The sequence below is a fragment of the Symphodus melops genome, assembly GCF_947650265.1.
Source record: "Symphodus melops genome assembly, chromosome: 11".
Lineage (NCBI taxonomy): Eukaryota > Metazoa > Chordata > Actinopteri > Labriformes > Labridae > Symphodus > Symphodus melops.
Genome location: NC_136701.1, coordinates 667,042 through 807,269, shown reverse-complemented (window position 1 = coordinate 807,269; position 140,228 = coordinate 667,042). Strand labels below are relative to the sequence as shown.

The 140,228-nt window shown below is 45.5% G+C and overlaps 11 protein-coding genes across 21 annotated transcripts in view; 8 read left to right on the top strand and 3 right to left on the bottom strand.

Moving 5' to 3' along the window:
* Nucleotides 1-2,925, top strand: part of slbp2 (stem-loop binding protein 2) — a 6,131-nt gene extending 3,206 nt beyond the window's left edge. The window contains exons 4-9 of one of the 2 annotated variants that reach the window (XM_079355931.1): nucleotides 280-360; nucleotides 687-830; nucleotides 976-1,146; nucleotides 1,232-1,385; nucleotides 1,533-1,671; nucleotides 2,173-2,925. In XM_079355931.1, coding sequence (XP_079212057.1) covers nucleotides 280-360; nucleotides 687-830; nucleotides 976-1,146; nucleotides 1,232-1,385; nucleotides 1,533-1,671; nucleotides 2,173-2,237 — 754 coding nt within the window. In that variant the 3' untranslated portion in view covers nucleotides 2,238-2,925. The remainder of the gene's footprint in view (nucleotides 1-279; nucleotides 361-686; nucleotides 831-975; nucleotides 1,147-1,231; nucleotides 1,386-1,532; nucleotides 1,672-2,172) is intronic. The other variant, XM_079355932.1, reaches the window with a different exon arrangement.
* Nucleotides 2,926-7,586: 4,661 nt separating this feature from the next.
* fam53c (family with sequence similarity 53 member C) lies at nucleotides 7,587-11,832 on the top strand. 2 transcript variants are annotated; one of them, XR_013780143.1, is made up of 5 exons: nucleotides 7,587-7,641; nucleotides 8,319-8,376; nucleotides 8,468-9,477; nucleotides 9,640-10,311; nucleotides 11,361-11,832. XR_013780143.1 is itself a non-coding variant. In XM_079356116.1 (4 exons), the coding sequence occupies exons 2-4, from the start codon at nucleotides 8,370-8,372 to the stop codon at nucleotides 9,937-9,939; spliced, it is 1,317 nt and encodes a 438-aa protein (XP_079212242.1). In that variant the 5' UTR covers nucleotides 7,587-7,641; nucleotides 8,319-8,369; the 3' UTR covers nucleotides 9,940-11,023. The 2 variants fall into 2 exon arrangements, 1 of the variants encoding a protein (XP_079212242.1); XM_079356116.1 differs by lacking the exon at nucleotides 11,361-11,832 and having other exon boundaries at nucleotides 9,640-11,023.
* A 2,751-nt stretch (nucleotides 11,833-14,583) lies between these two features.
* LOC306831369 (heat shock protein beta-11-like) lies at nucleotides 14,584-15,885 on the bottom strand. The gene has a single exon (XM_079355441.1). The coding sequence runs from the start codon at nucleotides 15,721-15,723 to the stop codon at nucleotides 15,070-15,072; it is 654 nt and encodes a 217-aa protein (XP_079211567.1). The 5' UTR covers nucleotides 15,724-15,885; the 3' UTR covers nucleotides 14,584-15,069.
* Nucleotides 15,886-19,855: 3,970 nt separating this feature from the next.
* Nucleotides 19,856-22,354, top strand: LOC306831871 (early growth response protein 1-like). Its single transcript, XM_079356117.1, has 2 exons — nucleotides 19,856-20,677; nucleotides 20,954-22,354. The coding sequence occupies exons 1-2, from the start codon at nucleotides 20,464-20,466 to the stop codon at nucleotides 22,054-22,056; spliced, it is 1,317 nt and encodes a 438-aa protein (XP_079212243.1). The 5' UTR covers nucleotides 19,856-20,463; the 3' UTR covers nucleotides 22,057-22,354.
* An 8,208-nt stretch (nucleotides 22,355-30,562) lies between these two features.
* Nucleotides 30,563-35,789, top strand: timd4 (T cell immunoglobulin and mucin domain containing 4). Of its 2 annotated transcripts, XM_079356123.1 has the most exons (8): nucleotides 30,565-30,899; nucleotides 32,832-33,010; nucleotides 33,841-34,003; nucleotides 34,110-34,188; nucleotides 34,265-34,344; nucleotides 35,128-35,239; nucleotides 35,373-35,406; nucleotides 35,591-35,789. In XM_079356123.1, the coding sequence occupies exons 1-8, from the start codon at nucleotides 30,836-30,838 to the stop codon at nucleotides 35,600-35,602; spliced, it is 723 nt and encodes a 240-aa protein (XP_079212249.1). In that variant the 5' UTR covers nucleotides 30,565-30,835; the 3' UTR covers nucleotides 35,603-35,789. The 2 variants fall into 2 exon arrangements, with proteins under 2 accessions (XP_079212250.1, XP_079212249.1); XM_079356124.1 differs by lacking the exon at nucleotides 35,128-35,239 and having other exon boundaries at nucleotides 30,563-30,899.
* Nucleotides 35,790-45,500: 9,711 nt separating this feature from the next.
* Nucleotides 45,501-49,653, top strand: LOC306831173 (uncharacterized protein; the record flags this gene model as incomplete). Its single annotated transcript, XM_079355120.1, has 4 exons — nucleotides 45,501-45,968; nucleotides 46,658-46,863; nucleotides 48,237-48,351; nucleotides 49,109-49,653. 4 exons carry the CDS (start codon nucleotides 45,501-45,503, stop codon nucleotides 49,298-49,300), a joined length of 981 nt encoding a protein of 326 aa, XP_079211246.1. The 3' UTR covers nucleotides 49,301-49,653.
* Nucleotides 49,654-60,596: 10,943 nt separating this feature from the next.
* On the bottom strand, nucleotides 60,597-99,463 carry LOC306831872 (uncharacterized protein). Its single transcript, XM_079356118.1, has 4 exons — nucleotides 98,747-99,463; nucleotides 98,158-98,363; nucleotides 96,346-96,460; nucleotides 60,597-61,482 (listed from the first exon to the last, which is right to left on the bottom strand). The coding sequence occupies exons 1-4, from the start codon at nucleotides 99,248-99,250 to the stop codon at nucleotides 61,237-61,239; spliced, it is 1,071 nt and encodes a 356-aa protein (XP_079212244.1). The 5' UTR covers nucleotides 99,251-99,463; the 3' UTR covers nucleotides 60,597-61,236.
* On the top strand, nucleotides 72,467-76,451 carry LOC306831165 (uncharacterized protein; the record flags this gene model as incomplete). Its single annotated transcript, XM_079355111.1, has 4 exons — nucleotides 72,467-72,934; nucleotides 73,318-73,523; nucleotides 74,825-74,939; nucleotides 75,697-76,451. 4 exons carry the CDS (start codon nucleotides 72,467-72,469, stop codon nucleotides 75,886-75,888), a joined length of 981 nt encoding a protein of 326 aa, XP_079211237.1. The 3' UTR covers nucleotides 75,889-76,451.
* Nucleotides 99,464-111,059: 11,596 nt separating the features above from the next.
* Nucleotides 111,060-120,350, top strand: LOC306831873 (uncharacterized protein). 2 transcript variants are annotated; one of them, XM_079356120.1, is made up of 5 exons: nucleotides 111,060-111,532; nucleotides 111,916-112,121; nucleotides 112,921-113,038; nucleotides 114,948-115,092; nucleotides 119,538-120,350. In XM_079356120.1, the coding sequence occupies exons 1-5, from the start codon at nucleotides 111,071-111,073 to the stop codon at nucleotides 119,627-119,629; spliced, it is 1,023 nt and encodes a 340-aa protein (XP_079212246.1). In that variant the 5' UTR covers nucleotides 111,060-111,070; the 3' UTR covers nucleotides 119,630-120,350. The 2 variants fall into 2 exon arrangements, with proteins under 2 accessions (XP_079212246.1, XP_079212245.1); XM_079356119.1 differs by lacking the exons at nucleotides 111,060-111,532; nucleotides 111,916-112,121; nucleotides 112,921-113,038; nucleotides 114,948-115,092 and adding exons at nucleotides 116,546-117,129; nucleotides 117,250-117,455; nucleotides 118,493-118,607 and having other exon boundaries at nucleotides 119,393-120,350.
* A 287-nt stretch (nucleotides 120,351-120,637) lies between these two features.
* pgap2 (post-GPI attachment to proteins 2) lies at nucleotides 120,638-126,473 on the top strand. Of its 2 annotated transcripts, XM_079356122.1 has the most exons (7): nucleotides 120,638-121,076; nucleotides 122,484-122,652; nucleotides 122,732-122,978; nucleotides 123,869-123,975; nucleotides 124,633-124,741; nucleotides 126,105-126,252; nucleotides 126,350-126,473. In XM_079356122.1, exons 2-6 carry the CDS (start codon nucleotides 122,485-122,487, stop codon nucleotides 126,233-126,235), a joined length of 762 nt encoding a protein of 253 aa, XP_079212248.1. In that variant the 5' UTR covers nucleotides 120,638-121,076; nucleotide 122,484; the 3' UTR covers nucleotides 126,236-126,252; nucleotides 126,350-126,473. The 2 variants fall into 2 exon arrangements, with proteins under 2 accessions (XP_079212248.1, XP_079212247.1); XM_079356121.1 differs by having other exon boundaries at nucleotides 120,649-121,076; nucleotides 126,105-126,473.
* An 873-nt stretch (nucleotides 126,474-127,346) lies between these two features.
* On the bottom strand, nucleotides 127,347-140,157 carry guca1d (guanylate cyclase activator 1d). Of its 6 annotated transcripts, none has more exons than XR_013780140.1 (6): nucleotides 139,628-140,157; nucleotides 133,019-133,168; nucleotides 131,490-131,577; nucleotides 129,120-130,396; nucleotides 128,795-129,028; nucleotides 127,347-128,755 (listed from the first exon to the last, which is right to left on the bottom strand). XR_013780140.1 is itself a non-coding variant. In XM_079356115.1 (4 exons), the coding sequence occupies exons 1-4, from the start codon at nucleotides 139,820-139,822 to the stop codon at nucleotides 130,272-130,274; spliced, it is 558 nt and encodes a 185-aa protein (XP_079212241.1). In that variant the 5' UTR covers nucleotides 139,823-140,157; the 3' UTR covers nucleotides 128,768-130,271. The 6 variants fall into 6 exon arrangements, 1 of the variants encoding a protein (XP_079212241.1); XR_013780141.1 differs by having other exon boundaries at nucleotides 127,347-128,716; nucleotides 128,782-128,807; XR_013780138.1 differs by having other exon boundaries at nucleotides 128,795-130,396.
* Between the last annotated feature and the right edge of the window lie 71 nt (nucleotides 140,158-140,228).

The following is a 140,228-nucleotide window of genomic DNA, read 5'->3' as shown; positions in this document are numbered from 1 at the left end:
ACATGCTGTCAGGGTCATTCTGCTAACTGACGCATAGCTTAGCATTACTGCTAACTGTCACTTAGTTTAGCATTCCTGCTAACTGACACTTAGCATGACTGTCACCTGCCACTTAGCATTTCTGCTAACTGACGCGTAGCTCAGCACAAGTTTTACCTGCCACTTAGCGTAGCATCTAGCATATCGAGTAGAAGAAGGGGGAGGGGCATCTTTTTTTATTATTGTGTGTGAAGTGTTTTTCAAACGTTAGTCGGTACAATGAATCGAGTTGTCGTTCAGGCCGTCCATCCTGGAGCGCTGTATCCTCAAAGTGTCGACCAGCAGTGTGGCGGTGGGGACGGACGACCTCGACAGTAAGAGGTGAGTCAGCTCTGAAAAACGTTTGACTCACATGGTGAACGATATTAAAACACCTGGAGACCTTAAAGGGGCGGGGCGTCCTCTGTGGTGCACTGATGACATCACACATTGACCTTTGTTCCCGTTTCTTTCACCTGTTTGGGATTCATAACCACTTCCTGTTTCTGTGCTTAACATTCATGCGTTAACCTTCACTGTACAGGAAGGGCCTTACTGTATTTCAAAATAAAAGCACACAGCAGCACAGAGTAAAAGCTCTGAAGATTCAAAGGAGACTTTTTTTTTTTTTTTTTTTTTTTTTTGTGTTCTGACCCGTCTTCATGCAGACCCCCCGTCAGTCGCTGCTACCCCCGCCTCCCCGACCCCACCAACACAGAGACCAATGCAGCGGTTCTGAAGCGGCGGCAGAAACAGATCCAGTATGGCAAGAACACCAGCGGGTACCAGAACTACCTGCAGCAAGTCCCCAGGTGAGACGGGTACAGATGAGACACGGCGTCCTGAGTGACGCGTCACGCAGACTTTTACAGTTCGCAGTCAGGCATGGCGCTCTGTGTGTTCGTACTGACAGTGAAAGGTCTGAATAATACCTGGTGAATGTTGGTCCTTCTTTAGACACCTGAGGGACCCGAAGCTCCACCCATCAACTCCCAACAAGTACAGGAAGTACAGCCGCCGCTCCTGGGACATGCAGGTGCGTCTGTGGAGGCGGGCGCTGCACCTGTGGGACCCGCCGTCTGAAGCCCAGCCGGACGCCGAGGAGACGCAGGACCCCGTGGAGCAGCTGTAGGTGGTCACGTTTGAAGTCTTGCGTCTTGAGTGAGCGGGCTTCATTTTTTGCGGTTTCTGAGCTCGCCACGTTTGTGTTCAGGCAGAGCCAGCTGGCGAAGATGACCTCCGACCTGTGCGAGGATGGAGGAGACAAGCAGAGAGAGAAGGAGACTCGTGCAGCCTCCAAAGCCTCCTCTGTGAGTCCTCTGTCGGCCCTGGAGCTGCCCGGACCCTGGACCAGCCCGCTCTCCTCGGTACGGTTTCTGTCCTCGGCACGTTACCATGACAACAAAGATGCACGTTCACATACACTTTGAATCGTCTTTTTATTGATCCTTAAAATAACAGATTCATCGTTTTAAAAAAGTGCTCGTCAAAGTTTTTGTTCTTTTTCCCTGCAGGAGGAGGACGGCGGCCTCAGACCTCGCCGCTCCCCTCCTGGACTGAGCTTCTCCTTCAGGAGTCAGCTGATCAACGACAACATGAACGACTGGATCCGCCTCCTCCTGGAGGCCAATGAAGGCCAAGGTGAGGTCGCAGGTGAGGCGTTCATTGTCGTTACAAGCGTCGGCCTTCTGAACCAAAACAAATCCTCCCCTTTGGTTGTCGGCGTGTGGCTGTTTGTCAGGGACTCAGATCAGCTGGACAGCGATCCGGGGGGGTCCGGCGGCGGCGTTTACTTCCCTTGTTGGTTCGAGTGGCGTTCTCACCCAGCGAACTAAGACAGCTGTTTTTAAGCGAACCGGCGTTCAGTTCTCTGGTCCGTACGAGCGTTCACATCGCCGTAAACCAAACAAAAGGTCACCAGAGTTCAACGGCTCGGGTAGGATTGCTCCTTAGATGGTTGCCTTGGCTCCGCCTCTTTTTCAGTTTCTAGAATAATCCAGAGTTTTTTACTTTCTACATTTTGAAACTGAATTAGTCTCGTTTGACACGCTGTTGTGTTCTTGTCAGTCGACCGTGGTTAACGCGACGGCTTCGTCTCGGACTCTGTTTGACTTCTCGATTCGTTTTCTGACCCTTGTTTTTGTCTTTTTCTAGATTTGGGCTCTGATGACCAGCAGGTTCCCGTGTTTTCAGACCAGCTCCTGTGGAACCCGTACTGATCTCCACCGCCTGAAACAAACGCGCTCGAGTCGTCTGCAAACATCGTGAAGTCCTGGATGTGATGCGGGCGCTCTGGTCTCTGTGTGCGTCCGTCTTTTTAAGATAGTTGAAGTTCGACTCTTACAGACAGCAGAATGTGATCCGAGAACATCCCACCCTCTGTGATCTACTCCGAGGAGGACTGATGGGAACCTCAACTCATCCACGGAGGTGTTGAGATTTCCCAGCTGCTCATGAATGCCTCTTCAGGTGTGACAGCTGAACACTGAGCATGGTACTTTAGTTTGCACTTAGTATATTTCTGTTAACCTGCACCTCTCACCTGCCTCATATTTGAGTTGAGCGTCCCTGCACCAAGCGAAAGCTGCCTGTTGTACTTAAAGTCACCGACTGAACCAAAGTAAATGTCTTAATTTAATGTTTGTGTCACGCCGCCGCCGCCGCCTCCCCGCAGGCCGCTGTCTTCTGTCCACACTCACCTTCATGCTCGGCTGTCCGTCTTTCCCTCCTCTGAGCCGTCACGTTTTTTCTCAAAAACCAAACTGGGCTAACGGAGGAGAAGGAGCTGTCGCTTTGTGTTTTCTTTTACTTCTTGTGTTTCTCAATTTGTATTTTTGTGCTGCTTGAATCTGGAGAGCAAAGCTGAAAGATGTAACTAATAAAGATGTAAATAAAGTGTTAAAAGTTCGCTCTGACTCTTCTTCCACGGTGAACATGGATTCATATGAAACGGGGTTTTTTTTTTTTTCGAAGAAATAAAACCAACCAGGTTTTTGACTCCTTCATCGATGGTGTGTTCAGGAACTTCAGGATCCTGTGACCAGGTCTCACATTAGGCCCCGCCCCCACAGTCTGAGATATGACTATAACCACACCCCCGTTACGCTCGAGCTGATTCACGATGAAAACGTTCAACTCCTTTGATACGTTTAGACGCTTAAAATCTCTGTTTTAAAGATCGATCAGCAAGATCTGTAGGAACTGAAATATTAATATACGTTTGAAGCCTGAGCGTCGTCCCTGCAGGGGGCGCTGGAGTCCCCCATGTGTCCCTGCAGGGGGCGCTGGAGTCCCCCGTGTGTCCCTGCAGGGGGCGCTGGAGTCCCCAGTGTGTCCCTGCAGGGGGCGCTGGAGTCCCCCATGTGTCCCTGCAGGGGGCGCTGGAGTCCCCCGTGTGTCCCTGCAGGGGGCGCTGGAGTCCCCAGTGTGTCCCTGCAGGGGGCGCTGGAGTCCCCCATGTGTCCCTGCAGGGGGCGCTGGAGTCCCCCGTGTGTCCCTGCAGGGGGCGCTGGAGTCCCCAGTGTGTTCCTGCAGGGGGCGCTGGAGTCCCATGGATGGAGGTCTCCGTGCTGGAAATGCTGTCTCAGGCTAACTTTGAGTCAAGCTGAGAGCTGAGGCGGGTTTTAAGCGTCCTGACAAACCGTTACACGGCGCCCACCTGTCAATCAGCTCAGCTACACGCCTTATTGTGAATAACTCTGATCCTTCATCCAATCAAAACTGATGAGTCATCAAAACATTCCCCCCGTACAGTGTGTGTGGATGGAGACGTGAGCTAATCACACCTATTTGGTTTTTTGAAGCAGGCTGTAAACATGTTCATGTCTGCTGTAAAAACAGGCTGTTTGAATGGGTGTGTATGTGACTTCCTGTGCTGCTGCAGCCAGCCTCTAGTGGACACTCCAGGTACTGCAGCCAGCCTCTAGTGGACACTCCAGGAACTGCAGGATGTTACACTCCAGCATCAGCTTCATTTATTCAACACTGGAGGACGCTGCTTGCTCTGTACATGGGGCATGCTCACTAACGTGTCCACCGGCACCCCAGTTATAATTTTTCTCCACTGGTTACTTCTTCTGCTTTAAACATGCGGAAGTATTTCTACCATATGACCTTTTACCCCCCCCCCCCCCCCCAACCCTGTTCCTTCACAATAAAACAGTCCAAATCTTTAAAGTAAACGAGAAATACTTTGAACCATTCAAACTGGGAGGCTGGAAATGTTTTTAAATCCTCTTTAGAATAAACAGAGCAGACTCCTCCGTCCACATGGTGTGCTGCGGCAGACAGCGTTATTGTGACCGACATCTGTGTGTGCGCGTGCGTGTCTGTGTCTGTGTTATTTAAACACAATGATCTGTTTCACCTTAATGTCTGAGTGATTTGATAAAAAAAAAAACAAAAAAAAAACGTTGACTTGACCGACAGGCGCGTCAGACCGCAGAGCTGCTGCTGTAAACAAGCTGCTGATCTCAGGCTGTGAACTACATCTCCCAGCATCCCCCTGGCTCCCAGGGCTAATTCTAACACTGCTGGATTTAATTTAAACTGTCAAATTCCATTTGAATACTCATCGTTGTCATAAGACTGATGATGGCATATAAAAATATAACGTAAGAATAAAAAGCAGGTGCACGCGCTGTGATGATGAAGATAGCCCCTCCTCCTCCTCCTCCTCCTCCTGCCGCCGTAAATGTTATTTATGAATGCCTGCCGCTCACGGGCGTGTGCGCGCTCACCCTTTATTATTATGTTTTAATCATTGCAGCTCAGCGGACACTGATTTCAGCCGGTTTCTGGTGTCGACCCGGGTCCCGCAGAGTCCTCGATGAGCGTTCAGATCCGGATTTAATTCATTGTGGAGGTTCGGCGCTGACAGCGGCAGCGGCAGGCGGAGCGGCGCGTTCAGCTCTGTGATAACACTGGGTCAATACACCGCGCTCCGCCGCATCACTGGAGCCGACTCACCTCCGCACTCGGAGGAGCTTGTCCGAGAAGGTAAGCACATATTTGGCTGACAATGGACACAATAAGCGCTGCGTTGGTGGATCTGTCCACGCAAGCTAGCCGCTGCGAGCTGATCCATCCCGCAGCATCCCGCCGTGTTTTTCCTCCTGACGCGCCGCTCACCGCGCTCACAGGCCGGCCACACGGCATCATCTTCCCCGTCATAATTCACGTTAGCTTTCGCAGGTTGTGGCGGTGACGTGTCCAAAGAAACATTTATGTTTAATCAGAAATATGCTCTGTGAGTTGACGGCTGGAAGAGCGACGATAGAGAGAACATCCTATCTCACATTCTCCGTTTGTTTGTGAGATCACCGCTGCTAACGCGGCTAACGCTGCTAGCGCGGCTAACGCGGCTAACGCTGCTAACGCGGCTAGCGCTGGGCAGGTCAGTTAGCCACCATTAGCTCGGTGCTGCCCCTGGATGCAGAGAGACGGCCGGTGTAGCCGCCTGTTAGCCCCGCAGCCCCGCGGAACCCCCCGGCCTGAGCCCGGAGGCAGCGACCCTGTGCGGGGGGGACACTGTTCTGTCAAACGTGGTGTTTTAAAGGGTTAAAATGGCTGAATTTATTGTGCCGACCTTGAAAGTAATAACGACATGTCATATTATTTATAGCAGGCTAACGATGCAGGTGATGCTGAGCTGCTTGGTGATGTAACCGGATGCGTTAATTGATCTAAAACCCGGCTGGTTTTATTTTTCTACATCGAGTTCATGTCCAAAAAGCTTCATGACATTCGCAGTTTGATTCTGCTCTCCGGAGGGAGAAACGCTTCATCAGGGTGTTAGCATTCATCATTGAAAACAATGGGATTCGTTAGCCGCGTGCTAGCAGCAGCAGCTGAGATGCCCAGCGGCCTCAGGGAGTCCGGCTCTGCTTAGACCTCCCCTGTCAGCCCGTCATCTGCAAACACGGAGAGGCTTTATTTAACCTCATCTAGCACGGATTAACATGCATACATGAGTGTGGCCCCTGACCTCTGACCTCTCACAGTGAGGGGGCCAAACACAGAAAGTCTGCTTCAGGAGCCGGATTACAAACCAGACTTTCAAACTGATGATTTCAGGCAAAATCAAACGACACAGAAGTCTCAGACCCCCAAATATGACATTACGTGTTGTTTTTAAAGGGGGGACATATTGTCCCCATTTTCCATCTTTTCAAACAGCGCCCCCCTGTGCTCTAAATGAGACATCTGTGCCGGTCTTTGGTCCAAATATAGCATAAGTCAAAGACCAGAGGAGGTTTGTGAGCCTGTAGAAACCAGCTCTCTCTGAACGCTCTGTTTTGGTGTGTGTCTCTTTAAATGTAACAAGCCCCGCCCCCTGAGTTTTCCCAGAAGACATCACTCCTCTGTAGAGAGAATAAAAATGGCGGACCTGAACTAACGTTTTACTCTAGACTGGAGGTGGAGTCCATGGGTGGAGATACCAAGGAAGGGGAGGGGCTTATTTAACAGAATCCACCTTGTGATGTCACAAACTGAGAACATTTGAAACTGAGCTTTTTTCTCTGTGTGGTCAGACTGAAGCAGACCACAAACAAACGACTGGGTGGATTTAGTTTCTCAGGTCACTCAAATGTTAAAAAACATAAAGTGTGGACTTTTCAGAACATGTCCCCTTTAATAACCCGCCGGCCTATCAGCACGCCAAGTGATCGGCTAGCTTTACGTCTGACTCGATTTATTCACCAGTCAGAGCTTTTTATGTTAGCGTTAGCGATGTTAGTGTTTGATAACTAATAATTGCAATCATCCACGTCAAACAAAGATCAAAGAAAGACGGCCTCCCACCACTAGTCGGCGCTGTAGCTTGTGTTAGCGGTCCTGCGCTCCTCTTTCTCTACCGCCGAGACGTAAACAAGCACACGGTCGGTGTTTGGATCTATACGTGGAGGTCAAGCGGACGTATCGACCGGAGCGACCACGTTAAGCTCAGACACGTCGTGGATTTTAAGTGTTAGCAATGCTAACGTTAGCTAAAGACTCGCTGTCTTCAGTTTATCTGAATTTAAATTATTATTATTTTTAAGTCTGCTGATAAGGCGTCCTTGGATTTTTTTGAAAGGCGGCCATAAATAAAATATATTATTTTTCACGTCACGCTGACGCGCTCGCCTCGCTCTCAGATTCATTATCTCACCTGTGATCTCTGCTTGCTTCCTATTGGCTGTTTAACAGGAAGTGTCAGACTGGTTTACATAACTCTCACTCCCCCTTTCTCTTCAGGTGTGTTGCCGGGGGCAACGTCTGAGTGACGATGTCCTTGTGAGATTGGGCGGGGCTACCAGGCCCTGAGGTGGTAAGGAGGAGGAGGAGTCTCAGCCATTGGCCCCTCCCCCTTTCGCTTCTGAGACTGACCAAGCAGACGGATACAAAAACGGGTGTGGCTCTCCCCTCCTTCCTCCTCCTCTTCCTCCTCTTTCTCTTCCCCTCACCTCCCCGTTCTCCGGCCTCCCCCCCTCCCCTCCTCCTCTCCCCGTCTCGTCCCCGCCTCCCTCGCCGATCTCCCCCCACGTCACCCGCCGCCATGCTCCGGTCACGCTGCTGGTGGAGAGCCTGAGGAAGCAGACTCTGGAAGGCGACCCTGCTCAGCCGGGGGACTGTTACCTGGTGAGACTCACCTGCAGACTCGCACTCGTCAGGTCGGCGCTGAACACGCCCACTTCACACATTCACAGATAAAACATCTATAATCACGTTTTATTTGACTTAATATGATGTAACATCTGCCGACGTCACGATATCAGAACAGTGACCCTCAAAATGATTCTTTCAAAATAAAATATTATCAACGCCTGTTTGACACTGTGGCGACAAAAATAGAAGTCCTCGCCACCGAATGTTTGGTTATTTATTTATAGGTAGACTCCTCCACACGGTCGACATCAAACTAATAATAAGAACACACACACACACACACACACACACACACACACACACACACACACACACACACTGCTCCAGACTCTGTCCCCCTCTAGTTTTCAGTCTGGACTTTGGCACAGCTATCGGGACTCTGCAGGACTGTCTCAGACCGCATCCTGGTTCACGAGGGGTTAAAAAGTTCGGTGACGTGTGTATGTGATGTGATTCAAACCCTGAAGATTAAAAAAACAAGAACAGGAAGTTTTATTCTGAAAGGCAGGGGAGACGCTCGCCACGTGAGGGTAAAAAAACAGCGTTTTAATACTTCTGGGTTCGTCAGCCAATCAGGCGACGGCGTGCGGTTTAGTTGATCAGCGTGCAGATGTAACAGGATGTTGACACTTGTGTTGTTCGTCTTTCAGTCCCTGCTGGACCCGAAAACCCTCGCAGAGTGCTGGCCCCCTGATGGCTTGATGCCTGGTGAGACCTTCACTCTGAATTCATCAATCACAGGGAACTACATCTCCCAGAATTCACCTCTGATACTCTGTGTGTGTGTGTGTGTCCACAGAGAGCAGCTACTGGCAGCTCTGCCCTCCCTCTAAGTCCGGCCTGCAGGGGGGGTTACTGAGCTCTAGTTTCCCCCCCGGCCCGCTGCCCCTGGTGCCCCCTGATGCTCACCTGCAGGAGGGGGGCGACCCCCTGGACGGCCCCTCTCAGCCTCAGCAGCACCGGACCCTGGCCCCCAGCACCTCGGCGTCCGAGCTGTCTCTCCCCGGCGCCCCCGTGGCCCCTCCCGGCCCCGGGCCCCCTCCCCCTCCTCCCCCGCCCCCAAAGCGTCACTGCCGCTCGCTGTCGGTGCCAGAGGACCTGTCGCGCTGCCGCTACACCTGGAGACCCAGCGCGTCGCGCGTCTGGACCCCCGTCAGCCGCCAGCAGTGCCATGGGGGCGCCGGGGGAGGAGTCGCCGGGGGAGGTGTGGGGGCGGGAGGAGGCGGCATAGGGGCTGGCGTGGCAGGGGGAGGAGCCTGTCCTCTCCGAGCGCCCAGCTCCTCTCTGAACTCGTCGCTGCACTCCTCGTCAAGCCCCACCTTCTTCAGCCTGGCGCTGTCTCCGGACTCGCCGCTGCCCTGGAGCTTCCCCTGGGACCCCAGTGAGGCGGCGGCGGGAGGCGGAGCCTGCTGCTGCTTCTTCCCCTCGCCGTCCTCCTGCTCCTCCTCCCCCTCCCCTCTCCACCCGCCTCCCCCTCCTCAGCGGCGTTTCTCCCTCTCGCCCGTGCTCATCAGAGACTCGGCGGCCTCCACCTTCCTCCCCCCTCATCCTGTGCCGAGTCACGCTGTGGCCCCGCCTCCACCGGGCTGCGCCACCATGGCTGGAGTTGCACGGGGGGGTCCGGTGCCCGCCTCGCCGTCCTCGGCCTGCAGCACGCCGTCGTCTCTGCGCCGGAGTCTGCCGCCGCAGCTGCCTCGCTGCCATTCGCAGCCCTGCGACCTGCTGCTGCTCAAGCCGGGTCTGAAGCGCCGCCGAGACCCCGACAGACCGTGCGCCCGGCCCGTCCTCGACTTCACCAAGATGACCCAGGTACCAAAGACGCCACGCTTTCATTACACAGTACTGGTTGTCGAGGGCTTTTGTTGTGGTTGCCGTGGTAACCAGCAGAAACATTTTCCACTGGAGTCAGTGATCTGATTGTTGTTTAAATGTTGATATCTGCTGTGTTTTTTGTCACGTGACTTCCTGCAGACGCGCAGCATCGACCCTCAGTGTCTGGAGCGCGGCGGCGGCAGGCTGGCCTGCGGCGGCGACATGTGCGCGGGCATGGAGTCCTTCATGGGAGACTTCCGGGGCTCCTGCTCGCCAGCTGAGTGCCTGGGCAGGTCCAGCATCGGGCCGCTCAGCGAGAGCGACGAGGAGTGTCGCGAGGACGAGGATGATGACGAGGACGACGGCGAGGAGGAGGCGACGGAGCGCGAGGCGGCGCAGCAGGCCGTGTTTGAGCGGGATTGTACAGAACTGGACCTGAACTTAATCGAAGAGAATTGACACATTTGTAAATGGAAGGCTGTTCTCTGTTTCAGTTTGATAATCTAGTTTTATTTTGAAATGATCCCCCCCCCGCCCCCCCCCCTCCCACTTCCTGTTTCCGGACCATCTCGACACTCTGCACCTCCTTGCCCCCAATCAGCAAGGCTCTCAGGAACAACACCTCTCATTGGACGAGCTGTTAACGAGGCTGATTGATCACGACGGCGATGACGTGACGGCCGCTCGACGCTGTGACGGAAGTTCAGCTCACCTGAGATCGGAGGACGCCGCACACGAGTCCCACCCGACACGCCAGCTCGTCAGGTCACGGCTACCTGAGGCGGCGCTGTGACTCGGACTCGGACCGTGCAGGTGCTTCTCCACCTCCAGGTGTGTTCACTCACAGCTGTTCAGTCTGACGAGACGAGTGCTACCTCACAGCAGCGCCCTGACTCATCTCACTCACACACACACACACACACACACACACACACACACACACACACACACACACACACGCCGATGTCCTGTATTTACATATGGACGTCACGCCTTCACTTCCTCCGCTGTATAAAGATGAAGCCAAGGTGCTGACATGTCGCTCATTTGGCGTGAAGCGCTTCTCCGTCACCCGGAGCTGCTAATTAAAACCTTTAACTTCCTGTTTAGGGTCAAAGGTCACTCAGGCGGGTGTCGTCCAGGACAGATGGTTGTCGGTTTGAAGCCAACACTCGACGCGGTTATGGAAACTTATCTTCGGTCGTGTTTTTTTTTCCTCTCGCCGTTCCTTCTCTACGCAGGAGCCTCATTGGTCAACCAAGCTGTCAATCATGACGTTCTTCCCACGCTTTTTTTTTTTTTTTTTTTCCATCTAATAAATTATGAAAACTAAACTTTTCATAAAAATGATCAGAACTGAAGATGAAGCCTGTTTGAGGAGCGTTTATCTGAACGTGTTTGATCCGTTAACATGGAGGAGGCGGAGCTTATGAGCGTCACTGCACACACTCTGCACGGGCCAGCGCCAATTCTTTTGGCTTCACTTAAAGCGAGGCGTTGCGTCGTCCATTCTTTATACTGTGTGTGTGTGTGTGTGTGTGTGTGTGTGTGTGTGTGTGTGTGTGTGTGTGTGTGTGTGTGTGTGTGTGTGTGTGTGTGTGTGTGTGTGTGTGTGTGTGTGTGTGTGTGTGTGTGTGTGTGTGTGTGTGTGTGTGTGTGTGTGTGTGTGTGTGTGTGTGTGTGTGTGTGTGTGTGTGTGTGTCCTCAACATGGTGATGCGTTCAGGGTCGCTGCTGTGAAGTCGTGTTGTTCTGTCAGACGTCACTGAGTGCAGGTAGCCACTGATGCTGTCGTTCACCTGAGTGTTCCCGTGTGTGTGTGCGCGCGCGCGCGTGTGTGCACTTTTTACCACATGTTCTAAAACAGTATTAATCTTTCAGTGATTCTTTTTGTTTCAATTAAACAAAAACAATCTGTGAATTAACGGCCATCAAAAACAAGAAGCCCGATCAGGACGTCTGCTGTGGGATCCAATCAGGATCCAGGACCGCCGCACGCTCACAGGTCTCCAGCTTGAACTCACCTGGAGCCAACGTGTCACCACGTTGTTCTTGTTCCTTTAAGACGTGGCTGTTAACGAGGGGTGTCCCGACCCGATATTGATATCGGATATCGGTCCAATATCAGCCAGAAAATGAACATGGGAGTTTATCGGACTGCATCTAAAATCTCCGATGAGCAGAGATTTAAAAGTATAATTTTGTTTTTATTGGATTTATTTAACTTATTTTTCAGGGTCTTCTAATTTATGTTGTATTTATTTTATTCACTTGTAGAATACTGTAGATATTATGTTGAAGGTTAAAATGTATGTAACCAATTGGTTAATAATAAATGGGTCAGTTTTTCTCATGTTGCCGACTGTTGTTCTGTGTTTGAGTGACGTCACCTGATCCAACCTGATCCAACCTGATCCAACCTGATCCAACCTGATCCAACCTGATCGAATCTGATCCAACCTGATCCAACCTGATCCAACCTGATCCAACCTGATCCAACCTGATCCAACCTGATCCAACATGATCCAACCTGATCCAACCTGATCCAACCTGATCAAACCTGATCCAACCTGATCGAACATCAACACCACAAAATAAGTCATCAACGTTTGTGCGATTCGTGCTGATATCATATCGGTATCTGCCGATACTCAAGGCTGCAGTATCGTATCGGGACATCCCTGCTGTTAACACACACACACATATAATGTGCACATTGAAGCATTTCACACTTTGACTGAGCGCTGCTTTCATCACCCTGCTGATAATTCCACTTCCTGTTTCCGGTTTCAAGTTGATTTCCTTCCTTTTTGTTTACTCATTATTTTCTATTAATATTTGTTTTTTTCCTCTCATGTGATAATATGTAAAATAAACTCGACTCCGTCAGCGATGCATTCAAGGGCATTTTAATGTGGGAGAGTTGACAGTCAGTTATCCAAAGGCACTTAAGATAATCTATAGGACAATCAATTAAATTATTTAGGACGAGTTAATTCGCTTTAGCAGAAAACTGTTACGTCTGAGATGTCGAACTGTCCCTGAATGCATCATTCCTTTTAAAGCGTCTGATCAAAAACTGAACATTGGTGGTGATGGCTAATTGTTCCTGCGGTGAGTTCTTTCAGAGTTTGTGACGGCGAGCTGCGGCGGCGTGGACATCAGAGGGTTAAAAACACGTGAAATGCTGCAAAGTCAGTTTGTCATTTTTACACTTTTTTTTTTTTTTTTTCCAACACACATTGTTGAATAAAATCAGCTGTTTGTTGACAAACATCATGCTAGTGCTAAAGCCACGGTCAGGACAGAGTTAGCCTAGCTTAGCATACAGACTACGACGTCCTGTTTATCGAAAAGAAAAAACAGGCTGCTGCTTCATCGCACAAAAATTAGATCTCGTGAAATTTTGTGTTCAGACCAACAACAAAAAAAAAAAAAGAGATTTAAAGGTGCAACATGAACAAGGCTGCAGTGTTTAGTGAACACTAAACCACACAGCGGTCCGGTACGGATCGGTACAGTTTGGTTCGGTTTGTGTTTCCACACCACATAATAGCAGCTAATCGCTAACAGCTAGCCCGCTAATAAATTCAACAAAGGAGAAAAACGCGACGCAAACAAAACCAACGAAGAAGACATCCATCAGGTCACCTCATCATGTGACTCTTTATCACTAAACTCGATCCAGCTTTGAAAAAACTATCGACACTGTTTAAACGCGGCGGGGAAGTGTTCGCCGCTATCACACAGGAAGTGACAATTCTTTCGACCAATCAACGGACTGCAGTGTTTAGCTCCACCTTTTAGGGTCTGATCGATATTCTTGGCCCCCCCAACGGAAGAGTCCCAAAAAGTGGGACAGTACGGGTCGGTTATTCAGGATCTTTCCCAACTTTGGAAATGCCACAAAATGCGAGCTGAACCGAGACGAACTGAACTGAAGTGTCCCCTTTAACACACACACACACACACACACACACACACACACACACACACACACACACACACACACACACACACACACACACACACACACACACTCCTGGTTGGTTTGCTTCATTACACTCAACATTAAAGCCTTAACTGAACATATTCTATTATTCTGTAAATCAAGACGTTAGAAGAAAAAAAAGGAAACGTGTTCTGTAGCTGTTACATTTTGAGTCCCTCTGTTTTTCATTTTCTGCTGTTTTTTCTTAATATTTCTAATCTGATGTCTGAGCGTGACGAAGCGTCGGCCGTGAACGCAGCGCGGCTCGAGGACGAAGGAGGAGCTGACGTGTACAAAGTTAGCGCAGAGACTCAGACGTCTCGTCTTTCAGAAATGTTTTTTATTGTATGTGATTTAAAAAAACAAAAAAAAGAACAATGATAACAAGGCAATTTGAAAAAGCAGTTTGTGAATAAATTAAGTTTATTGAGAATTATTTTACAAAGAAAGCAGAGAACTGGTGTCCTGTGGTTTATTGTTGTCTCTGTCTACCATTTTAAGTTTTGGTGAATTTATTTAAAAAAAATTTTTTTTTAAAAAGTCTATATTTTTAGAAATACTGTTTGTAGTGACCCCTCATGGCCGTCAGGTGAACTGCGTCAACATCGGTCCTGAAACTCTGGATATTCACTGGCTTAATGTTTCCAGAGGTGTGTGTGTGTGTGTGTGTGTGTGTGTGTGTGTGTGTGTGTGTGTGTGTGTTGAACATAAAATAACACTCCTCCTGGAGCTTTGGAGGAAAATCAGAGCCGATTTATATAAATGTGACTTGTATCTATTGATCAGTCACTTGGCCATTCGGCGGTGTCACTATAAATGCAGTGTTTTTGAAAGTCACATATGGCCCCTCTAAAATGAGCTCTCATTTGTCGGAATCACAATTCGAGTTCTGGCATTTCAAAATGGCTGCCAAAAATAAAGTTTCAGACGAGCTTTTATATTAGCCTCGTTGTTATTCGCTCCATTTTTTTAGCGGCGTCTTCGGTCTCCTAATCAGCTTTTTGAAATCGTCTCGTGGATTTGACCGAGGCAGACGTCGCTGCGTTCAGGCGCTCTTTGTGTGGTTTCACAATCCTGAACATTTGAATGATGTTAAATTATAACATCATTCAAATGTTCAGGACCTGTATAACATATATGTGGAGGCTTACGGAGAAGATAATCTAATCCTTCATCACATGCCGGAGAGGAAACCAACAAGTCTGAACAAAGTCAGGAAACATCCAAAGTTCATTAAAAAGATGAGTTTTTAATCAAAGTGCGAGTAAAGAACATCAGCGTCATGTTCCCCGTGTTATCAGACGCACAACGCTGAAACTACAAAGATAGGAATATTCATGAGATGGTTCACTCTGTTTGATAGTTATCATTCCAACTGAACAAACGTAACATCGTCCTGTCTCTTTAAATGTGACAAACAGGAAGTGTGAATCTAACTTCATCATGACGTGTCAAATATCACAGACGACCTAATAATAGAGTTCAAATTAAAGTGCAAGTTAATATGAGCTTCATGTCCCCTCCGTCCTTCACAATCGGAAACACACACTGAAACTACAAAGATGGGTGAAAAGAAACGATGGTTCACTCTGTGTGGGTTCAGTTTTTAAGAGGACAGCTCTCTGAGGAGGACGAGGGAGAGGGGACGCTCTCCTCAGCGCCACTGCTGGACGACGTGATTGCGGGGGTCGAGGTGACGTTGATTGGGATGACCCTCTCCTTTCCATCATGCGCTGGTTTTTCCTGTAGAGCCTGGATCTGCAGACGCCCCCCCACCAGCGAGCAGCTGACGGCCTCCGGGTCGACGCCATCGGGCAGGTCGAACTCCTGCCTGAACTCCTGACACCTGTACGAGTATGAGCCCTTCTCGTCCTCCTTCTTCTTCTCTGTGCGGCCGCTCACCCTCAGCTTCCTGCCCACCTGTTTGACAGACAGCTCCTCTGGCGAGAACTCCTGCGTGTCCAGACTGAGGGCAAAGCTGCCCCCGTCCCTCCCCAGCTCCTGGAAGGCGATGGGTTTAAAAAACCCTGCAGAGGAGGAGGAGGAGGAGTCTATCTCCTCAAAGATCTTCTGGTGCAGCCGCTCCATGTACTCCATACTCTGCCTCATCTCCTGCATTTGACGGATCATCTCCTGCTCCAGCTGGAAGAACAGGGGCCGGGTCTCGGGCCAAAGGCTGCGGACCGGCCAGTGCAGGTCCAGGAAGGGCGTCATGGCCATCGGGGAGGGCTGGAAGACTCTGGGACACAACATCCTGATGGTGGCGGTGGAAGAGGTTTAGCTTTCAGATCAGCGGCTTCAGTTTGGAGTCTGGAGTCGGTTTGTGTGATGAGCTTCTCTCAGCTGCTTTTATACCCACACAGGCCAGCCGGAAACTTCCAGCAGCATTCCTGTGTGTGTGTGTGTGTGTGTGTGTGTGTGTGTGTGTGTGTGTGTGTGTGCCCGTGTGCTCACAATCTAAATGCAGCCCGGTTGGTATTCCTTCAGCCGGCTGCCACATGCCGATATGTCTCAGCTTTGTCCTATTTCTGCTGCACGCTCTGTCATGTTCTTTATAAAGCAGGTGAGCACACACACACACACACACACACACACACACACACACACACACACACACATACACACACACACACACACACACACACACACACACACACACACACACACACACACACAAAGAGGGATTGTATTTTTTTATAACTTAATCTCAGTTGTCATTTGCTTTATCAGACCTGTTTGCTCTCAGTTCATTAAAGGTTTTTATTTTTGACACTTTCCCCTCCAGCGTTCTGACAAACATCGTCTGATCATGAGCTCAGCTGTTCTTCATACAGTCATGAACTGCTTACAGACCAATGTAGTGGCGATGTCAGCGCGTTCATCACGCATCATGTTTTGTGTCCTTGATGCTCGCAGACAGAAGGCATCTGTCCTTAATAGACTGGCACAGGAATGAGTCCTAAAACCAGGAAGTGAGTTAGCATGTTAGCTCCATGGGTTCCTAACTCTAAAAGTCTAAATGTGGATTTTGAATGTGTTTGTGTTTAGACTGAAATAAGGTCTGTGGTTAACACAAGCTGAAGAGATGTTGATGTTTTGTTCGACGAGATAAACTACATTAGCTAACCCCTACCTGGGAATTTTAACGTTTTTATGCATACTTAAAACGGCGGTTGCTAACAAGTGGCTAAATGAGGCTACAGTGGTTGTCATGGTGACATTACACGTCATCACGCCGGGAACTCTCTCCCTAATCCTCCTTACAGCCTCTAGTCATGTTTTTCAGTGCTCTTGTAAATATAAGTTAATAAACAACTTACTAAGCTAACGTTTAGCTAGCTTGTCAAAACCGCTGATTAGATCGATGAAGCATAACGGTTGTGACGTCAAAATCAACCGACCACGGTGTAGTTAGCTTGTAGCATAACGTTAGCTTTTTACTTCTCTTGGCTGCATTAACTCTTCAAACTTTATATTTTTGGTGTTCACCTGTAAAGATTATCCAGCTGAACTAAACAGCATCAGAAACGTGTGTTTGACACACAGATTATTTTCTGCAATCATTCAAAATACAATGAAAAAATCCCAAAGGAGAATTCTCGTTATAACCCATGGAAATGATTCTTACTAGGTTGGCCTAAAAAAATATGAAAGTTACAGTGAGACAGGATTTCCAATAAGACTGACCACTGACTGAACTCCAGCACTACCTGCAGGAACATATGTGTGACATCGATTCATTTTTACAGTGTGGTTGAAGGGGAGATATTATGAAAAATCTACTTTTACAGTGTTTTTGAACATTTATTTGGGTAACCTGAGCGTCATCAACCCACAAAATACGAAATAAATCCATCCAGTCCTTTGTACGTGATCGGCTTAAGTCTTACCACACAGAGAAAAATGCTCAGTTTCAAATTTTCTCAGTTTGTGACATCACAAGTTGGATTCTGGTAGGAAAAGCCCCTCCCCTCTCCTGGTATCTCCACCCATGGACTCCACCTCCGGCCTAGAGCTAAACTTTTGCATGGGTCTGCCATTATTATTGTATCTACAGAGGAGTGATGTCTACAGGGAAAACTCAGGGGGCGGGGCTTATTGCATTTAAAGAGACACACACACCAAAACGGAGCGTTCTGAGAGAGCTGGTTTCTACAGGGTCACAAACCTCCTCTGCTGCTTGATTCATGTTATATTTGGACCAAAGACCGGCACAGATGTTTCATTTAGACCTTAGGGGGACTGTTTCAAATGTGAAAAAAGGGGGACTAATATGTCTCCTTTAAAACTATAAAGTAAAGGATTTCTCTGGCTTTGAAAACTGTTGGGAATATTTAAGGTTGGTTTAATATTACTAATCAACAAAAGGTAGGTTTCGTCCCTTTTTTATTAATTTAGACATTTGACTGTACAACTCTACTTATTACACTTTCAATGTGTCAATCAGTCACAGTTAACATGAAGTGAGTAACAGTTAACCGATTGAATCGGCACAACGATGGTTTTTCTTATCTTTCATTTTACAGCGAAACAGCTTCCCGCCCCTTCAAGACGTCACTTAGATTCCGGCCAATCACTTTAAGCGTTGATTCCTTTCCGCCGAATCAGAAGTCAACTGTCGGAAAGACGGATAACAGAACAGACCGCTTCCAGTCGTCGTATAACTCTGAATGTGTTGACTATAAATACTGACAGCTGTAGCTTCCTGTCATCATCCGGGGGATTAGCTCAAATGGTAGAGCGCTCGCTTAGCATGCGAGAGGTAGCGGGATCGATGCCCGCATCCTCCAAGTGTTCCTTTTCCAACCCGTTGCTGAACTGTTCCACCTGAACGTCTCAAGATTTTCTGGGTTTGCAGTGTGTTGAAGAAGCAACTTTTTCCTCTTTTAATGATCATAAATATTGTTTAGAGTTAAATGTGTTCACTGTTAAACTATCCTGACGACAGAAATGAATTTGATTTAAATTGACCTTTAAATGTTTCCTTCATGAACAAATACAGAAAATAAGTCAGAAACAACGCTGAAGAAAAGTTCAATATCCTGTTCAACAACTATATTTTACTTGCTTTTTTTTTTTTTTTTACATCATTCTTCATATTTTATTTGACATTTGCTTCTCATACTTTATTGAAGTACTTGTTATTTTAACTCCATTCATCGGGGCAGCTGAAGGCATATGGCTTAAACCTGTTGGCTTGTTTTTATGAACCTTTAGCCCTGATGAATTAAAGGCTTTTTAATTAAAGAAGTGCCTCAGACTTTTTGAAAAAAAAAACAAACATGCATATACACTTCTCAATATTAACATTTATGAAAATATGACACAACGATCCACTGCGTCATTACACGAGCAAATCTGTGTTTTCAGCTGCGATAAAGCCTAATTTATAATTCTGCGTCGCGTCTGCGCTGTAGCTAGGCGGTCGACGTGGACCCTTATGCGGATCCTACGCAGTGGCTCTACACAGACCTCCAAAAAATCCTGAACCGGAAGGACTGTGATTGGTCCGCTCAGAACGTCTTTTCCGGCAGTGACTTTTCACAAAGGAAATATTAATATACGGTGAAGAAAATCGGCCCACTGACATTCAAAAGTAGCAAAAGTGCATTTTTTCATCCAGGTTCTTCAGTGAGCTAACGTGAGCTAAAGTGAGCTACCTGTAAGTGTGAATGTGAGTGGCTGGTCCATGTCAACCCTGTGATTGACAGGTGACCAGTCCCAGGAGTAACCCCGCCTCTCGCCTCATGACAGGGATGGGATCAGCTCCAGCACGCCTGTATGGAGCCAGAACAGGAGAACATAAATGTGCATCAATACTCTTACAAGTGAGAAGCCAGTTTGACCTGAGGGTTACAAAATGTTTGAAAGTTTATTATTTGCACATATTAAGCCGGCCTCTTCAGAGGGATCTTTAATCAGACATGTGCAGTACATAGGTCATCCACCAGGGGGCAGAAAGTTCCTACAGAAACTTAAGGAGAAGACGTTTGCTGGACTGAGTGATCCCTTTAAAAGAATAAATGGAATCATTTAATATATATATAAGTACAAACTGGCATATTTTTCTATTTATTGTGTTTTATGCATGAAGTATTTGATGTTAAATAGGTTTGCATGCAACTAATAGAACATGTTAGGAATGGTTATACCTCTCTGTGTGATAGTTCACCTGCTGAACATGGCGCGTGCAGGACAGGTACAGTATGAAGGACTTCCCTCCTGAACCAGCCGAGACCTTCTCTGACTTCTGACACCGTGACTGTTCAACCTGCAGCTCTAAGATCAGTTTGACAGGAAGATGCCCATATAAGGCCTGGGGAAGTGATGACGCGGCTGGAAGGGTTCCATGTTACGTAGCAGCCGAAAAAACTGCTCTGCGTCGTGACGTGTCGCGGGGGCTTCCGGCCATGGCGCCTGGCTTAGCACCGTTTACGGGTCCAGTCCGGCCGACACACACTGGACACCGAGCCGCACCTCGATCCGAACTAGATCGGATCCTTTAAGGTCCAGAATCAGAGTAAGAAATGGCGCAAGCTGCAAAAGAGCATCGAGTCAACCCAGTTTACGCGCTCACCCCCCAGACCAAATATGGGCTTCCTCCCTGCCATATATGGAAATCTACGTCACGCAGGAGTCTTTATAAAGCCGGGAATCCTCATTGAAGGATTCTGACGGCTCTGAAGTTCAAGGTGTTTGCACGAGCTCTGAAAACACTGACCGGAAACAGATGTTTATGTTTACTTTTCTGTGATGACCTCATCACAAACTTACTGAAACAATCCTCAACACCCGGGACCAGGACCCGGAGCCGCGGACCCTCCAGCCTTGGAGCACCAGCGGCCTGAGCAGCAGCTTCAACCCGGCCGGAGTGCCTCTCCGCAGGGCATAGCGGCGGAGCCCGACCCGCTCACGTCCCAGGACCAGACCGGCTCTCAGGAACTCCCGGAGCGGCTGAGCTCCACACCTGCCTCCTCCGCCTCTTGCACGGACATGGCAGCAACCAAAGCGGAGCTTTTTCGGTCCGCCCTGCAGATCTCGGATCCCCTAGCCGGCCTCCCGCAGCCCCTCTCCCCGCTGGACGGATTCTCCAAGCTGGAGGAGCTGCGCATGCTGCTGCAGAACGCCGCGGCGGGAGGCTCGCTGCTGGCCGCCTCCGCTGCAGAGGGAGCCGGGCTGCTGAGCGGGGAGCACGGGGAGTACGGAGGTGAGGAGCGGGAGACCAGGGCCGTTAAAACCTTTTAAAAGGTTCAGTCAGATAAAGTCAAACAATATGAAATAAGTTGGATCCTAAGATTCTGGTTAAACTCATTCAAAGTGTTTTTAGATAATATCTGATCTTAATGAGAGGTTTTAATATTTAGTTAATAACAGGAGAGAGTTTTTAATCAGTGCAGGAAGATAAACAGCCAATCAGATCACAGCAAACTTCTGCCAGCTGTTACCTGTCGCTCACCTGTCTCTCTCTCTCTCTCTCTCTCAGACTCTCTATCGGACTTGCTCGACCTGCAGTCTCTCCCCCCTCTCACCCCCCGCCTTCCCCACCTGACCTACAGCGGGCGCTTCTCCTTCGAGCCGTCCACCTCCAGCGGCGGCCTGTGGACGGAGCCTCTCCTCAGCCTGGTCACGGGGTTGGTCAGCATGGCGGCGCCTCCTGCTGCAGCCTGCTGCCTTTCTTCATCTTCATCCTCAGTGACATCATCATCCTCACTGTCCCAGCAGAGCTTCAGCTGCGGCGGCAGTGATGTCACCTCCATCTTCTCTTCGACGCCGACGTACACCACCGCTGCCATCTCCTCCCTCCTCCCTCATGCTGACTCCCAGACGGCGCCCCCAGCTTTCCAGCCACAGGGCCCCCCTCCCGCCTACCCCTCCTCCTCCTCCAGGCTCGGCCTTTCCTCACCTGTCGGGGTACCAATGCTCCCGGATTACCTTCTTCCTCAGGCGCCGCGGAACAGCGAGCTGGTTATTGACCAGAAACCTGTCCTGATGCAGAACCAGCCCCCCCTCACGCCGCTCTCCACCATAAAGGCCTTCTCGTCCCAGACCCAAAGCCCACCCCCACAGGACCAGACCGCTAAGTCCAGCAGGAGCAGGAAGTCACCTGCAGGCCGTCAGTGCAAGACTCCGCCTCATGAGCGTCCGTACGCCTGCCCGGCTGACGGCTGTGACCGCCGCTTCTCCCGCTCCGACGAGCTGACCCGCCACGTGCGTGTGCACACCGGTCAGAAACCGTTCCAGTGTCGAATCTGCATGCGCAGCTTTAGCCGCAGCGACCACCTGACCACGCACATCCGCACTCACACGGGCGAGAAGCCGTTCTCCTGTGGGGAGTGCGGACGCAAGTTCGCTCGCAGCGACGAACGCAAAAGACACGCCAAGATCCACCAGAGACAGCGAGAGCGCAGGACCTGTTCCCCGTCTGCCCCCCTCCCCTCCATCTCCCCTCACACCTCCTCTCCCTGCTCCTCATACTCCTCCCCTACTCACAGCTCCTCCTCCCCCGCCGCCCTGCTCCTCCCACCCTGCGTCCCCTCCTCCTCGCCTCAGCCTGAGCTCCTCCCTCACAGCTCCAACACCTGCTGATGGACAGGAAGTCACCTGTGACCTTTGACCCCTGACTGAACTGACTGAACACACACTTCAGGTCAAAGGTCAACACAGGTGCGTGTTGATTGGTTTGTTTGGAGCCTCCTCAGCCTCTGTAGTTCCTGGACGATGTGAGAAAGACTCAGAGAGGAAGCAGCTGATTGGAGGAGGCTTCATGTGTTTCACCTACTGTGTAGGTTCCACATGTTTGTATGTTTACATTGCAGCTCAGTGTTTGACTTTCACTGAACGTTTGTTTTTTAAAGATTAAAAGGTTTACTTCCTGTTTTTCAAACTCAGACTTTGATTCATGAGATTTACACTGTCGTTCTTTTTTTTTATCACTCTGAGTATCCAGCACAGATCTACATCCTGCAGCAGGTAAACAGGCTGTAACATCCTGCAGCAGGTAAACAGGCTGTAACGTCTGCAGCAGGTAAACAGACTGTAACGTCTGCAGCAGGTAAACAGGCTGTAACATCCTGCAGCAGGTAAACAGGCTGTAACATCCTGCAGCAGGTAAACAGGCTGTAACATCCTGCAGCAGGTAAACAGGCTGTAACGTCTGCAGCAGGTAAACAGGCTGTAACGTCTGCAGCAGGTAAACAGACTGTAACGTCTGCAGCAGGTAAACAGACTGTAACGTCTGCAGCAGGTAAACAGACTGTAACGTCTGCAGCAGGTAAACAGACTGTAACGTCTGCAGCAGGTAAACAGACTGTAACGTGTCTGCAGCAGGTAAACAGGCTGTAACGTCTGCAGCAGGTAAACAGACTGTAACGTCTGCAGCAGGTAAACAGGCTGTAACGTCTGCAGCAGGTAAACAGACTGTAACGTCTGCAGCAGGTAAACAGGCTGTAACGTCTGCAGCAGGTAAACAGACTGTAACGTCTGCAGCAGGTAAATAGGCTGTAACGTCTGCAGCAGGTATGACATTAAACCTGTTTAGAGTCCAAAGAAAGATAAGATGTCAGATCAGATAAAATATGATCATGAAGTATTTATCTGATCATCAGGATCAGACATGTTGACAAATGTGAATAAATAAAAACAAGATGACATCAACAACCAATGAATGCACAGCATGCACGCGGTCTAAGAGAAACATGACATTGACGACCAACATTCAAACTGAAAAAGAAAGGAGGAGAACACAAGTTCAAAGTCAGTATGTAAACACACTCACAAAACACACACACTTACACACTGGTATTTATGTCAGCAGTAAATCCAGTGTGTGTGTGTGTGTGTGTGTGTGTGTGTGTGTGTGTGTTAAACAGCCAATAGGATCAGACTTGGCTCCCGAAAGGAAAGAATAATTCAACTTTCGCCAAATATGGAGTTTCCTGTTGCTGCAACGGACATCCTGACACCCAAACAAGGAACTTCCTGCTCCTAGTGCCAAGCCCTCCTCTGGCGGGACGCCCGGACTCTGTGTGTGTGTGTGTGTGTGTGTGTGTGTGTGTGTGTGTGTGTGTGTGTGTGTGTGTGTGTGTGTGTGTGTGTGTGTGTGTGTGTGTGTGTGTGTGTGTGTGGTGTGTGTGTGTGTGTGTGATGCAACAACTAGTCATTCAGGGATGGCAGGTTGTCTCACAGATTACCTGCAGCCTGTGAGGAGGAGAACAGTGGCTCCCTCTGCTGGTCAAACTCTGTCAGTGTTTGATAATATCTTATTTTAAAGCAGATGTTTGAAAGTTTAGTGTTGTAGTCCGTCATGTTGGTCTCAAGACCACTTTGAGAAGGTCTCAGACAGGGCGGACTGCAGACCACTGGTCGGCTATTGTGTTTTCATAAACAGTGCAACAGCGCCACTCGGTCTTATACTGATATGTTGTGGTTAAAAGGGGTACTGCACTCGGATCCTTCTTGACTCGTAGTTTATGTAAAGGGTAATATCTGTTTATTTGCAGTGAAGTACTCTTTGTTATTTATTACTGTAAAGAAACGGTCATCCTCCCAGTGAAACAGCCGTTCACTAAAACGCACGCACGCGCGTCGTGGCCACAGGATCACGTGATCAGACTGATCTACAGTCTGTGTAACGCGAGAGTCAGTTTAACCAAAGAGTGAAGAGGAGCGGACTGCACAGGTGTGTAACTCAGGTGGGTGTCACGAAGAACATGATTTTAAGGTTTCAGATTAAAACAACGATGTGTTTTAATCGATTGATTGATTGATTGATTAATTTACGGAGTCAAATTACGTCAAGACAGAGCCTTACATTGTAAATACTGGACGACTCTGAAACTCTGTGTGAAGAAAATGTTTACCCAACACGACGCAGACAAATTATGTTTCAGTAGATCGGACTGAATTAATCAACTCTTAAAGTTGAGCTGGAACTTCTTTGTTCTCTGTGAAACGTGTGATGGATGTGAAAGTATTCACTAAAGCAGGTTTCTTAACCATGAAGGGCCGCGAGCGCCACCTGCAGGGCCGCGAGGGGATAATATGTTTGTGTCTGTGGGCCGTGATCGTTGGCCTGCAATATACTCTCCGACCACCAGAGGCAGTAACGCGCCAGTTAGAAGTAGGCCAACATGGCGAGAAGGAGAAGAATATTTAGCTAATAGCTGAACGTCTACGGAGAAGTGACCTCTGCTAGCTGACGACCTTGACTGACGACACACGATGTCTCATATCAAGGTTCTGTTTATACAACGAGCTGCTGAAGCTCATAGCTCAAGTGAATCCGCCGCCATTGTTGTTTGTTTGTTCTGGACTACTGCGCATGTCCAAATATATGGGGGGGGAGGTGTGGTGACGTCATCGCAGCCAGAGAGTTCACTCTGTTTCGTTCACATGGCTGCGATACCCCCCCACCTCCCCCCCCATCAGTTTCACTCCACCCTGGAGGTCGAATTCAAAAGCTTGCGTTTTCACCCCCGTGAAACACCGACGCCATGTGAACGAAAGACCGATCCGATACTCAAATGTTTTACTGTCACAGCGTCTCCGTGGAAACGGCGCCTGAATCTGAATGGAAACGTAATGGAGAGGTTCTTAAAACCAAAAAATAATGACAGTAACGGGGGGGGGGGGCAGCGCTACTCAAAACAGAATGCTCTTTTTAATTCCTACAAATCTACCTAACTTCATGGAGCACCTCATTTTATTGCTAAGTTTATATTGTGTTACTTATTTGACAAACATGCACTTAAACATGGTTTTATATGAGCAAAATTAATTAAATGATCTTGTTAACTTGTGCAAGGTTTTCTCAATCAATCAATCAATCAATCTTTATTTATATAGCGTTAATTCATAACAGGCGTTATCTCAAGACACTTTACAAAAAGCAGGTGAAGGGGTCTGGGCAGGCCATCCTCGTGGGAGGGGGGAGGGGGGGGGGGGGCGGTCTGGGCAGGCCATCCTCACCAACAGTCCCAAGGAACCTAAGAGAGCTCCGGAGCTCCCAAAAAAAGGAGAGGCATAAAAGGCATTATGCATAATTAGCCTATGTATAGGTTATATATTGATTAAAAAACATACAAATGAAGAACAGTATTCATTATTACAACATAGTGACACAAATAGCTATTAAATAAAAATGACCTCAAAAGTTAAATCAGAACCATTCACTCGATTGGGCCCCAGACCACCTTGCCCTGACAATGTTGGGCCCCAAGGTCAAAAAGGTCAAGAAACCCTGCACTAAAGTGTACATGACTGTTGTCTGGTCAGAGCCGTCATCCAAGGATGTCCATCAGTTTCCGTAGTGTAGTGGTTATCACGTTCGCCTCACACGCGAAAGGTCCCCGGTTCGAAACCGGGCGGAAACATGTTTTTTGACCATCCTGAAACAGAAGACGGGCTCTGTGAAGGCAAACATACAATATAAGAACGGGTTGGTCGACATCTACGTTTGTATAAATTATTCCAATCCAAAATTACCAACATTTATTTTAGGGTAACGTTACATGAGATACGATTGGCCAATTTATCACCTCAATGGTTAATTTTTCTCCAATCAGGAAGTCAGCTCTGTGAGAAGATTGCACACATTTATAGGTGCAACATTATTCTGCATATTTGTTCTTTTTTTTTTGAGCATATTTTAGTTCACTTCAGTTATATTTATGTTTTTATGTTCTGGATGTTTGAGCTATTTTGCAGCTTGTGTGTTTTTTTTTTAATTGTGTTCAGTATTTTGATAAAAACCAGCCGAGGTTGCAAATGTGTGTTTTAGCTATTGGGGGAAAAAATTCCTGAGAGTTATGAAGGCGTGAGGTGGTATCATTTGATGTAATGTTTGATATGTCCACCGGAGGGCGCTCCAGCATCACTTACACTACATGAGCTGAACTGTGTTATCAGTCTGTTTCACCAAACATTGTTAACTGTTACCTGTTTCAGAACTAGCTAAAGTCCCAGTGTTGATATTTGTCTTTATTGATTAGATTGCAGGAAGTCTTTGGCACACGGTCTAAATGATACACACACGTTTCAGTTCAGGGTCCTGGTCTACGAAGTGAGTTCAACATATCCAGGATCTCTTTGTGTGATCTGACTTCACTAACCTGACATAAGACATCGTGCTTCACAGCCAACCCAGAGAGTTTCAGAGAGCGCGTTCAGGAAGGAAAATCGGCGAGCGTTAACGTTCAAACGGCGGCTTATTGTCTTTGTTCCATCATGAGTTCAAATCCTGCTTCGTAGTCCAGACCTCTGATCCTCTCTCTCCGACACCCGTCTGAAGGACAAGACGTTTTTCTTCCTCACTTTGTTTACAGTGTAAGAGTTTATTATAAACATTACGGTCGATCCTCTCGACCAATCAGAGGCTGTGTTCTAAAATCCCGCGTGCCACACGTTCGTCCTCTCTCGCTGTGAGCTGACCTCATGTTTGAAAAGTGACGCCTCTCATTGGAGGACGAGGCCTTTATTCATTTATTGGGCCTGAAATAAATATGGAGGTTTTTGTTGTGTTGAAAAGTCACTCCTCGCCGGCTCCGCCCCCTCAGCAACGTTTAGTTATTTTAAAACGAGAAATGATCGAAGATCGGGCGTCTTGGGTGACATTATTTGTTGCACGTTAAGATGACGTTACGTTTTCAGATCTGGTTTTGGTGACGGCCGTGATTTGAACGAGTGAAGAAGATTCCAGATGTTTGTTTTATCGTCACACAGACAGAAAGGTCAAAATGCTCCGATTGTCTCATTTTGGGGTAAAAGTCGAAACTCTGCCGTGAATAACCGATCCTTTGTGTGTGTGTGTGTGTGTGTGTGTGTGTGTGTGTGTGTGTGTGTGTGTGTGTGTGTGTGTGTGTGTGTGTGTGTGTGTGTGTGTGTGTGTGTGTGTGTGTGTGTGTGTGTGTGTGTGTGTGTGTGTGTGTGTGTGTGTGTGTGTGTGTGTGTGTGTGTGTGTCACTAACAAAGTCCTCTTGTCCTTAGTATTTCCTCGCTGTAAACAGTCAGTGTCCATCAGCAGTCTGTAGCTCCGCCCCCTTGTGGTTAAAATGAGTACTGCAGTCTAAACCAGTGTTTTTCAACCTTTTCTGAGCTGGAACACTTTTTTCATTGAAAAAATCTCACGGCACACCACCAGTCGATAATGTTAAAAAAAATGAAACTATGTAGCCCATATTAACAATATAAAGTAATTCTTGTGTTTATTTGGTATCAAATAAACACAAATACAAATATTTCTACTCACTCAGTGTGAAACCTGGGCTTGTTTGGATGAACACAAAGTTGATATCCTGGCAGGAATTGAAGAAAGACACACACGAAGCTCTTCCTCAACAGCTCTCAGTCTCTCTCTGTTTTTAGTTTGTATAGCAGTGAAGCTTGAAAAGCTCACCTCACACAGATATGTCGTGGAAAATGGGAGCAAAGTCAAAATAGCTTTGTTTGCCAGAATAGGGAACTCCTTGGCAGTAGCCAACCAAAAACTATCCAAAGGTAGATCTGCAAAGCTCAGCTTTAAACCACTGTCTCAGTTCAGTTAGGTCCTCCTGCTCCTGTAAAGTCATGTCCTTTCCAACAACTGATGCTGAGCTATAAGGGTCCCTAACCCAGTCAAGGCATTCAGTGAAGGCTGAAGAGAAATAAAATGACATCAAATGTTGAACTATTATCTCACACAATGCAGCAGTGTTAACATCTTGCCATTTCTTGGTGAGTGGAAACATTTCAAGGTTGCCAGTTTCCACATGTTGCCAGAGGTGCAGCTTTGAACAGAATCCATTTATTTTATCTGTACTTGTAAGCAGGTTTTCATTTCGGCCTTGCATTCGTGTGTTCAGTTCATTCAGGTGATGAAAAATATCTGCCAGGTATGCCAGCCCTGCACACCACTCTTGCAAGCTTCACTTGCAAGCAGCTTTGCGTCATCGGACCTCTCATTGGTCAGAAAAACTTTAAGTTCCTCCCGCAGCTTCTGCAACGTGGTGGCTAGCTTTAAGGGCTCTCTCATTTACCTTTGTGGTTTTTCTCATGAAAGTTGCCTGTTTCTCCGTGTGTTCACGCAGGCGAACAAAATAGTCCACATTCTTGTTTTGAAGCGAGGGGTGTTTCGTTTGGAGATGGCGTTTAAGCTTACTTGGGACCATAGAACTGTTGGATAGCTTTTCACCACACGCCAAGCACAGCGGAGTTTGTGCCGTTGCATCCCCGGTGTAAGTAAATCCAAATGAAAGATAGCTTTCGCTGTATTGCCTCCAAACTTTGCTCGAGCTCACAGTCTTTGCTTTCTTTTGACCTCCACTTATACTAGGGCCTTCATCTGGGTCCCAATTTTGTCCAGGGTCCAGTTCGGAGTGAGCTTTTTTCTTTTTCAAAAACTTCTCCATCACTGTTACCGTATATTCTCGCTAGCCAAAATGTCACTGTCACCGCCACCTGTCACATCAATGCGTCACTAATTCTCTTGTCTCAGAGTACAATGCAATTATCTACCTGCTGCCACCTACTGATATGGAAGAATATTACATGATAACTCTGCCAGACACTTGACAGCACAGACACTCGACTTCTTTTTTAGACCAATTAGGTGAAATTTGACCACACCTGACAATGTCTCGCGACACACTAGTGTGCCGCGGAGCACTGGTTGAAAAACACTGGTCTAAACTCTAATCTTCACAGAGAGCTGTCTCCCCCTCCTCTCACACAGGTCAGCATGTGGTGGACACTGTAGCTTCAGTGTTTAGCCAGCTCTGCATGTGGTGGACACTGTAGCTTCAGTGTTTAGCCAGCTCTGCATGTGGTGGACACTGTAGCTTCAGTGTTTAGCCAGCTCTGCATGTGGTGGACTCTGTAGCTTCAGTGTTTAGCCAGCTCTGCATGTGGAGGACACTGTAGCTTCAGTGTTTAGCCAGCTCTGCATGTGGTGGACTCTGTAGCTTCAGTGTTTAGCCAGCTCTGCATGTGGTAGACGCTGTAGCTTCAGTGTTTAGCCAGCTCTGCATGTGGTAGACGCTGTAGCTTCAGTGTTTAGCCAGCTCTGCATGTGGAGGACACTGTAGCTTCAGTGTTTAACCAGCTCTGCATGTGGTGGACACTGTAGCTTCAGTGTTTAACCAGCTCTGCATGTGGTGGACACTGTAGCTTCAGTGTTTAGCCAGCTCTGCATGTGGTGGACTCTGTAGCTTCAGTGTTTAGCCAGCTCTGCATGTGGTGGACTCTGTAGCTTCAGTGTTTAGCCAGCTCTGCACGTGGTGGACACTGTAGCTTCAGTGTTTAGCCAGCTCTGCATGTGGTGGACACTGTAGCTTCAGTGTTTAGCCAGCTCTGCATGTGGTGGACTCTGTAGCTTCAGTGTTTAGCCAGCTCTGCATGTGGTGGACACTGTAGCTTCAGTGTTTAGCCAGCTCTGCATGTGGTGGACACTGTAACTTCAGTGTTTAGCCAGCTCTGCATGTGGTGGACATTGTAGCTTCAGTGTTTAGCCAGCTCTGCATGTGGTGGACACTGTAGCTTCAGTGTTTAGCCAGCTCTGCATTTGGTGGTCACTGTAGCTTCAGTGTTTAGCCAGCTCTGCATGTGGTGGACACTGTAGCTTCAGTGTTTAGCCAGCTCTGCATGTGGTAGACACTGTAGCTTCAGTGTTTAGCCAGCTCTGCATGTGGTGGACACTGTAGCTTCAGTGTTTAGCCAGCTCTGCATGTGGTGGACACTGTAGCTTCAGTGTTTAGCCAGCTCTGCATGGGTCTGTAAAGCTTTCTGCGTTCTAACCTCTCTCCATGTTTCATCTCCAACATTGATCCTAGTTTGAGCAGCTTTCTGCTGCTGGAGCTTATTAGAAACATGCAGAGGCTTTTTAGCTCGGGTACAATCACTTCTATCTGAAGCAGTTCCACTGCCCGCTTCCATCGCTGCAACACCTGTTCACCTGATAACTGCTCTCATATCTGGCAAACCCAGGGGCGTCCAAAACGGCCGTGTGAGGGGGGGGGGGCTGCTGTCTGTAATGACAGAAAGGTGTTCATCAACTATGTTTTATGAGCATTAATCTTAAAAACATTTGTCCCCCCCGCCCCACACACACACACACACACACACACACGACAGGAGATCCTATGATAATGAATGAATTCAGTGCTTGTGAAGAAATTCCTCCAAACGTCAGATTTTCTCACTTCTAACCCGCTGAATGTTTCATGAAGACTGCCGACATTCACAACACCAGAATCAATGAAGTCTTCATTGTACAGACACACAAACGCGCTGTGTGTGCGGGTGTGTGTGGCCCCTCCCCCTGCAGAGTCACACTGTGTCATCGTCTCACACGGGACAATAAGCACACACACACACACACACACACACTGACAGGATGGACGCCGTCTCGCCTCGCTGCTGTCGCACGCTGCACACCTTCATCATCCTCGTCCTGTCAGGTGAGAATCAGAGCGATGACATCACAGCACAGACTGATGACATCACAACAACAAGGGAAGTGTTCAGATAGTTTTTTTTGCTCTTAAATCTCGAATCAAACTAAAAAAATACTGAAGTAGAAAAATGTTCTTCTGTGTCTCTTTAACTTTTTCCGACTCGAGCGGCGAGCAGGATTCACTCTTTTAGTCATCGCGTCAAAAAGTCGTCGTTCAACCCTAAAGAGAGAGAGAGAGAGCGCCCTCGCTGCTCGTCAGGGTTTGGCAGCAGAGACGTCTGCTTTTGTTTTTGTTGCCGTGGTGTCGAGTCAGAGTCACGCCACCGACAGCATCGTGTCCTCACAGCGCCGGACCACGACGTCTGAGCGCCTGCTGGAGCTCAGCTGTGACGAGAAGACGCGGTCGATGAAATCACGTCTCTGTGAGTTCATTTAAACACCTGCAGAAAACGTCCTGCTAGTTTCACTCTGAGCGACTGTCTGCACGCCACCTCTACAGACTGTCTGCACGCCACCTCTACAGACTGTCTGCACGCCACCTCTACAGACTGTCTGCACGCCACCTCTACAGACTGTCTGCACGCCACCTCTACAGACTGTCTGCACGCCACCTCTACAGACTGTCAGCACGCCACCTCTACAGACTGTCTGCACGCCACCTCTACCGTCTCTACAGACTGTCTGCACGCCACCTCTACCGTCTCTACAGACTGTCTGCACGCCACCTCTACCGTCTCTACAGACTGTCTGCACGCCACCTCTACAGACTGTCTGCACGCCACCTCTACAGACTGTCAGCACGCCACCTCTACAGACTGTCTGCACGCCACCTCTACCGTCTCTACAGACTGTCTGCACGCCACCTCTACCGTCTCTACAGACTGTCTGCACGCCACCTCTACAGACTGTCTGCACGCCACCTCTACAGACTGTCTGCACGCCACCTCTACCGTCTCTACAGACTGTCTGCACGCCACCTCTACCGTCTCTACAGACTGTCTGCACGCCACCTCTACAGACTGTCTGCACGCCACCTCTACAGACTGTCAGCACGCCACCTCTACAGACTGTCTGCACGCCACCTCTACCGTCTCTACAGACTGTCTGCACGCCACCTCTACCGTCTCTACAGACTGTCTGCACGCCACCTCTACCGTCTCTACAGACTGTCTGCACGCCACCTCTACAGACTGTCTGCACGCCACCTCTACAGACTGTCTGCACGCCACCTCTACAGACTGTCTGCACGCCACCTCTACCGTCTCTACAGACTGTCTGCACGCCACCTCTACAGACTGTCTGCACGCCACCTCTACCGTCTCTACAGACTGTCTGCACGCCACCTCTACCGTCTCTACAGACTGTCTGCACGCCACCTCTACCGTCTCTACAGACTGTCTGCACGCCACCTCTACAGACTGTCTGCACGCCACCTCTACAGACTGTCTGCACGCCACCTCTACCGACTGTCTGCACGCCATCTCTACAGACTGTCTGCACGCCACCTCTACAGACTGTCTGCACGCCACCTCTACAGACTGTCTGCACGCCACCTCTACCATCTCTGCAGACTGTCTGCACGCCATCTCTACAGACTGTCTGCACGCCACCTCTACCGACTGTCTGCACGCCACCTCTACAGACTGTCTGCACGCCACCTCTACCGACTGTCTGCACGCCACCTCTACCGTCTCTACAGACTGTCAGCACGCCACCTCTACAGACTGTTATAGCTTCATGTAGACGACTCTGCTGCTTCTTCCCCTACTTTTTGTTCTAGGTCACATCTTACTGCAGAAGACTCCGCCCCCTTCTTTCAGCCTCACGCTGTGGCTGAATAACTGACAAAATGCCGTGATTGATCTTTATTTATATTTGGACCTCTGGAGTTGTGTCACTGTGTGTTTGTCTTGTGTGTGTTTGTCCATGTTTGCAGGTCTTCACTTGTCCTCAGTTTCCTCTTTTAAAGTGACGGAGGGGGGCGTGGCTTCTCTGTCCTGTCAGTACTCCGTGAAGCGTTTTGGTCTGAGTCGGGTGTGTTGGGGTCGAGGCTGCGGGACCTTCTGGTGCAGCAGCATCCTGGTGCAGACCGACGAGAACGGCATCATCTCCAAGGTCAGGATAAAAACATTGTTGAAGAGCATCATTACTATCAATAAGGCGTGTAGCTGACATGATTGACAGGTGGGCGTGGTCTAACGGTTTGTCAGGAGGCTTAAAACCCGCCTCAGCTCTCAGCCTGTCGTTAGCTTGACTCAAAGTTAGCCTGAGACAGCATTTCCAGCACGGAGACCGCCATCCATGGGACTTCAGCGCCCCCTGCAGGGACACACGGGGGACTTCAGCGCCCCCTGCAGGAACACACGGGGGACTTCAGCGCCCCCTGCAGGAACACACACGGGACTTCAGCGCCCCCTGCAGGAACACACACGGGGGACTCCAGCGCCCCCTGCAGGGACACACGGGGGACTTCAGCGCCCCCTGCAGGAACACACGGGGGACTTCAGCGCCCCCTGCAGGAACACACAGGGGACTCCAGCGCCCCCTGCAGGGACACACGGGGGACTTCAGCGCCCCATGCAGGAACACACAGGGGACTCCAGCGCCCCCTGCAGGGACACACGGGGGACTTCAGCGCCCCCTGCAGGGACACACGGGGGACTCCAGCGCCCCCTGCAGGGACACACAGGGGACTCAGGCATCAAACACTCATATATCAGGCCACAGCAATCCTCTTTATTCTCACACTTCAAGCTTAGTTTGAGGTTTGATTTCAACACAGGTCAGAACACTTTCGGTCCGACGCTGACGCTTATTAAGCTAGCTCATGCTAACGTTGAGGTGTGTCAGTTCGGGAGAATCCTGGTCTGTTTGCCACGAACCTTTCGGAGGATTTCATTGAAAGAGAGATCAAGCTGAAACACTCTGACGCCTCCCTGCTGCAGGTGGAGGACCGGTACAGACTGACCGGGGACGTCCTGGACGGACAGATGGATCTGGACATCGTGAACGTGAGGCGGACGGACAGCGGGCCGTACTGTTGCAGGGTGGACATTGACGGGATCTTCAATGACAAGAAGTCCATCATGAACCTGCGGGTGGTGAAAGGTGAGCTGTGTTGTTTGTCTTCCTCCTGTTCTTATTGACCGCTGTAACCAGACGTCTCTCTGGTCATGTGACTTACTCAGGTTTCCTCTGTTGTTTTCCTGCACAGCTCCGATCACCAAGTTCTCCTCCAACGACTACCACGACACCAACAACCAATCAAATCACAGAGCCGTCGACCTCCACAGGTGAGACCACCCCCTGCAGGTGATCCTGAAGGACTGCTTCAGACTTTAATGTCCGGCTCGTTGTGTCTGGTTGTAGTGAACTGGAGATCCCTGCTGTCGTCACAGCTCGAACTGCTGAGGAAGAACTCCACCCTGCTGCGCTCCGACACCGTCACCGTGAGTTACCGCCAACCAGAGCTGTGAAAGACTGACTCGCCTCCGCAGAGACACTAAAACCCTGTTTTTCCACCAAGCGGGTCCGGTTCAGTAAAGCCTGATCCTGTTTGCGTTTCCACAGCCACCCGTGTCACATTTGGTAGGCGGCGTGTAAGCCTGCTACGTCATAGCAGCTAATCGCTAACAGCTAACCCGCTATTAAATTCAACAAACGTGACACAAACAAAACCAACGAAGAAGACATCCAGCAGTCTCCTCTGTCACATGTGACTCTTTATTACTAAACTCATCCAGCTGTGTGTCAGAGAAATACAGACCAATAAACAATCTGTTTAAACACGGCGGGGTTGTGTTTACCGCTGTCACACAGGAAGTGACTATTCTTTCGACCAATCAACAGCCTGCAGTGTTTAGCTCCACCTTTTAGGGCGGATCGATATTCTTGGCCCCCCAACGGAAGGGTCCAAAAAGTAGGACGGTACGGATCAGTAATTTGGGGATCTTTCCCGGGTGCTGAACCGAGACGAACTGAACTGAACCGCTCGGTGGAAACACGGCTTTAGATTTCAATTATCCGCTTTTCTATTTATTTTAACTGTTGTAATGTGAGATATAGCTACAACTCTACTAAATAACATCTCTCTCTCTCTCTCTCTCTCTCTCTCTCTCTCTCTCTCTCTCTCTCTCTCTCTCGCTCTCTCTCTCTCTCTCTCTCTCTCTCTCTCTCTCTCTCTCTCTCTCTCTCTCTCTCTCTCTCTCTCTCTCTCTCTCTCTCTCTCTCAGGGGGAGGACTCTCTTCCCTCTCTCTCTCTTCAGATCAATGTTCCCGTCCTCTCTCTCTCCCTCACTGTGATGTCCATCGTGGCCGGAGTTTTCCTCTTTCTGGCCTTCAAACGTACGTTGTCTCTCTCTCTCTCTCTCTCTCTCTCTCTCTCTCCCCCCCCCCCCCCTCTCTCTGTCCCCCCCCCCAGTATTCCACTGAAGCCGTCTTTATTTCAGTGACTTTCTGCTCTCGTGTTTTTCTGCAGGTGGAATCTACAACAGAGCCTTGAAGGCCGACTGGTGAGCTCCCATAAGCCCTTTCATTCATGACCTCCATGTTGAATTTAAAGTGGCCGATGTGTGGGAGGAGCTCTACGAGCTCGCCGCCCAACACGATCGATCGACCGATGACGCAGTTGGATCTGAATGATTTCCATCTGGGATGAATTCTTCAGATTAAGAGTCTTTAACTTGTTGTTTGCAGTTTGTCGTCTGAAGAGCCGCCTCACATCATCTATGAGATCCGGATGAGACGACCGGTCCAGGAGAACATCTACACTCTGGACTGAGAGCCTCTGAAGACGCTTCCTGATGAAGTTACAGTGTCTTTACTGCATGCAGCGTCTGACTTTAAACGTTTTCTGAACAACTCACTGAATAAAAACATCATTCACACTCACAAATCTACGTGTCCCTCGCACTTTGTGACATGAAACTAAACTGACAGTCCGTGAAAAGATCATGGACTCACTGCAGGAGACAGACTCTAGTGGTCACTGGAGGAACTGCAGCTGTAAAGTTGGACATTTTAACATAGAGCTCTATGGAGACTGACTCACTGCAGGAGACAGACTCTAGTGGACACTGGAGGAACTGCAGGCTATTCCGATGTCAGTGTTAGCTTTAGTTTCAGCCCTGTAGGTTAATACTTGTTTGTTTCTTCGTGAGTTTGTGATAAGAATTCAAATGTTTAAACTTGTGTAAACCTGTCATCACGCGCTCTCGTCAGCTCACCTGTCTGCTGCGAAACACGTCCTCCCGTGTCTGTCAGGTGTTCGCTGTGTGTGTTTAATCATGTCACAGCCTGGAGTGTGTGTGCGCCTCCTTGTTTAGAGAAGCCTGAGGGGGAGGTGCCATGACACACAGTCATAAGAGCTGAATCAGAGTAAAGATCATTACATGTGTTTGTGTGTATTTGCTTCCAGGTATTTTTTCCCAGCAGAAACACAGAAAGGCTTCGCTGTAGGCCAGCGGTTCCCAAAGTGGGGCTCACGAGATTCCTTTCAAGAAAACAGTGATCAATAAAACTTTGATGGTAGCCGGATGGAGACGAATGTTCAAACAATATCGAAACAAATGGCGCCCAGTTAACGATGCGAGTGGTTACCATGGTTTCTTCTTCTTCTTGGTGGATTTGGAAACCGATGAAAAGCATACCGCCACCCACTGTGTACAAACACAAGTACATTTGTGTACTGAATGAGTTTACTGACCAATCGTGTTCACTCAAGGTCCAAACAATCAGGACTCTCAAAGATTTATGTAATACTTCTTTTTATTCTTGTTATGAAGATGTTTGATATCGTTGTCTGTCAGTGCAGAAAACATCTGACGTCGCTCGCTGTTCTTTCTTTATTCTGTAGAGTTTTAAAGTCAGTGTAAACTTCTTTATTCTTTATACCTCATTCGTGCTGCTGTCCATGTTCGCACGTCTTCTCCCCTGCAGTCATGACGTTTAGTCAAACAGCCTCGTTCACCACGTGTTTGTCCTGCTGTATTTAATCAACCAAACGTGTGACACACTCAACACGGCAGCTGTGGGAGCGTCGACGGTGAAAAGCCCGGCGTGGAGGTGCAGAGGAGAGATGGTGCGTGTGAAGGGGAAGCTGCTGCCCTGTGAGTACGTCTGTCTGCTGTGTGCTCAGGTCAAAGGTCAAAGGTCGAGACACAGAGGGAACTCTGAGTGAACGACGAAGACGGAACAACAGACTGCTCAGACCCCAGACTCAGAAACCTGAGTCTGGGGTCTGCTTTGGTCGGATGTTGGACAGATTCAGTTTGTCATTTCTAAATCTGCAGCTGAGAACGGGTCAGTGACCCTGAGGCAAGGCATTAGCTTCACATCACCTGTGTGCTCGCTGTAGGTCACGTGTGCTCAGGTGTTCATTTGATGCTTTTCATATTTTCGACATCCTGAAGACGTCTTTAAGTGTCTCTGAGAGTTAATGATCGATATCGATCTAAATCAATGAAATGATTACTGCACATAAAAGAAACATTTGCCATAATTTGCCGTCTCAATGATCCGTCCGTTATTCCTGTTTTTAAGGCTGCAGAGTTACAGATTACGGGGCGTAAACTCAGCCCACGAAGTCACCGCAGAGTCGGTACTGTTCGAACCTGATTTTCTTTTTGATCGATAGAATCAAAAGTTCTGAAGAGTTAACAAAAATAGATCTTTTGCATGAGACAGGTGTGTAGGACAGGAATGAGACCATCCTCGGGCAAGTCTGTCTGCAATTTATTATTACTGAAAACATGAAATGGCCCAGTACTGGGGAACGAAACCCTCTGTTTATGTTGCCGTGGCAACAAACAGGTATTGAAATAGTTGGATTTTTTTACTTGTTTCTCAAAAATTTTTAAAAAACCAAACAGTTTATTTTCCATCACTTTATCAAGATCACGTCAGAACAGAAGAAGTCATCAGAAAGACGTCGTTCTCTTTATTCCTGATCTCGTAGTTCAGTTATAAATAATGTGGCGCAGTTACCACCAACTCTCAGAGGTGCATCAAAATGCAGCTTTGCAAGCGGCTGGTAAAGCCAGTGTTTGCGAACGAGATGTTTTCCGGCAGCGAGACTGCAGGACGATCAATAAATAGGATGTTCGGCTGTTTGCTCTGCTCTGCAGTTAACCCTTTGTGTGGGTGCACGCAGAAGAACCTCCATGGGAACCCGTCTCTCTCTCTCTCTTTCAGGTCTAGCTGTTGTACTCGTCCTGCTTTCAGTAACAGGTGAGTTTTCCTGTTTGTTGTTCTGCTTGTATTAGTGACATGTTTTATGTGCTTTGAATGTATTTTCAGTTGTATCTTCAGGGCTGAATTGATGGTTTGATAAACAGAGTTCTTGTTGATGTGCTCTGCAGGTGTATCCAGCTCTAAAAGGTCCCGCTGCTCCTCTTTGTTATCAGAGGAGAACACGGGGTGAGACCATCTGCTGCTTCTGTTTCTGAAACTTTCACCATCATCATCTCTTCTAAAGATAGAGTCAGCAGCTTCTTCCTCCAAAATATTAGAAAACACTGGACGAGATTCAAAGCGGTGAACATTGCTTTTAATGTTCAGCACTTTGTATTACATTTTATGTGGATAAAAAGTGCTATATAAATAAAGCTGATTGATTGATTGAATACGACGGACGAGGACGTAGAAGAGAAAAGCAGCAGATAAAGCCGGTTCTAAAGCGAGGGTCCTGTATTCTTGTTTGTGTGCTTTAAAGTCAACAGGAAGTGATGCACAAAGTGAAGGTTACAGTCCTGCCGCTGGTAGAGTCAGTCAGGGATTAAATGTGTGTATCACTATGATTTAACAGTGATAATAGAGATAAAATAACATCACACAATAAAGGATATCAGACGGTTTTTAAGGGCGTGAACCATTTACTTCTTCTTTTGTACCAATACTCTGGATATGGATGTAAATGTCACCAAGATGATTTTTTTTTTTCACTCACAACAGACGAGAAACCGAACCAGCACATCCCGTCTACAGACAACCAACAGTTCCCTTCATCCACAACCCAGGCATCCCATTCAGACAAAACTTTCCTTCCATCAGCAAAAGGAAAGTTCTCAGCAGGAACAAACCAACAGTTTCAACCAGGAACGAACTAAACCGCTTCAAACTTAACTCGCCATGCAACAAGAAACCTACAGTTTCAAAAGCCCCCATCAGAAAACAATCAAAGTGGGCCATCAGTAACAAACAAAAAGTTCCAGTTAAGAAAAACACCAAATGTGCCAGAAATAAAAGGCTCACAGTTACTAGCAACAAGAAATCTATCATTTCATTATATCCCGTCAGGAAAGCCTCTAAATGTCCCGTCAGCAACGAGCAGGTAAGAACCATCGGCAACAAACCGAGGTGTGGTTTGAGGACCAACCCAAAAGTTTCTGTCAGAGAGAAAACAAAATGTCCCATCAGCCATGTACCAAATGCTCTTCAAGTACCTGCCAGAATAAAAACAAAACGTCCTTTCAGCAACAACCCAAAAGTTCCCATTAGCATCAACAAACTGCGCGGCAACAAACCAAAGATGCCGAAGACGAACGATCTCAGGATTAAAATCAAATTCAGGCTACGCTATTTAATCACCATCGGACACAGATTGTGTCTCCACACAGCATCACTGTTTCAGTCAAGATATCCGTCCTTCTTCAAACCACATCATCCTCCTCCTCCTCTTCTCAGTCTTTCCTCTAAGTTTGAAAGTGTGATCTGCGAGGGACGGTTGGGCCAGTTTGAATGCCGTAAGTCCGACTGCCGTGCATCCTGATTTCTCTCCCAGTCGCTCTCTGTTTGACGGTCACTCGTCTGTTTCTCCGTGTAGCTACCGGGCAAAGGATCCAGATAGAGTCGGCTGTGTACGGGCGTCAGAACAGACACGTGTGTTGGAACTACAACATGTACAGGACTTATCAAAACACCAACTGCAGACATGATGTCACTGCAATCCTGCGTAAAATGTAAGACATCACACACGCACACAATGAACTGTTTAAGGAAAGCTGTTTGACTGTGAGGACTTCTCTCTGCTAGTTCTTGATCTGAAGAGACCAAGAACTAGCAAGAACCCTCCCCTCCCCCCATGTGGACTAAGCGGTGCGTCACTTGACTGATCTTGCCATTGCCACCAGCATTAATGTTAGTCTGTTCACAGGTCTGTTTATTTGGTGTGTGCGTTGTGGTTTCATGATTATTTATTCTCTAAAATCAAATCATGTGTTCGGCTGATTGTATCGAAAAAACATGCTGACTGACGTTCTTGTAAGTTTTGTGGCCTTACTGGCTGAAGTGGAATTAAGGTTAAAGATATTTACAGATTCTGATAATGTTGGATTGAAACCAATGGAAGAACATTTTTCATCTTGTTCAGGTGTGACCATAAGATCCTGTGTTACATCCACGTGGATAACAAAGGGATGGGAGGGGATCCGTGTCCACGCACCTACAAATACATGCAGTTTACCGCCAGCTGTGTGTAACAGGTGAGGCATCACTCAGGCACCAGGTGCTTGTGTTCACATGGACTCTAGTTTGTCTTTCATCATCAAAACACCAAACGCACTTTCTTCGGTGCTCCAGAAGTAAGACGCTCTTGTTGCCGCCGTCATGTCTTGCTGAAACGTCATTTGGCTAAGGCGGCGCCTTAGCAGGTTGTCGCCAGCTGTCAGAAACTGCGGCAAGGCGTGTACATGTCACAGTCTTTCAGACTTCTCTGGGCAGCAAAATATAATATCTGTATACAGTAATCCCCCAAACGAGATTTAGGAGCCCCTATGTGACTAAGAGTAAACATAGTTACAAGTTAAACCTGTGCAGTTAGCATTAGCATTAGCATTATATGTCTAATTCACATTTTGATCTTTTCTCTGCATGGTCAGAACCTGAACATTTTCTGTCCACCGAACGGGAGTGATGTGGAGCTCAAACTGACCATGGAGCCATCGGCCTGATGGTAGAGGCTGCAGAGTAAAGAGTCCATCAGTATGAACTCATCCATTCATACACACTCACACACTGATGGTCGAGGCTGCTGCTGTGTAAAAAATGTTGGGGTCTTGCAGACCTCACACGGGGCACCAATTTTGTTGGATTTATGTCGTAAAATTAAGCTTTTAAATGAATAATAAAAACCTTTGAAGTGATGATAAGTACTTCTGTTTTGTCCTGGTTAAGCTGTAAAAAGCTGCGAGACATGCTGATCCACTCACTGAAGCAGCACTCTCTAGGTGAGTGAAAATTGGGCTTGAAAGTGGTGCATTTTAGCTGTACATGTTCCAGGGTTCACAGCCTCAAACCCAGGAACATGAATAAAACAGCAAAAGAGCTGGCTCTGGCAGTTAGTTACAGAACTGCAAACTGAATGACAGCAAAATGTTTGAAGCCAATAGAAATGGATCCAATCAACTAACAGTGCTAACTGCAAGTCCAAAATCAACTATTGTAACAGTGCCCCCTGTAGTTTTTATGTAGTACTTCTCTTTTAGTTTGAACTTTCATGGAGTTTTCTTGGTATGAGTATTGAATATAAACAGAGTTAAAGATTGATCTTTGTCTGCATCTTTCTGTTTCATCATGCTCTTCTTGTTTCCTGAATGCTGCTCTTCAAACTGTGGAGTCCGCATTCACACATCGGAGAACATGACAGCTTCTTGGTGACTTATATTGACTCATGTTTAATCAGATGCAGTCATAAAACTCTGGATTTCTTCATCATTAAGGCTGTCAGCATTGTGTACCGTGTGCTGTTTAAATACAGCTGCTGCTCATAAGTCATTTCTAATTTGAAGGTTTTTTTATGAGTTGCGTCAGGAACACAAACTCTTTGATAAAATATAGAAACAACCTTTGTCCTGTTTACCCTAGCTAGAGGGGATGTGGTTTTCAAATTCAAATTAAAAGCACACATAGCTGGTGTGAATGAGAATTTTCATTCTGCTGTTAAGTCTCATTATCGAGCACCTGTTTCTTGCGTTCAGCTTAATGAACACACAACTGGATGGTTCCCTCAACAATGTGGTGTGAAACAAGGAGATGTTCTTTCTCCAACATTGTTTCCTGTTTATATCAACAAACATCTGACATAAATAAGGCTTTGGCTTTGGGATAGACTTGTTTTGTTGTCGCAAAAAAGGTCTTTATTTGGGATACCTCTCATTGTCAACCTTGGGCAAATGAGTTTAAATCTGTGTATCGTATGAATATTATGTCCTTTATTTTTTAGTTACCCTGTGAGATCAAGGGTAAAATGTTTCTTATGTAAGTTCTTAGTTTTGTGTAAACTAAAACTAAGAACTTACTGTCTCATAAAAGATTTCTACAGCACAGAAACTAATGTTAAGTTAAATTTAACCAAAAGACAAAGATCGCTCTGCGCACAATTACGTTCAGGTACTTTGCCTTTAGCTTGAAAATGAGATTCCAGTAAATCATGTTACTGTCCATTATATTATACAATAACATAAAATAAAGTCTTCAATCTACGTTGGTTTTGTTTGGTTAGATGATGATGAAAATCTTGAGGTGTGTTTCAAAAAAGGAACCTTTGTTGTTTCAGATTTTTTCAAAAGACAGAATATGTTATTCAAGACTGAACTCTGCCAGGAACCTGGAACTTTGTAATGCTATGTAATGTTACCATCACTGCAACTGCATTTGCTGGTGTCTTATAAGCCCACGAGGGTTGGGCACATCGTGTGCATAATAATCACAGATAAACTGTTCTTCATCATACTGCAACACTGAGTTTGATTAAATGTTCTTTAGGTATTACAACATGCTTTCATAGAATTTCAGGGTTTTCTGTATATTTTTTAATAAAGTCACTATTATAGGCGGTCACACGTCATCACATACTCCATATCATGATGTTTACACTACTGCACGTGATTTCGCTTTACCTACCAAGAACAATATAATTAATATCCATCCATCCATCCATTTTCTGCCGCTTATCCGGGGCCGGGTCGTGGGGGCAGCAGTCTAAGCAGAGACACCCAGACTTCCCTCACCCCAGACACTTCCTCCAGCTCTTCCGGTGGGACCCCGAGGCGTTCCCAAGCCAGCCGAGAGACATAGTCTCTCCAGCGTGTCCTGGGTCGACCCCGAGGCCTCCTCCCGGAGGGACATGCCCGGAACACCTCCCTAGGGAGGCATCCAGGGGGCATCCGGACCAGATGCCTGAACAACCTCAACTGACTCCTCTCGATGTAAAGGAGTAACGGCTCTACTCCAAGCTCCTCCCTGGTGACCGAGCTCCTCACCCTATCTCTAAGGGTGCGCCCAGCCACCCTACGGAGGAAGCCCATTTCGGCCGCTTGTATCTGAGATCCCGTTCTTTCGGTCATGACCCAGAACTCATGACCATAGGTGAGGGTAGGAACGAAGATCGACCGGTAAATCAAGAGCTTCGCCTTTCGGCTTAGCTCCTTCTTCACCACGACGGACCGATACAGCGACCGCATGACTGCAGATGCCGCACCGATCCGTCTGTCGATCTCACACTCCATCTTCCCCCCACTCGTGAACAAGACCCAGAGATACTTGAACTCCTCCACCTGGGGCAAGGACTCTCCACCGACCCGAAGGGGGCAAACCACCTTTTTCCGGTCGAGAACCATGGCCTCAGATTTAGAGGTGCTGATCCTCATCCCAGCCGCCTCACACTCGGTAGTGAACTGCCCCAGTGCACGCTGGAGGTCCGGGTTCGATGGAGCCAACAAGACCACATCATCTGCGAAAAGCAGAGACGAGATCCTGTGGTCCCCGAACCGGACCCCCTCCGGCCCCTGGCTGCGCCTAGAAATTCTGTCCATAAAAGTAATGAACAGAACCGGTGACAAAGGGCAGCCCTGCCTTAGGCCAACGCGCACCAGGAACAGGTCCGACTTACTGCCGGCAATGCAAACCATACTCCTGCTCTGGTTGTACAAGGACCGGACCGCCCTTAGCAAAGGGCCCCAAACCCCATGCTCCCGGAGCACCCCCCACAGGGCACTGCGAGGGACACGGTCGAATGCCTTCTCCAGATCCACAAAGCACATGTGGACTGGTTGGGCAAACTCCCATGAACCCTCGAGCACCCGCTGGAGAGTGTAGAGCTGGTCCAGTGTTCCACGGCCAGGACGAAAACCGCATTGTTCCTCTTGAATCCGAGGTTCGACAAACAGCCGGATCCTCCTCTCCAGTACCCTGGAATAGACTTTCCCAGGGAGACTGAGGAGTGTGATTCCCCGGTAGTTGGAACACACCCTCCGGTCCCCCTTCTTGAAAAGAGGGACCACCACCCCGGTCTGCCAGTCCAGAGGCACCGTCCCCGACCTCCACGCGATGTTACAGAGGCGTGTCAACCATGACAGCCCCTGCACATCCAGAGACTTAAGATACTCAGGGCGAATCTCATCCACCCCCGCGCCTCTCACCGCGGGCAACTCCAGAGAAGTAGAGAGTCCAGCCCCTCTCGAGGAGCTGGGTTCCAGAGCCCAAGCAGTGTGTGGAGGTGAGCCCGACTATACCTAGCCTGTACCTCTCAACTTCCTGCACAAGCTCAGGCTCCTTCCCCCCCAGTGAGGCCCCCGCCGTCGACTGCCGCCCGATCCACATTGCACCCGACCCCTACGGCTTCCTCTGCGGGTGGTGAGTCCACAGGAGGACGGGCCCGCGTCATCCTTTCGGGCTGAGCCCGGCCGGGCCCCACGGGCAAAAGCCCGGCCACCAGGCGCTCTCCTGCGGGCCCCAACCCCTGGCCTGGCTCCAGGGTGGGGCCCCGGCTCCGCCATGCCGGGCAACGTCACGGTCCTTGATCTTATATACTTCATAGGGGTTTTGTGAACTGCTTTTGGTCTGACCCGTCACCTAGGACCTGTTTGCCTTGGGTGACCCTGCTGGGGGCTCAAAGCCCCCGACAACATAGCTCCTAGGGTCATTCGGGTGCACCAACTCCCCCACCATGATAAGGTAGCAGTTCAGGGGGGAGAATTATTAATATAAATAATAATCTATGTATAATCTTATACATAGTTTAGTAGTAGTACTCTGTTTGAACAGTAGAGGTCTCTTTTAGGCACTATTATGAAACCGTTTAATCAATAATGTCAAACCTGTTGCACAGAACCACCCGCATGACAAAGACTCCACAGCTGCTGCCATCTTTCTGGAAGGTCTGGCTCATCTTGCCAGGCTGCCACTTGATGTGAAGCCAGTCCTCTTCCAAGTCCGTTCTGGCACATCTGGAAGTAGTTCTGTCTACAGGAATTAAACACAATCCATTTCGATTTCCCTATCCGTAACCCATCTATGTGTGCTGTTAGTTTGATGACACTACATGTTAAAGTACAGTTAATACTTCACATAATGGTTAAAAATGTCATGAAAGCACATGTGCTGTAGTTAGTATACAGCAGGAAGACCTGACTGTACACTGACTTCCACATTGTTCAGTGATGGTTCAATGAACGTGGCATCATTTGCATTGATAAGCACAAGTGTTCAGGGTGTGGCGTATTGTAAAGCAGGTATACGACCTCACCTCTGTCAACAGAGAGGTAACTTTCCTTCCTCGTTTTAAATCATCCGCTGTGCAGGGCAGAGGATGATGCGTCTCGTCTCGATGATGCGTCTCCATTCTCAAACAAATAGGAGAGGATATGTTTCTAACTTTAAAGAGTGTCACCATCTGAAGCTGCGTGACCTGAAAACAGAAGCTCAGCATCTGGGTAACAAGTACCTCTTCAAAAACACCATCCCTCCTTACCCGCGACCTGAGTTTCATGTGACTCGTCTGAAACACGACACAAACCGAGAAGGACTACAGGGCATCAGGACGGAGGAGGGCTTCATGGACCCCTTTGGCAGCTCCCTGCTGTGGTGGAGTCTGTCTGTGGGTCTAGAGGAGGTGGCGTCAGCTGAGAGGAGGCTCCTGGAGACCACCTACCCGGAACGGACTGAGGAGCAGGTCCAGATGCAGGAGAGCTTCCTGCATAAGTTTGCCTCCTCCCCGGCCTTCTTGAACAGCTCCAGACTCGGCTCATACCGATTCACCCTCAGCCTGGAGGAGGTGCTGAAGGCCTACAGAGACCAGGTAACCCCCCCCCCCCCCCACCCTCACCCCCCCATTAGGACCGGTCTGAACAGGGTTTGAAGAAAGAAGGGTAATCAAAACAAATCATCAATGTTCACACATTTTTCATATTTGAAGGAATTAGAAAGTAATTCAAATTCAAGTCTCTGTGGCGCGCTCGGCTGTTAACCGAGAGGATGGTGGTTCGAGCCCACCCAGGGAAGAGAGAAGCCTGCTCATTAGACTTGGGACACATTGTAGTTATTGGGGCGGCAGTAACTCAGTCTGTATGGACTTGGGTTGGGAACCGGAGGGTCGCCGGCTCAAGTCCCGGCACGGACCAAGTCCGGAAACTGGTCTGGTAGCTGGAGAGGTGCCAGTCCATTTCCTGAGCACTGCCGAGGTGCCCCTGAGCAAGGCACCGAACCCCAAAAACTGCTCTGGAGCGCTCGCTGTGGGCAGCCCCCTCACTCTGAGACCTCTCCATTAATGCAGAGTGAAAACCGAATTTCGCCTCGCGGGATTAATAAAGTATATAAATATATGTATATATATATATATGGAACCATTCCATCCAACACGTTTAGAATCTGAATGAAGACAAAGTCGTTTATAAACTTCACAGAAGTACAAAAAATAAAGTTAGAACCAGTTTGAAACTTCAATTCAATTCAATTAACTTCCAGTTAAATCTGTTTTCTCCTCTCTAGTTTTGCGGTGGAGCAGAGCCCGTCATGCGAGTGCTGAGGACCGAGCTTTACAAACAGGAAGTGGTGTACGCTGTGGTGGTCCACGGTCCAGACCATCAGCACCTGTATGATAACCATCCATTACTGACAGACGAGCCAGACTCTGTCTGTGCTTACAGAGACGGTCACTTCCTGTGGAGGTCTGAGGCCATGTGTGAGACGCACAGGTAATCAGCTGTCTGAGGGACTGACCTTTGAACTGTTTGTTACATGTTACAGAACCAAACTGTGGGGTCGAACCTGTGATGTTCTGTGGGCTTATGGGAAATGGTGTTCATTTCAACATGCTGAGAAATAAGAGAGATAAAATTACATTCACAATAAATTACATTACATTTGTAATAACAGAAGGCCAAGGGAGCGAGGCTTACCGACATATAACATGTCACACACAACTGGAGCAAGCACAGTTTGAACAAAGATATCAAAGCAGTGCATGCAACGAAGACAGCACAGAGGACACATGAGGATTAGTACATACAAGACAGAACATTTACTCCTCGTGTTTCTGCGTTTATGTTTCCTAGTCTAGGGTTTACTTTACTCTTTAGTGTGTTGGTGTTGTTATGCTCCACCTTTAATGGTTGACATTAAACCTAATCAGGTCTGGCTTCACTCTATTGTCTTTGACACTTAATGCTAATCTGCTCCAGATTAGTATTACGGAGGACACACTTTTATATCCATGAGATAGCCACTTGTTTATTAACAACCGTTCTGAACAAGTCAAGATGACATTTGATGGTTTCTGTCTGACTAAATGTCTTTGGGTTTGGTCTGTGTTGTTTAAAGCAGACAGAACACAGAGAGTGAAGTTTTCCTGTTGGCTGTTTTGAGCCGTCATCTCTGAACTCATATCAGCGCAAATAAAGGAAAAAAACTTAGAATAGAAAAAACTTAGAGGTCACATATTCTGCTAAATCCACCTCACCCTGTTCTTCCAACACTAACACGTGTCTTTAGTCTAACTTAAAGTTAACTTCTAGTTAACTTTAAGTCTTAACTCTAAGTCTCTAAACCCCCCAATGATGAGAAAAGTCCATCCTCTCTGTCTTCTGCCTGCTCCACTTATCAGAAAATATGTGCTCAAAGATTCCATTTGGAGATGTTCCCTTCATGACATCACAAAGGGCAGCAGCCCCACCCCTTCATGACATCACAAAGGGCAGTAGCCCCTCCCCCAGGTGGGTGACACTCCCACAGCTAGGTGTTTGTTCTGCCCTCTGAGTCTGCCTTCTCACCGTAAACAATAGTACATGGAGCCAGAAAGCAGCGAGTACACCCGAGCCCTTCCAGAGAGGGGGCGTGGTCAGACACAGCTCATTTACATAAAGCTACAGACACAGAAACAGCCTGTTCTGAGCAGGACTGAAATAGAGGGGTTTATAGACATGATCAAATACAGGATCAGAGTGGATTTCCAACAACACACTTCACAAACATGATGAAGAGGAGCTCTGATACTTTTTGAACCTGAAGAGGAGGAGATCATGTGACCTTCTATCTACGGATAATTAATTGTTTTCTGTGTACTTTTCAGCTATCAGTTGGTCTGTAGAGACGATGAAATGCAGATGAGAGCGGAACCCTGCAAAGGGAGGAAACAATACTATGTTTGGGATAATGCTTCCATTGCTCTGCATGTGGATAACAAGGTACCTTCACTGCTCTGATGATAAAGCTTTTATTTTTAATATTCTACGTCTTACGGTGGCCCTTAAGGTCAAAACACAACAGTATTTTGTTAGAAACAAAACTTCCCTTTTGTTCCATTTGTCCTGTGCTCCTCCATCAGAAAGACCAGCGTATCATTGAATCAAAGTCCAGCCACTGGCTCTCTGGTGTGAAAGTAATAGTTATTGATTAAACACAACATTTCCCTTTCTTCCTCTGTGGTTTCTGTTTGTAGAACATTTTATTCTACTGACCAATGAGGTTTTAGCAGGTTTTGGTGTTTGCCAGAGAAATGGTTTGTATGGAGAGTAAAAGCTGCCAGAACACAATCCAGCGATTTTAAAGCTTAAAGGAAAACAATAAACACTAATCAGAGCCACATCAATAAAGCAAACAAATGCAGCAAACAAAAGATATGGCCTGCTGCAGGCCTCTTACTTACACAGGTGTGGCCTGATAGGCTAAACTCAGGAATAGGCTTAAAGGGGCAGAGCTATCTGCAACAGATACCTTGGATTTTAGCAATGAAATTCAGGAACGGGGTCGTAATCTTAAGGACAATCAACACTTTAACATTCACCTAAAGGATGTTGAAAAAGCCTCCCTTTCTGTAAAAGTAAAAAGAAAACATGGCCCAGACAATATCTGTGGACATTTACTGAAATCATGAGTCCTGAATTGTGTCTCACTGTAGTCCTGCTCCTGTTTTAACCACTCTGCTCTGTCCTCCTGTTTCAGGTGCTGACGTTTGATGTGGACCGACTGAGAGAGAGCCTGACGTTCTGTGTGAAAGGAGCCGCTGTGATCGATCGGTGGAGCCCTTTTCATCATTTCAAGGAAGCAGAAGAGTTGGTGAGGTTGTTCTGGCCCGACTATCCTTCAGCACTGAAGAGAGATGATGGAGTCAGAAATGTTAAATGGCGACGATGACGCTCAGTACTTGAGGAGCCCAAACCGACCCTGTAAAACTCCATTATATAGAAACAATCATTAAAGATTTGATAACTTCATACACTGGGATAACGATAAATACTTCATTAAATAAGATTCAGAGTGTTTAAAGCATGTCACAGATTTTTAATTCTGACTGATTCTAGATTTAACAGCCCTCATGAATTTAATATCTTTTAACCTGATCACAGATTTTAAAAATCCTTTATGTGTTTATTTATTTCCCCTTGATATCCTGTAATAGTCTCTGACTCTGTTATATTTGAAAATGTCGGAAAGAGATTTAAACTTGTCGACATGACTGTAAAATACCAGTAAATATATAAATATAATTATATGATGTTTTTATTTAACTTTCCTTTGTTTAACGCTGATTCATATCATGTTTAAATCCTGCACTGATAAAGATGAGACCATCTTTCATTTGGTGATTAAATTAATGTGTGATTTGTTTAATTCTTTTCTTTTTTCATTCATTTAATTTGCTCGTATATTGATCTATTATATTTAGACTATACCTGGAGTGCCTTGTTACTGCTTTTGGAAAGGTGTATCTGTTGTTATTGGATCCTTGCTGTGGGAAGTCTGGTACCAGTAAATAAATTATTTTTTATTAAAAACAACAAAAAAATGTTTGTACTTCCAACAACTGTTTCTCTCTTTAAGGTTTAAATGGTTTCAGTTTGGGTGAACACAGAGAACCTCATGTTGCAGCAGCAAATAATAACAAATACATTCAAATGAACAATCACACTTGTTTCTTCACAAAAATCTTGAACTAATTCATTTATACATTTATCAATATACCATAGCCTGCTATGTGTTTTTCAACGTGTCAAACATCCTGTATCATAAATACATTTCTGCCGTTTGTAACAAACCAAACCGTGTGAAAATCTGTTAGAAATTCGGGGAGTTATGATGATTATTGTACTTGGGGATAAACCTTCCTCAATAGAAATGAATGCATAGCTTGCGCATCGGAGACCCATCCAAGATGGCGGCCGCATTGACACATCAGCTCCAATAGACAGCATCAGTCTTTGAGCTTACAGCTGTGTCCCATTCCAGAGGTTGCATGTCTGCTATGTCTGCTGCTAGTATGTCTATGGGGCCAGACCAGCTGCCTGTGGTAAGATGGCCGCCACGTTGCTACGTAATTCCCCATTGATTAACAGTGTGGGTAAGTCATCAAGTGTTTGAATATATCGATGTACAAAAATACACAGTGTTATGTTTTGAATGTAAACATTCCAGATGAATTAAAGTAAAGAGAACATTCAAGAATGGCTTTGATGTGAACATGTGTAAACAAATCAGGGGGCGGGGCTTGCATTATGAGGTCAGAATTCTCAGAGTGCTTTGATCTCAAGCTTAGTATATAAAGGACAAAGACAGTCAGCAGTCAGCAGAAGACACGGAACTAACCAGAGAACAGAACATGTCTCGAAGGAGCCCTCGACTACAATCAACCGGATACTACGACCCTGAGGGGGGACCGGAGATTTCTTACAAAGAGAAATTATCCCGGATTTTCAGGAAACACAAAACTCCATCTAAGCCCCAGAAAGAGAGAGAAACCTTAAACAGCGTCGGAAACTTTGATTTTAGTGTAGAGTACAGTGAAGACAGCACAAACTTAACAAGCGACAGCAGCCTGAACAAAGCCATGTACGGACACAGCAACACAGACACACTTGATATAAATGAGAGACACAACACGGGCAGTGACAGAAAAAGCCAGAGGCCCACCATGTTTAACTTCAAGAATCTTGGCTTTCTCTTCTTTGTACTGAGTCTGTGTATTGGACTTAAATACTTTTCTACTGAGTCACAACACTTCCAGTTTCCTGTCTTATCAACCCCGAATAATAAGGACATGAATGCAGCGTATGAAGTCATGGTGGAGCAGCTGAGACATCTACAAGATGAGCTGCAGAGTCTAAAGACAGAGATGAAGGTTCTACGTCCAAAAAGCAACACTTTACCGGACTTCGCTCTGGGGCCTCAAGGAGCCAGTATCGTTCACGACTTGACTTCTAAAACATATTATCACCCAGAAAATGCTTTAAGATTCTTTGGAATACCACTTTTTTCTCGCTCTGTAAATCCATACTCTGTAATTCAGGGACGCTCAGAACTAGTTCCAGGAAACTGCTGGTCATTCAAAGGTTCAAAGGGTCATCTCGTGATCGCCCTGTCCCATCCCACTGCCATTAGTCAGGTTTCACTGGGCCATATGTCAAAGACCTTGTCCCCAACTGGTACTATCGCCAGCGCCCCAAAGGAGTTTACTGTGTATGGTATGGAAACTGAAGCAGATCCAGGAAGCAAACTAGGAAGGTTTCTTTATGATGAAGATGGAGATCAGCTACAGACTTTCAACATCCCGAGTCACGGAAGTAGAATCTTCAAATACGTGAAGCTGCAGGTGGAGAACAACTGGGGAAATCCTGATTACTCCTGTCTGTACAGCTTCAAAGTCCATGGGAAGATGGCAGAATGAAGAGCAGAGGGGTCAAGGCGTCTGTGAAGGGGAATCACACTCGAAACATTTGTTCATTTAAAGAGGAAGAATTGAAATTGTGTGGAACAATGTGCAGCTATGAAAATATAATAAGAATAGACAGGACACATGAGGTGGACTTCAATGATGCTTATATTTAACAGCAGATATGTGGCTGTCTTCACTTCAGCGCAAGTCATCCACCATTTGTTGGTATTTCTGTGCTGCATGTTCCTAAACACGAGCAATAATTAGTTTGATTCGATCGTAGATTCACCTTCACAGTGGGCGGCATGGTGGCGCAGTGGTTAGCACTGTAGCCGCGCAGAGGTAGGACTGGAGGTGTTTCCATCTCCATCTGCAGTTCTCTCTCTGTGTAGAGGTCGCATTCCTCTCCATGTTAGCTGGGTTTACTCCGGGTGATCTGGTTTCCTCCCAAAGTGAAAAAAATGCAAATTAGGTTCATTATGAAAATAAATTAATAAAGAATTTGGACTGTATTTATTTGTTTCTGCTTGGTTTTTAATAAACCTAAAAGTCTTACCTGGAGTTATGATAAGTTGGTATATGAACTTATGTTATACATTTACAATAATATCAACCAAGTGTTTTACATTTGGACTGCAGTTCCCATTATAAACACTAGGTGTCAGAGTTACATGTACTCCACGGGCTCCTTGTCAAATACGGCCTTGATTTTAAAATTCTCCTTCTCACCTTCAAGGCTCTCCATGATCTCCCACCTCCGTGCCTTTCCGATCTTCTTCACACTTACACACCCACCCGGACCCTCCGTTCTTCCTCCTCCATGCTCCTCACCACTCCTCCTTTCCGCCTTTCTTCAGCGGGGTCTCGAGCATTCAGCCGTGCAGCCCCCCGTCTCTGGAACTCTCTCCCACAATCCATCTGTGACATCAACTCTCTCCCCACCTTCAAATCTCAGCTCAATACTCACCTTCATAGATCAGCCTATTCTGTACGACCCCACATTCCTCACTGTTTTGTTTTCATGTAGTTGAATGTGTTTGTGTTTTATTGCGTTGTTTTTATTCTTCTTTAAGGTGACCTTGAGTGAGTGTCATGAAAGGCACCTATAAATTAAATGTATTATTATTATTATTATTATTATTATTATTATTAAAAGGAACACAGGTCATCACAGTGATGGCGCTGATGAAGTGATCAATCGATCAATTAATGGACGAACCCTGAGTGACGTCAGCCATCTCTTACAGCAGTGAGCTCCGGAGGCTCTTTGGCTGCTGCCGCCATGTTGGAAATGCTGTTTCATTTCAGTCAACCTAAAGAAAAGGGACAAATGTTACATCACCCATGTTACACCCACCTGTCAATCAGGTCCGCTGCACGCCAAATATAGATAACACGCATTGTTTTTTAAAACCAAAACAGCTGTTAAAAAAAAAAAACATCCCATAGGCTACGTCTTATTTACTTTAGTTATTTCTCAAGCTCGTGTAGCTCTAATCTTTATAATTGTTTTTTTTAATGTATTAATTCATTCATGAAAATAAAGAAGCGTGGTTTGACTTTCAGAAATGTACATTGATGTATAAACTGTTTGGCCATCATAATTATTGTATTATACATTTTCCCCTTCTTTGTCTTCAATTAAAATAACACATTTTATTCTGCTATATTGTAAAACTGGAGAATTTCAGTCTTTTGCAGAAATCCAGTTTTGAAGTGAACCCCAAAATGTTTTTGTAAATTTACAATCATATAATCAATAAATGTTGTTGTGTTTCAATTTCAATATCAAAAAACAGATATTTTCAATATTAAATCTTTTTTTCTGAGGAATTCATTGCATGGGTCGGTTTTATTAAAGGGATACTTCTGGAAGTTTTCTTCATGTGATGCAATATAACGCTTTTTGCATCACATGAAGAAAACTTTCAAGCAAAGAAAAACATATTTTTCTCGTCTCAGGGCAAAATGAGGGCTGGACTCACGACCATTCAACACTACTACCATGTTTCTAATGATACACAGCTTCATGTAAATGGGTGAAGTATCTCTTTAAATATTTTAAAGTGTGTTTCTTTTGCTTTCAGTGAGATGAGTGAGGTTGTCGGTCCTAATGCTCAAAATATTCTGGAAATATGGGGGGATTCGCCCTTCAGACAAACAACACGGGGTACCCCAACTAAACAGGTGAGCAGTAAACCTTTTGTTCTCTAACAGAATTACTGCAATTACAAGAACAATTTATTTGTGTGAAGGTGTGAATTTCACCAGCTAAGGTTAAATTGATAAATTGGAGTCACTGGGGAAGTGGGTGTTCCAGCCGTTGGAAAAGGACCGGGTGTCCTGCCAATGAGAACAGTGACGACTGTTCGAAGGGTTCCCCACGGTTGTGTGCAGTGCAGTGATTAACGCAGATTAAGTCTCGATGTGTTAAGAAGTTTTTAGGTCTCAATGTGTTAAGAAGTTTTTAGGTCTCGATGTGTTAAGAAGTTTTTAGGTCTCGATGTGTTAAGAAGTTTTTAGGTCTCGATGTGTTAAGAAGTTTTTAGGTCTCGATGTGTTAAGAAGTTTTTATCGATGTAGATTGGGTCTCAATGTTCAGAGAGGCCTGTGGTGAAAAAGATGGACATGTATTAAAACTGTTTGTGAGATAGGGATAGAACCCCCAGCAGCCGACCGCAGTGGTCACCAGGACCGCTGTAGAAGCTTGCCGGTTTGGTCTTCAAACAGGGCACTGTGCCATACATGTCTGTCTTGATCACGTGTATACATTTATCTTCTGCTGTATTGTAAACTGAACTGAGGTTGTGATTCAGTCGGACATCTGTAAGTTTTCTCTTCTCTCTCTGAGAGGACAGAGAGCAAAGGTGGGGGCTTGTCTTATCAGCGGCACAGTGTGTTTGGCTCAGCTGGGCCTCGCCTCATTTTCTCTTTCTCTCTGCCTGGAGGAAAAGAGACGGTGAAGATTCTGTCTTTTTGCATCATAGTTTGACGAGTCTCTGAGTAAAGCCCCAGATGTGTGGGGTACATGTGATCCAGGCACAGGGTTCTGGTTTATGTTTAAAGTGTGGGAAGTGTTGAGAAAACAAACCCCTGTGTGTCAACAGGAAGATTTAAAGCATGATTTGACAATGTGGGTAAAATATCAGACAAAGACAGGAGTTGATTTTAACAAACGGCTGAAGCCTGACTCAGTGAAGGAGTGGCTTAGCCGAGCACAGAATAAGTATGTTGAGGCGAAGATTCAACAAGAAAAGTCAGGTTTCTTGGGGAGACTGGTTAAACATGACAAAGCCTGAAAGAAAGCCTGTGATTGGAGAGCGTGAATCTGTCAGACCCTGTTTCAAGTTATTGATAAGTGGAAAGAGTTACAGCTCCCCCACCATATGACATTTTTGACACACCCACAATTGATCCTCCACCAACAGGGCCATACGCAGCAGCACACACACAGTTAAATGCTTATCAGGACGCTGTTTCCAGTAAATCAGGAGCAAAACCTAAAACATTTAACAGGTGTAATAGATTACTCAATAACTCACAGTGGTGATGAACATGACGCACCCAGCTCATACAAGGTTTAGCTAACATGCAGAATGTAATGCAGGAGAGGATTATCACCCACTGCAGGGGGTCTGAGGCAGCGGGGAGCAGGGAGTCAGTCAGGGGTTAAAGGAGTTGGGAAGGTCATTTAGACAGGAAGATGACGTCTCGCTGTCTTTTGATAGGCAGTCAGAGCAGCGGGGAAGACAGACAGAGAGATGGAGCGATACGTCTGAGCAGAAGCAATTCTGAAGAAAAGTAAGGGATTGCTGCTGAAGCCACGCAACCGCTCGTACACACCACCACCACCTTACAGATCTATGCTATGCTATCAACTTCACTCACATTTTCAACTCCCTCTACGTGCACACACACGCGCTGGAGACATGTCAACCACTTACACACAGTATAGACTGGTGTAGTTTTGAGTCCTAAAACCAGGAAGTGAGTTAGCATTTTAGCGCTGTGGTTCTAACCTCTAAAAGTCAATGTGGATTTTGAATGTGTTTGTGTTTAGACGCCTGAAATAAGATCTGTGGTTAACACAAGCTGAAGAGATGTTGACGTTTTGTTAGATGAGATAAACTACGTTAGCTAAGACCCCACTTGTGAATTTTAAAGTTTTTACGTGAACTTTCAACGGCGGTTGCTAACGAGTAGCTAACTGAAACTACAGTGGTTGTCGCAGACATTACACATCATCACGCCGGGAACTCTCTCCCTAACCCTCCTTACAGCCTCTAGTCATGTTTTTCAGTGCTCTTGCAAATATTAGGTTAATAAACCATTTATTCAGCTAACATTTAGCTAGCTTGTCAAATCCGCTGATTAGATCGATGAAGCATTACGGTCGTGATGTCATTATAAACCGACCGCGGTGTAGTTAGCTTGTAGCATAACGTTAGCTTTCTACTTCTCTGGGCTGCATTAACTCTTCAAACTTCATATAAATGATGTTTATCTGTAAAGATTATCCAGCTGAACAAAACAGATCCCATAGGCAAATTTTCGAAGGAACCACCGGCGCCATGTTTTCGGGTTGCCCGACAAAAACACATCATTACTACACCAGTCTATATTCTAGCAGATGTGCAGTGTTTGCTCGGGAAGCTCCCAGACATTAAAAAGGGAGCAGCCGTGTGGATTTCTGCTTTTTGTGATCTCCATATGGGAGTGGAGTGTTGCTTGGGAGATTATAGACGCCTGGTTACGGGGGCTGTTGGGGGTGAAGCATTACAAGACATAGAAGTCAGGGCTCTGACTATAACCAAACCTGACACAGCACCACTGGGGTTGTACACTGAGTGGCTATGGAGGGTCATGAGGGATAAGTTATTGTGACTTCAGGGGACCTGACTTCAATGGAGCACCCCTATTTTTCCTGTGCCCAAACCTGGTAAAAAAGAAGCTTGGATGGTCCATGACCTCTGTCCAATCAATCATGTGGTACGCCCCTGCCCGTACTCGACACCCAATCCTTACATTATGCTCTCATCTGTGTCTCCACGACATACTAGTCTCACCTGCATTGACTTAGCTAACGCTTTTTTCTGTGTCCCAATCTCTTTTGAGACTGCTCAGATGTTTGCTTTTACCCTTCAAGGCCAACAGTACACTTACACTCGCCTCCCTCAAGGTTTCAAGCTATTTGCTGATAGCTGCCCCCTCACCTGCTACATGTTTGAAGGTCACTCATGATGTTCTTTCCCTACTTTCTCAAAAAGGCTACAAAGTCTCTCGTTCTAAATTGCAATGTTGCCGTTCCTCTGTTGTCTTTCTGGGACGTCAGGTTGGAAACACTGGCCTGTCCATGACTGAATCGTCTAAAGCTTCCATTTTGAATCATACCAAACCTAAAACTGTTGGTGATATGATGTCCTCTCTTGGTCTGACTGGTTACAGTTACTCTTTTATTGCTAACACAGAGACTGCAGCACCTCTTCGTGCTCTAATGACTGCTAGAGGGCGTGGTCCACACAGAGGCAGAGTGTTTACTATTTAGAGGTACAGGAATGATAAGTCTGGTTGTTTCCATTGTGGTGAGCTGGGACATTGGATGGCACACAGCAACCCCACCCCCACCCCTATGAGTATAGTTTTGCCCTCCCCCTCCTCCACAACCTCCTCCACCTCATCCTCGACCCCACCAGGCACCAGGCCCTCTCCCTAGTGGTAGTGACTCATTTTAGGGGTGCCTGGAACCAAGACCAGACGACCCAGCAGACCTGGAACCCATCATAAATGTTACTGTAGGCAACCAACATCTTCCTTTGATGATAGATACAGGTGCTAGGTACTCCTCTGTAAATAACCCTCTTCCTGGTTCCTCTTTTACTACGTCTGTTCTGGGACCGGTAACACAAACCTTTGTTCTGCTGCAAACATTTATGTTGGTCCAGAAGATGTGGCTGCTGCTGTCATGCTGCCAGAGGAACTGTTGACCTTTTTTAAGCTTGGTTTTTCCTCCACTCTCCACGTCACCCTCATGGTCCGTAACCAAGACAACCCCCAAGGCGTTGGGACCCATGGTGAAACATTGTCTCGAGGCTACAGATTGAGAGCAACCTCAACATGCAGATCTTTTTTATTCCCCCTCTCTCTCCTCTTACAGAACTTCTCACTCCTCCACACTCCATCTCCTGTTTGAACGTGTGTCACGTCACTGTCCTCTATCCACTTCCTCTGATCACCCTTCCTCTGTTTCTATTCTATCTACTCTCCCTGACTCTTTATGGTCTGCTGGCCCCACTGATGTAGGCCTGATTGATATGGAACCCCTTGATATCCCTCTTAAACCAGATGTACAGCCCATTTACCAACCCCAGTACCCACTCTCTTGAAATAGGTTAGATAAACTCTCTGTCACTCTTAAAGGTTTACTGATGAGTAAAGTTGTCATCCCCACCTCCAGCCCATGGAGCACCCCTATTTTTCCTGTGCCCAAACCTGGTAAAAAAGAAGCTCGGATGGTCCATGACCTCCGTCCAATCAATCATGTGGTACGCCCCTGCCCGTACTCGACACCCAATCCTTACACCATGCTCTCATCTGTGTCTCCACGACATACTAGTCTCACCTGCATTGACTTAGCTAACGCATTTTTCTGTGTCCCAATCTCTTCTGAGACTGCTCAGATGTTTGCTTTTACCCTTCAAGGCCAACAGTACACTTACACTCGCCTCCCTCAAGGTTTCATTCACTCCCCTGGATTTTTCAACGCTGTCCTTTTAAAACATTTATCCGCTCTCACACTCCCACATGGTGTGGTTCTCCTCCAGTATGTGGATGATTTGCTGATAGCTGCCCCCTCACCTGCTACATGTTTGAAGGTCACTCATAATGTTCTTTCCCTACTTTCTCAAAAAGGCTACAAAGTCTCTCGTTCTAAATTGCAATGTTGCCGTTCCTCTGTTGTCTTTCTGGGACGTCAGGTTGGAAACACTGGGCTGTCCATGACTGAATCGTCTAAAGATATGATGTCCTCTCTTGGTCTGACTGGTTACAGTTCCTCTTTTATTGCTAACACAGAGACTGCAGCACCTCTTCATGCTCTAATGACTGCTGCTGGACAGACTAACTTACAGGCTACTCTTGACTTGACTACTGACGCTGAACAGGCCTTTGTCTCTCTCAAACAATCTCTAGCATCTGCATCCTCCCTCCACTCCCCTGATTACTCTAAACCTTTTCACTTGGATGTTTCTGAAAAGCACGGCTTTGTAAATGATGATGATGCTGATGACGAAGAGCAAGACCAAAACTGGCGTGCTCTCCCGGTTCTGTGAACACCAACACTCACAACACATAGTCGCATTACACATTGCTACATCAGCTATGCTGAAGTTTACTCCATTTCCTGCATCTATTATGTAATAAAGTTTTGCTCATTGCTGTTGTCATGTTAACTGGTTGATAATTAAGAAGGTTAAACGCTCCATCCCGAGTGGTACTACGGGATGTACATGGATTTTGTTTAGTCCCAGTTATGAAGGATTGCTTTTTACTTTTTATCATTTTGGTGTGTTTTAGGTGTACAGGTGTCCAATCATTGTCACCAGGCCTCCTTCCTACTTAGGGCCTCGGGAGTTTTCACTCTGCCAATTGTGGTGCTGCGTTGGGTGGTTGAGTTAAGATTAGACTTTTTGATTTTCTGTATTAGATGATTTGTTGGGTGCTTTCACACGCCACGCACATATAGTTGTTGTTGACACAATAACATTTTGTCAAAAGGGGGAATTATATAACCATTTAACAAATTACTGTACTGTTAGGCCAATGTGCCTCTTCCGTATATCCTTATATGGGCCTCTTCCTTTTGCTTTAAAGTTGCAGCACGGACTCTCTATTGTCTTCTCCAGGTGCAGCACCTCAGGGACACTTTCTTTATCAGAAGCTAACACACGAACATCACATCATCTCTGCTAAAACTTCTGCTGACACAGCACACCAACATTTTAGAGGAGACAACTTCCTACTGTATATAATCCTGTGATTTCTGACACTCAGGGTCTACTCTCTGGTTTTGGTAGCTGACGTGCGAGTCAGTGAGGTCGACCCTCAGCTGAGACAATGCCCTCGGTATCTGCGTTGTATCTCCTTGCTTTATTAAACTTTCTGGTTTGTTCAATTTGAACCTGAGTCTCTTCTCTCCCTTCTCTAAGAAAACCAACACGCACAAGGTGACTTAAAAAACCCTGAACAGACCTGAGGTTACCGCTTGGCTATTTTTAGCTATTATTTGGAGAGTTCCCGGCGTGATGACATTCAATGTCTCAGACAACCACTGTAGTCTCATTTAGCCACTTGTTAGCAACCGCCATTTTAAGTTTGCGGAAAAACTTGTGGGGTCTTAGCTAACATAGTTTATGTCGTCTAACAAAACATCCACATCTCTTCAGTTTGTGTTAACCACAGACCTTATTTCAGGCGTCTAAACACAAACACATTTAAAATCCACTTTGACTTTTAGAGGTTAGAACACGTGGCGCTAAAATGCTAACTCACTTCCTGGTTTTAGGACTCATTTCTGTGCCAGTCTGTAATTGCCATGCTTGGTTCTCCAAAGGGACACAGTCCTGAATTTAGTCTGGCCTTCTGGCTGGACCCAACAACTAAAAAGTCTGTACTGCATACAAAACTGTGGCTATTCAGAAAAGGTTCACCCAAACTGAAACTATTTAAACCTTGAAGAGAGAAACAGTTGTTTGAAGTATAAATAAATAAATGATCAATAAAAACTCTCTTTTTTTGTTGTTTTTATTGAATTAATTTATTGACTGGTACCAGACTTCCCACAGCAACGATCCAATAACAACAGATACACCTTTCCAACAGCAGTAACAAGGCACTCCAGGTATAGTCTAAATATAAAAGATCAATATATGAGCAAATTAAATGAATGAAAAAAGAAAAGAATTAAACAAATCACACATTAATTTAATCACCAAATGAAAGATGGTCTCATCTTTATCAGTGCAGGATTTAAACATGATATGAATCAGCTTTAAAGAAAGGAAAGTTAAATAAAAACATTATAATAATCATCATTATGAGGTCATGTCGAGGAGTGTAACACAAAGTGTGTCTGAATGTTAAAAAACAAGCCTTCAGATCATTTCTCATGAAGGACATTTGTTTTGTGTTTGAATCTCTTGACGACATTTTCAAATATAACAGAGTCAGAGACTGTTACAGGATATAAAGAGAAATCAATAAACACGCTTTAAAATCTGTGATTGGATTGAAAGATATTAAATTCATGAGGGCTGTTAAATCTAGAATCAATCAGAATAAAAAATCTGCTACATGCTTTAAACACACTGAATGCCGGTGAAGCGCTTCATTCACATCCTGTAGAGTTGAATGAACTACACAGTTATTAAAGCTTTAAGTCACTCAAACGAGCCCCTGTGAATTCCTGAGCGTCATCATCTTCATCACCGTCTCCGTCCTTGTCAACATTTCTGACTTCATCATCTCTCTTCAGTGCTGAAGGCCAGAGCTTCTTCACCAACTTATCTGCTTCCTCGTAGGAATCAAAAGGGATCTCCTTTTCAGTTTTAACCTCTGCTTCATCACAGAACGTCAGGCTCTCTCTCAGTCGGTTCACATCAAACTTCAGCACCTGAAACAGGAGGACAGAGCAGAGTGGTTAAAACAGGGGCAGGACTACAGTGAGACACCAAGCTAGTTCTGTTGAGGTTTTAGAGTTCGGGCTTAGTAAAGTTAGAGCTGATGTTAGTCCTCTTCTGTTCTGACACAAAGCTTAACGAAGAGTTAAGTCCTGCCCGTGATGCTCATTGGTTGGTTGGGGTTTGACAGGATCCAATACTGTGTCTGTCTCTGGGAGTGACGGTGAACCTCTCAGTCCTCTCAAGTTTTGCTAGCAGTTAGCCAAAAACAGCTTTCAGCTCAGGCTTTATGACACTACGTCCACAGATTAGAGTCTAAAGAGAGAATGTCTGATGAAGAACAGATTGTTTGCTGCCCTCTAGTAAAGATATCTGTTTAAAGAGAGAGACCTATCGTTGTCAGAGTATCGTCGATGGACGTCATGATGTCATGGCGGTGGATTGTGTTCTGGCAGCGTTTCTCCTGCAAGCGCCAAGCTTTGCTGAAACCTCATTGGTCAGTAAACAAAATGTACTACAAACAGAAACTACAAGGCTAAAATCCAGAGCCCGAAGTACCCAGTCAAGATGTGTCTGTAAAAGAGATGACTCAGCAGAAATCACTGTCTTGAGTCTCAGCGCCAGAAGAGCCAGTCAGCTCAATGAAGTGACGCACAGGGAAAAAGGGAAATGTCGTTTTTAATAAAATACTTTTTGTGTTTTGACCTTCAGGGCCACCGTAAGAAGTTGAACTTAAAAAATAACATTGTTATCATCAGAGCAGTGAAGGTACCTTGTTATCCACATGCAGAGCGACGGCAACATTATCCCAAACATAGTACTGTGGCGGCTCTTCGCAGGGTTCTGCTCTCATCTGCTTTTTGTCGTCTCTACGGACCAACTGATAGCTGAAAAATACAAAGAAAAAAATTAATAAATTAACCTTAGATAGAACTTAAAGGTCACATGATCTCCTCCTCTTCATCATGTGAGTGAAGTGTGTTGTTGTAAATCCACTCTGATCCTGTATTTGATCATGTCTATAAACCCCTCTATTTCAGCCCTGCTCAGAACAGGCTGTTTCTGTGTCTGTAGCTTTAAATATGTAAATGAGCTGTGTCTGACCACGCCCCCTCTCTGGAAGGGCTTGGGTGTACTCGCTGCTTTCTGGCTCCATGTCCTATTGTTTACGGTGAGAAGGCAGACTCAGAGGGCAGAACAAACACCTAGCTGTGGGAGTGTCACCCACCTGGGGGAGGGGCTACTGCCCTTTGTGATGTCATGAAGGGGAGGGGCTACTGCCCTTTGTGATGTCATGAAGGGGAGGGGCTACTGCCCTTTGTGATGTCATGAATGGGAGGGGCTACTGCCCTTTGTGATGTCATGAAGGGAACATCTCCAAACGGCCTGTTTGAGCAGGCAGAAGACGGAGAGGATGGACTTTTCTCATGATTGGGGGGTTTGTAGAGGAATAGAGACACATGTTAGAAGAACAGGGTGAGGTGGATCAAAACAGCCAACAGGAAAACTTCACTCTCTGTGTTCTGTCTGCTTTAAACAACACAGACCAAACCCAAAGACATTTAGTCAGACAGAAACCATCAAATGTCATCTTGACTTGTTCAGAACGGTTGTTAATAAACAAGTGGGAATCTCATGGATATAAAAGTGTGTCATTAGCAAAGAAATGATTTAAAAAAACCTTCTGTTCAGAAAAGCATTGTAGCTAAGCTCAGTCGTCATTCATACTCCACGATGACGTAATATCTGTATCCCAGTCTGTGAATTCATAAAGTCCTTGCTCTAGGACTGACCGATGTAGGATTCTTGGGGCCGATCCCGATATGGATATCAAGGAGAGAAAATCATCAGCCACAGTTTGGTTCTGTAACATGTGACAAACAGTTCAAAGGTCAGTCCCTCAGACAGCTGATTACCTGTGTGTCTTACACATGGCCTCAGACCTCCACAGGAAGTGACCATCTCTGTAAGCACAGACAGAGTCTGGCCCGTCTGTCAGTAATGGATGGTGACCATACAGGTGCTGATGGTCTGGACCATGGACCACCACAGCATACATCACTTCCTGTTTGTAAAGGTCGGTCCTCAGCACTCGCATGACGGGCTCTGCTCCACCGCAAAACTAGAGAGGAGAAAACAGATTTAACTGGACGCCTCACACCTCTCTATACACTCAGGAGAGAACGGGACAGAAACACTTTCTTCCTCCTTCAGAGAGCTGTCATTTAGAAAACTTCTCCCAGAAAAGTTAGAGACACAAGGTCATGCTTTATTGAAGTTTCAAACTGGTTCTAACTTTATTTTTTGTGTATAATGTAAAGAAGTGAAGTTAGTACACGCACTGTGATTTACCAAGACGGGCAGAAACTGTGACAGTGTCTGAATTGAACACCTTTGAAAGGAGCTGATCCAGGAGCTCAGTGTTGCACACCACAGGCTGCAGTGAGGAGGAGACACAGGCTCAATAAAAGAAGGGTAAAGATCACTTTTGTTCCCCAAACACACGTTAACATGTTTCAAATAATTTACATGCATTTATTTTTGTCATATGAGAAATGCCATGATTAAATTACTGAGAGAGAGACTCTGGTCTTTGTATGTATCTGGGTCCTGGTTTTTGTAGCTGGTCCTGTTCTGTCTCCTGGTCTTCCTCTCTCTCTCCTGTCTCATCCTCTGTTGAATTTTTAAAGTCTCAGTATATTACTGAGTCATGATCACCATAATCTGACCTAATATTTTAAATCCATGTTAAGTCACATTATATTTTATCCATCCAAACATCCCAATAATATTATTGATGGTTATATATTATTATAGTTTCTATTTACATGTCGCATTGTTCATCATTAATACGTTGGTAATATCTCTAAGATCAGGCAGGAAAACTCGTTCATGCATTTGTTGCCTCCAGGTTGGATTACTGTTGAAGTGTATTATACTTGTGATACAGTGTGATGCTAACATGTGAACGTCTGGTAAAGTAATTAGTGTTCTCAAGGAAGAGCTTAGGTTGAACATCAACGAGAATGAAGTGGTCACTATAATAAGAATAAATGTTATTTAACGGCGCCTTTCATGACACTCAAGGTCACCTTACAGAGAAATAAATATGAACTTGTAAGAATAGACTTCAAACGTTTCTTTTAGATAAATCTTATAGTTAGGACTGGATCAGGTCTAGACCAGCTCATAGTTATGCTGCTATAGGTCTAGACTACCGGGGGAACTGGCACCAGGATCTCTTATCTCTCTCTCTCAGCTTTCATATCTTATTACTGCTCGTCTCTATCTTTATATTCCAGTTACTAACCTCTCCTTTTTCTGGCAGCTCCTGAGCTCTCTGAGGTTCCTTGGGACTGTTGATAAGGATCCCCCCCCCCCCCTCTCGTCACATTTTCACACCCAGCTCAGTTTAGCAGACGGCTGTTCATCATGATCCGGGTCTGCTGAAGCTCTCTGGGAAGTTTGTTCTTCTATGATGGATGAAGCTGGGCTCTTGTAATACAGCCATCAGTAAGGTCCTTTACCTGCTTCATGTAAAGTGTCTCGAGATAACATCAGTCATGAACTGACTCTATACAAATCAAGTTTGATTGATTACAAATACAAAGAAACAAAGGTATGATGTTGTTTAATTGATGGGACTCTACACTGGAACAGCCAATCACGGCCTGAATAAAAAGACAGTCACTGTTAGTCATGAGTGGAGTGCTGAGGACCGACCTGCACAAACAGGAAGTGATGTACGCTGTGGTGGTCCACACGGTCCAGCCCATCAGCACCTGTATGATAACCATCCGTTAGTGACAGATGACCCAGACAAAGCAGGCAGGTGAGTGACACGGCAGTGATTGAACAAAGGACACGTGAAGATGAGTGTTGAAGCGAACAACAAGGAAGAACAAACTGTTTGAGCTTCCATCTTAGATAATCCTGCTAATAGAGACAAATCTCGTTGTAACCATGAAGTTAGAACTGTTTTACTTTTCCACATAATACTTTCAGTCTTGGTTTTCTCTCTATAATGTGAGTCCTTACAGATAGTAATGTCCAGGTATTTAACCTCCTTTTTGATTGCAGTACCTTGAATAGACACTAGGGGGCGATCCTGCATTGATATTCAGTCACATTGGACGGGTAAAAGCTGCAGAGCTTGTGGTATCTGTGTTGTATTTTTGTGTTGTATAATCTGCCAGTTGGTTTATGCTTCTTCCCAGAACATGTAACTGCTGCATGTTGTTTAAGTATTTCATCATCATTGTCTGAAACCTCTGCAGCTAAAATAAAGAGTACAGTGAGGCGGGACGGCCTCGATGGATTCCCCTTTTCACTGGAACTCTTTTACATGTTCCCACTTCTTCTAACTGTTCATGTCCGCTGTGGTCGGCGTCTCGTGGTCCCTCACGGTCCAGTGTGGTTAAAGGATTGATTGCATGGATTCATTTCATCAGTGTTTAATCTGCAGTTAAAGTTTTAATGAACAACAAATGTCTGCATGATTATAAAAGCTTTCCTGCTCTATTTAAACACTGATTTCATGTCTGTGTATTTATTGATTTATTTGACTTCATATATTATCACTGTCCTCTATGTACTGTGTGTTATTTTATTATTCATTGTTAAGTCATTGTTATGTTGTCCTGTGTCGTAGCTGCCATGGCCTTTGAGCCAGGTTTGGACAAACTGAGGGCTCGTCCGTCTGAAACTCGTTTGCTGTGACTTTGTTAAGAAAGTTTGATTTGTATTTGTTTGATAATTGCTATTTGGTTGAACGTTCATTCGGTGGTTTGTTGTTGCATTTTTTCTTTGGCTCAATTTCATATTTAAATGTTTATGTAACCGCGCTCATCTGGCTGGTTCAATAAACCCCTCGACTCTGCGTTGTGTGAAGAGTAAGGAGCGGGAGGCTTGCCGGTCTTTTCACGTGGCAATTTATTATCGAGGCAAGTCCGTCTGAACGGGAACAGAATAAATGCTGGTCATTCATTCGTTTGGCTCGCACACGGGCAGCACACTATAAAACAAAATCAACACGAGGCGAGTTAGCTAGCTCGTTGTCATGGTAACTCGATATCTCAAAGAAAATACCTTTAAAAACAATAATCTAATCAAAAAAAATATACATACACATCTTATTGCAATTTTATGAAACCACAAGTGCTACTAACGACCTTAATACAAAATATTTTTACATTGTGCTGCACACAGCCACTTACCCGTTACGGTTACCACTGTGCATTTATACTACACCTGAGAGAGGGCGCTATTGAGCCAATGATAACAACATATAAGCAAGTGGAATAACAACAAAAACTCTGTTACATTTAAATTGAAGATAGTCAACCTTTACCAAATGTTTTTCTTGAATTTGAAAATCAAAAAATCAATCTTTGTGCATCAAACATTTGTGGATTGTGTGTGTGTGTGTGTGTGTGTGTGTGTGTGTGTGTGTGTGTGTGTGTAAAAGTGGAGTACTCACTGCGTGCAGGAGTGTGTTGTTCTGTGGTTTACCTGTTTGTGTTCAAACTTTTGTCGGCTCAGAGTTTATGGCTTTTCAAACGTGTTGAATGATATAAATATATAAAATGTTTGTCTTTGTCAGTATCTAGCTCATGTAGTTTTTGTTTATCACGAGCAATGTGCTAGTTTCTCTTGAAGATGTGATTTAAGTTTATCAAGTGACATGATATGTTTATTTTGAATGATGTACCTGAGGTGTATTTACACTAAAGCATACTATCTCAGTTTAAGTGCTGAAACTGTTCACCTTTAGAAATGTGGTGATGATGGATTGTATCCACATGTATGTTTTGTGACTGAAAGTGCTTTGATACAACAAAAAGACAGTCAGAGAAAAGTGTATTTATTTTGAATGTTGTTTAATAAATTCTGCTGAACGGAGCTGCACTGAGAAGACGCACTGTTGTCACGCTCATCTTTTCTCCTGTTTACACAAAATCTTTTGTTAATGGGTCATCAGCCTGAGACCTGTTACAATTGTGGAAACCTCAGCCAATCTGTAGGGGAAGACACATGTTGGAATGTGAAATCACTCCTACAAGCCCTCTTCACACAAAAACCTTTATGTACTGAAAAGTCAGACAATTAGATTTAAACACACAAACCTGGAATAAAACCTGATAAAATAACTGGTGTCCTTTTCCTAAATGTTATAAATAGAAATCTGACTCCTTCTTCTTCTTCTTCTAACTGCTGTTTATCTCTGCTGTCGTCAATGTGCATCAAAGTTTGTGAGGTATACTCGTGGTCCCTCAATTGGGAACATGAATGAAAGGATTGATTGTGTCGTGGTTTGGTTCTGTGTTTCGTTTTGTTTTACTTTTCCTTCGTGTTCTGTTTGTTTCCCTGTTGCCATCCATCCATCCATCCATCCATTTTCTGCCGCTTATCCGGGCCGGGTCGCGGGGGCAGCAGTCTAAGCAGAGATGCCCAGACTTCCCTCACCCCAGACACCTCCTCCAGCTCTTCTAATGGGACCCCAAGGTGTTCCCAAGCCAGCCGAGAGACATAGTCTCTCCAGCATTGTCTCTATCTCTAAGGGTGCGCCCAGCCAGCCCATTTCGGCCGCTTGTATTCGAGATCTCGTTCTTTCGGTCCTGACCCAAAGCTCATGACCGTAGGTCAGGGTAGGAACGAAGATCGACCGGTAAATCGAGAGCTTCGCCTTTCGACCACGATGGACCGATACAGCGACCGCATGACTGCAGACGCCGCACCGATCCGTCTGTCGATCTCACCTTCCATCTTCCCCCCACTCGTGAACAAGACCCCGAGATACTTGAACTCCTCCACCTGGGGCAAGGACTCCCCACCGACCCGAAGAGGGCAAACCACCTTTTTCCGGTCGAGAACCATGGCCTCAGATTTAGAGGTGCTGATCCTCATCCCAGCCGCCTCACACTCGGTAGCGAACCGCCCCAGTGCGCGCAGAAGGTCCGGGTTCGATAGGAGCCAACAAGACCACATCATCTGCAAAAAGCAGAGACGAGATCCTGTGGTCCCCGAACCGGACCCCCTCCGGCCCCTGGCTGCGCCTAGAAATTCTGTCCATAAAAGTAATGAACAGAACCGGTGACAAAGGGCAGCCCTGCCGGAGGCCAACGCGCACCGGGAACAGGTCCGACTTACTGCCGGCAATGCGAACCATACTCCTGCTCCGGTCGTACAAGGACCGGACCGCCCTTAGCAAAGGGCCCTGAACCCTGTACTCTCGGAGCACCCCCCACATGGTGCCGCGAGGGACACGGTCGAACACCTTCTCCAGATCCACAAAGCACATGTGGACTGGTTGGGCAAACTCCCATGACCCCTCGAGCTCCCACTGGAGAGTGTAGAGCTGGTCCAGTGTTCCACGGCCAGGACGAAAACCACATTGTTCCTCTTGAATCCGAGGTTCGACTAACAGCCGGATCCTCCTCTCCAGTACCCTGGAATAGACTTTCCCAGGGAGGCTGAGGAGTGTGATTCCCCGGTAGCTGGAACATACCCTCCAATCCCCCTTCTGGCAGACCAGTGCCTCTGGTCTGCCAGTCCAGAGGCACTGTCCCCGACCTCCATGCGATGTTACAGAGACGTGTCAACCATGACAGCCCCTGCACATCCAGAGACTTAAGATACTCAGGGCGAATCTCATCCACCCCCGGAGCCTTGCCACCAAGGAGCTTGCCAACTACCTCGGTGACTTCGGCTTGGGTGATGGACGAGTCTACCTCTGAGAACTCAGCCTCTGCTTCCTCAGTGGAAGACGTGACGGTGGGATTGAGGAGATCCTCGAAGTATTCCTTCCACCGTCCGACTGCATCCCCAGTTGAGGTCAGCAGCTCCTCCACTGTAAACAGTGTTGGTGAAGCACTGCTTCCCCCTCCTGAGGCGACGGACGGTTTGCCAGAATTTCCTCGAGGCCGACCGAAAGTCCTCCTCCATGGCCTCCCCGAACTCCTCCCAGGCCCGAGTTTTTGCCTCCACGACCGCCTGGGCTGCGGAACGCCTGGCCTGCCGGTACCCGTCAGCTGCCTCAGGAGTCCTATGCACTAGCAGTGCCCGATAGGACTCCTTCTTCAGCTTGACGGCCTCCCTTACTTCCGGTGTCCACCACCGGGTTCGGGGATTGCAGCCACGACAGGCACCAGAGACTCTGCGACCACAGCTCAGAGCAGCTGCTTTGACAATGGAGGTGGAGAACATGGTCCACTCGGACTCAATGTCCCCAGCCTCCCCCGGGATCTGTGAAAAGCTCGTCTGGAGGTGGGAGTTGAAGACCTCGCTAACAGAGGGTTCAGCCAGACGTTCCCAGCAGACCCTCACTACACATTTGGGCCTGCCGAGTCTGACCGGCTTCCTCCCCTGCCAGCGCATCCAACTCACCACCAGGTGGTGATCAGTTGACAGCTCAGCCCCTCTCTTCACCCGAGTGTCCGAGACACACGGACGGAGGTCAGATGACACGACCACAAAGTCTATCATCGACCTCCGGCCTAGGGAGTCCTGGTGCCATGTGCACTTATGGACATCCCTGTGGTCGAACATGGTGTTTGTTATGTACAAACTGTTACTAGCACAGAAGTCCAATAACAGAACACCACTCTGGTTCAGATCAGGGAGGCTTTTCATCCCAATCACCCCACTCCAGATCTCACTGTCGTTGCCCACGTGAGCATTGAAGTCCCCCAGTAGACCAATAGAGTCCCCAGTCAGAGCACTGTCCAGCACCCCTCCCAAGGACTCCAAGAAGGCCGGGTACTCCACACTGCCGTTTGGGCCGTAGGCCGAGACGACAGTGAGAGACCTGTCCCCTACCCGAAGGCGCAGGGACACAACCCTCTCGTTCACCAGAGTGAACTCCAACACCTGGCAGCTGAGCTGTGGGGCTATGAGCAAGCCCACACCAGCCCGCCCCCTCTCACCGCGAGTCCAGCCCCTCTCGAGGAGCTGGGTTCCAGAGCCCAAGCAGTGCGTGGAGGTGAGCCCGACTATATCTAGCCGGTACCTCTTAACCTCCTGCACAAGCTTCTTCCCCCCCAGTGAGGTGACGTTCCACGTCCCAAACGGCAGAAGCTGCGTCTGGGGATCGGGTCGCCGAGACCCCCGCCGTCGACTGCTGCCCGATCCACATTGCACCTGACCCCTACGGCTTCCACTGCAGGTTGTGAGTCCACAGGAGGACGGGCCCGCGTCATCCTTTCGGGCTGAGCCTAGCCGGGCCCCACGGGCAAAAGCCCGGCCACCAGGCGCTCTCCTGCGGGCCCCAACCCCAGGCCTGGCTCCAGGGTGGGGCCCCGGCTCCGCCATGCCGGGCAACGTCACGGTCCTTGATCTTATATACTTCATAGGGGTTTTGTGAACTGCTTTTGGTCTGACCCGTCACCTAGGACCTGTTTGCCTTGGGTGACCCTGCTGGGGGCTCAAAGCCCCCGACAACATAGCTCCTGGGGTCATTTGGGTGTTCAAACTCCCCCACCACGATAAGGTAGCAGTTCAGGGGGGAGAATTATTAATATAATTAATAATCTATGTATAATCTTATACATAGTTTAGTAGTAGTACTCTGTTTGAACAGTAGAGGTCTCTTTTAGGCACTCTTATGAAATGACACATCCGTTTAGTCACTTAAGTTATGTTTGTTTATTTTCTATTTCATTCTTTGCCTGTTCCTGTTTTGTTTTGTACTTACCCTTGTCTCTGTCTTCCAGATCCTGCTCCTCATGTTCCTGCCTTGTGTGTCAACTCCGCCCTAATTACCCTCACCTGTGTCTCGTCATTCCCTGATTGTCTGTCCATATTTCCCTGTGTTTCTTTCCTCATGTTGCCAGTTCGTAGTGTGTTCTCGTGACCCTAGTTCCAGCAATTACTTTCCCTGTTAGATTATATGGTACGGTTTGATTCTCTGCCTGCCCCTTTTTGGATTTGTTTGCTTGTGAGGTCTGACTTCTGTGTACCGACCTGGACCGTATTAAAACTACCCTTTTTTGGAAACTGTCGTTTTGAGTCTGCATTTTTGAGTCCCTGTGGTTCCTGGCTTTGACATGAAACCGTTTAATCAATAATGTCAAACCTGTTGCACAGAACCACCTGCATGACAAAGACTCCACAGCTGCTGCCATCTTTCTGGAAGGTCTGGCTCATCTTGCCAGGCTGCCACTTGATGTGAAGCCAGTCCTCTTCCAAGTCCATTCTGGCACATCTGGAAGTAGTTCTCGCTACAGGAATTAAACACAATCCATTTCGATTTCCCTAACCTTAAGAACACCATTTGTCCCACCAATAGCTCACAAATTACAGCAGCATACTTACACTTCACATACTTATTCATTTTACATTATGTAGCATGTAAAATACACTTCAAAAGTCACCTCTCTGTTGACAGAGGTGAGGTCGTATACCTGCTTTACGATACGCCACACCCTGAACTGTGCTTATCGATGCAAATGATGCCACGTTCATTAAACCATCACTGAACAATGTGGAAGTCAGTGTACAGTCAGGTCTTCCTGCTGTATACTAACTACAGCACATTTGCTTTCATGACGTTTTTAACCATTATGTGAAGTATTAACTGTACTTTAACATGTAGTGTCATCAAACTAACAGCACACATAGATGGGTTAAGGTTGAAGATTTGTTTAACATCAAAGACAATGAAGGGGTCTATTTGGGGTCATTCCTTAAGACTGTGAAAGATAAACAGTTTAGTATTGAAATGAGAACAGACACTTATGGTGTTTTGTAACCATTGAAGCCATATGTCCTGAGGAACCACAGGGGGTGCAGGACTGTAGGAGAGGCACACCTGAATGATCAAAGCCTAAATGTCTTATATTACATGCAAGTCAGTGTCAGCGGATATTTCTTCATTATCTACACATCATCGTCAAAGGAGAACTTGAGCAACTACATTTTCCTTCCTTGTTTTAAATCATCCGCTGTGCAGGGCAGAGGATGATGCGTCTCGTCTCAATGATGCGTCTCCATTCTCAAACAAATAGGAGAGGATATGTTTCTAACTTTAAAGAGTGTCACCATCTGAAGCTGCGTGACCTGAAAACAGAAGCTCAGCATCTGGGTAACAAGTACCTCTTCAAAAACACCATCCCTCCTTACCCGCGACCTGAGTTTCATGTGACTCGTCTGAAACACGACACAAACCGAGAAGGATTAAAGGGCATCAGGACGGAGGAGGGCTTCATGGACCCCTTTGGCAGCTCCCTGCTGTGGTGGAGTCTGTCTGTGGGTCTAGAGGAGGTGGCGTCAGCTGAGAGGAGGCTCCTGGAGACCACCTACCCGGACCGGACTGAGGAGCAGGTCCAGATGCAGGAGAGCTTCCTGGATAAGTTTGCCTCCTCCCCGGCCTTCTTGAACAGCTCCAGACTCGGCTCATACCGATTCACCCTCAGCCTGGAGGAGGTGCTGAAGGCCTACAGAGACCAGGTAACCCCCACGCTCACCCCCCCATTAGGACCGGTCTGAACAGGGTTTGAAGAAAGAAGGGTAATCAAAACAAATCATCAATGTTCACACATTTTTCATATTTGAAGGATTTAGAAAGTAATTCAAATATGGAACCATTCCATCCAACACGTTTATAATCTGAATGAAGACAAAGTTGTTTTTAAACTTCACAGAAGTTAAAAAATAAAGTTAGTACCAGTTTGAAACTTCAATAAAGCATGACCTTGTGTTTCTAACTTTTCTGGGAGAAGTTTTCTAAATGACAGCTCTCTGAAGGAGGAAGAAAGTGTTTCTGTCCCGTTCTCTCCTGAGTGTATAGAGAGGTGTGAGGCGTCCAGTTAAATCTGTTTTCTCCTCTCTAGTTTTGCGGTGGAGCAGAGCCCGTCATGCGAGTGCTGAAGACCGAGCTTTACAGACAGGAAGTGATGTACGCTGTGGTGGTCCACGGTCCAGACCATCAGCACCTGCATGATAACCATCCATTACTGACAGATGAGCCAGACTCTGTCTGTGCTTACAGAGATGGTCACTTCCTGTGGAGGTCTGAGGCCATGTGTGGGACGCACAGGTAATCAGCTGTCTGAGGGACTGACCTTTGAACTGTTTGTCACATGTTACAGAACCAAACTGTGGGGTCGAATCTGTGATGTTCTGTGGACTTATGGGAAATGGTGTTCATTTCAACATGCTGAGAAATAAGAGAGATAAAATTACATTCACAATAAATTACATTACATTTGTAATAACAGACGGCCAAGGGAGCGAGGCATACCGACATATAACACATCACACACAACTGGAGCAAGCACAGTTTGAACAAAGATATCAAAGCAGTGCATGAAACGAAGACAGCACAGAGGACACATGAGGATTAGTACATACAAGACAGAACATTTTCTCCTCGTGTTTCTGCGTTTATGTTTCCTAGTCTAGGGTTTACTTTACTCTTTAGTGTGTTGGTGTTGTTATGCTCCACCTTTAATGGTTGACATTAAACCTAATCAGGTCTGGCTTCACTCTATTGTCTTTGACACTTAATGCTAATCTGCTCCAGATTAGTATTACGGAGGACTAAATGTCTTTGGGTTTGGTCTGTGTTGTTTAAAGCAGACAGAACACAGAGAGTGAAGTTTTCCTGTTGGCTGTTTTGAGCCGTCATCTCTGAACTCATATCAGCGCAAATAAAGGAAAAAAACTTAGAATAGAAAAAACTTAGAGGTCACATATTCTGCTAAATCCACCTCACCCTATTCTTCCAACACTAACACGTGTCTTTAGTCTAACTTAAAGTTAACTTCTAGTTAACTTTAAGTCTTAACTCTAACGTGTTTCTAGTCTCTAAACCCCCCAATGATGAGAAAAGTCCATCCTCTCTGTCTTCTGCCTGCTCCACTTATCAGAAAATATGTGCTCAAAGATTCCATTTGGAGATGTTCCCTTCATGACATCACAAAGGGCAGCAGCCCCACCCCTTCATGACATCACAAACGGCAGTAGCCCCTCCCCCAGGTGGGTGACACTCCCACAGCTAGGTGTTTGTTCTGCCCTCTGAGTCTGCCTTCTCACCGTAAACAATAGGACATGGAGCCAGAAAGCAGCGAGTACACCCGAGCCCTTCCAGAGAGGGGGCGTGGTCAGACACAGCTCATTTACATATTTAAAGCTACAGACACAGAAACAGCCTGTTCTGAGCAGGGCTGAAATAGAGGGGTTTATAGACATGATCAAATACAGGATCAGAGTGGATTTCCAACAACACACTTCACACACATGATGAAGAGGAGCTCTGATACTTTTTGAACCTGAAGAGGAGGAGATCATGTGACCTTCTATCTACGGTTAATTAATTGTTTTCTGTGTACTTTTCAGCTATCAGTTGGTCCGTAGAGACGATGAAATGCAGATGGGAGCAGAACCCTGCAAAGGGAGGAAACAATACTATGTTTGGGATAATGTTGCCGTCGCTCTGCATGTGGATAACAAGGTACCTTCACTGCTCTGATGATAAAGCTTTTATTTTTGATATTCTACGTCTTACGGTGGCCCTTAAGGTCAAAACACAACAGTATTTTGTTAGAAACAAAACTTCCCTTTTGTTCCATTTGTCCTGTGCCCCTCCATCAGAAAGACCAGCGTATCATTGACTCAAAGTCCAGCCACTGGCTCTCTGGTGTGAAAGTAATAGTTACTGATTAAACACAACATTTCCCTTTCTTCCTCTGTGGTTTCTGTTTGTAGAACATTTTATTCTACTGACCAATGAGGTTTTAGCAGGTTTTGGTGTTTGCCAGAGAAATGGTTTGTATGGAGAGTAAAAGCTGCCAGAACACAATCCAGCGATTTTAAAGCTTAAAGGAAAACAATAAACACTAATCAGAGCCACATCAATAAAGCAAACAAATGCAGCAAACAAAAGATATGGCCTGCTGCAGGCCTCTTACTTACACAGGTGTGGCCTGATAGGCTAAACTCAGGAATAGGCTTAAAGGGGCAGAGCTATCTGCAACAGATACCTTGGATTTTAGCAATGACATTCAGGAACAGGGTCGTAATCTTAAGGACAATCAACACTTTAACATTCACCTAAAGGATGTTGAAAAAGCCTCCCTTTCTGTAAAAGTAAAAAGAAAACATGGCCCAGACAATATCTGTGGACATTTACTGAAATCATGAGTCCTGAATTGTGTCTCACTGTAGTCCTGCTCCTGTTTTAACCACTCTGCTCTGTCCTCCTGTTTCAGGTGCTGACGTTTGATGTGGACCGACTGAGAGAGAGCCTGACGTTCTGTGTGAAAGGAGCCGCTGTGATGGATCGGTGGAGCCCTTTTCATCATTTCAAGGAAGCAGAAGAGTTGGTGAGGTTGTTCTGGCCCGACTATCCTTCAGCACTGAAGAGAGATGATGGAGTCAGAAATGTTAAATGGCGACGATGACGCTCAGTACTTGAGGAGCCCAAACCGACCCTGTAAAACTCCATTATATAGAAACAATCATTAAAGCTTTGATAACTTCATACACTGGGATAACGACAAGTACTTCATTAAATGAGATTCAGAGTGTTTAAAGCATGTCACAGATTTTTAATTCTGACAGATTCTAGATTTAACAGCCCTCATGAATTTAATATCTTTTAACCTGATCACAGATTTGAAAAATCCTTTATGTGTTTATTTATTTCCCCTTTATATCCTGTAATAGTCTCTGACTCTGTTATATTTGAAAATGTCAGAAAGAGATTTAAACTTGTCGACATGACTGTAAAATACCAATAAATATATAGATATAATTATATAATGTTTTTATTTAACTTTCCTTTCTTTAAAGCTGATTCATATCATGTTTAAATCCTGCACTGATAAAGATGAGACCATCTTTCATTTGGTGATTAAATTAATGTGTGATTTGTTTAATTCTTTTCTTTTTTCATTCATTTAATTTGCTCATATATTGATCTATTATATTTAGACTATACCTGGAGTGCCTTGTTACTGCTTTTGGAAAGGTGTATCTGTTGTTATTGGATCCTTGCTATGGGAAGTCTGGTACCAGTAAATAAATTATTTTTTATTAAAAACAACAAAAAAATGTTTGTACTTCCAACAACTGTTTCTCTCTTTAAGGTTTAAATGGTTTCAGTTTGGGTGAACACAGAGAACCTCATGTTGCAGCAGCAAATAATAACAAATACATTCAAATGAACAATCACACTTGTTTCTTCACAAAAATCTTGAACTAATTCATTTATACATTTATCAATATACCACAGCCTGCTATGTGTTTTTCAACGTGTCAAACATCCTGTATCATAAATACATTTCTGCCGTTTGTAACAAACCAAACCGTGTGAAAATCTGTTAGAAATTCGGGGAGTTATGATGATTATTGTACTTGGGGATAAACCTTCCTCCATAGAAATGAATGCATAGCTTGCGCATCGGAGACCCATCCAAGATGGCGGCCGCATTGACACATCAGCTCCAATAGACAGCATCAGTCTTTGAGCTTACAGCTGTGTCCCATTCCAGAGGTTGCATGTCTGCTATGTCTGCTGCTAGTATGTCTATGGGGCCAGACCAGCTGCCTGTGGTAAGATGGCCGCCACGTTGCTACGTAGTTCCCCATTGATTAACAGTGTGGGTAAGTCATCAAGTGTTTGAATATATCGATGTACAAAAATACACAGTGTTATGTTTTGAATGTAAACATTCCAGAAGAATTAAAGTAAAGAGAACATTCCAGAATGGCTTTGATGTGAACGTGTGTAAACAAATCAGGGGGCGGGGCTTGTATTATGAGGTCAGAATTCTCAGAGTGCTTTGATCTCAAGCTTAGTATATAAAGGACAAAGACAGTCAGCAGTCAGCAGAAGACACGGAACTAACCAGAGAACAGAACATGTCTCGAAGGAGCCCTCGACTACAATCAACCGGATACTACGACCCTGAGGGGGGACCGGAGATTTCTTACAAAGAGAAATTATCCCGGATTTTCAGGAAACACAAAACTCCATCTAAACCCCAGAAAGAGAGAGGAACCTTAAACAGCGTCGAAAACTTTGATTTTAGTGTAGAGTACAGTGAAGACAGCACAAACTTAACAAGCGACAGCAGCCTGAACAAAGCCATGTACGGACACAGCAACACAGACACACTTGATATAAATGAGAGACACAACACAGACACACTTGATATAAATGAGAGACACAACACGGGCAGTGACAGAAAAAGCCAGAGGCCCACCATGTTTAACTTAAAGAATCTTGGCTTCCTCTTCTTTGTACTGAGTCTGTGTAGTGGACTTAAATACTTTTCTACTGAGTCACAACACTTCCAGTTTCCTGTCTTATCAACCCCGAATAATAAGGACATGAATGCAGCGTATGAAGTCATGGTGGAGCAGCTGAGACATCTACAAGATGAGCTGCAGAGTCTAAAGACAGAGATGAAGGTTCTACGTCCAAAAGGCAACACTTTACCGGACTTCGCTCTGGGGCCTCAAGGAGCCAGTATCGTTCACGACTTGACTTCTAAAACATATTATCACCCAGAAAATGCTTTAAGATTCTTTGGAATACCACTTTTTTCTCGCTCTGTAAATCCATACTCTGTAATTCAGGGACGCTCAGAACTAGTTCCAGGAAACTGCTGGTCATTCAAAGGTTCAAAGGGTCATCTCGTGATCGCCCTGTCCCATCCCACTGCCATTAGTCAGGTTTCACTGGGCCATATGTCAAAGACCTTGTCCCCAACTGGTACTATCGCCAGCGCCCCAAAGGAGTTTACTGTGTATGGTATGGAAACTGAAGCAGATCCAGGAAGCAAACTAGGAAGGTTTCTTTATGATGAAGATGGAGATCAGCTACAGACTTTCAACATCCCGAGTCACGGAAGTAGAATCTTCAAATACGTGAAGCTGCAGGTGGAGAACAACTGGGGAAATCCTGATTACTCCTGTCTGTACAGCTTCAAAGTCCATGGGAAGATGGCAGAATGAAGAGCAGAGGGGTCAAGGCGTCTGTGAAGGGGAATCACACTCGAAACATTTGTTCTTTTAAAGAGGAAGAATTGAAATTGTGTGGAACAATGTGCAGCTATGAAAATATAATAAGAATAGACAGGACACATGAGGTGGACTTCAATGATACTTATATTTAACAGCAGATATGTGGCTGTCTTCACTTCAGCGCAAGTCATCCACCATCTGTTAGTATTTCTGTGCTGCATGTTCCTAAACACGAGCAATAATTAGTTTGATTCGATCGTAGATTCACCTTCACAGTGGGCGGCATGGTGGCGCAGTGGTTAGCACTGTAGCCGCGCAGAGGTAGGACTGGAGGTGTTTCCATCTCCATCTGCAGTTCTCTCTCTGTGTAGAGGTCGCATTCCTCTCCATGTTAGCTGGGTTTACTCCGGGTGATCCGGTTTCCTCCCAAAGTCAAAAAAATGCAAATTAGGTTCATTATAAAAATAAATTAATAAAGAATTTGGACTGTATTTATTTGTTTCTGCTTGGTTTTTAATAAACCTAAAAGTCTTACCTGGAGTTATGATAAGTTGGTATATGAACTTATGTTATACATTTACAATAATATCAACCAAGTGTTTTACATTTGGACTGTAGTTCCCATTATAAACACTAGGTGTCAGAGTTACATGTACTCCACTGGCTCCCCGTCAAATACGGCCTTGATTTTAAAATTGTCCCTCTCACCTTCAAGGCTCTCCATGATCTCCCACCTCCGTGCCTTTCCGATCTCTTTCACACCTACACACCCACCCGGACCCTCCGTTCTTCCTCCTCCATGCTCCTCACCACTCCTCCTTTCCGCCTTTCTTCAGCGGGGTCTCGAGCATTCAGCCGTGCAGCCCCCCGTCTCTGGAACTCTCTCCCACAATCCATCTGTGACATCAACTCTCTCCCCACCTTCAAATCTCAGCTCAATACTCACCTTCAGATCAGCCTATTCCTTACGACACCACATTCCTCACTGTTTTGTTTTCATGTAGTTGAATGTGTTTGTGTTTTATTGCGTTGTTTTTATTCTTCTTTAAGGTGACCTTGAGTGAGTGTCATGAAAGGCACCTATAAATTAAATGTATTATTATTATTATTATTATTATTATTAAAAGGAACACAGGTCATCACAGTGATGGCGCTGATGAAGTGATCAATCGATCAATTAATGGACGAACCCTGAGTGACGTCAGCCATCTCTTACAGCAGTGAGCTCCGGAGGCTCTTTGGCTGCTGCCGCCATGTTGGAAATGCTGTTTCATTTCAGTCAACCTAAAGAAAAGGGACAAACTGTTACATCACCCATGTTACACCCACCTGTAAATCAGGTCCGCTGCACGCCAAATATAGATAAAAACAGCTGTTAAAAAAAAAACATCCCATAGGCTACATCTTTTTTAGTTTAGTTATTTTTCAAGCTGGTGTAGCTCTAATCTTTATAATTGTTTTTTTTAATGTATTAATTCATTCATGAAAATAAAGAAGCGTGGTTTGACTTTCAGAAATGTACATTGATGTATAAACTGTTTGGCCATAACAATTATTGTATTATACAGTTTCCCCTTCTTTGTCTTCAATTAAAATAACACATTTTATTCTGCTATATTGTAAAACTGGAGAATTTCAGTCTTTTGCAGAAATCCAGTTTTGAAGTGAACCCCAAAATGTTTTTGTAAATTTACAATCATATAATCAATAAATGTTGTTATGTTTCAATATCAATATCAAAAAACACAGATATTTTCAATATTAAATCTTTTTTTCTGAGGAATTCATTGCATGGGTCGGTTTTATTAAAGGGATACTTCTGGAAGTTTTCTTCATGTGATGCAATATGACGCTTTTTGCATCACATGAAGAAAACTTTCAAGCAAAGAAAAACACATTTTTCTCGTCTCAGGGCAAAATGAGGGCTGGATTCACGACCATTCAACACTACTACCATGTTTCTAATGATACACAGCTTCTTGTAAATGGGTGAATTATCCCTTTAATTATTTTAAAGTGTGTTTCTTTTGCTTTCAGTGAGATGAGTGAGGTTGTCGGTCCTAATGATCGAAATATTCTGGAAATATGGGGGGATTCGCCCTTCAGACAAACAACACGGGGTACCCCAACTAAACAGGTGAGCAGTAAACCTTTTGTTCTCTAACAGAATTACTGCAATTGGACAAGAACAATTAATTTGTGTGAAGGTGTGAATTTCACCAGCTAAGGTTAAATTGATAAATTGGAGTCGCTGGGGAACTGGGTGTTCCGGCCGTTGGAAAAGGACCGGGTGTCCTGCCAATGAGAACAGTGACGACTGTTCGAAGGGTTCCCCACGGTTGTGTGTAGTGCAGTGATTAACGCAGATTAGGTCTCGATGTGTTAAGAAGGTTTTAGGTCTCAATGTGTTAAGAAGTTTTTAGGTCTCGATGTGTTAAGAAGTTTTTAGGTCTCGATGTGTTAAGAAGTTTTTAGGTCTCGATGTGTTAAGAAGTTTTTATCGATGTAAATTGGGTCTCAATGTTCAGAGAGGCCTGTGGTGAAAAAGATGGACATGTATTAAAACTGTTTGTGAGATAGGGATAGAACCCCCAGTAGCCGGCCGCAGTGGTCACCAGGACCGCTGTAGAAGCTTGCCGGTTAGGTCTTCAAACAGGGCACTGTGCCATACATGTCTGTCTTGATCACGTGTATACATTTATCTTCTGCTGTATTGTAAACTGAACTGAGGTTGTGATTCAGTCGGACATCTTTAAGTTTTCTCTTCTCTCTCTGAGAGGACAGAGAGCAAAGGTGGGGGCTTGTCTTATCAGCGGCACAGTGTGTGTGGCTCAGCTGGGCCTCGCCTCATTTTCTCTTTCTCTCTGCCTGGAGGAAAAGAGACGGTGAAGATTCTGTCTTTTTGCATCATAGTTTGACGAGTCTCTGAGTAAAGCCCCAGATGTGTGGGGTACATGTGATCCAGGCACAGGGTTCTGGTTGATGTTTAAAGTGTGGGAAGTGTTGAGAAAACAAACCCCTGTGTGTCAATAGGAAGATTTAAAGCATGATTTGACAATGTGGGTAAAAAATCAGACAAAGACAGGAGTTGATTTTAACAAACGGCTGAAGCCTGATTCAGAGAAGGAGTTGCTTAGCCCGAGCACAGAATAAGTATGTTGAGGCGAAGATTCAACAAGAAAAGTCAGGTTTCTTGGGGAGACTGGTTAAAAATGACAAAGCCTGAAAGGAAGCTTGTGATTGGAGAGCGTGAATCTGTCAGACCCTGTTTCAAGTTATTGATAAGTGGAAACAGTTACAGGGAGAGGCAGGACAGAAGAAACAGAAGCCACTTCAACTCACACGCATAGCGGACCCTCCTGCTCCCCCACCATATGACATTTTTGACACACCCACAATTGATCCTCCACCAACAGGGCCATACGCTGCAGCACACACACAGTTAAATGCTTATCAGGGCGCTGTGCCCAGTAAATCAGGAGCAAAACCTAAAACTGATCATTCAAGCTCCAAGAGAAAAAGTCAGAAACACAGACACAGCACAGGCCATCTCCAGGCTCCTGTGGTACATTTAACAGGTCTAATGGATTACACAATCACTCACAGTGATGATGAACATGACGCAACCACACATACTGCCATGCACACATCCCCACAGGGGGGAGGGGGACGGAGTCAGCAGCATTTCCAGCAGAATAGGGAAACTGAGTCAGAAGGGGGAAGTGATGATGAGGAAGAAGCGAGGGCAGCGACAGGTCAGTTGCAGGAAGAAGCAACAGGTGTTTTTTCAGTACAGAGGAAGTTGACAGACAGAGTAATGCAAGTAGACACAGCAGACAGTCAGCGGGGGGTGCAACAGGGGGTCACTTAAAAGAAGGGTGTTGTCCTGATAAGCTCATACAAGGTGTAGCTAACATGCAGAATGTAATGCAGGAGAGGATTATCACCCACTGCAGGGGGTCTGAGGCAGCGGGGAGCAGGGAGTCAGTCAGGGGTTAAAGGAGTTGGGAAGGTCATTTAGACAAGAAGATGACGTCTCGCTGTCTTTTGATAGGCAGCCAGAGCAGCGGGGAAGACAGACAGAGAGATGGAGCGATACGTCTGAGCAGAAGCAATTCTGAAGAAAAGTAAGGGATTGCTGCTGAAGCCACACAACCGCTCGTACACACCACCACCACCTTACAGATCTATGCTATGCTATCAACTTCACTCACATTTTCAACTCCCTCTACGTGCACACACACGTGCTGGAGACATGTCAACCACTTACACACAGTATAGACTGGTGTAGTTTTGAGTCCTAAAACCAGGAAGTGAGTTAGCATTTTAGCGCTGTGGTTCCAACCTCTAAAAGTCAATGGGTTTGTGTTTAGCCTGAAATAAGGTCTGTGGTTCACACAAGCTGAAGAGATGTTGACGTTTTGTTAGACGAGATAAACTACGTTAGCTAAGACCCCACTTGTGAATTTTAAAGTTTTTACGTGAACTTTCAACGGCGTTTGCTAACAAGTAGCTAACTGAAACTACAGTGGTTGTCGCAGACATTACACATCATCACGCCGGGAACTCTCTCCCTAATCCTCCTTACAGCCTCTAGTCATGTTTTTCAGTGCTCTTGCAAATATTAGGTTAATAAACCATTTATTCAGCTAACATTTAGCTAGCTTGTCAAATCCGCTGATTAGATCGATGAAGCATTACGGTCGTGATGTCATTATAAACCGACCGCGGTGTAGTTAGCTTGTACCATAACGTTAGCTTTCTACTTCTCTGGGCTGCATTAACTCTTCAAACTTCATATAAATGATGTTCATCTGTAAAGATTATCCAGCTGAACAAAACAGATCCCATAGGCAAATTTTCGAAGGAACCATCGGCGCCATGTTTTCGGTTTGGCCGACAAAAACACGTCATTACTACACCAGTCTATACTCTAGCAGATGTGCAGTGTTTGCTCGGGAAGCTCCAAGACATTAAAAAGGGAGCAGCCGTGTGGATTTCTGCTTTTTGTGATCTCCATATGGGAGTGGAGTGTTGCTTGGGAGATTATAGACGCCTGGTTACGGGGGCTGTTGGGGGTGAAGCATTACAAGACATAGAAGTCAGGGCTCTGACTATAACCAAACCTGACACAGCACCACTGGGGTTGTACACTGAGTGGCTATGGAGGGTCATGAGGGATAAGTTATTGTGACTTCAGGGGACCTGACTTCAATGGAGCACCCCTATTTTTCCTGTGCCCAAACCTGGTAAAAAAGAAGCTTGGATGGTCCATGACCTCTGTCCAATCAGTCATGTGGTACGCCCCTGCCCGTACTCGACACCCAATCCTTACATCATGCTCTCATCTGTGTCTCCACGACATACTAGTCTCACCTGCATTGACTTAGCTAACGCTTTTTTCTGTGTCCCAATCTCTTCTGAGACTGCTCAGATGTTTGCTTTTACCCTTCAAGGCCAACAGTACACTTACACTCGCCTCCCTCAAGGTTTCAAGCTATTTGCTGATAGCTGCCCCCTCACCTGCTACATGTTTGAAGGTCACTCATGATGTTCTTTCCCTACTTTCTCAAAAAGGCTACAAAGTCTCTCGTTCTAAATTGCAATGTTGCCGTTCCTCTGTTGTCTTTCTGGGACGTCAGGTTGGAAACACTGGCCTGTCCATGACTGAATCGTCTAAAGCTTCCATTTTGAATCATACCAAACCTAAAACTGTTGGTGATATGATGTCCTCTCTTGGTCTGACTGGTTACAGTTACTCTTTTATTGCTAACACAGAGACTGCAGCACCTCTTCGTGCTCTAATGACTGCTAGAGGGCGTGGTCCACACAGAGGCAGAGTGTTTACTATTTAGAGGTACAGGAATGATAAGTCTGGTTGTTTCCATTGTGGTGAGCTGGGACATTGGATGGCACACAGCAACCCCACCCCCACCCCTATGAGTATAGTTTTGCCCTCCCCCTCCTCCACAACCTCCTCCACCTCATCCTCGACCCCACCAGGCACCAGGCCCTCTCCCTAGTGGTAGTGACTCATTTTAGGGGTGCCTGGAACCAAGACCAGACGACCCAGCAGACCTGGAACCCATCATAAATGTTACTGTAGGCAACCAACATCTTCCTTTGATGATAGATACAGGTGCTAGGTACTCCTCTGTAAATAACCCTCTTCCTGGTTCCTCTTTTACTACGTCAGTTCTGGGACCGGTAACACAAACCTTTGTTCTGCTGCAAACATTTATGTTGGTCCAGAAGATGTGGCTGCTGCTGTCATGCTGCCAGAGGAACTGTTGACCTTTTTTAAGCTTGGTTTTTCCTCCACTCTCCACGTCACCCTCATGGTCCGTAACCAAGACAACCCCCAAGGCGTTGGGACCCATGGTGAAACATTGTCTCGAGGCTACAGATTGGGAGCAACCTCAACATGCAGATCTTTTTTATTCCCCCTCTCTCTCCTCTTACAGAACTTCTCACTCCTCCACACTCCATCTCCTGTTTGAACGTGTGTCACGTCACTGTCCTCTATCCACTTCCTCTGATCACCCTTCCTCTGCTTCTATTCTATCTACTCTCCCTGACTCTTTATGGTCTGCTGGTCCCACTGATGTAGGCCTGATTGATATGGAACCCCTTGATATCCCTCTTAAACCAGATGTACAGCCCATTTACCAACCCCAGTACCCACTCTCTTGAAATAGGTTAGATAAACTCTCTGTCACTCTTAAAGGTTTACTGATGAGTAAAGTTGTCATCCCCACCTCCAGCCCATGGAGCACCCCTATTTTTCCTGTGCCCAAACCTGGTAAAAAAGAAGCTCAGATGGTCCATGACCTCTGTCCAATCAATCATGTGGTACGCCCCTGCCCGTACTCGACACCCAATCCTTACACCATGCTCTCATCTGTGTCTCCACGACATACTAGTCTCACCTGCATTGACTTAGCTAACGCTTTTTTCTGTGTCCCAATCTCTTCTGAGACTGCTCAGATGTTTGCTTTTACCCTTCAAGGCCAACAGTACACTTACACTCGCCTCCCTCAAGGTTTCATTCACTCCCCTGGATTTTTCAACGCTGTCCTTTTAAAACATTTATCCGCTCTCACACTCCCACATGGTGTGGTTCTCCTCCAGTATGTGGATGATTTGCTGATAGCTGCCCCCTCACCTGCTACATGTTTGAAGGTCACTCATAATGTTCTTTCCCTACTTTCTCAAAAAGGCTACAAAGTCTCTCGTTCTAAATTGCAATGTTGCCGTTCCTCTGTTGTCTTTCTGGGACGTCAGGTTGGAAACACTGGCCTGTCCATGACTGAATCGTCTAAAGATATGATGTCCTCTCTTGGTCTGACTGGTTACAGTTCCTCTTTTATTGCTAACACAGAGACTGCAGCACCTCTTCATGCTCTAATGACTGCTGCTGGACAGACTAACTTACAGGCTACTCTTGACTTGACTACTGACGCTGAACAGGCCTTTGTCTCTCTCAAACAATCTCTAGCTTCTGCACCCTCCCTCCACTCCCCTGATTACTCTAAACCTTTTCACTTGGATGTTTCTGAAAAGCACGGCTTTGTAAATGATGATGATGCTGATGACGAAGAGCAAGACCAAAACTGGCGTGCTCTCCCGGTTCTGTGAACACCAACACTCACAACACATAGTCGCATTACACATTGCTACATCAGCTATGCTGAAGTTTACTCCATTTCCTGCATCTATTATGTAATAAAGTTTTGCTCATTGCTGTTGTCATGTTAACTGGTTGATAATTAAGAAGGTTAAACGCTCCATCCCGAGTGGTACTACGGGATGTACATGGATTTTGTTTAGTCCCAGTTATGAAGGATTGCTTTTTACTTTTTATCATTTTGGTGTGTTTTAGGTGTACAGGTGTCCAATCATTGTCACCAGGCCTCCTTCCTACTTAGGGCCTCGGGAGTTTTCACTCTGCCAATTGTGGTGCTGCGTTGGGTGGTTGAGTTAAGATTAGACTTTTTGATTTTCTGTATTAGATGATTTGTTGGGTGCTTTCACACGCCACGCACATATAGTTGTTGTTGACACAATAACATTTTGTCAAAAGGGGGAATTATATAACCATTTAACAAATTACTGTACTGTTAGGCCAATGTGCCTCTTCCGTATATCCTTATATGGGCCTCTTCCTTTTGCTTTAAAGTTGCAGCACGGACTCTCTATTGTCTTCTCCAGGTGCAGCACCTCAGGGACACTTTCTTTATCAGAAGCTAACACACGAACATCACATCATCTCTGCTAAAACTTCTGCTGACACAGCACACCAACATTTTAGAGGAGACAACTTCCTACTGTATATAATCCTGTGATTTCTGACACTCAGGGTCTACTCTCTGGTTTTGGTAGCTGACGTGCGAGTCAGCGAGGTCGACCCTCAGCTGAGACAACGCCCTCGGTATCTGCATTGTATCACCTTGCTTTATTAAACTTTCTGGTTTGTTCAATTTGAACCTGAGTCTCTTCTCTCCCTTCTCTAAGAAAACCAACACGCACAAGGTGACTTAAAAAACCCTGAACAGACCTGAGGTTACCGCTTGGCTATTTTTAGCTATTATTTGGAGAGTTCCCGGCGTGATGACATTCAATGTCTCAGACAACCACTGTAGTCTCATTTAGCCACTTGTTAGCAACCGCCATTTTAAGTTTGCGGAAAAACTTGTGGGGTCTTAGCTAACATAGTTTATGTCGTCTAACAAAACATCAACATCTCTTCAGTTTGTGTTAACCACAGACCTTATTTCAGGCGTCTAAACACAAACACATTTAAAATCCACATTGACTTTTAGAGGTTAGAACACGTGGCGCTAAAATGCTAACTCACTTCCTGGTTTTAGGACTCATTTCTGTGCCAGTCTGTAATTGCCATGCTTGGTTCTCCAAAGGGACACAGTCCTGAATTTAGTCTGGCCTTCTGGCTGGACCCAACAACTAAAAAGTCCGTACTGCATACGAAACTGTGGCTATTCAGAAAAGGTTCACCCAAACTGAAACTATTTAAACCTTGAAGAGAGAAACAGTTGTTTGAAGTATAAATAAATAAATGATCAATAAAAACTCTCTTTTTTTGTTGTTTTTATTGAATTAATTTATTGACTGGTACCAGACTTCCCACAGCAACGATCCAATAACAACAGATACACCTTTCCAACAACAGTAACAAGGCACTCCAGGTATAGTCTAAATATAATAGATCAATATATGAGCAAATTAAATGAATGAAAAAAGAAAAGAATTAAACAAATCACACATTAATTTAATCACCAAATGAAAGATGGTCTCATCTTTATCAGTGCAGGATTTAAACATGATATGAATCAGCTTTAAAGAAAGGAAAGTTAAATAAAAACATTATAATCATCATCATTATGAGGTCATGTCGAGGAGTGTAACACAAAGTGTGTCTGAATGTTAAAAACAAGCCTTCAGATCATTTCTCATGAAGGACATTTGTTTTGTGTTTGAATCTCTTGACGACATTTTCAAATATAACAGAGTCAGAGACTGTTACAGGATATAAAGAGAAATCAATAAACACGCTTTAAAATCTGTGATTGGATTGAAAGATATAAAATTCATGAGGGCTGTTAAATCTAGAATCAATCAGAATAAAAAATCTGCTACATACTTTAAACACACTGAATGCCGGTGAAGCGCTTCATTCACATACTGTAGAGTTGAATGAACTACACAGTTATTAAAGCTTTAAGTCACTCAAACGAGCCCCTGTGAATTCCTGAGCGTCAACATTTCTGACTTCATCATCTCTCTTCAGTGCTGAAGGCCAGAGCTTCTTCACCAACTTATCTGCTTCCTCGTAGGAATCAAAAGGGATCTCCTTTTCAGTTTTAACCTCTGCTTCATCACAGAACGTCAGGCTCTCTCTCAGTCGGTCCACATCAAACTTCAGCACCTGAAACAGGAGGACAGAGCAGAGTGGTTAAAACAGGGGCAGGACTACAGTGAGACACCAAGCTAGTTCTGTTGAGGTTTTAGAGTTCGGGCTTGGTAAAGTTAGAGCTGATGTTAGTCCTCTTCTGTTCTGACACAAAGCTTAACGAAGAGTTAAGTCCTGCCCATGATGCTCATTGGTTGGTTGGGGTTTGACAGGATCCAATACTGTGTCTGTCTCTGGGAGTGACGGTGAACCTCTCAGTCATCTCAAGTTTTGCTAGCTGTTAGCCAAAAACAGCTTTCAGCTCAGGCTTTATGACACTACGTCCACAGATTAGAGTCTAAAGAGAGAATGTCTGATGAAGAACAGATTGTTTGCTGCCCTCTAATAAAGATATCTGTTTAAAGAGAGAGACCTATCGTTGTCAGAGTATCGTCGATGGACGTCATGATGTCATTGCGGTGGATTGTGTTCTGGCAGCGTTTCTCCTGCAAGCGCCAAACTTTGCTGAAACCTCATTGGTCAGTAAACAAAATGTACTACAAACAGAAACTACAAGGCTAAAATCCAGAGCCCGAAGTACCCAGTCAAGATGTGTCTGTAAAAGAGATGACTCAGCAGAAATCACTGTTGTTGGGAATTTTCAGGAGCGAATACCTGACCAACTGCTATGTTGGGTTTTATGAAGTAAAATTTGATTGTCAAAATAAATTAATAATTAAGTTTATTTAATTATTAATCTAAATCAATAATTGTTATTAAACTGTGTTTAATAAACCTCGGGGCACCACCCTGTAAACAGGGAACAACCAAAATATTACCAATATCAGTCTCAAATTATTTAATTAAATACCAATATCATTAATAATTAATAATCTGTATTTAATTGAAGGTGTGAAATCCGAACACAAAGCCCTTTCACCCAGCCTAAGTCACAAAGCAAATTCACAGTGATCACAAACAACGACTTTGTAAAATATAATAGAATTTATTTAACAAAGCAACATCAAGTTAATCAATGAAACTCAATCAAACAAACAACCATCATAAGCCAAACTACAAGTAACAAACAGAACAAACAAGCGTGGCACATGTGTGTATGTGTGTGTGTGTGTGTGTGTGTGTGAACGTGAGAGGGGGAGGGACAGACAGAGACAGACAGCGATCAAAAATGGCGGCGACCACGCGTGGTCACGTGATGGCGGACACAGAACGTGATCTACGTTTCAGCAGCGTCTGGAAAGCCACAGATCTCTATGTGTGTGCGTTTACCGAAAGGTGCGTGTGTGTGTAAAGCGAGAGAGCGGGAGAGATACAACGCCCCTCGACAGCTCAATCTCGGACTGGAGCTCACCACAACTCAGAGCATAGTAACTTTCACTTATCAGAAGCCAGCGGCTGGATTTGTATCAGACAGCGTTCACACTAGTCTTTCTGATAATGAGTCTATTGCCCGGTTATGACGCGGGAGCTCACAGATAAACACAGGGGGCACAGCGACACAAATAAAGGAAACAAAAGAGATTTTACTCTAGTAAAATCTAAGACACATCGGTCAAACACCAAACAAAATATTATCACCGTTTCACCATAATAACTCAGTTATTAAACACACTCTCTATATCTAACTGCCCAGACCTAGCTAAGCCTCACTTGTCACCGTTTCGTCCACGGTTGATGAAAGGAAGAAAAGAGGTCCTGGAGCGGCCTTCCTGCAGTTGTTAGCTGATGGCGGCGTGTGTGTCCAAAGGGGTTGAGCAGGGCCGTCGTGTCCTCCGTCGAGCGAGGTGATCTCCGTGGGTGTCCTTTCTTTAAAGGACGGAACGAGACGTAATCCTTACAATCTCTCTCTATACCGTTTTAACACGGGAGAAATAAACGATCTGCTTGGGAGATGCGTTCAAGTGGATGATCTAAGCTCGGAATTTCGGACGTCGGTGTGCTTCAAGGCCTTTGGATTAGCTGCGCGCCAAAACTTAAACAAAGAGCAGCGTGCTGGAAACAGGAACAAAGTTGGGTATCTTCGGACATCGGCAGGCGACGTTTGAAAGAGGCAGAACAATGAAGCATGGCTGGCTTTATACCTCCCAGACTTCACACCTATGTGTTAGGTGTGGCAAGGCATTCTGGGAGTACCTGCAAGGCATGCTGGGATAAAGAGTCTTTTGTTGTAGTTCTCCAAACGACACAGCCTGAACTTTGTCATTTTGGCTGGACCCCAACATCCCCCCTGGCCTGAAGAGCGGGATGCAGGTCATGGTCTTCAGGGCACTATGGGCCACCAGTCCACGTGCTTTGGAGATACTTGTACAAAAGTTAATTTGGCAAACAGTCCATAAATTCAAGAGGCATTTGGTCTGGGCAGACATTGAGGCAAAGTCTGGGCAGACTGTCTAACTATGTCTAGCGCTAAACATCAAAACATAATCAGACATTAGCGAAGCATTGCTGCTCAAGGTGCATTCTTTGACAAAACACATGAAACAAACAAACAAGAGGAAGAGAGAAAGAGAACAGTTTCATGTGTAGATGTGTGGGCTAACTCCTTGACTGGGCAGGAGAAAGCCTGTGTGTGTTTGTGGCATGTCAGTGCGTAATGTACATGTACATGTAGAGTCTCACTATGGGTGTGAGGCCACAAAACAAAACAAAACAACAACAACGAAAGCGTGAGTAGAGTTACTGGATTTTGAAATGGGAGCTACTCACGCCTCCCCAATGTGGAGTCAGAACCTGGTTCTTTGTAAGGGCTGGAGGCCTGCCACTGTCTTACCCCATCTATCACCCCCCTCGGAATTGTGCTAGTCATTTCACTGCCGAGACCTGCTTCCTTATGAAGCTCTTGGGAACTCTGGTTATACCTACCCTTCTGACTTAGGCTTCGGTCATCCCGAGAGTTCCTCTTGGGAACTCTGGTTATACCTACCCTTCTGTCTTAGGCTTCGGTCATCCCGAGAGTTCTGTTCAGGTCTGTCAGTGATTGACTCCTCAGGCTGGAACCTACCCTATGGCTGGCTCAACCCTTCACCCCCCTGGCTCTGTCGTCTTCTCTGCCGGTGACGTGGTCTCTTGGACTTCTTCATAGCACGAGGCAATTTGTTGCCTTCAAGTGCTACGCCACCTCTGTGACTTTCAGGCTCAGGGCGTATGCGTGTCTCCCACACTGCCTGTGCTAACTCCTTGACCTCTTGCATACTCGGCTGATGAGTTCGGTAGTGCAGCTCAACAGTTGGCCGCACACTGCTATGCAGGTTGTACACGAAGATGGACTTGAGAGTTCCATCCTCGTCCATACCTGGAGACCTATGTCCCTGAAAGTATGCTGACCTTAGGCGCTGGTAGTACTTTCTGGGGGCTTCATGTTCCTGGTGGAGGACTTTGAAAGCACCAACAAGTTTCTCTGCAGGGTAAACGAAGGTGGAGTATTCCTCGCACAAAACATTGCAGAGTGCAGAGTACTTTTCTCTAATCCTGGGCCGGAGGGTACTGATGAAGTCATGAACACTGTTGGAAGTTGTCTTCCAGATCAGCCTGAGTTTTTCACAGGTGGATGCATCAGGGATTTCACGGAGGAGCAGGTTGATCTCTCTAAGATAATCGACTATTTTAAAGTCTGTATTATCTGGATCAAAGCGGGTCGCATCATCCACCAGAGAATCAATGAGCTTTGTGCGCATTATTGGATATCTGGGTGAATAGGAGCCATCCGAGTCATCAGACGTGTCATAACTGCTCAGCTGTGTATCCTGTGGTGGGAACCTGCAGGTGGCAGCAGAGGGTCTGATGTACTCTCTGCCTGTGGGGGCTGAGAAGTCACCCCCCTTCCCATAGGAGCCATCCGACGTGCCATAACTGCCCAGCTGTGTATCCTGTGGTGGGAACCTGCAGGTGGCAGCAGAGGGCCTGATGTACTCTCTGCCTGTGGGGGCTGAGAAGTCACCCCCCTTCCCATAGGAGCCATCCGATGTGCCATAACTGCCCAGCTGTGTATCCTGTGGTGGGAACCTGCAGGTGGCAGCAGAGGGCCTGATGTACTCTCTGCCTGTGGGGGCTGAGAAGTCACCCCCCTTCCCATAGGAGCCATCCGAGTCATCAGACCTGTCATAACTGCTCAGCTGTGTATCCTGTGGTGGGAACCTGCAGGTGGCAGCAGAGGGCCTGATGTACTCTCTGCCTGTGGGGGCTGAGAAGTCACCCCCCTTCCCATAGGGGCCATCCGACATGCCATAACTGCCCAGCTGTGTATCCTGTGGTGGGAACCTGCAGGTGGCAGCAGAAGGCCTGATGTACTCTCTGCCTGTGGGGGCTGAGAAGTCACCCCCCTTCCCATAGGAGCCATCCGAGTCATCAGACGTGCCATAACTGCTCAGCTGTGTATCCTGTGGTGGGAACCTGCAGGTGGCAGCAGAGGGCCTGATGTACTCTCTGCCTGTGGGGGCTGAGAAGTCACCCCCCTTCCCATGGGGTGATTCAAACCTGTCAAGGTGTGAAAAAGTGTGACAACTGTCAGTGTACCGGAGCGTTTTCTCAAAGGGAGGGGCTCTACAGTCAAAGTCTTTCTGTTCAGGATTAACAGGGGGAACAAGACTTTGTTCAGTCATTAGACTATCCTGGCTGCTCGGTTTTCTACTGAGCTTTTTCAGCAGGGGCGTTTGATCTTCTAAGGGGCTTGGTGCACGATCAGAGTCATATCCTGACGACGTGGCTTGCTCTATGCTTACCTGTGCTCCCTTAATTAATTCAAAGGCGTCTAACACCTTCTGCTTGGCAGTTCGTAGGTGCTGACGAAGAGATTTGTTCTCTTCCTGCAGGGATTGGACCTCTGGCTGGAGTGTCTCCATTGAAGCACTGACACTCTGTCTGGTCCATAGACCATGAGTTACAGTCTGGTGGGAGTTGCCCGAGTCGTCTGAAGACTCATAAGTCCTCTGGTCGTCCAACATGTCTGTCTCCTTCCTCCAGGGATCTGGTTCAGTATCCCATCCCTTGTGTAGGGCTTCCTCAGCTGGCGTGGGGGCTGCGGTGCGTACCTGCTCCTCCTGAATTCCGGGTACCATGACACTTTCTTTCATTCGTCTGGCTAACCTGCAGCTTTCTTGCAGTATTTTATTCTCCTCCTGCAGGGCCTTGCATTCGACTTGCAAGGTCTTAAGTCGGTCCTGCATCCTTTTGAAGCCGTCCTTTAGGATCTGGTTATCTTCTTGCACCTGGGCGAGCTGTGCCTGGTGTCTATTTTGCTGCAAATATGATTTGCGCTGGAAAAGGAGGAGAAGTTGGCCGAGAACATTCGAAGATGTGTACTGTGGTTTCCCCGTTAGATGAGTCATATACTCAACCAATTCATTTAATTTGTCTTCGCCTGTGCTGAGGGTGGAGGAGTTCAGACTGTTGACCTTTAAAGGGACATGGTTTAAACCTGCAACTCCAACCTGAGGGGGTGGATTGTGTGATCCACAGGGGGCCTTGGTCCCTGGCTGCTGAAGGTCTTTCGCAGACATTCTGTCTTTGTTGGGGGTGATCTTGGCTCGGGGGTTGGCCTGGTCACCTACCTTTCTCAAGGTGTTCTTACAAATGCTAATTAAATAGCTGTTCAGGTTTGAAATCTCCTCTAAGGAGCGGTGTGTCAGACCAGCAACAGTTTCTTGTGGTGATGTGTGGTGGTCTGATCCAAAAGGAGTCTTAGCTCCTGGCTCACAAGAAGTCTTGGTGCCCATGTTAATGTGGTAAAAACAGAATACCTTAGTGGATTTCTGTTTGTGAAGCTGCAAGATAAAAGTCAGCAGGAGGCAATTCTGACCTACGGTTCTAAACCGGATCAGTGCAGTCTGTCCTGGCAGCTAGGTGCGAACATTCACACCTCAAGTCCTTTTGAGGATTGGGGGAAGACACGCCTCTCAGGCAGCTGGCTCTGTAACAATTTTAAAGTTACACTCCTGACTGAACAAATGGCTAACTTGTTGTCTCCAACAACAATAAGCACACAAAAATTATTAAACTACTCACTCATCAACACGCAACAGCACAACTAACACACAACTTGATGTTTGCTCTGCTTAAAAAAAACAACAACAAAAAGTAATCTCCCAAAGAAAAGAATTTCTTTTAGAAGAATCACTTTAGGATTAAAAGTTTGGATCACTGTGAACAAACAATGTAACAAAGCTGGTTTATTAAGGGCCTCACACGGGGCACCATTATGTTGGGAATTTTCAGGAGCGAATACCTGACCAACTGCTATGTTGGGTTTTATGAAGTAAAATTTGATTGTCAAAATAAATTAATAATTAAGTTTATTTAATTATTAATCTAAATCAATAATTGTTATTAAACTGTGTTTAATAAACCTCGGGGCACCACCCTGTAAACAGGGAACAACCAAAATATTACCAATATCAGTCTCAAATTATTTAATTAAATACCAATATCATTAATAATTAATAATCTGTATTTAATTGAAGGTGTGAAATCCGAACACAAAGCCCTTTCACCCAGCCTAAGTCACAAAGCAAATTCACAGTGATCACAAACAACGACTTTGTAAAATATAATAGAATTTATTTAACAAAGCAACATCAAGTTAATCAATGAAACTCAATCAAACAAACAACCATCATAAGCCAAACTACAAGTAACAAACAGAACAAACAAGCGTGGCACATGTGTGTATGTGTGTGTGTGTGTGTGTGTGTGTGAACGTGAGAGGGGGAGGGACAGACAGAGACAGACAGCGATCAAAAATGGCGGCGACCACGCGTGGTCACGTGATGGCGGACACAGAACGTGATCTACGTTTCAGCAGCGTCTGGAAAGCCACAGATCTCTATGTGTGTGCGTTTACCGAAAGGTGCGTGTGTGTGTAAAGCGAGAGAGCGGGAGAGATACAACGCCCCTCGACAGCTCAATCTCGGACTGGAGCTCACCACAACTCAGAGCATAGTAACTTTCACTTATCAGAAGCCAGCGGCTGGATTTGTATCAGACAGCGTTCACACTAGTCTTTCTGATAATGAGTCTATTGCCCGGTTATGACGCGGGAGCTCACAGATAAACACAGGGGGCACAGCGACACAAATAAAGGAAACAAAAGAGATTTTACTCTAGTAAAATCTAAGACACATCGGTCAAACACCAAACAAAATATTATCACCGTTTCACCATAATAACTCAGTTATTAAACACACTCTCTATATCTAACTGCCCAGACCTAGCTAAGCCTCACTTGTCACCGTTTCGTCCACGGTTGATGAAAGGAAGAAAAGAGGTCCTGGAGCGGCCTTCCTGCAGTTGTTAGCTGATGGCGGCGTGTGTGTCCAAAGGGGTTGAGCAGGGCCGTCGTGTCCTCCGTCGAGCGAGGTGATCTCCGTGGGTGTCCTTTCTTTAAAGGACGGAACGAGACGTAATCCTTACAATCTCTCTCTATACCGTTTTAACACGGGAGAAATAAACGATCTGCTTGGGAGATGCGTTCAAGTGGATGATCTAAGCTCGGAATTTCGGACGTCGGTGTGCTTCAAGGCCTTTGGATTAGCTGCGCGCCAAAACTTAAACAAAGAGCAGCGTGTTGGAAACAGGAACAAAGTTGGGTATCTTCGGACATCGGCAGGCGACGTTTGAAAGAGGCAGAACAATGAAGCATGGCTGGCTTTATACCTCCCAGACTTCACACCTATGTGTTAGGTGTGGCAAGGCATTCTGGGAGTACCTGCAAGGCATGCTGGGATAAAGAGTCTTTTGTTGTAGTTCTCCAAACGACACAGCCTGAACTTTGTCATTTTGGCTGGACCCCAACACTGTCTTGAGTCTCAGCGCCAGAAGAGCCGGTCAGCTCAATGAAGTGACGCACAGGGAAAAAGGGAAATGTCGTTTTTAATAAAATACTTTTTGTGTTTTGACCTTCAGGGCCACCGTAAGAAGTTGAACTTAAAAAATAACATTGTTATCATCAGAGCAGTGAAGGTACCTTGTTATCCACATGCAGAGCGATGCCAACATTATCCCAAACATAGAATTGTGGCCTCCCTTCGCAGGGTTCTGCTCCCATCTGCTTTTTGTCGTCTCTACGGACCAACTGATAGCTGAAAAATACAAAGAAAACAATAAATAAATTAACCTTAGATAGAACTTAAAGGTCACATGATCTCCTCCTCTTCAGGTGAAATCAGTGTCCTCGCTCCTCTTCATCATGTGTGTGAAGTGTGTTGTTGTAAATCCACTCTGATCCTGTATTTGATCATGTCTATAAACCCCTCTATTTCAGCCCTGCTCAGAACAGGCTGTTTCTGTGTCTGTAGCTTTAAATATGTAAATGAGCTGTGTCTGACCACGCCCCCTCTCTGGAAGGGCTCGGGTGTACTCGCTGCTTTCTGGCTCCATGTCCTATTGTTTACGGTGAGAAGGCAGACTCAGAGGGCAGAACAAACACCTAGCTGTGGGAGTGTCACCCACCTGGGGGAGGGGCTACTGCCCTTTGTGATGTCATGAAGGGAACATCTCCAAACGGCCTGTTTGAGTACACATTTACTGAAAAGTGGAGCAGGCAGAAGATGGAGAGGATGGACTTTTCTCATGATTGGGGGGTTTGGAGACAAATAGAGACACATTAATTAGAGGTACAGGGTGAGGTGGATTTAGCAGAATATGTGAACTTAAAGTTTATTCTATTCTAAGTTTTTCCTTCATTTGCGCTGATATGAGTTCAGAGATGACAGCTCAAAACAGCCAACAGGAAAACTTCACTCTCTGTGTTCTGTCTGCTTTAAACAACACAGACCAAACCCAAAGACATTTAGTCAGACAGAAACCATCAAATGTCATCTTGACTTGTTCAGAACGGTTGTTAATAAACAAGTGAGCATCTCGTGGATATAAAAGTGTGTCATTAGCAAAGAAATGATTTTAAAAAACCTTCTGTTCAGAAAAGCATTGTAGCTAAGCTCAGTCGTCATTCATACTCCACGATGACGTAATATCTGTATCCCAGTCTGTGAATTCATAAAGTCCTTGCTCTAGGACTGACCGATGTAGGATTCTTGGGGCCGATCCCGATATGGATATCAAGGAGAGAAAATCATCAGATACCGATATATCGGCCGATATCTTTCTGAGATCTGTGTTGGAACACTTGTGGAAGAGATTTATAATGAAGACAAGATGGTCACTCAGCTGGAGAGTAACTGAGCGTGAACGTGCAACACCACTTGAGGTTGTTTGTTGTAATACATACTGCGCCCCCTGCTGGTGACAGAAAACTGCTACTGTAACTCAATGAAACTGAAACAAAATGATATTTGACTGGTGAATAAATCTATTGATTATCAGTGCGTATTTGATCGTCACTGGATTCACTGATATCGGTCGTTATTCTCGGCTGGCTGATTCATGTGTGCGTCTCTACTGTTCTCCCCGCAGGCTCAGCTGATCCCGTCTCTCCTCCGTTACTATCTCTGAAGACGGTACAGAGGGGAGGTCACTGCGTCCCCCCATAACGCCTCGGCGGTCTGAACAGGACTACTGACTTGTGTTTGATGATCGTGGCCTGCAGGCAGCGTCTTCATTTAAAAAACAGACGGGGGAGAATGAAGCCTTCAGAGACACCACAACTTAACGAAGCTGTTCATGGTTTTTTCTCTTCTTTGTTCCTCTTATTTCTCAGCATGTTGAAATGAACACCATTTCCCATAAGCCCACAGAACATCACAGGTTCGACCCCACAGTTTGGTTCTGTAACATGTGACAAACAGTTCAAAGGTCAGTCCCTCAGACAGCTGATTACCTGTGCGTCCCACACATGGCCTCAGACCTCCACAGGAAGTGACCATCTCTGTAAGCATAGACAGAGTCTGGCCCGTCTGTCAGTAATGGATGGTTATCATACAGGTGCTGATGGTCTGGACCATGGACCACCACAGCATACATCACTTCCTGTGGGTAAAGGTCGGTCCTCAGCACTCGCATGACGGGCTCTGCTCCACCGCAAAACTAGAGAGGAGAAAACAGATTTAACTGGACGCCTCACACCTCTCTATACACTCAGGAGAGAACGGGACAGAAACACTTTCTTCCTCCTTCAGAGAGCTGTCATTTAGAAAACTTCTCCCAGAAAAGTTAGAAACACAAGGTCATGCTTTATTGAAGTTTCAAACTGGTTCTAACTTTATTTTTTAACTTCTGTGAAGTTTAAAAACAACTTTGTCTTCATTCAGATTCTAAACGTGTTGGATGGAATGGTTCCATATTTGAATTACTTTCTAAATCCTTCAAATATGAAAAATGTGTGAACATTGATGATTTGTTTTGATTACCCTTCTTTCTTCAAACCCTGTTCAGACCGGTCCTAATGGGGGGGTGAGCGTGGGGGTTACCTGGTCTCTGTAGGCCTTCAGCACCTCCTCCAGGCTGAGGGTGAATCGGTATGAGCCGAGTCTGGAGCTGTTCAAGAAGACCGGGGAGGAGGCAAACTTATGCAGGAAGCGCTCCTGCATCTGGACCTGCTCCTCGGTCCGGTCCGGGTAGGTGGTCTCCAGGAGCTTCCTCTCAGCTGACGCCTCCTCATCTGGACCCACAGACAGACTCCACCACAGCAGGGAGCTGCCAAAGGGGTCCATGAAGCCCTCTTTAATCCTGATGCCCTGTAGTCCTTCTCGGTTTGTGTCGTGTTTCAGACGAGTCACATCAAACTCAGGTCGCGGGTAAGGAGGGATGTAGAATTGGTTGACGGGTTCATCGTTAGAGATGTCAAGCATGTTATCTTTCTTGAGGTACCGGTGATCCAGATGCTGAGCTTCCGTTTTCAGGTCACGCAGCTTCAGGTGACGACCCTTTACAGAGTCAAATTCATATCCTCTCCTATTTGTTTCATGCTCCATGATCGGACCGAGGAGGATTTATAACGGAAAGGAAAAGTAACTCTCCTGTGGACAGACGCGAGCTGACAGCACTGACAGTTATAAATATATTCACAGATTTGTCTTTCCCAGAGCCAATAACTCATCAGCAGAACAGTACTTTTATAAAACCTCCACCTCGATGAAATCACAGCGTGCTGGAGAGCGAGCAACAGCTGGAGCTTCCTCAAACTGAGCCCTCCTCCGTGCTTGGGAATTTGGACTCCACCCCACACCCACCACTCTGGGCGGGCCAAAGGGGGCAGGGCCCGCTTCTGCCCCCTCACTTGAGGTTGTTTGTTGTAATACATACTGCGCCCCCTGCTGGTGACAGAAAACTGCTAGTGTAACTCAATGTAACTGAAACAAAATGATATTTGACTGGTGAATAAATCTATTGATTATCAGTGCGTATTTGATCGTCACTGGATTCACTGATATCGGCTGTTATTCTCGGCTGGCTGATTCATGTGTGCGTCTCTACTGTTCTCCCCGCAGGCTCAGCTGATCCCGTCTCTCCTCCGTTACTATCTCTGAAGACGGTACAGAGGGGAGGTCACTGCGTCCCCCCATAACGCCTCGGCGGTCTGAACAGGACTACTGACTTGTGTTTGATGATCGTGGCCTGCAGGCAGCGTCTTCATTTAAAAAACAGACGGGGGAGAATGAAGCCTTCAGAGACACCACAACTTAACGAAGCTGTTCATGGTTTTTTCTCTTCTTTGTTCCTCTTATTTCTCAGCATGTTGAAATGTTCACTCATTTGTCACTTCCCGCATCGACTATTGCAGCGCCCTCCTCACTGGACTCCCCGCCAAACTCATCAACAGACTGCAACTCATCCAGAACTCTGCCGCCTGGATCATCTGACCACATCACCCCCATTCCCATCGGACTTCACTGGCTCCCTGTACAACATCGCATCGACTACACAAACCTCCTCCTTACTTACAAAGCTCTTCACCACCTCGCCAGACACTGACCTCTGCGACCTCCTCCATCACTGCAGCCCCTCACGCACCCTCCGCTCAACCTCTGCTGGACTGCTAACCATCCCCACACCACGCCTCAGAACCAGGGCTGCCCGAGCCTTCAGCTGCTCGGCACCCAGACTTTGGAACTCCCCCCCCCCCACATCCGACAGTCAGAGTCCATCTCCACCTTTAAATCCCAACTCAAAACCCACCTGTCTAAACTGGCACACTCACTGTAACTGTTCACTCCACACTACACCTGTCTTTAGTTTGTTTTATGATTGGTTTTAACCTCCTGTACCGCTTTTATCCACTGTAAGGCGACCTTGGGTGGCTTGAAAGGCGCCATTAAATAAAATGTATTATTATTATTATTATTAGCGTATTCTATAATATCAGTTTTCTTCATGTGATGCAATATGACGCTTTTTGCATCACATGAAGAAAACTTCCAGGCAAATAAAAACACATTTTTCTCGTCTCAGGGCAAAATGAGGGCTGGATTCACGACCATTCAACACTACTACCATGTTTCTAATGATACACAGCTTCATGTCAATGGGTGAAGTTTCCCTTTAAGTCACATTATATTTTCGATCCAAACATCCCAATAATATAATTGATGGATAATTCCTCCTGTGACTGAACATGACCTTCAAATATTCTGATGCCTGTCTGTTCATTCACAGCAGGTCACAGTTTAGCATCATCTGTTTCATCTGCAGGCTCCTTCACTCTGACTTTATTACACTTCTCACCTTTCCTCCTCTTTGTCTGATCATCCTCTGACTTTCTTGCTGCATCAAATGATAACTTGATAGTTGCAGCCTCTGTTCTTTTATTAATTACGTTTATTTTAAATGTATTATTATAGTTGCTAATTACATGTTGCATTGTTCATCATTAATACATTGGTAATATCTCTAAGATCATATATATATATAGGGATCCACGGGCTCGTGAGAGTCTGCAGTTATCAGACCTGCTGGTACCTACAGTCTCTAAACTACAGGAGGTAGAGTCTGCAGTTATCAGACCTGCTGGTACCTACAGTCTCTAAACTACAGGAGGTAGAGTCTGCAGTTATCAGACCTGCTGGTACCTACAGTCTCTAAACTACAGGAGGTAGAGTCTGCAGTTATCAGACCTGCTGGTACCTACAGTCTCTAAACTACAGGAGGTAGAGTCTGCAGTTATCAGACCTGCTGGTACCTACAGTCTCTAAACTACAGGAGGTAGAGCCTGCAGTTATCAGACCTGCTGGTACCTACAGTCTCTAAACTACAGGAGGTAGAGTCTGCAGTTATCAGACCTGCTGGTACCTACAGTCTCTAAACTACAGGAGGTAGAGTCTGCAGTTATCAGACCTGCTGGTACCTACAGTCTCTAAACTACAGGAGGTAGGGTCTGCAGTTATCAGACCTGCTGGTACCTACAGTCTCTAAACTACAGGAGGTAGGGTCTTCAGTCTCTGGAATCGTCAGTCAGGATCCGGGAGGCAGACACACTATAATAATAATAATAATAATAATAATAATAATAATAAAAATAACAGTACATTTTATTTAACGGCGCCTTTCATGACACCTTTGTTATGGAAAATTTTACTCCATGTGTACTACGAAGGTCTCATAGAATCTGTCATATGAAATGTATCTGAAATGTCTTAGAATACTACATTCACAGCATATTGGGTGTTTTGTTTCCCATCATTTCGTTCCCTTTATTCTGTTTCTCACACTCTGTACATGTGGGAAGAGTCACCCAGACTCTTCCTCACTGGACTCCTTCTCAGCCTTGGGAGATGGTAAATAGTCATGTAGTCTCTTTTCTCACACTAGGGGATAGATGGTGCACTGCCAGGTGGGCAGTGTCTCTATGTGGCGTGATGGGGGAGTGATCTGTGTAATGTGATGGAAATGTATAAGTGTTCATGTTTGCCTTTTCTCGGGGCCTCTTTCTCTCCTCACCGTGTGAGAGAGGGGTCTTCGAACGCTTATCTTGCCTTCGAATAAATGTTCGTTGAGACCAGATCGATCTTGGGGTTCCTTTTTAAATAGATCTTCTCACTCTTTATTTTCACTCTTTGGTAATGGGAAAAATTCCACAACAATTTGGCGTTGTCGGCAGGATCCAGCGAGCTGCTACACGAGGGGAACGGGAGAACGGTGCTTGGCCAGCCTGAGGGAAAAAACTCAGTCCACCTGTTTGAACAGGGGAGCCGGAATCTCGTTTCCTGCGTCTACGGCCGCCTGGATCCAACGGACTTGATCCGAGAGAATACTGGGTGAGATACTATTCCAATCATAATTATGGACTCTCGGGGAAAGGGAAGACGGGTGTTTTTATGATTTCAAGCACTATAAAGAGAGAAAATCAGGGACTTTCCAAGGAAAAATCAGTGCTCTTATGATTTCAAGCACAATAAAATCTGAAATACCGGAGATTTTCCAGGGGGAAAATTGAGTGTTTTTATGATTTCATGCACTATAAAGAATAGAAATCCGGGATTTTTTCTTGGAGACTCAGTGTTCTTATGATTTCGAGCACTAAAAAATAGAAAAGGAATCAGACTTCCCAGGGGAAAATTCAAGGTGCTCTTAGTATTTCAAACTTTATGAAGCTAGGAGCTCTGGATTTTCTCCGGGGGACTCAGTGCTCTTATGATTCGAGCACTATAAAAGTGAAGAATCAGGGGACTTTCCAGGGATGTTCAAAGGGTGAGAATATCCTCGTGGCGAGTCGGTGCCCTTAGCATTTCGGCACTATAAAGTTAGGAAAGCCAGCAAGAGACGTCTTGACTGTAACAGGGGGTCCGGATCCACTAAGTGTCAAGGGCCTTTCCCCGACAGTCCATTGTGTAATATTATGATATAAAAGAAAAAAGAAAAAGAGAAAACAGGAAAAAAGGGAAAAAACAAACAAACAAAAAAAACAACAAATACGGTGAAAAATGTTTCGAATGTCTGAATGAGTGGATGATTGAATATGGATTTCCAGAATGAGTTTCGTTGAACTTAAATCAGTTATAATAATAATAATAATAATAATAATAATAATAATAATAATAATAATATAAATAAAGACAGTATGAATAAAAGAAAAAGGTAAAGGTGAAAGTTAAGGATTTGGAAAGATATGGGAGTCATAGCAAATGCATGACAATGTGGAAGATTGCAGTGAGACTCTCGCTGCAAAAGAGAGAGAGGAAAAAAGGTCATGTAAAAGATGGTAGAGGGACGAGTTTAAGGTGGAGATGTAACTGGAAGAAAAAAACCAGTTCAGCCCACCTCCATATAGGTCTAGTGATACCTCACGCCTGTCTCCTTATATGCCCCATTGCAGGCACCATTGCAGGCCCTCAGGGTGACGGACTTGGACCTGGACTCCTACCCTCCCATGCCGCCGTCCCTGCCACCACTGGAACCAGACCAGCCGGAACCAGACGACCAGCCTCCTCCCCGTGATCAACAGGGCCCAGCTGACGGTTCTCCAACATCGCAACGTTATGACAGCCCTAACATTGCCAGCTCCAGACCAAAGAGCAAAGCATCCGGATTGGGATAACACAGACACTGGAATACAAAGCTGCTGTTGCTACTCTGACCCGAGACCTGAGAGACAGATTCTTCAGAAACACTGATACCTGCTCTGACCCGAGACCTGAGAGACCCGAGACCTGAGAGACGACTTCAGAAACACTGACACCTGCTCTGACCCGAGACCTGAGAGACAGATTCTTCAGAAACACTGATACCGGCGCTATCAGGAGTGTTATGCAGCCCGGAGAAGCAAGCTGCTGATTTCCTGCATTGCCTGACGGAAGCCTTTAACCGTCACTCAGGCCTCCTCTGCAACCACATTATGGATTATCTGAAGTTGCGGGGCAGACATGGTGTCATGGTGTACGGTATGGAGAGCTCCAAAGACACGTTTTACACGCTCAGGACGCTCAGGTGGTGAATGAGCGAGAAGGGAGCAGAAAAGAAAAGAGAGACACTGTTGCATGATGCTAAGCTCATCATGGACAGTGGATCTGCCGTTTCCAGGGCCTGTCCCAAAGACACGGATGCGAAGGGGGCCGAGCCCTTGACTGACATTCTGACGTGTACCATTACTGCTGGCAACCTGACCGTTGAAGGGACGATTGCCCGCAGCGAGGAGGAGCTGAAGGAGGAGCCACCGGTGGGGACGGACGGGAGGTTGGGACTCCAGGTGCAGACGTCAACCCGGTTGCTGAGGGTCCTGCCCAGGGGCGTGAGATACCACACACACACACACACACACACACACACACACACACACACACACACACACACACACACACACACACACTGCTACACTCTGTTGAAACGGCGCCTGCTTCTACTGATTCACATAGGTTACACACACACACACACACACACACACACACACACACACACACACACACACACACACTGCTACACTGCTTCTACTGATTCACATAGGTTACACACACAGGAGGCATTAACACACTTAGAGTTACAAACACAACCCCTGCCAGAAATATTTTTATTTACTTATTTTTTAGAAACATATTTACTTATTTTTAGAAATGTGTTTATTTACTTATTTTTTAGAAACTTGTGTTTATTCACTTATGTTATAGGAACTTTTGTTTATTTACTTATTTTGGGTATTTATGTTATTTTGATTTGATTCTCCTGCATTTCAAAACGAACCTGTGTTTTTACGATAGAAATTTTGGGGAAACTGGTTAAATTTATGGTTGATTTTGAGGCTACTCATTCTGTGATCATAGATCACAGATTTATTTTGTCTACCCCGATTACATATAGTGGCAGATAGATTTATTCTATATCTGCCTCTGGGGAAACCATTAGAGAAAGGGTTTCTAATCTAAAGATACGTCATTGATTTCTGGTTTCTCATCATGGACCTGATGATGATGATCCTGACACGTGTTACAGCTGTACAATGGGCCCATTTGAACTGAAATATATCTGTGAGTTGAGACTACAGTTAGGACAATCGACCCAGCAACTTGTTAAAATGACAAAAGAAAAGTTGCTCCTGACTCAGACTTCAAGCGACTTACTGACTTACACTGTACCTCTCATGCGTCTAATGACTTCGACCATGTTTATGGTAAACGATGGTACAAACAATCCTCTGACAGACGGACTCTGACGTTGTTTTGGAGCGCCCACGTGGCTGCTATCTGTGTGTCCTTGATGGAGCCTCAGGAAGGATTGTTTAGAGTTTACAGTTTCTCTCTGCATGTTTCTTCCTGAAGCTGAGCGCTCCTTCCAGCTATTGTTTATATTTTAGCTAATTGTTATTATTTGATGTTTATTTTGTAGAGAGAGAGCACAGTCTACTGAATTAAATTCCCTGGGTGTTAAACATACCTGACCAATAAAAATTGATTCTGATTCTGATTAAAACAAGCCCCATCTCAGTCGCCACCTGCCTCGGGTCTTCTGACCCCTCCTGTCCTGTTGTTCAAACGGTGGATAAAAAGGGAGGATTTCTCTCTTCTGTCTTGTTATAAATGCGTGGTGATAAACGCCGCTCCGTGACCTACTTTTCATCCAAACTTGACCCTGTGATGGTGGAACTTCCTGGTTTTGTTTTTTTAGCAGCTGAAGAAGCTGTTTAAGCTTCACGTGACATTTTTGGCTTCGATCTTACAGTCCTTGTTTCTCGTAATGTTTATTATTTTGCTTGATCGAAATGCATGACACTTGTCTGCTGCCAGGTGATTGCGCTATTCCACCATCTTGCTTGGCCTCCCCAATGTCACTGTCAGGTCTGCACACCTCGTGCTGACCTCTCTGACCGACCGCTGATTAACCCTGACCTAATCCTGTTCATTGATGGTTTCTCCTCCTGCTCTGACATTGGACTGAAGAGGGTAGGATACGCTGTCTGCTCTGAAAACAATGTGTGGGCCTCTGGCTCACTGTCATCTTATTACTCTGCACAAACAGCAGAACTAGTGGCTTCAACTGAGGCCTGCAAATTAGCATCTAAAGCGGTCATGATCTACACTAACTCCCCTTATCCCTTCGGAGTAGTTCATGACGTTTGAAGCTCTATGGAAACATCTCTCTTCTCTGAAATCTGACTGTAAATATATTTGAAACTGTGGTTTGCATGTTTTTCCATGTGTGTCGAAGCATTTTCAACTAAACATGTTGACAGAAGTGCCGTCTCAAAAGCTCTTTTGACAGAGATCATACTAAGTTGGGACATACCTAAACCTAAACTCCAGTGATAATGGCATCCATTTTATTAAGAAAGCCCGAACAAGAAGTAAGTGCTCTGTATGGGTTCAAGCTAAAAACACTCTGTGCCTCCCATCTACAGTCAGGTGGCGCTGTGAGCGTGAAAATGGCACTTTGAAAGCAGATTGGCTGAATGTTGTGAAGACACCAAGATACCCTGGACAAAAGCACTTCCGCTTGTTCTCATGTAAAGGCGTACACGCACACGTGCACGCACCTCACTTAACTTTTATGAAATATTGTTTGAACATCTAGATAACACTGGAGGGGAAACCAGCACAAAACTAACTCCACCAAACTAACTAACATCTGCTGCTTTATTAGAACGTAACATGTTGAAATATTGCAAAAGTCTGTCACGGTCCCTTTCTGTCTCCACCAGGCGGTGAAAGCTGCACTACCCGTTCCAGCGGCCTCTGGACCGCTCTACACCTTCTGGCCAGGACAGTGGGTTGCTGTGAAGGACCACAGGCACCGCCACTGAAAGTCCAAGCGCCGGTTAGGTCCGAACCAGGTTCTGCTGACCCACACCGTTTGAAGGTCGCAGAGATGGCCACGTGGATTCACGCCAGCCACTGCCGCCTCTTCACTGGAGAGCCCAGTAGCTGCCCCTAATCCAGCCCATAATTACTCTGAGGTGCTCAGAGCGTTCCTGTGTGGCCACCATTGGAGCTGTTGCCTTTACCATCTTGTGCCTCCCCTTGTGGGGGTCCCTTTGGGGGGTCCCTTTGAGGAGACCCTGTCCATGCGTCTCCCACTAAAGGTGGAAACACGAAACACTCAGCAACCGCATAGTTTTTGGATTATTGCCCCAAACCACTCCTTCTAACGGCTTGCTGATTCCTTATCCCGCCTCAGGACACGTTTCCACTTCTGTTTTCCTACTGTGGAAAAGCAACCACACTCCACACCTTTTCACTGGAAAAGAAATCTGACTCAACCTTTTCACTGGAAAAGAAATCTGACTCAAACTTTTCACTGGAAAAGAAATCTGACTCAGACTGTGAATCTTCCCCCTGGAGGAAGAATGTAACGGAAGTTATTATGTTCTTCGTGATCCTCACACCTTTACTGCACCGACTAATGTTTTTTTTGTGTTCGATCTCGATCAGTGTACAAAAAAAAAAAAAGAGGTCTCAACCTCTTTGTTAACCCTCCTGTCTGTATGACTTGTCAAGACCCCAAAAGCACATATTTGGGTACCAATGCGGGATGTAATATCCCTCTTAATGACTCCTGCTTTTTCTTTCTTTCTTCTATGATAAATTTGCTGTTTATTGGAATTGTGCTGCTGATTTTGTTTTTTTCTTTAGATAGATAGATAGATAGATAGATAGATAGATAGATAGATAGATAGATAGATAGATAGATAGATAGATAGATAGATAGATAGATAGATAGATAGATAGATAGATAGATAGATAGATAGATAGATAGATAGATAGATAGATAGATAGATAGATAGATAGATAGATAGATAGATAGATAGATAGATAGATAGATAGATAGATAGATAGATACTTTATTGATCCCAAGGGAAATTCAAGGCATGAATTTTGTCATGGTTTGGTTTTGTTTCTGGTTCTTCTAGTTTCATTCTGTCCTTAGTGTGTCTCTCTGTGTCCTTGTGTTCTTCTACGTTGTCTGTAGGATTGTTTTCCTGCTACTTGTGTTTTCAGTTTCTTAGTTTGGTGTTTAATGTTTCCAAGTCTTGTCTTTAGTGTTTCCTGTTTTATTTTGTAGATCTGGTTTTGGTTGTGGTGTCAGTGTCAGGTTGTACTTTGTACTTGTCCTCAGTGTTCTTTGTTCCTTGTGTTTCCCGCCTTAGTGATTACCCTGATGTTCCTCACCTGTCTCGTTAGTCTCACCTGTGTCTGATTACCCCGTGTCTATTTAGTCTCTGTGTCTGCCTCAGTTTCTTGTCGGGTCATTGTCTTTGTCAGTGTCTTTCATATGTCGTCATCTCTGGTTGTTCCCTGTGTTTTCGTCTCCTGGTTTTTGGATTTTTGAGACGTTTTGGATTTAGTTTTTGGTTTGCCTTTTTGTTAAATAAATTAGTATATTCTGCACATGGGTCCTCCTCCCTGTTTCCTGCCTGCTCGAGCGTGACAAATTTCCCTATGTTATTCCTGCACCAGAGCTCGGGTTCATTACCTAGAGAATCAAACTGTTCAATATCAACTCCTTTCAATGACTTCCCCTGTTAATAAGAATTGTAAGAATCCAGCAGCGACAGTGATGAAGAAGAATACTATAATCCGTAAATATTGATATGCTGTACCTTTATGAAGTTTTGACTTGAAGTGGTTACACATTGTCATTGTAAGTACGGATGTTTGGTTTACTGTGACTGCACACACATTTAAGAAAATTTCCCAAGTATCATATGGTGTGATTAACATGTAATCAAAAGGGAGGAATGTTATGGAAAATTTTACTCCATGTGTACTACGAAGGTCTCATAGAATCTGTCATATAAAATGTATCTGAAATGTCTTAGAATACTACATGCACAGCATATTGGGTGTTTTGTTTCCCATCAGTTTGTTCCCTTTATTCTGTTTCTCACACTCTGTACATGTGGGAAGAGTCACCCAGACTCTTTCTCACTGGACTCCATCTCCTTCTCAGCCTTGGGAGATGGTAAATAGTCATGTAGTCTCTTTTCTCACACTAGGGGATAGATGGCGCCCTGCCAGGTGGGCAGTGTCTCTATGTGGCGTGATGGGGGAGTGATCTGTGTAGTGTGATGGAAATGTATAAGTGTTTGCCTTTTCTCGGGGCCTCTTTCTCTCCTCACCGTGTGAGAGAGGGGTCTTCGAACGCTTATCTTGCCTTCGAATAAATGTTCACTGAGACCAGATCGATCTTGGGGTTCCTTTTTGAATAGATCTTCTCACTCTTTATTTTCACTCTTTGGTAATGGGAAAAATTCCACAACACCTTACAGAGAAATAAATATGAACTTGTAAGAACAGACTTCAAACATTTCTTTTAGATAAATCTTATAGTTAGGACTGGATCAGGTCTAGACCAGCTCATAGTTCTGCTGCTATAGGTCTAGACTACCGGGGGAACTGGCACCAGGATCTCTTATCTCTCTCTGCTTTCATATCTTATTACTGCTCGTCTCTATCTTTATATTCTAACCTCTCCTTTTTCTGGCAGCTCCTGAGCTCTCTGAGGTTCCTTGGGACTGTTGATGAGGATGGCCTGCCCAAACAGTGAGTGAACAAAGGACACGGGAAGATGAGTGTTGAAGCGAACAACAAGGAAGAACAAACTGTTTGAGCTTTCATCTTAGATAATCCTGCTAATAGAGACAAATCTCGTTGTAACCATGAAGTTAGAACTGTTTTACCTTTAAAGGTTCTTTTTTTTTTGGCTCAATTTCATATTTAAATGTTTAAATTGAAGAGAGTCAACCTTTACCAAATGTTTTTCTTGAATTTGAAAAGTTTGTGCATCAAACATTTGTGGATTGTGTGTGTGTGTGTGTGTGTGTGTGTGTGTGTGTGTGTGTGTGTGTGTGTGTGTGTGTGTGTGTGTGTGTGTGTGTGTGTGTGTGTGTGTGTGTGTGTGTGTGTGTGTGTGTGTGTGTGTGTGTGTGTGTGTGTGTGTGTGTGTGTGTGTGTGTGTGTGTGTTGTTGAAAGGTCCCAGATGATTCACCTCACCGGTCTGAAGCGAGGGAGACTGCTCATCGTCAGCAGCTGAAAGCTCGGCTGACCTTTGACCCCTCACAGGAGAATTTCCCCTCAAGCTGAGTTCAGGCTGAATTTAGCTCATCACAAGTCATATTTTAACTTTTATAAACCTGATCATAAAGAGTTGATGTGTGTTACATGCATAATGTGTACTTATAACATTGTAAGGAGTGTCATATTATTATGTGTTAGAATAGTTGGCGCTTGTGTAAGTGCAGGCTGTAAATCTTATTGGGGGTCCTGGACTGCTCACATAGTGTGGTGCGTTCAGGTGCCCTGTTAGAGATCAGGGTCCTGCAGCTGCATGACAAACACACATAGAACCATATATGTCTTGTTTTTGATACATTATTTTGACGTAACTCAAAATGTATATTGAAATTTTCATAACGTAGATGTTGAGAGTTAACCAGAGTATAGAGGAGGGAAGCACAAGCTTCTCTCTGGGTCAGTCTTCCTTTTTGGGACTTGACTTCTGCTCTACACTTGTTCTGCACCTGTGATCAACTGACTTGTTTTGTGTGTTTACTGAATAGTAGGTACCAACAGTATGAAGCACGGAGAGCAGCTGCTGACTGCTGGCAGATTTTAGAGGCTGTTTTCTGTAAAGTGCAGCTGAGAGAGCTGATGAGGTGGAGTGAGAGGAAGAATGTCTGAATGGAAAAGTAATGAGAGGGCCAACAGTGCTGTGACAGTAAACAGTCATGACTGGACATTGTTTGTTGTGAAACCTGTTTCTGCAGTTTAATCATTTGCATGGAGAAGCACAGGTGTTCAGGGTGTGGCGCATCGTATAAAAGCTCGCCTCCGTCAACAGGAGAGTCCCTTTTCCTCTCTTTCTCGGTTCGACCATGGAGCATGAAACAAACAGGAGGCACCATAAATTTCACCGTGTAGAGGGTCGCCACCTGAAGCTGGATGACCTGAAAGATGTAGCTCAGGCTTTAAATAACCGGTACCTCTTCAAAAAAACCATCCCTCCTTACCCGCGACCTGAGTTTCATGTGACTTGTCTGAAACACGACACAAACCGAGAAGGATTACAGGGCATCAGGACGGAGGAGGGCTTCAAGAACCCCTTTGACACCCCCCTGCTGTGGTGGAGTCTGTCTGTGGGTCTAGATGAGGTGGCGTCAGCTGAGAGGAAGCTCCTGGAGACCACCTACCCGGACCGGACCGAGGAGCAGGTCCAGATGCAGGAGAGCTTCCTGGATAAGTTTGCCTCCTCCCCGGCCTTCTTGAACAGCTCCAGACTCGGCTCATACCGATTCACCCTCAGCCTGGAGGAGGTGCTGAAGGCCTACAGAGACCAGGTAACCCCCACCCTCACCCCCCCATTAGGACCGGTCTGAACAGGGTTTGAAGAAAGAAGGGTAATAAATAAAAATCATCAATGTTCACACATTTTTCATATTTGAAGGATTTGGAAAGTAATTCAAATATGGAACCATTCCATCCAACACGTTTATAATCTGAATGAAGACAAAGTTGTTTTTAAACTTCACAGAAGTTAAAAAATAAAGTTATAACCAGTTTGAAACTTCAATAAAGCATGACCTTGTGTCTCTAACTTTTCTGGGAGAAGTTTTCTAAATGACAGCTCTCTGAAGGAGGAAGAAAGTGTTTCTGTCCCGTTCTCTCCTGAGTGTATAGAGAGGTGTGAGGCGTCCAGTTAAATCTGTTTTCTCCTCTCTAGTTTTGCGGTGGAGCAGAGCCCGTCATGCGAGTGCTGAGGACCGACCTTTACAAACAGGAAGTGATGTATACTGTGGTGGTCCACGGTCCAGACCATCAGCACCTGTATGATAACCATCCATTACTGACAGATGAGCCAGACTCTGTCTGTGCTTACAGAGATGGTCACTTCCTGTGGAGGTCTGAGGCCATGTGTGAGACGCACAGGTAATCAGCTGTCTGAGGGACTGACCTTTGAACTGTTTGTTACATGTTACAGAACCAAACTGTGGGGTCGAACCTGTGAAACAAAACTTAGAATACAATAATCTTTAAAGTCACATAATCCTCTCCTTCATCTTTCTCGGATGCCGTGTCAGTCATACAGTTGCCATTGTCAACAAGCTGTCGTCATGGAGACAGGGCTGTACAACACTTTTTCTCTCAGCACACATGTCATGTCATGCGAGCGCTTTCGAGCGCACAGAGAGCGTTTTTCTGCCCAGAAAAAAGCTCCAATGATGAGACAAGTCCATCCTCTCCGTCTTCTGCCTGCTCAAACAGGCCGTTTTTGGAGATTTTCCCTTAATGACATCACAAAGGGCAGTAGCCCCTCCCCTTCATGACATCACAAAGGGCAGTAGCCCCTCCCCCAGGTGGGTGACACTCCCACAGCTAGGTGTTTGTTCTGCCCTCTGAGTCTGCCTTCTCACCGTAAACAATAGGACATGGAGCCAGAAAGCAGCGAGTACACCCGAGCCCTTCCAGAGAGGGGGCGTGGCCAGACACAGCTCATTTACATATTTAAAGCTACAGACACAGAAACAGCCTGTTCTGAGCAGGGCTGAAATAGAGGGGTTTATAGACATGATCAAATACAGGATCAGAGTGGATTTACAACAACACACTTCACACACATGATGAAGAGGAGCGAGGACACTGATATCACTTGAAGAAGAGGAGGAGTATGTAAATTTTATGTACTGACAAAGGTTAATTTATTTATTGTTTTCTGTGTATTTTTCAGCTATCAGTTGGTCCGTAGAGATGATGAAAAGCAGATGGGAGCAGAACCCTGCAAAGGGAGGGCCCAGTACTACTATGTTTGGGATAATGTTGCCGTCGCTCTGCATGTGGATAACAAGGTACCTTCACTGCTCTGATGGTAACGATGTTATTTTTAAAGTTCTACTTCTTACGGTGGCCCTGAAGGCAAAAACACAACAATATTTCATGAAACACAACACTTCCCTTTTGTCCCATTTGTCCTGTGCTCCTCCATCAGAAAGATCAATGTAATAGTTACTGATCAGAGATTTTCAGCTATTTGATCGGGAAGCCGCATGTGACATGACCACAGGGTGCAGTGTCCCTCTCCACCATCTTGTTAACCCGCCTTTCTCTCTCTGTCTCACTCTCACACACACACACACACACACACACACACACACACACACACACACACGCGTGCCACGCTTGCATGTTCATGCTTTTTTATGTAGTTTATTTTATAATATTAATTTGTTTGATTCAGTTTCATTGATTAACTTGTTTCTTTGTTAAATAAATGTTATAATTTAAAGAGCACTGGTTTGTGACAATTAAATACAGATAATATATATATGTATAACTGAGGTTTATGAAACTTACTTTAATCTTTTTGTTAATTTATATTAATACTAAATAAAGATAATTATTATTTATTTGATAACTAAATTGTACTCTATAAAACCCAACATAATTGTTGATCGTGTATGAGCTCCTGAAAACCCCAACATTATGGTGCCCCGTGTGAGGCCCATAATAAAACAGCTTTGTTGCATTCTTTCTTCACAGTAATCCAAACTTTTTATCCTTGAAAGGAGATTCTCTTTTCTTTGGGACATTACATTTTTGTTGTTGTTTAAGCACAGCACACATTGAGTTGTGTGTTAGTTGTGTTTGCATGTTGATTAGTGAGCAGTTTCATTTTTGCTCTTTCGTGTTCCAGACAACAATTTAGCCATTTGTCCAGTTGAGAGTGTAACCTCACAATTGTTGCATAGCCAGCTGCCTAAGATGCGTGACCTCCCCTTATCCTGACAGGACTTGAGGTGGGAATGCTCGTGCCTAGCTTCCAAGACCAAATTGAATAGCCTGCTGACTTAAGGCTGGTTCACATGGCACGTTACTTAGGCCAATTTTGGCCACGATTCTCCACTTCCAATAATCTTAAGGAAGCCCCGATTATCATAAAATAATCTTATAAAATAATCCTGCCGTGTGTGGTGTGCTAAGACTGCTCTCGTCTGATCGGAAGGACGTTGGGACCGCTCCGATATCAAATCGGGGATATTAAACATGTTGGATTGTTTTGGCCCGATTTCTTATCGTGTGTGGTGTTTCCCCCCCCCCCCCGAGGGGAAACAAGCATGAGCCTGTTGACTGTGACGTGTAGCCAATCAGAAAGCGAGGTAACGTAGTGATGAGGAAACACCGGGAGCAAAACAACAACAACTCACCTCCATATCATCATGTAGCAAGTACAGCTCATGCTGCCTCTTTTTAAAACGTGTTTTTCTAGATAAAAACAGCACAAATGATCCCTGTTACATCCTCTTCTTCCGCTTGTTGACTCTGGAATTTGATCTCAAGAGGTTTTGCAAGATTTCCTGTCTGATTGGGGGATGTTCGTGAGTGAAAATCCCAAAGGCAGCAAACAATCTGTTCTTCATCAGACATTCTCTCTTTAGACTCTAATCTGTGGACGTAGTGTCATAAAGCCTGAGCTGAAAGCTGTTTTTGGCTAACAGCTAGCAAAACTTGAGATGACTGAGAGGTTCACCGTCATTCCCAGAGACAGACACAGTATTGGATCCTGTCAAACCCCAACCAACCAATGAGCATCATGGGCAGGATTTAACTCTTCGTTAAGCTTTGTGTCAGAACAGAAGAGGACTAACATCAGCTCTAACTTTACCAAGCCCGAACTCTAAAACCTCAACAGAACTAGCTTGGTGTCTCACTGTAGTCCTGCCCCTGTTTTAACCACTCTGCTCTGTCCTCCTGTTTCAGGTGCTGAAGTTTGATGTGGACCGACTGAGAGAGAGCCTGACGTTCTGTGACGGAGCAGAGATTTCAGTTGGGAAGAAGAGAAAGAAGAACACTTTTGATTCCTTCGAGGAAGCAAAAGAGTTGGTGAGGGAGCTCTGGCCCGACTGTTAGAGATTTCCCGATACAACTTTTTTACTTCTGATATGATACCGATATTGAAGCCTTCAGGATTGATTGATACCAATATCGGTCCGATATCAGAACGAATCATACTTTTATGACTTATTTTGTATTATGGCGTGTTAGAACAGGCTTGATCAAATTAATCAAACAGAAAACAACAGTTAGCATCAGCAGGTATGAGAAAAACAGACTTATTTATTATTAACAAATTGGTTACATACATTTGAACCTTCAACAGTAATTGAGGGCTCCTTGAAAGAGCAGCCCAAACCGACCCTGTAAAACTCCATTATATAGAAACAAAACTTAAAGCTCTAATAACTGTTAACTGACGACTTCATACACTGGGATGACAATAATTACTTCATTGAACTCTAAGTGAATGAAGCGCCTCACCGGCATTCAGAGTGTTTAAAGCATGTAGCAGATTTTTAATTTGATTGATTCCAGATTACGATCTTTTAATCCAATCACAGATTATAAAGCGTGTTTATTTATTTCTCTTTATATCCTGTAACAGTTTCTGACTCTGTTATATTTGAAAATGTCGTCAAGAGATTCAAACACACAAACAAATGTCCTTTATGAGAAATGATCTGAAGGCTTGTTTTTTAACACTCAGACACACTTTGTGTTACACTCCTCGACATGACCTCATAATGATGATTATTATAATGTTTTTATTTAACTTTCCTTTCTTTAAAGCTGATTCATATCATGTTTAAATCCTGCACTGATAAAGATGAGACCATCTTTCATTTGGTGATTAAATTAATGTGTGATTTGTTTAATTCTTTTCTTTTTTCATTCATTTAATTTGCTCATATATTGATCTTTTATATTTAGACTATACCTGGAGTGCCTTCTTACTGCTGTTGGAAAGGTCCAGCACTTTTTTTTTTGTATTAACCAATCATAGTGTCTGTCTTTTGTTTTTTCATTCTATCTATTTTGAGGAAATGATCAAGACTTGACTCCACACAGTCAGAGTCCTTAGACGGCTCATGTTGATTAAAGTTTATACATCAGATGAATACTCGAGAAGACGTGATTCAACATCACTCTTGTGGTTCAGTGTCATGCTCAAACAGAACTGTCAGACTCTTCCAAAGGCTCTGCATATATTCATCATCAGGGTCACATTGACCCACCTAGAATAATCTATGACGTGAAGCAGCCTGGAGTGAACAACAAGTTCTCCTAAACGTCCTGCAGATATCAGGAAGAGCTGAACTGGATCAGGTCTGACTGACATCCGCAACACTGAATTCACATCATTACAGAAATTATACAACAAGGTGGGTGTGGCTGACAGCTGGAGTGAGAGGAAGACAGTCATGACTGTACACTTATCAATGACTGTTTGCTATGCAAACTTGTTTCTGCACGTTAATCAATAGCTTCGAGAAGCACAGGTATTCGAGGTGTGGCTTATCATAACGCAGGTATAAAAGCTCGCCTCAGTCAACAGGAGAGTTTCTTTTCCTTTCCGTTATAAATCCTCCTCGGTCCGATCATGGAGCAGAAAAGAAATAGGAGAGGACATAGTGTTTACTCTGTAAAGGGTCGTCACCTGAAGCTGCGTGACCTGAAAACGGAAGCTCAGCATCTGGGTAACAAGTACCTCATGAAAGATAACATGCTTGACATCTCTAACGACGAACCCGTCAACGGATACTACATCCCTCCTTACCCGCGACCTGAGTTTCATGTGACTCGTCTGAAACACGACACAAACCAAGATGGACTACAGGGCATCAGGACGGAGGAGGGCTTCATGGACCCCTCTAACAGCTCCCTGCTGTGGTGGAGTCTGTCTGTGGGTCTAGAGGAGGTGGCGTCAGCTGAGAGGAGGCTCCTGAAGACCACCTACCCGGACCGGACCGAGGAGCAGGTCCAGATGCAGGAGAGCTTCCTGGATAAGTTTGCCTCCTCCCCGGTCTTCTTGAACAGCTCCATGTACGGCTCATACCGATTCACCCTCAGCCTGGAGGAGGTGCTGAAGGCCTACAGAGACCAGGTAACCCCCACCCTCACCCCCCATTAGGACCGGTCTGAACAGGGTTTGTGAGGCAGCAACAGACACTGAAAATCCTGGCTACGATCCTGCGTCCAGTTAAATCTGTTTTCTCCTCTCTAGTTTTGCGGTGGAGCAGAGCCCGTCATGCGAGTGCTGAGGACCGACCTGCACAAACAGGAAGTGATGTATGCTGTGGTGGTCCACGGTCCAGACCATCAGCACCTGTATGATAACCATCCATTACTGACAGACGGGCCAGACTCTGTCTGTGCTTACAGAGATGGTCACTTCCTGTGGAGGTCTGAGGCCATGTGTGAGACGCACAGGTAATCAGCTGTCTGAGGGACTGACCTTTGAACTGTTTGTCACATGTTACAGAACCAAACTGTGGCTGATGATTTTCTCTCCTTGATATCCATATCGGGATCGGCCCCAAGAATCCTACATCGGTCAGTCCTAGAGCAAGGACTTTATGAATTCACAGACTGGGATACAGATATTACATCATCGTGGAGTATGAATGACGACTGAGTTTAGCTACAATGCTTTTCTGAACAGAAGGTTTTTTAAAATCATTTCTTTGCTAATGACACACTTTTATATCCATGAGATTCCCACTTGTTTATTAACAACCGTTCTGAACAAGTCAAGATGACATTTGATGGTTTCTGTCTGACTAAATGTCTTTGGGTTTGGTCTGTGTTGTTTAAAGCAGACAGAACACAGAGAGTGAAGTTTTCCTGTTGGCTGTTTTGAGCCGTCATCTCTGAACTCATATCAACGCAAATAAAGAAAAAAACTTAGAATAGAAGAAACTTCAAGGTCACATCTTCTGCTAAATCCACCTCACCCTGTTCCTCTAACATGTGTCTCTATTTGTCTCCAAACCCCCCAATGATGAAAAAAGTCCACCCTCTCCGTCTTCTGCCTGCTCAAACAGGCCGTTTGGAGATGTTCCCTTCATGACATCACAAAGGGCAGTAGCCCCTCCCCTTCATGACATCACAAAGGGCAGTAGCCCCTCCCCCAGGTGGGTGACACTCCCACAGCTAGGTGTTTGTTCTGCCCTCTGAGTCTGCCTTCTCACCGTAAACAATAGGACATGGAGCCAGAAAGCAGCGAGTACACCCGAGCCCTTCCAGAGAGGGGGCGTGGTCAGACACAGCTCATTTACATATTTAAAGCTACAGACACAGAAACAGCCTGTTCTGAGCAGGGCTGAAATAGAGGGGTTTATAGACATGATCAAATACAGGATCAGAGTGGATTTACAACAACACACTTCACACACTGAAGGCGAGGGGAGTATGTGAAGCTAAAGTTCTATCTAATTCTTTTTTCTTTTTTTCTTTGTATTTTTCAGGTATGAGTTGGTCTGTAGAGACGACAAAAAGCAGATGGGAGCAGAACCCTGCGAAAGGTGGCCACAATTCTATGTTTGGGATAATGTTGCCGTCGCTCTGCATGTGGATAACAAGGTACCTTCGCTGCTCTGATGATAACAATGTTATTTTTTAAGTTCAACTTCTTCCGGTGGCCCTGAAGGTCAAAACACAAAAAACGGCATTTCCCTTTTTTCCTGTGCGTCACTTCATTGAGCTGACTGGCTCTTCTGGCGCTGAGACTCAAGACAGTGATTTCTGCTGAGTCATCTCTTTTACAGACACATCTTGACTGGGTACTTCGGGGTCTGGATTTTAGCCTTGCAGTTTCTGTTTGTAGTACATTTTGTTTACTGACCAATGAGGTTTCAGCAAAGCTTGGCGCTTGCAGGAGAAACAGTCTGTATGGAGAGTAAAAGCTGCCAGAACACAATCCACCGCAATGACATCATGACGTCCATCGACGATACTCTGACAACGATAGGTCTCTCTCTTTAAACAGATATCTTTACTAGAGGGCAGCGAACAATCTGTTCTTCATCAGACATTCTCTCTTTAGACTCTAATCTGTGGACGTAGTGTCATAAAGCCTGAGCTGAAAGCTGTTTTTGGCTAACTGCTCGCAAAACTTGAGATGACTGAGAGGTTCACCGTCACTCCCAGAGACAGACACAGTATTGGATCCTGTCAAACCCCAACCAACCAATGAGCATCACGGGCAGGACTTAACTCTTCGTTAAGCTTTGTGTCAGAACAGAAGAGGACTAACATCAGCTCTAACTTTACCAAGCCCGAACTCTAAAACCTCAACAGAACTAGCTTGGTGTCTCACTGTAGTCCTGCCCCTGTTTTAACCACTCTGCTCTGTCCTCCTGTTTCAGGTGCTGAAGTTTGATGTGGACCGACTGAGAGAGAGCCTGACGTTCTGTGTCAGAGGAGCCGTTGTGATCGATCAGGGGAGCCCTTTTGATTCCTACGAGGAAGCAGATAAGTTGGTGAGGGAGCTCTGGCCCGACTGTCCTTCAGCACTGAAGAGAGATGATGAAGTCAGAAATGTTGAAGGCGACGGAGACGGTGATGAAGATGATGACGCTCAAGAATTCACAGGGCTCGCTTGAGTGACTTAAAGCTTTAATAACTGTGTAGTTCATTCAACTCTACAGGATGTGATTGAAGCGCTTCACCGGCATTCAGTGTGTTTAAAGCATGTAGCAGATTTTTAATTCTGATTGATTCTAGATTTAACAGCCCTCATGAATTTAATATCTTTCAATCCAATCACAGATTTTAAAGCATGTTTATTGATTTCTCTTTATATCCTGTAACAGTCTCTGACTCTGTTATATTTGAAAATGTCGTCAAGAGATTCAAACACAAAACAAATGTCCTCCATGAGAAATGATCTGAAGGCTTGTTTTTTAACATTCAGACACACTTTGTGTTACACTCCTCGACATGACCTCAAAACAACGATGATTTTAACATTTTTATTTACTTTTCCTTTCTTTAAAAGCTGATGTGCTTAAATCCTGCCCTGATAAATAAGAGAGCATTTTTTATTTGGTGATTAAATTTAATTTGTGATTTGTTTAATTCTTTTCTTTTTTCATTCATTTAATTTCCTCATATATTGATTTTCATATTTAGACTATATAATATTCTGTTTGTCATCATGTTGCCTTTTTTGTGACTTTTTGTGTCCTTCTCTGCAACTGAGTCTGGTTTCAAATTGTTACAGACTTTTCCTGGAGTGCCTTGTTACTGCTGTTGGAAAGGTGTATTTGGTGTTAATGGGTCATTGCTGTGGGAAGTCTGGTACCAGTAAATAAATGAATTCATTAAAAATAAAAAAGAGTATTTATTCATCATATATATACATATATACATATATACTTCATTCAACTGTTTCTCTCTCAAGGTTCGAAATTTGAATCTTATTTTGAAGGGGCGTGACGGCCTGACACTGTAAACTTTATGCTGCATTCAAGTGTTGTCAAAATGATCGGTATTATCAATCTTCATATTCCCGACACGGCTCCTTTGGAACAAGTGCTCGAAATGTGTGTGGGGAGGGGGGTGTTATCAACCACTCCATGACTGACTTAAGTTCATCAACTTAGGTAGAGCATACAATAAAACATTTTATTACTTGTTAATTTTTATAAATTTTTGACTTTGGTAAATAAACCCTCCGAGTGTACGTGAATGCATCATTACCACAGATAGCCTAACGCCGGTAAATGTCTGCCCGGTTTAGAAACATCAAACCTATCGAAAAAAACACAATCTAAAGTATGTAAGTGCCATTAAACGGACCATAGAAGCTTTAAAGACGCCACACATCAACTATAGAAACTGTTTTAAAGTTTTTAAAGAGCATTTAACATCAGCGCGGACTGAAGTTGTCCGCTAATGTTGGCTAACTGTCATGAGAGAAGCTAACAGCTTTAGCCTGTGAGCTAACAGCTTTAGCCTGTGAGCTAACAGCTGTAGCTTCGCTCACTGAGGGGGTTTTATGGCCGTGACGCCGAGGTCGAGGTCCAGTCAGTGGGCAGAGCTGTAAAGGTGAGTGTTCACACTCAGGTGAATATGATTGTTTCCTGTTAGCCTGCTCAGAGTGGAGTGACATGATGTATTGAATGTGAAATAACTCGTTTATTTTCTCCGAGATAAACTCTTATCTTCTTCTCGATGACTCTGGAGTCTGTTTATTTGGCTCTACTGTTCGGCTAACATGTTACCTGTAAAGAGGTACGTTGTACAGGTGGTAGAGGGTCATAGGTTACGTGGTTGTCATGGTAACGGTAGCCTCAAGTATGGAAGGAGACGAGGGCCAGACATGAGAGAAAAACATGTAAATGTTTCGAAACAATTCGAAATAAATCCTTTTTTTTTTTAAATATCTCATGTCTGACCCTAATCCTTTTCCGTAGTCCTCCACACTCAGTTTCATATTGTCTTGTTTTGTTTTTTTTGAATAAATTACAGACAAACTCCCTCTCACTGTTTAAATAGCTGATGTTTTTCTTGCGGGCAGGACAGGTTTTGTTTTTTAAATATTGTAAGGAACTTTTTGTATTTTGATTTCTATAAAGGTGACATAAAAACACAATAAATAATTACAATAGGAAACTGTTGTTCTAAATTTGGACAAATTGTGAGACTTTTTAGATCAGAATCAAAAGAAGCTCTTTAATAAAGGAAATGAAATACTTTGAATTTTTTGTTCTTTTTTTCTGTTTTTTATTTGTTTTCACTTTATCAAGTCTGTAACGTGATTAATGTTTTTGTAAAAGCTCTCTGTGTTTAGCTCAGGTTATTAAATGGTTAATCAACAGTTTACTTGTTTGTAAAAGAATATGTAAAGGTTAATTTCTTATTGATAACAAAACATTTGGAAAATAATCAAAGATGTTAAAAAAGAAAAAAAACACATTTATACTGAACCTTTTGTATCTTTCAGCCCTCGCTCACATGAAAAATAAAAATAACTAAATAAGTCATCTGAATGACCTCAGCACAAAAACTTCTGATTCTTTGATTGAAGTGGAGGGCCACAAAAAAATCCCCTCAAGGGCCTCAAATGGCCCCCGGGCCGCACTTTGGACCCCCCTGGTCTAAAGTTGTAAATAAAGAAACAGATTCTGCTAATCTCTTCTCCTCAGTAACGCCTCTGAAGTTCAGAGAACTCTTCATCCCTCATTACGACTCCAAGACATTCAGGCTGAAGGTTAAAGGTCACAGGCGTGTAAACAGTCTGAGCACGACTAGTGACGGACACTAACTCTCCTCGCCTCCAGCGGAGTGCGAGCAGCGTTTCTTGTTTTTAAAGTGTTTGAAGCTTTGGATTCCAGCGACCTTTAAAATCACAGTTTGTGAAGATTTAAAAGACGAATCAGAAAGGACCGAAGTTCATCGAGAGCTCCGTCGTGTGAACATGAAATAATCGACCTCTTGTTGTGTCATGTTCAGGATGCTCCAGGGGCCGTACGGGGACCGGGACCGGGACCGGCCCCTGATCCGCCTCCAGTTCACGAGCTTCGCGGTGGGGACGGTGCTGCTCCCTCTGACCGGCCTCATCGCCTGCCTCTTCATCTCGCTGCTCTACCACTTCGAGGACTCGACGTTCACACACTGTCGCGTGAGTCAACGCAGGAAGTCAGGCTGTTTGTTGGCGAGATGTGGCGTTAAGTAATAAATCCTCTGTCCTCATTAACCAGGTTTCAAATTACCTCCCGTCCATCAGCGCCGCCATCAGCCTGCTGCCCGAGCGCTACATATGGCGCTGCTGCATCGGCCTGCACTCTGCGCCTCGCTACCTGGTGTCCATCGCCTACTTCAGCTTTTACCGCCGCCGCTTCGAGAGGCTGCCCGAGCTGCTGCTGAGCGGGATGGCGCTCGTCTGCAGCCTGGCAGAAAACACGGGTCTGCTGCTGCTCACGTACGTGTCGTCCACAGAAACTTACAGTGAGTACGAGCCGACAGGAAGTGAATCAACACAACGGTCTGATCGTGGAGAGGTTTCCATGACGACTTGGGATTTAACCTGAGATAACTTAGATAAATAAATGCAACACATAAAAAAACGTATTTAACTTTATGGACAACGAGCCTGAAACCAAACGACCTGATTTATTATTAACCTGCAGCTTCTTATGGTCGACACAACCCGCCGATGAGAACGCCGCTCAGAGCGCTCCGACGTTCCTGGTACGCACAGATATTTGCGAGTCAGGTTCGGAGTGACCCCGTGTCTCTCCACCAATCAGTGGGCTGCGTTCCACTTGAACTGGGAAGTGTCAACTGGAACGCCCTCTGAACTCGTATTTACTCGTCGGGGCTGCGTGAGTTAGAATCCAAGATGGCTGCTCCGTACATCAACCGTATGTTAAAGCTGTCGTGTTTATTCGCCGCTTGTTCCTCTTGTAGTTTGATTGGATAAACACGCTGACAGAATCCTGACCGCTCGTTACCGTCTGGTGTTAGCTAACAAGACAGAGCTACTCCTGCAGGCGTCCATGTTGCTTTTCTGACCTGTAACAGGAAGACGCTCGACGTCACTCTCAGCTCCGAGGTCACGCAGCAAGAGTCCCCCCCCCCCACGCACCCCCCCCCACGCCCCGCCGCCCCCCCCCCCCCCCCCCCCCCACGCACTGATCAAAGCTGTTTGATGGTTCATCAGTGACGAGGATCCGTCACGTTGGTCTTCAGAGACGATTAAATGTCAAACTGTTTCATCTTCTGTTCTGTGTTTGTGAATAATGAAAGAGTCAAACTGATTGTTTAACGAGCTGTGTGTGTGTGTGTGTGTGTCTGTGTGTGTGTGTGTGTGTGTGTGTGTGTGTGTGTGTCTGCAGGTGTTCATAAAAACGCTTTCATTGTGTTCATCAGCTGCTCACTGCTGCACATGCTCATCACCTGCAGACTGTGGCAGGTGATCAGGAGACACTACGTGAACCCCGAGGTAAACAGTGTGTGTGTGTGTGTGTGTGTGTGTGTGTGTGTGTGTGTGTGTGTGTGTGTGTGTGTGTGTGTGTGTGTGTGTGTGTGTGTGTGTGTGTGTGTGTGTGTGTGTGTGTGTGTGACAGATGTACACACCCAGTATTTCGTCGTTTCCATTTTTTTTAACACAGATTTTAAACGTCTCAAAAAGACGTTTTGAAAGGTTGTTTTTGTGTTTGATGTCGGACGGAGGTCGTGTTCTTGCCCTGCTGCGACCTGCACTCTGACCTCTGAACACGTGGCGTGCAACATGACCACGAGTCTCTCCTCCTGCAGCAGCTTTAGTGTTTTATAAAACTCTGAAACGTTTAATGAAGAAGTGCAGTGTTTCTCCTGCGGGGGGCGCTGCAGAGTCACTGATCCAGCAACACTGAGCCTGGAACTCTTCAAGATGTTTCACACCTAAGCTCCGCCCACATCACGTCACATGTTCCAGTCTGTGAGGTCACTGTGCCCAGCAGGAGCTCCACATACACACACAGTCAGAATCACATGGAAGTTAAAACATCTGTTGTCATGACGACCCCGCGACCTCTCTGATAAACGCTGTCGAGGATTCGGACTCTGTGATGTTTGACTTTTCTCCGCCGTGTGAAATTAAACTCTGCGTCCTCCACAGGAAGTGACATCATATCGCTGGAAGCTGCGTCTCTTCCTCTTCAACGTCAGCTGCTGTTTGGCTGCTGCTTACTTCTTCAGACGACACAACAAGTTCTGTGAGGCCGGAGGTGAGTTCACCCTCAGGTGTTCATCTTCAGGTGTTCGTCCTCAGGTGTTCATCCTCAGGTGTTCACCCTCAGGTGTTCATCCTTCAGGTGTTCATCTTCAGGTGTTCGTCCTCAGGTGTTCACCCTCAGGTGTTCATCTTCAGGTGTTCGTCCTCAGGTGTTCATCCTCAGGTGTTCACCCTCAGGTGTTCATCCTTCAGGTGTTCATCTTCAGGTGTTCACCCTCAGGTGTTCATCTTCAGGTGTTCGTCCTCAGGTGTTCATCCTCAGGTGTTCACCCTCAGGTGTTCATCCTTCAGGTGTTCATCCTCAGGTGTTCACCCTCAGGTGTTCATCTTCAGGTGTTCGTCCTCAGGTGTTCACCCTCAGGTGTTCATCTTCAGGTGTTCACCCTCAGGTGTTCATCTTCAGGTGTTCATCCTTCAGGTGTTCGTCCTCAGGTGTTCATCTTCAGGTGTTCGTCCTCAGGTGTTCACCCTCAGGTGTTCATCCTTCAGGTGTTCATCTTCAGGTGTTCACCCTCAGGTGTTCATCTTCAGGTGTTCATCCTTCAGGTGTTCGTCCTCAGGTGTTCACCCTCAGGTGTTCATCTTCAGGTGTTCACCCTCAGGTGTTCATCTTCAGGTGTTCATGTTCAGGTGTTCACCCTTCAGGTGTTCACCCTCAGGTGTTCATCTTCAGGTGTTCACCCTTCAGGTGTTCACCCTTCAGGTGTTCATCCTCAGGTGTTCACCCTTCAGGTGTTCATGTTCAGGTGTTCACCCTCAGGTGTTCATCTTCAGGTGTTCACCCTCAGGTGTTCATCCTCAGGTGTTCATCCTCAGGTGTTCACCCTCAGGTGTTCACCCTTCAGGTGTTCATCCTTCAGGTGTTCATCCTTCAGGTGTTCACCCTTCAGGTGTTCACCCTTCAGGTGTTCATCCTTCAGGTGTTCATCCTTCAGGTGTTCATCTTCAGGTGTTCATCTTCAGGTGTTCATGTTCAGGTGTTTGTCCTCAGGTGTTCATCTTCAGGTGTTCACCCTCAGGTGTTCACCCTTCAGGTGTTCACCCTTCAGGTGTTCATCCTTCAGGTGTTCATCTTCAGGTGTTCACCCTCAGGTGTTCACCCTTCAGGTGTTCATCCTTCAGGTGTTCATCTTCAGGTGTTCATCTTCAGGTGTTCATGTTCAGGTGTTTGTCCTCAGGTGTTCATCTTCAGGTGTTCATGTTCAGGTGTTCATCTTCAGGTGTTCATCCTTCAGGTGTTCATCCTTCAGGTGTTCATCTTCAGGTGTTTGTCCTCAGGTGTTTGTCCTCAGGTGTTCGTCCTCAGGTGTTTGTCCTCAGGTGTTCACCTCCTGTCTCTTCTCTCCCTCCTGCAGTTTACACCTTCTTCGCCCTCTGTGAGTACCTGGTCGTTTTCTCCAACATGGCGTTCCACATGACCGCCTTCTGGGACTTTGGCAGCAAAGAGGTGATCGTGGCCACGCCCCCTGAAGACAAGAGATATTGACCTGTGGACGTTTGAAGGTCAGGTGACATTAACGCACCAACAGGATGGTTAGTGACGTCATGAAGGCGTCGTGGACATTTTGAACTGAAGCCTTAAATCCTCGCTGCAGGTGAGACGATCATTCCAAACAGACTGCAGAGTTTAAACCTGAGCCTTATTTCCAAACTGACAGGAAGGTGTCGCTCTTTGTATATTTTCATTCAATAAATAAAATATGAACTTGTTTCCTTTACTGCCACCTGGTGGTCGACAGCAGAACTTCATTTTAAAGAACCACTGAAAGCACATTTTATTATCTCTGTAAGTTTCCATTGAAGATTAGACAAAAGAAATATTCCTCCGATTGTGTTTCGCTCAGATGAGGAGGGTCAGGGTGGATTCACATCAGGGACCCGGACCTGGATCTGACACGAGACCCCCAAAGTCCGTTTCATTTGATCAGTGTGAACACAAATGTTCCGGACTCGGGGACCACGCTGGTGTTGGACAGGATCCAGGTGAACTCACATGGATGAACTGTGCTCAAACAAGGACGTCGTTCTTAACGGCTCCTCATGTATCCGTGCAGCGTGGGCACGCCAGAGAAGACCGGCGCCTCGCGATCAGGTACGAAACAATCGTGAAAACGCTTTAAGCTCGGGTGTTTTTCTTACTCGCCACTTTATGCTCCAGAATAAACTCTGCTTCACATGAACCAAACAGAGTGGAATTAGAACCAGCACAGGGGGGCGGCTGTGGCTCAGTGGGTCGAGTCGTCCTCTCTTAACCGGAAGGTCGCTGTTCGATCTCCAGCTCCTGCGAGTGTCCGATGTGTCCTTGAGCAAGACACTTAAATCCTGAAATTCTGCACCGGGTGAATCCGGCTCGCTGCTCTTGTGGTCGCCCTTTGAGCCCGCATGGATAAATAAAGTTAATAAAAACTACATATGATGAGTTGGACTTTGTTATGATGCTTTACAGTCGTAGTTTCCTCTCAAACATCTGAAACTCTGCAGCAGGTCGGCTTCCGTTCCTGCAGGACGCCGGAGCACGGAGCATCAGTTCACCTCAGGTCGAGACGGGACAGGAAGTCAGACACCGGAAAAAAAGATGAAAACTTCCTGTTTACTTTCAAAATAAAGCACTCCGTTTGGATGGTTCAGAGTGCTGACTTTAACAGTTTTATAAAACAAACGAACGCAGTGTGGGCGGGTTGATGGATGAGGAAGCACGGCGCTGACTCGCAGCGCACGCGTCTGGTGGAAGTTCTGAGTACTGGATGAAATCACGACCTACGTTTGAGAAGGACAGCGTGTCGCTCTCTGCACTTCCTGTTTGGAACAATCTGCCGTCTCGTAAAGACCGCCGGTTAAAAAATGTTTTAATGACGACTCAAAGTTTGTTCAAAAACTTTATTGATAAGGCAACACAAACATGATCATTTAGAATGAACTTGCTTATACAGGACACATTTTCACAGTAAAAATCTTCCTATTGCACTATAAGAGCTGTTAGCTTCGATGCTAACCTGCAGATCAGACTGTGAGACTAGCTGTTAGCATTAACCCTCGAGTCTACAGACAAACGCTCCCTTCCGTCCTCCTGATCTCGTCTCACACATCGACGTATAAAAATAAAAATATTCTCCACACTCGGATCATTCAGTACATTCCTGTGAAGTTAAAATAACGCGTCTAACGTAAACTAACGCTGAGACATAACCTGCATGAAGATCACAAATCACTCTCACAGTTTCTGCATCAGATCAGTTTCTGCAGAACTTTAGAAAATCAAACAGAATGACATTTTGAAGGTTTCACTCATGAAGGACGCCGCTCTTTAGTGAGACAATCACACTTGGCTGTGGCCGCCCTTGTTTGACCTGGTCTGGCCCGGTTTGGCCTGATGCCAGAGGAGCTGATGGATCAGGCTGGGGAAGGTTATTTTAGTGTGGATTAAAGGGCTGCACAGGGAGCGCCAGCCGAGAGAAGTGGACTTTGGTGTACCCTTATACATCTGAATGAAGCACAGCTGCCGTTGGAGGTGAATCGTGTGGTCGTTTGTCAAACCCTGAGTCGGTGGTCTCCCTCCTGCTGAGCTCATCTTTACTAATACTTCAGTCCTGGGGAAGCTAAACTGCTCCATTACGCCTCAGCCTGATCAACCTTTGACAGCTTTAAGAGGATCAGGAGTTTCACAGAAAGGACCGGCTCACTGCAGAACACACTGTTCGCATGCAATGCTTTCACAGACTCCTCTCACCAACTGTTAATACATGCAATAGAGCATCCAACCATAGCATCCAACCTGAGCATCTAACCAGAGCATCCAACCAGAGCATCCAACCTGAGCATCCAACCAGAGCATCCAACCAGAGCATCCAACCTGAGCATCCAACCAGAGCATCCAACCAGAGCATCCAACCTGAGCATCTAACCAGAGCATCCAACATGAGCATCCAACCAGAGCATCTAACCAGAGCATCCAACCAGAGCATCCAACCTGAGCATCCAACCAGAGCATCCAACCAGAGCATCCAACCTGAGCATCTAACCAGAGCATCCAACATGAGCATCCAACCAGAGCATCCAACCTGAGCATCCAACCAGAGCATCTAACCAGAGCATCCAACCAGAGCATCCAACCAGTGCATCCAACCTGAGCATCCAACCACAGCATCCAACCAGAGCATCCAACCACAGCATCCAACCAGAGCATCCAACCAGAGCATCCAACCAGAGCATCCAACCACAGCATCCAACCACAGCATCCAACCTGAGCATCCAACCTGAGCATCCAACCAAAGCATCCAACCTGAGCATCCAACCAAAGCATCCAATCTGAGCATCCAACCTGAGCATCCAACCAAAGCATCCAACCTGAGCATCCAACCAGAGTATCTAACCTGAGCATCCAACTGAGGCCTTTGTGCATGTGAACACTTCATGTTTTGTCCTTGTGACAAACACGCAAGGCAAAACGCTTTCTTGAGGATTTTTTTGGTTTCCGATTAATTCTCTTACAATGATGAGTGTGTCCAAAACAACGCTGATGGAGTCCTCAGCTGCACCGAGCCCCGACAGCACATCGCCCTAACCAGCATGCACCTCTCCTGGCTCCCTTGTTTATACTCCTCAGTTATAAACGTCTCCACGTCTTAAGTTCTCCCTGGAAGGTTAAAGGAAGAAACTACCAATGCCTCCCTCACTCTTTGGCTCCAGAGTTCACGTTTTTTAATTCACCTCACGACCCTTGAGTTCTGTGTAGAGCGAGTAAAACCTCGAGGATCCAAAGTTCATACGGACACTGAATATTCTACCAGTCTTACATTTGAGACATGCGTCCTAAAAGTCCAGGATGAAGATCAGGTGTGTTGTTAACGTCTCTTGGCTGGATGCAAAGTGCACAGTGTTGGTGGTTTGGACACTGTGGATACCTCGTGCTGAGGACATGAGTTAGGTTAAGATTAGAATCTTTTGAAGTTTGAGACCTTTTGTTTTGATTTCTATAAATTCTACATGGGTAACAACGTGCGAACAACAAGAGCAAAACAAAGAGTTAAACACTCAGCTTCAAGTTCCAGAGGCGTGTTCAGGGTCAGACACCCTGGATGGATAGGATCTCCTCTCACTAGAACCATCTCTAGAGATTTAAACAGAGTTCTGTGCAGGGACAGTTTCAGACAAACATCTCGATCAGTGTGTTGTTGGTCGCTTCTTTAAATGACAGACAGATTTCTTTAGGTGGATCTAGATAAAGCATCGGGGTGTCTGTGAGAAACAGAATCATCAAAGTCTTCTTCGAGGATGTCAATAATCCGTTTGGCTCGAACGCTCAGAGGCTCGACAGCCAATCACAGTGCTGCAAAGTTCAGGTTTACATTTCATATAACCGTTTGTTTTCCGCGTCCTCGCTCTGACCGCAGAAAATCAGGTGCCTCCAAAAGACTGGGGAAGGAGAAGGTCTTGTCTCTTTGCTTGACGGGACAGATTTAAAAAAACAACATTTCTCTCTATTTCGGGTGGACGAGGGTTTGGAGGGTTTGTGATTCCGTCGGTCATCCCAGCCGGCCTTCCACGATGATGACTAGCACCGGCGTCAGGTCCATCATTTTCTTCAGCATGTCCATGATGTCTTCATGATCTCTGGCTCCCTCGATGAACTCCTCCAGGGTCAACTCACCTGAGGGCCACAGGTTGAAAGACAGTTAGCGGTCATAATGTGAATACAAAACAAACACTTCTGACCAACTGTTTGACATCCTTCTGTTAGTTTGCATTCTGAAGGCCTGTAGACGGTCCGAGATAGCAGCAGCATAAAACTGAGTCTGAACACTGTGCTTGTAAAGAAACCACCACATTGTGTTTTCTGTTTGCCAGTATGTTTTTCTGCTATTGTTGATATTGGGTACACATTACATTGATAAAAAATGCCTTTGTCTTTGCCTGAATAACCAAACGTCCACTTGCTACTCCAGAAGCCAAATTAAATTCACAGCTGCACCCCGAGGCTCAGTCTTTCAGACGATAGCTGACGGGTTCTGGTGTGTAAAGAACAGTATCGTCTGCATACAAGAGTATCCTGCAGATTGAAAGCTGGTTTGTGATCATCTCAAAGTAACTCTGAAGTTTTATTTTTACTTTTGTTTGATTTGTTATATCTATGTAACCAACTATATGCAAAGTTAGTGTTAGCATTGAATGCCTCACAAATGGTCATCACAAGCTGATGGTTTAATTGACAAATAGGAGGCAACTTGTTTTTGACATCGCTTCGGCTGTTCAATTTACATTACAAAGTTCTTTCCTGATGGTGGTACCAACACCAAGCCGGTGTACAGTTCCTTTTAAGGACATGTTAGCCTGCAATGTTAATCATGTAGATGTAAACTCTATCTACAGAACTTGTAAGGTTTGATAGCTTCAACTTCAACTTCATTTGTGAGGATGCAATAAAAAAACATAAATGTAACCATTTGATGTGTTGCACCAGAGTTAGCATTAGGCTAATTTACATCTGCAGTCACTGCAGTCCCCAGCTTGTTAGCTGTCAGCAGTATCTGTGTTTAGCAGGGTAAGAAGCTTACAAGACCCACATGAACATCAGTTCATGCTAATGTGAGATGTCACTTTGAGAGGGTTTGTTTTGAAGTGTCTATTGTCCATGAATAGCCCTTCTCTTACTTCTGTGTGCTGTTTCTGTTAAACGGCAGTCGTATTTGTAGCAGAATGGTTAGCTTTAGCATCATAACAATATCAGTCGTATCTTGCTTTACCTTCTCCCTTCACGTCGATCCTCTCAAATATGAGTGAGACAATCTCCTCTGGATCAATGTCTCTGTTTCGTGTGATGTCCTGGATGGCCTGCAGGGGGAGACACGCACAATGATACCTGATACCATGACAACATAATAAGATAACCTAGATACCAAATAGTGAGTAATTTTCCTGTTACTAAAGATCAGCAGCGACTGTAAAATAACAATGGCAACATGCATGCATATAAAGAAATGGACATGCACATATTTCACAGGGTTAGCATACAAGGCATTGATAGCATACATATATGTAGCCAGTTTTGCACTGGGGTTAGCATAGATAGCTGCTTTTATGGAGGCCTAAATAGAGCTAGCTGCTCCGTAACGGGCTCTCTTTGAATGACTAAACATTTTGACCAATCGTGGATCGTCTGAGGGGAATCTTTAGTCACCTCTTGTCTTTGATAGCTTTCAGTTTGATGCATTTAGTGAAAGTGATGCAGTCCATGTTGGACTTTATAGAAATACAGTTTGGATTTCTGGGCAAGGCTTTAATTGAATTAATTGAGGATTAAAGTTTAATTTTGTCTTCTCTTTGTTTAGAATCCGTCTCTCGTAACGTTTATTTATGTCCTGATTATCCTACGATAACATTCTGTGATTAGCTCTTACAGTGCTTAAATCAAAAATAGTTTTCCAGTTATTTCTTGGTTCAAACCTTCCTCCGGAGTCGAACGCTCAGAGGGTTGACCCCTCTGCAGCACACTAGTTTCTCTCTCCTCTTTCAGACTGGTTTCAGAGCAGGGCTAACTGGGTTGGAGTCAGTCGACCCACTTCCTGTCAGCTTCTACATTGAGCTCATTCAGGAGATTAACACTTGTCTAATTTCAGAGTTAATCCAGCCCAGTTCTCAGAGAGCTGCAGCTTCATCTCTGCTGATTCACCTGCAGGAGAAGCTCCTGTAAACCTTTATATCTCTAAGATGTCTCACGCTTAGTGCAAAGCAATGACCTTTAGGTTAGCTTCTTCTTCACAGCTCACTGTCTCAGTTAATGTTTGTTAAAGTGTCTGACAAGTCCAACAACTGTCATGTTGTATAAATCAATAAAATGTTCCCAGTCAGCGTATTCCTTTAAGCTTCTTTAAAAGGTTGTGACTTGACCAAAGTCATGCTTTCACTTTGACCCCTTTGACCTTTGTCTAACGTTGTCTGTGGTTTAAGTTGAACCCGTGTCCTAAGATAAGGAGAGCGTTGGATCATCCGTTAAATATTTCATTCCATGCTCTGTGGATTTCCTGTCGTACACATTATAACGTAGTGGTGCTTTTATTTTGAAGGAGGACATACTAACCTGACATTATCTGAAATTATTATTTTAACTCCTGAGTGTGAGTGCGAAGACAAAAGAGAAGTGATGTCTGATTGAACATGCTGGACTCTTTCGAACCATCTTTAAAACCTAAACAGAACTTTGATTTTCTGCACGTGTGTACACCATCATGGTCAATGAGCTGTTGATGGTTTTTTGTGTTTTGTTGTGACTTACTGAGAAGATGGTCTCCAGCTCCTCCCTGTCGATCTTTCCGTTGCCGTCCTGGTCGAACAGTTTGAAGTACCATTTTAGTTTCTGGTTGATTTCTCCTTTCAGCATCAGACTGACGGCAGCGATATACTCCACAAAGTCGATGTAACCGTCCTGCAGACAGGAAACAGTGACAAAGAACCATCATCAGGCTGCCGGGCTTTGATAACTGGCCTTTCAATCTGAGATTGGAAACATTGTCAGCTATTCAAACTAAACGTGTTTTAACGGAAAGAAAATGTGTGAGGGGAATCGGCTGCAATGTTTGCTTGATCGTAAAGTTTATTATCTTAAAACTTGTTTTAGTACCACAACAACAGGCACAACATTGTCACCAGCAATAGGAGGTTTAGAAGAAAAGGATGGTAGAGGCTGCTGCAGAGTAAAGAGTCCATCAGTATTAACTCATCCATTCAGACACATTCACACACTGATGGTAGAGGCTGCTGCAGAGTAAAGAGTCCATCAGTATTAACTCATCCATTCATACACATTCACACACTGATGGTAGAGGCTGCTGCAGAGTAAAGAGTCCATCAGTATGAACTCATCCATTCATACACATTCACACACTGATGGTAGAGGCTGCTGCAGAGTAAAGAGTCCATCAGTATTAACTCATATATTAGCCAATTTGGTTTTAAGTGTCTTGCCCAAGGACACATCAACTTTTGACCACAGGATCACATCGTTAGCTTGTTGTTCTGTTGTTAGTCACTCAGGCTGGTCACCATGGAAACATAAATCAACACCAGTTTTCAACAGAATTTCCTGAATGCATCGTTCATTTCTGGACTTGTTTGCTTTCACACCTTCAGAAAACTCTTGTTTCTTCAGCTGGAGTTTCTCCTCCAGCCTCCTCGTATTTATTCTGCAGAGAGTCAGAGTGAGCTGATTTAGAGAAGGTAGCAGGATATAATCAGGAGAACTCACCTGGAGCCAGTGGGAGGGGGTGGTGACACATGACTTCAAAACGAATCAATAAATCACCTCTTCGGCGGAGGTGAGAAAGTATCTAAGAGTGTTTTAAAAGAGTCTGAGCTGACTTGAATGTCACTAATAATAATAATAATTTGTCAAGAAGCTACCAAAAGAAGCGAGGTAAAAGTTGTCAATAAAATGAAGACGACACAAACAGAGCTTCTGAATAATGGGCGGCAGTAGCTCAATCTATGGGGACTCGGGGTTGGAACCAGAGCGTCCCCAACGGTTCATGTCCAGGTTCAGGTCCTGGTGCCAGGTCACTGCCAAGTACTGCAGAAGTGATTTCATCCAAATCATCAAACACAGTGTGTGTAAAACATATAAAAACAGCTTTTTTGAATGGGTGTGTAAAGCCGCATTTCCACCGAGCGGTTCAGTTCGGTTCAGCACGCATTTCCATCAACTAAAGCCGGGAAAGATTCCCAAATAACCGACCCATACCGTCCAACTTTTTGGGGCCCTTCTGTTGGGGAGCCAAGAATATCAATCAGACCCTAAAAGGTGGAGCTAATGGGGTCGCCGGTGGCGCAGCGGCAGTGCGCGCGACCCCACGTATTGAGGCTCAGTCCTCGCGCGCGGGCGGCCCGGGTTCGCGTCCGGCCTGTGGCCATTTCCCGCATGTCTTTCCCCACTCTCTCTCCCCCTTTCCGACTCTATCCACTGTCCTTCCTCTATAAATAAAGGCAAAAAGGCCAAAAACAAAAATTTAAAAAAAAAAAAAAAAAAGGTGGAGCTAAACATTGCAGTCTGTTGATTGGTTGACAGAATCGTCACTTCCTGTGTGACACCGGCAAACACAACCCCGCCGTGTTTAAACAGTCGATCGTTTATTGGTCTGTATTTCTCCTCACAGCCTTCTCTGACACACAGCTGGATGAGTTTAGTAATAAAGAGTCACATGATGCCAGTGACCGTTAGTGTCACATGATAGATTAGCTGCTATCACGTGACACTATTGCGTAGCTGACACGGCTATCGACATCCATCTTCCACGCCGCCTACCAAATATGGCACGGTTGGCTGTGGAAACACAAACAGCATCAGGCTTTACTGAACCAAACTGTACTGATCCAGACCGGATCCAGAACTTCCTGTTCTTCTGCAGCCAGCCTCTAGTGGACACCTGAGGAACTTCAGGACTTTCACACTTCAGCACCGGCTTCATGTTTCAACACCGCAGGTCTCAGCTTGTTAAACACGTTTAATCTGAGAGAATTTGTCTCTAATTGTTTTAATGTCTATATAAACACTTAATGAAACTTTTAGAACGTCATGTTCATCCTGTTCTCCGTTTAATCTCTTTTCTCTAATTAATTTGTTGTTCGTCTGTCGCCGTACACTCTGATCCCGTCCAAACCAATTGTTCCTGAGACGGATTAATACGACGGTTTGATTGATTTGATTTGATGATTGATTGATTTGACGTGTCGTTAACTGGGCGGTCAGTGTTTGTCTGAACTGGTGGCGCTCTGTATCGAAGCTGGTTAATAAAAAACATCAATTAAGACCAGCCGTTGATCTCCAGGAGTCCTTCCCCTCGCTCTCTTCTTAGAACATCCTGCCTGAACTGCAGCACTCGCTCTGAATCCACTTAGCCCGCCATAAACGCTCAGCGGGGATCAGAGCGCCGCATGCAAACTCTGTAAGCCAATTAGAGAGAGGGATGGAGAGAGAGTGCTACGTCCACCATCTTTGTCCTCATTTTCACTCTTTGATCTGCAGAGAGGCCCAAAGTCAAACCTGCACAATTATAATCCAAGATTCAAAGGTGACTGTTCGCTTTGGAAGAACTTAAGCACGACGTTAACCCTTTAATGAACCTTTACATCAGCCCTGACACAAAGACAGAATCATTTTTGTATTTCTCAATAAAGATTTAGAAACAGAAGAACATCTGTTCTTGATCGATCACATCAAAGGAAGCTGTTTCAGGATTTGTTCATTTTAAAACAAGGACATTGACGCTTTGGCTGATGAATTCTCAAACCCAATGTGAGAGGTCGTTTTTATACCCACAGAGTGTCAAACATGAGGTGTTTGCAGACAAAATACAGTTGTGGGGACTTCTTGAAGAGGAAGAGTCTCTGAGAACTACACATCATGGGACCAGGCCATCTTCTCTAAACAAGGTTCAAGGAACTTAAAGAGTTCATAGTTTCTGCAGTGTGGAATAAAATAAAAGAAGTGGGGCTCCAACAGGTACTAGAACTCTAAAGAAGTTCCTTTGGTCCTAAAATGCCTCCAGATGTTCTTTGGCTGTTTGCGAAACCACCCACTATGTGTGGAGGATGGATGGATAGGTGGATGGATGTATTGATGGATGGGTGGATGGATTGATGGGTGTATGTATTGATGGATGGGTGGATGATTGGATGGATGGATGGATGGATGGGTGTATGTATTGATGGATGGATGGATGGGTGTATGTATTGATGGATGGATGGGTGTATGTATTGATGGATGGGTGGATGGGTGTATGTATTGATGGATGGATGGATGTATTGATGGATGGGTGGGTGGAATGGATGGACTCTAAAAAGCCAGTGTGGCCGAATCAAACTATCAAAATAGTATGAAATATTATACATGTTATGTCTCCAATCAAATTATAAAAGCTTAAATGATCTGTTAATAACAGACTGAAGGTCAGGACCCTCAGCTGAAAACATCTCAGACCTGGAGCATCACCGACAAAGGTTGTCATGACAACAGTATTTTAAACTTTGATCCCAATTTACTAAAAATCAAAAGAAATCAAAACCTTTACAGCTAGACCCAGACCCCCACATCCAGACCTAGACATCTAGACCCAGACATCCAGACCTAGACATAGACCCAGACATCCAGACCTCAACATTCAGACCCCCACATCCAGACCTAGACATCTAGACCCAGACATCCAGACCTCAACATCCAGACCTAGACATCTAAACCCAGACATCCAGACCCCACTTCCAGACCTAGACATCTAGACCCCCACATCCAGACCCAGACATCTAGACCCCCACATCCAGACCCAGACATCCAGACCTAAACATCCAGACTCAGACATCCAGACCTAGACATCCAGACCTAGACATATAGACCCAGACATCCAGACCTAGACATATAGACCCAGACATCCAGACCTCAACATTCAGACCCCCACATCCAGACCTGGACATCAAGACCTCAACATCCAGATCTCAACATCCAGACCGCCACATCCATACCTAGACATCTAGACCTTAACATCCAGACCTAGACATCTAGACCTCCACATCCAGACCTAGACATCCAGACCTCAACATCCAGACCTCAACATCCAGACCTAGACATCCAGAACTAGACATATAGACCCAGACATCCAGACCTCAACATTCAGACCCCCACATCCAGACCTAGACATCTAGACCTCAACATCCAGACCTCAACATCCATACCTAGACATCTAGACCTCAACATCCAGACCTAGACATCTAGACCTCCACATCCAGACCTAGACATCTAGATCTCAACATCCAGACCTCCACATCCAGACCTAGACATATAGACCCAGACATCTAGACCTCAACATCTAGACCCAGACCTCAACATATAGACCCAGACCTCAACATCCAGACCCAGACATCCAGAACTCAACATCCAGACCTCAAAATCCAGACCCCGACATCCAGACCTTAACATCCAGACCCCGACATCCAGACCTTAACATCCAGACACAGACATCTAGACACAGACACCCAGACCTCAACATCCAGACCAAGACCTCTAGACACAGACACCCAGTCCTCAACATCTAGACCCAGACATCTAGACACGGACACCCAGACCTCAACATCCAGACCCAGACCTCTAGACACAGACACCCAGACCTCAACATCCAGACCCAGACATCTAGACACAGACACCCAGTCCTCAACATCTAGACCCAGTCCTCAACATCTAGACCCAGACCTCAACATCTAGACCCAGACATCCAGACCTAAAATAATATGGCCCACAATATAAGAAGCCTTTAATGTATGGGCCACACGTCTTGTCTGACGCTGGCTACAGACAATTCTAGAACTGATTAAACGGCGTGTTGTGTGGCCTAATTTGCAGCTCGTCATTTGGCCAAATAATCCTCAAGTGTTTGGTGTCACTGCGTGTATTTTACTGCTCCTCATCGAGTCAGTCTGCCAGCAACAGCCAATGAGAAAGAGTAGTCAGGAAAGCGTCATTAACATGTTGTGTTGTTTGAACCGCTCACAAACATAGCAGCGATGACACAATCGATGAGCCCAGAGCCAAGTGAAATATTGAGACAAGAGCAGCTTGTGTAAATATGGCAACAACACAAGGGTCTCAGAGGTTTATGCTATTCTCAGAATTGGTACAACTGTCCTCATGAGGTCTCCACGCTTTTAAATCTGTTAAGATCTGAAAATCGTCTCTTGTTCACTCAAAGTCTTCGTCAGGGTTCAATTCAGCTCTCACAGAAACAGATGAGCAGGGGGTCATGTCAAATCCTCAGGTGAACCGTGAGGCTAAACTGGTTCATCAAAGGCAGCATCTTACCATCATTGATACCAAAGCTACCAAAGACTTCTTCAGTAGTTCATGGTGCAACAAGCTGCTCTACTGTACTCAAGTTGATCACCTACAAACAGAAGATCTCAGAAACCAGCTCCCCAAGAAGCAAATCCTCCTGCAGGGGCAACAAAACCTGACCCTCCTTTTCCTCATTTCAACTCTCACTCTAAGAAAACACAACAAGAATGAGATTCATGACTGTTAGAATTAGCCCAAATCTTCATCGTATCAAGTTGACTCGCTCCGTCTCCCAAACTGTCCCATCAGTGGGCTCATCTCTGGAAATCAGCGACATGAAAATCAATCATTTCTGTCATGGCCTCCTGCTGGACGCATCCAGCAGGAGGTGCCCTGCAGGAGGCTCCTCCTGCTGGACGCCTCCTGCAGGGCACCTCCTCTCAATGGTTTAAGGTGTTAAATATGTCAGGAGCTGTCACGGCCTTCAAAGTCTCTTCGACTCAGACTGTTTAAATCATCTCCTGTGAAGACCTCTGATAAGAGGAGACTCATTATGGAGTATTTTGTCTTTTTTATAGCACTCAAACTTTTACTTGAATGTTCTTCTGCCTACCTGCCGCTGGTCAATCTTAACGCTTCACCGCTTTCTACTAATAGAGTAGAAACACTCAAGGAAAGTTTGTTGATTTGATTTGAGGTGTTTGAATCACATTTGACCTGAAAATAAAACTCTGATCCTGTCACTCGATCGAGGAGGATCGCTGGTGTCGACCTCTCCTGTTCTGACTGACCTGTAGGTACACTCACACCTTTATTTAATAAATCATTCCTGTTTCTTTACATTGTATTCTTAAACCAATCAATGACCTTTAAATGCTTCTCTGACCGATCATCCTAATATCTTTGTTGAGCTGCTATCGGCCTGATTTGTGATTTGGAGGCTCCATAAAACCAGAAGAAAATCAGGAGGAGGACAGTTTGGTCTTTCCTCATCTAAACACAGCTTTGTGAGTGTGTGTGTGTGTGTGTGTGTGTGTGTGTGTGAGTGAGAGAGAGAGAGAGAGAGAGACCAACCCCGTCCATGTCGAAGGTGAAGAACACCTGGTCCACATAACTGTTGGCGTTTTCGCTCATGCCCTTCAGCCCGAGGATGGCCTTCAGCTCGAACAGCGTGATGAGGCCTGACGGAGACTCCCTCATGAACTTGTTGTACCAGTGGTGCATGTCCTCGGCCAGGATGTCGTCCAGGTTCGAGCCGTGGTTCCCCATTGGTGCGGTCCGAGAGGAGCACCGAGGCCGCCGAAAGCAAAACCTCAAGAGAAGACGGGAGAGTTTGTCCTCAAGCTGAGGGAGAGAAAACAAATCTGACGACAGAGCTGCAGGATCTTCAGGGGGCTGAGCTCGTCTGACAAAAAGAGTCCAAAATAGTCTCAAAGTTTAAATCCGTGGCCTTGCAGACAAGGCCAGCAGGCCCACGTCCAGCCTGTAGTGAGTCTGCAGCCAAAAAGCAGACCTCAGGACTCTCTAACCCTCTTAGGTCCTGCAGGAAAGAGCACCCAGCCCCTAAAATAACTCCCTAATGAGATCAGAGCGTCCTGTCGTACAGTTCTGCTGCCACAGAGCCAAGAGGCTTTAAGCTCCAGCGAGGAGAGAGAGAGGTGCAGGAGGGTGATAT

What these genes read in the sequence shown, in the direction of transcription:
- fam53c (XM_079356116.1), top strand. An exon ending in ACTTCACCAAGATGACCCAG is followed by an intron (nt 9,478 to 9,639) that starts GTACCAAAGACG and finishes GACTTCCTGCAG; the next exon opens with ACGCGCAGCATCGACCCTCA.
- LOC306831369 (XM_079355441.1), bottom strand. Translation starts at nt 15,723, where the DNA reads ATGTTGTGTCCCAGAGTCTTCCAGCCCTCCCCGATGGCCATGACGCCC.
- LOC306831871 (XM_079356117.1), top strand. Translation starts at nt 20,464, where the DNA reads ATGGCAGCAACCAAAGCGGAGCTTTTTCGGTCCGCCCTGCAGATCTCG. An exon ending in GGAGCACGGGGAGTACGGAG is followed by an intron (nt 20,678 to 20,953) that starts GTGAGGAGCGGG and finishes TCTCTCTCTCAG; the next exon opens with ACTCTCTATCGGACTTGCTC.
- timd4 (XM_079356123.1), top strand. Translation starts at nt 30,836, where the DNA reads ATGGACGCCGTCTCGCCTCGCTGCTGTCGCACGCTGCACACCTTCATC. An exon ending in CATCATCCTCGTCCTGTCAG is followed by an intron (nt 30,900 to 32,831) that starts GTGAGAATCAGA and finishes CCATGTTTGCAG; the next exon opens with GTCTTCACTTGTCCTCAGTT. An exon ending in AGAACGGCATCATCTCCAAG is followed by an intron (nt 33,011 to 33,840) that starts GTCAGGATAAAA and finishes TCCCTGCTGCAG; the next exon opens with GTGGAGGACCGGTACAGACT.
- LOC306831872 (XM_079356118.1), bottom strand. Translation starts at nt 99,250, where the DNA reads ATGGAGCATGAAACAAATAGGAGAGGATATGAATTTGACTCTGTAAAG. An exon ending in TGAAGGCCTACAGAGACCAG is followed by an intron (nt 98,364 to 98,746) that starts GTAACCCCCACG and finishes TCTCCTCTCTAG; the next exon opens with TTTTGCGGTGGAGCAGAGCC. An exon ending in GCCATGTGTGGGACGCACAG is followed by an intron (nt 96,461 to 98,157) that starts GTAATCAGCTGT and finishes TGTATTTTTCAG; the next exon opens with CTATCAGTTGGTCCGTAGAG.
- LOC306831873 (XM_079356119.1), top strand. Translation starts at nt 116,626, where the DNA reads ATGGAGCAGAAAAGAAATAGGAGAGGACATAGTGTTTACTCTGTAAAG. An exon ending in TGAAGGCCTACAGAGACCAG is followed by an intron (nt 117,130 to 117,249) that starts GTAACCCCCACC and finishes TCTCCTCTCTAG; the next exon opens with TTTTGCGGTGGAGCAGAGCC. An exon ending in GCCATGTGTGAGACGCACAG is followed by an intron (nt 117,456 to 118,492) that starts GTAATCAGCTGT and finishes TGTATTTTTCAG; the next exon opens with GTATGAGTTGGTCTGTAGAG.
- pgap2 (XM_079356122.1), top strand. Translation starts at nt 122,485, where the DNA reads ATGCTCCAGGGGCCGTACGGGGACCGGGACCGGGACCGGCCCCTGATC. An exon ending in CGACGTTCACACACTGTCGC is followed by an intron (nt 122,653 to 122,731) that starts GTGAGTCAACGC and finishes CTCATTAACCAG; the next exon opens with GTTTCAAATTACCTCCCGTC. An exon ending in CAAGTTCTGTGAGGCCGGAG is followed by an intron (nt 124,742 to 126,104) that starts GTGAGTTCACCC and finishes TCCCTCCTGCAG; the next exon opens with TTTACACCTTCTTCGCCCTC.
- guca1d (XM_079356115.1), bottom strand. Translation starts at nt 139,822, where the DNA reads ATGGGGAACCACGGCTCGAACCTGGACGACATCCTGGCCGAGGACATG. An exon ending in AGCTGGAGACCATCTTCTCA is followed by an intron (nt 131,578 to 133,018) that starts GTAAGTCACAAC and finishes CTCCCCCTGCAG; the next exon opens with GCCATCCAGGACATCACACG. An exon ending in GATCGACGTGAAGGGAGAAG is followed by an intron (nt 130,397 to 131,489) that starts GTAAAGCAAGAT and finishes TGTGGCCCTCAG; the next exon opens with GTGAGTTGACCCTGGAGGAG.